This window comes from Symphalangus syndactylus, chromosome 13 (genome assembly GCF_028878055.3).
Source record: "Symphalangus syndactylus isolate Jambi chromosome 13, NHGRI_mSymSyn1-v2.1_pri, whole genome shotgun sequence".
Taxonomy (NCBI): Eukaryota; Metazoa; Chordata; class Mammalia; order Primates; family Hylobatidae; genus Symphalangus; species Symphalangus syndactylus.
The window spans coordinates 54,854,846-54,999,024 of NC_072435.2; the positions used below are offsets into that span (position 1 = coordinate 54,854,846).

Below are 144,179 nucleotides of genomic sequence, written 5' to 3' on the forward strand. Positions count from 1 at the left end.
TTGCACAGGGTCCAGGAGAATGACCTGGGCCCCCACATGTCTTGGGGGAAATCTCTTCAGACCCTTTCTCAGAACAAAACCATAGGCCTTCCATGTTCAAATGGGCCATGGTGGTCAAGTCCCTTGCAGGCCCTGCCCTCACTCATTCTCTAGGAGTCCGGAAGCCCCCTCGACCTCCCACCACTCCTTCCCCTACCTGTGCCCCCAGAGCCTCCATCAGGCCCAAGCACAAGGCACCATCTCCTCAGTATCTCCTTCCTTCCCCTGCCCCCACTCCATCCACCCTTCCCCCATCTCTTGGCTGCTAGAAAGAGATGGAAGGGTCTTTCTTGTGGGTGCCTCACGTCTCTGGCTTTTAGTTCCATTTAGGAAAATAAGCCCATTTTTTTTTCCTGGACTTCAGAAGCTTTTTGTCCCCACTTGCCCTTTGGGAGGGAGTCACACAGGGGTGAGGGTAGAGGGCATTTAGAGAGCAGAGGCTGTGGCCAGGATTTCAGAGCACCTTCTCCTTTGGGATCATTGCCAAGCACTATGCTGGGCTTGTTGAGAATGGGGATATTGAAAACATTTGAGAAGGCTGAGATGAGAAGCTGGAGAGAGCAGAGTGAAGGTAGGGGTCATCTGTTCAATGGTCACACCTTTGACAAGTGCAGTAAGAAGGCAGGTGATATGGTTTGGCTGTGTCCCCACCCAAATCCCAAATCTCATCTTGAATTGTAGCTCCCATAATCCCCATTTGCCATGGGAGGGTCCTGGTGGGAGGTAATTGAATCATGGGGGTGGGTCTTTCCCATGCTGTCCTTGTGATAGTAAGTCTCACGAGATTTTATGGTTTTATAAATGGGAGTTCCCCTGCCCATGCTGTCTTGCCTGCCACCACGTAAGATGTGTCTTTGCTCCTCCTTCATCTTCCTCCATGACTGTGAGACCTCCCCAACCATGTAGAACTGTGAATCCATTAAACCTCTTTCCTTTATAAATTACCCAGTCTTGGGTATGTCTTTATTAGCAGTGTGCTCTCTTTCTCCCTGGGACCACCCACTGGTGCAGTACCCCCAGGAAAATCAGGGTTGGCAGGGTGCCTCTCATGAAATCAGAGCCCCAGGAGACCCAAGCCCTAGTCTCACTGAAACACAAGAGCCAAATGTCAAACTCCTTCCAGAACCATGGCCCTTTTGGAGATAGGGGCTGGGAGGGTTGGGTAAGGCTGTCACTGGGTGGATGCTCCGTGTTTCTAAAGCTTCTGAAAACAGAAGCCTGGCTGATCTTCCTGATTGACACAGTGGGGCCCAGGCCAGGCCACTGATCCCCCAATCCTCATCTATGAATGGGTGTCACAGAGATTACAGCCCTCCTCCCTCCTAGGATGGCTGGGGAGACAGATACAAGAAGAAAGTAGTGAGGTGAGCTTGTGCCACCCAAGAAGAATATCAGGACATGACTCCTTGGGTTGAAAGCAATGTGGGAGAAGGCCTCTGCTTTCTTGGGTTGCCAAAACATAAGGAAGTTTTCAGTGATTGACTATAAAAAATAAAATAAATAAAAATAAAAAATAAAAAAAATAAAAATAATAAAAATAATAAAAATAATAAATAAATAAAATAAAATAAAAAAAGAAATGTCAAAAACAAACACACAAAAAAAAACACAAGGAAGGACCTCCTGTACAATCTTGACTGGAAGGCTTGCTGGAGAGATGGGCTCTGAGTCTCACCTTTATGGCTGTCTCCCCGGGCAAATCCATCCATGTGCCATTTCAACACAGGGAGGGGAGAATTCCTGAGACCCCAGTTCCACAGACACAGTCTCTTGTGCCCCAAGCTCAGTGCCCACTAGAGAGAGGGTGGGTTGGGCAAAGCGAGGTCCCCACAGGTGCTATCCCCAGTAACCTTAGCTGCACGGAGCAGCCCCTGCTGCCCAGCAGGTCCACACATTGCAGGAAAGCCGCCTTCCTCTATCTCCAGCCACATGCACTTCTTTCTGAGGGCTGTCATAGCAGCCCTTCAAACTCATTTGACTGGGTTGCAGCTCATCACACTGTCACCAACTCAGTTTTCATTAGGCGGCTGCTTCTCTGTTAGCCTAGCCAAGCAGAAGAACTCAAACACATGCACAAATTAAATCGACATCCAAACTCCACCAATATACAAAGCAATTTAAATGATATTCATTAGAGCAATGACAAGCCCTGATGAGGCTTTCAGGAGCCGGGTCCTTCAGCTTTTGCCGACTCGGTTTCATGGTCACTGAGGCGGAACTCCGGCGACTGTACCTCCATTTTTTTTAAGCTAAGAAAATGACTCCTTCCCGACAGACACACCTATCTCATTCTCTCTCTTTTCCTCCCAGCTGTCTCTTGGCTCAAGTTTACCCAGCCCTGGTTTCTGGACACAGGTATGGCCACGAACAAGAGAGTCATATAAAGGAAAAAAAAAGCAGACACACTGACTTCTTTTTTCCATAAATGCTCCAATTAAAACAGATTTCAGTTTCTCATAATTTCATTTCACTTGGCCTGGGAGATCTCTAACTCACAATTATGACGGTCATAAATGTGTCCCTGGATTCCTGCTGTGGAAGAAAAAAGTGAAAGTGAAATATTGAAATGCAGTAATTTAAAAACTTAACCCCCCCAAATTTAAGAAGTCATTTCCAAAGTCCCATTTATATATTTTAATTTCTAAAAAGAAAGCAGGATGGCCTCCCCCGCTGATGCCTGGGGCTTCAAAGGCCAGAGGCCTAATGGGGTCTGCAGTGGTGCCTGGGCAGGGAGTCCCAGTATCCCTGCATGGAGGCTGACAGCCACGCCAGCCACGGAGCCAAGTCTGTCTCCAAGTCGTTGGGTGCAAAGAACAGCACAGGGACAGCCTGATTCATCACTGACTAAGGGCAGAGCAAGGTCACGACTACATCCATCAGATCTGTGGGCTTTGGTGTTTGCAGCCCAGATCATATCCACAGCAGGGAGAATGATCCGCAACTTCATACACCGATGCCTGCACTTGTTTATAATTTTATGCTCAAGGTTAATTATGTGTGTCCTTGGCTTTGATCAGAGATATTAGCATGTGAGAATGTTGCCTGTGCCCATATTGGCAGGATAAGGATTTTTAGAAATACCCATGAACTGGAAACACACTTACATCACTGAGGTGTGAGCTCTTACCCAGGAAACTGATTTGTAAATCATGGTATAGAAAGCACTGTCCAATGTCCAGTGGAAATTTGTTTGTTTGTTTGTTTTTTGAGACATCACAATCTGCAGCCTCAAACTCCTGGGCTCAAGAGATTCTCCCAGTCCTGCCTCCCAAGTACCTAGGATTACAGGTGCATGCCACCATGCTCAGCTAATTTTAATTTTTTATTTTTTGTAGAGACAGGGTCTCACTATGTGGCCCAGGTTGGTCACTATGTTGCCTCTGGCCTCAAGTGATTCTCCCACTTCAGCCTCCCAAAGGGCTGGGATTATGGGCTTGGGCCACTGTGCCTGGCCTTCCATTGGAACTTTCTACAATGATGGGAATGTTTTGTGTCTGCTGTCCAAAGAGTAGTTGCTAGTCACATGTGGCTAGTATGACTGACTGATGAACTAAATTTTAATTTAATTTAAATCTGGATAGCCATATGTGGCTAGTGTCTACTATATTGGACAGCACAGGTTAGAAGGTAAGTAAATGTATCCTACTTCCTGAGTTGGCTAATTGTGGATGTTAATCTCTGGAAAAGGATCACCTTTCTTATCACCTTAATCATCAGGAATGATTAATTAAGAATATATTGGTACCTGACATTATACAAACGTTGCAGAAAAGCAGTGTCTCTGATCTGCTATCATTAGAATTTAATTTTTTTAAAACCTGGATTTTTGGACCAGAAGTGGGGCACTGACACCCCAACACTGAGCCTCCAGAAGCCGTGGACTTATCTAAGCCACCCCTGGTGTCCACAGCAGTACTGGGACTGAGTCATCATTAGACTGCCTGGTACGGCTCCAGCCTTCATGGACTGTCAGGCCGCTAACCAACAATTTGGCTAATCTATTGTCTTGGCAGGGCAGGGGATGTGGTTCTGAATCATCCAGTGCTTTGGGATGCAGGCCCTTGGAACCATGAAAGCCCACCAGTTCCAGGGTTCACTGGCCTTTAAAATCCTCCTGGGGGTCGCCTCCTGTCAAATCCTTAGGGACAGAAAAATGGCGCCTGTGAGTCAAACAGCATCTCCCTCTGGCTTGTGGAAACTCAATGGAGTGCGAGAAAAATAAGCAAACTCCCTGGAAACCAAAGCCTGGGTTTGATCGCTGCTCTGCAGTGACACCCGGAATCCAGCCCTCGGCTGCAACAAAGCTGCCATACGGCACGCGGGAAGGTGAGGTCGGTTCTGTCACAGAGGAGCTTGTCTTCCCTGAAGCTTTATGCTAAGACACAGCGCTGAAGCCCTACCCAAATGAGCCAGATTATTTCCAGAGCTAACTATAGCGTATTTTGCAGAGGCCGGTGAGCCCTGGCACTGCATGGAGGTCCAAGCCTGAGCACCTTTTCTGTGTTTTCTGAGGTCAGCTAAATGCTGAAAGGCATCTACCAGCACAGGGTCCCGGGGGAAATGTATGTTCAGGCTGCCTTTGCCAAAGATTACACGTGCTCACTAATAAATCTCCAGGGAGAAAGAAGGCTCGTGTTTCTATTACCAAAAGAATAACTATCTGGCAGAGTAAAGATGGTAATTTCTCCATTAGCTAAGACGATAATAGCTATTATTTTAAAGTTAAAGTATTTATTATTAAAGAGCGGTGTTGGAGTTTGCATGTTTTCAGTGGTATGATTGCTTCCTCTAATACAAAGTGTATTATTTTCCTGCTAAATAGTCAACAGAATAAAATGCGATTGCAATTTTCCAATCTCAAAAGGACTGTGGCAGATGAATTTGAAAAATATAAAATCAGTGGATTTATTAAAAAAATTTTTTTTATTAGATGACTTGGAATGTCTAAAGATGATAGTTTTCATTCTGAACTTGTTCGATGCAGCCTGGCTTCCCGGCAGGTCCTGTCTCTCTGCCACTCACGGGTTTCTGTCTTCAGAATTCTGCTTCCTCAAGATGGAGCTGGACGGCTTAGAGGGCCTTTCTTCCTAAGTATTTTGTCACCACGTCTGTGGAACTGTAGGTGGTCAGAGGTTGGGGAACAGTGAAGTCACCTAGCTGGAATGGTCTGAACTTGAGGAAGAAACCACAGAGACTGCCGCCCTGAACTCAGCTGGGAAGGCTGTGGACACACAACCTCTGTCTGAGCGCAGGGCAGAGGAGGGCCTGTTTGGTGGTTATCAATATATATATTTTTTCCTTTTGCAGAATGAAAATAGAATAGAGATGCCAGGGAGATTGGGTCCTCATCATAACCAACCCTCTCTAACTTACATGTAAGGATTTTGGTTAATTATAGAATTCTTGCTGCCTAAAACTTAAAGATACATCACTGATATTTTTGCTAAATGTTGACTGCAGCGAATTGCTAAGATGTGGCATATTGATTTCTTGTTGTGAAGTGAGCTGTTCAAGCTCCATTTAAGATTTTCATCTTGCATGTAGCCCTGAGCACAACATAGCACCATAAATTAGTTAAATTGCACATTTATCACAAATGTTATTTTAAGATACTGCGTAAATGTGATGGTCGGAAGATATACAGTAGGACTGCAGCAAGCTGGGGCTTGGGCGGGGTGAGGTCAGGGTCACCTGCGCACCTGTGATTAAAACCGCCCTCCCTTGGCAACATCCCCCCCTCCTTCCTGCACCCATTTAAAGGCCTGACTTGGGCGACCAATGCCTTCCTCCCTTCACTCGCAACAGCAACCACAGAACATGAGCACTACAACAGACACGGAGTGCGACTTTACATCTTCCTGTCTTATCTCAGGGAAACCAGGGCCATTCTGGGCTGGGGTGAAAGGTTCTCCGGACAGGGCCCAATCTTTAGCCAGGCAAAAGTTTGGTAACCTCAGGACAAAATGGCCCTGAATTTCCAAGTAGGGTGAGACCGCAACAAGCCATATCCGCCATGCTGCCTGGTTTATGGGGTTATTTTGCCAAGTGAGGTTTGCATTCATGCCTGGAGCCCTACCGCCCAATTCTGATGTTTCTCTAGAGGTAAAATTAATTCATGGACCCCCATGAATATGAGCAGTCCTTTCCTGGCTAAACGCCCAAGGTGTCAAACAAGGGAGAGAACCTGCGGCCTACCTTGGCTGGTAAACCCTCACACCGACCCCCAAATTGGAAAGCCCAGAAGATGATCTTGGGAGTGGGGTGAGGAGGAGATGGGCAGTGTGTCGAGTCCTTCTCCCAAACTGCCAAGAGCGGGGTTCCGCCGTCACTTGTACAAATCCCATCTCCCTTCAAGCCACATGGGCCCTGGTGGTGATGGAAGTGTTGTCAGTTTAATCTGTTAGATGCAGGACTTTGGATTCTAATAAACCGATGCTATATTTAACCTGTGAAAAATTCAAGAGTGGAAATCTGGGCTCCAGGATGTGAAGATGCGGAAGGCATGGGAGGGAGGATGTCTCTGTCCCCTGAGACGCGTTCTGTGGGGAGCCGGTCCTGAAGGGAAACATATGTGTCCTTCAGCTCCTCCCAGGTAAAGGTCAGTAGGACAAAGAACAGGCCAGAAAAGAACCAGGGCCGGCCACAGAAAAGATAGGGCCTGGCACAGGCCCTGCACCAGGAGGGGAACCTGCTTTCTTCCCTGCCTGTCCATAAAACCCACCTGTGTGCCCACATCCCAAGGCAAGAGCTTAGCTAACACAGCACTCTCTATTTGCCAAAAAACTCATTTTAAATTGTAGTGAGTTTCTCCCTAAAAACCCGGAGAAAGATGGAATGCCGAGAGAAAACAAAGTAGACAGAAAAATTTGGACTCCTCTTGAGAAAAAGGGGTGGGGATGAGCGGAAAAACCGTAGGCGTGTTGCCGAACATCTCTGAAAGGGCTTAATTTAAATTTTTAATAAAAGAGGTTGTTTTTTTTTTTTTTAAGTTGAGGTGTTTTATGTATTACATGGATGTAATACATCTCTCATTTGTATAATTCTAGGTTAGGAGCTATGATTCTGCATAACTGCAAGAGTAGTTTGAATATAGTAATAAAGGTATTTTACAATTTTACATGATGTTCCCAGCGTTTTGTTGGCATGATTTGCTGGGGCTAATAAAAGCTTGTGATTATCATATAAATGCTCTCCCCCTCCTCCCGTGGATGGGTTCAGTCTCCTCCCACAATCCCCCTGCCTGCTTATCTGTGGCTGTTTTAACACAGGAGGGAGAACCTTGGGACCCCAAAGTCTGTCTGACTCGATTGGTTCTGTTTCCCGCTGTTTGAAAATCCTGAGTCAACAGGAAGGAGTCACCCTTCCAAAGCTTTCTTTCCCATCAGCCTCCTTGACAGCGCAGGGCCCTGAACTCCGTGCATCCAGAAGACAGATCAAACCCCAGACCCCCATGCAGGTCACCAGGTGTGACCGGAAGCTCTGATCCTGGGGGTCTGGCAATATCCCTTCTGCACTGAGCATCTAACCTTATGGGCATGTCTTCCTTTCTTGTGAATGTTTATTCTCGGTGCAGATCCTATTTGAGCTGCCTCTGAGTAAGTGCTCCCTGCTCTCCAAACGCCAAAGTTCACTAAAACTCCCCCTGATTTACGCACAGCTTCCGACTGCCAGCACCTGGCAGCCGCAGCAACCAGCTCCGTCATAAACAGATCGCATACAATTTAATTTTAATGTGCTCGTTAGTCGTAGCACATTTCAGACATAATTGTGAACGCAACACAAAATTATAGCAAAAAGACAATTTTAATGCTGCCGTAGAAAAAAGGGTTATATGAAGAGTCACATAATGGTGCTTCATTGTCAACAACCAAACAGGGCACAGAGTGTGTTACGGTGTCTGTGCTGTTTACATGCCAATATTTTATACAAAGGTTCTCATATGGTGTCAGCTGTCAGTTACTTCTGCAAATTAACTGCCAAAAATGGAGAAGAACAGAATCACTTGGAGAGCCGGTAACCACGGGTTACCTTTCATAAGCCTAAAGATAAAGCTGCAGTGTGGGATCTTGGGAGAATAATTAGGAAGAACAAAACAGAAAGTTACCAATTGAAATAGAAAGGCATCCTACAATATGGAATAGCAACCAAGAGGGCTTATAAATAAGTGAAAGAGGTTGGATCACAGAATGCCTCATGACTTTTAAGCAAAGTATTACAGTACAAACATTTTAAAGGCTTTATCAATGTTTAGGAAATACAGTACAAGTTCTTTTTTTTTGTTCTTTTTTTTAACCTTTTCAAATAGACTTAACCCTTTGAGCACTGAGTTTATTTTGAGCGTTCTTTGATTTCTAATAAATACCTTTAAAAATCATGTGCAAAATAGTTCTGATGCCTGCCAGGGATGTTTTTCCCGGTCTCGTTTATTCAGACTGCTCAAAACAAATGACAATATGATGCTAATAAATATGTATAATTTAAACATGAACCTCTATCAATATAGATGTACTGTATAGCAAAACAAACTATCATACTTTGCTTTCAGATAATGTTTCTGTATATTTTATAAATGCTATCTGTGGTATCTTCTGTATAATTTACAATGTTTGCATGTAGAAAACAAAACCCATAGACCTTAAAAAAAAGAAAAAAGAAATATACACTATACATAGGCACAGCTTATGCCCAGAGCATAGCAGGTGCATAAAACACTGTTGCTATAAATGCAAGAAAAAGGTCATTTAACCACAATCACATTTTTTTCATAAGAGAGTCTGAAATCTATACAATATATACATCTATGTTTCAATGTGAAAATAATATTCTTTTAAATTTCAAGGCGTGTTATACCCCTGCAGACCTGCATAAATGGAGGTTCATATTATTCATTATAACTAAGCTGGTAAGGAGTTTAAAAAACAGAGCTTCATACATTATTATTATTTTATTTTATTTTTTAACCAAATTAATGCAAAAGTGCTTCAAAGTACTCAGAGGGCTAAAGATGAAAGGGTGAGAAATGCCAGCACACTCGAGTCTCGTGGAAAAAGTGTGCCTGATTTCGTTATAAATGCTTAATTAAACTGTCTGTTAATGCATGCAGCTTGAAGCATCGGGAGGATGCTCACAACTAAATCCCATTTACACAAAGTTCCAAACACTTACCACTGCATTTTAACCTTCATATTTTACCAGTAACAACAGCTGATTATGCACCTCTATTAAACACTGTACAGTTATACAAAACAGTCCAGCCCAGAGTGATTCTCTGCAGTTAAAATAAGAACATGTGCCAAGAACAAGAAGTCAGGGGGGCCTGAAGGTGCCTTCCACAGTTTCCCTCAAAGCAAACTGCAGTCCTTTCTATCAAAAGCAAATGCTACTGCTTCTCTAACTCAGAGACATACAGAAGGTGGTCTTCTGGAGATTTCCCGTGTGTTTTGCTAAGGTGAAGTTTAACAGCGTGCTTGCTGGCAAAGGTCCGATTGCAAAGTTTGCACTGATAGGAGGTCCCCAGGTCCTCCTCGGGGGAGGACGTCACCATTTTTTCTGACGGTGACTTGGTTTGTGCTATCTGACTGTTAATCTGTTCGGTGGACAGTTTGGATAAGTCCCGTAGCCGGAAGCCTAAGTGTGACTCTAGGTGACTGATGTACGTGGAAGGAGTCCTGATTTGGGACGCACAATCATTACAAAAGAAGACGGGGTGGCCAGTGTCCAAGTTTTTGAGGAACTTTGTTCCACCTGTCCTTCGAAGCTGGTATTTCACGTTGGCCAGCCAGTGGCTGATGGTGGTCATGGACAGCCCGGTGAACCTGGAGATATGCATCCGCTCCTGGGGGCTCAGGTCTGACATGATGTACTTCCCTTCCGAGGTCTGCCGGAGGCTGGCGGCAAACTGGGCCTGGAGGATCAGGAGGTGCTGGGGGTTCCAGTTTGACTGGCGGCCCTTCCTCTTCTGGGCAGGCGTCGACTCCTCAGCCTCCTCCAGAGTGGCCCCGTCAATGTCAGACTTCTCGGAGATGCTGGAAGGAGTGGAGGATTTTGACGTGTGGCTCTCTGTCAAGTTCTTCAGCATATCGGATATATCTGACAAGGCATTCTCGCGTAGCGGCGAGTTTGACATGAATGATACGACGGCAGATGTCTTTGCCGTTGTCACCGTGGATGAGGAGGTTGCCGGGGCTGTGGACGTGGGTGACAGAAGCACTGAACCCAAGGAGCAGCCTTTGTCACTCTTCCCTTTTGTCAAGTCTATGGGCTGGTCGTTGTTGACGTGGTAGAAATAGCGGTCGAGGTGGTCTGCCTTCTTGGACTGCAGGGGCGGCGGGGTGGCCACGGCGGCCTTCTCTGCCAGGCTGTTGCTCATCTTGAAAAGCATGCTCATAGGGTCCAGGGCAGGCAGGGAGGGCTTGGCGGCCTTGCCCAGGTGAATGTTCATGACTGACTGGAGGGCGCTCAAAGGGTTAACAAAAGGCTGTTCGGGTGGGTGGTCGGTGATGATGGCCGTGCTGCCACTCAAACTGCTGGCTAGGGGCTTCACCAGCTCCTTGCCATTCTCCACCGGCTCAGCCAGGGGGCTCCCATCCTTGCACCCATCCCGCGGGGGGCTGGGGCTGTTCTCCTGGCTTCGGAAGCCCCCGTCACTGGATGCCTCCATCTTGATGGGTTCCCCGATTTCGCTGCTACATGGGGAGGGAGTGGCCCGCTTGGGCGGGGAAAGCTTCCCATCCGGCTCCTTCATCTTCTCCTCCACTTTGGCAACTTTCTCAGTGACCTTTTTCACCAGCTCCTCCATGGCATGAAAGTTTGTCTTGGGCATGGGGGACGTCTGGCTGCTGGGTGGAGAGACCAGGGTCTGGTTTTTCGTCGGGGAGACAATCTCACTGTTGCCAAACATGGGTTTCAGGGGCGTGCTCTTCCCCGACGAGCCCAGGGACAACTTCATCATGTTGGGAAGTTGGTAGGCGGCATGGATGCTGGGATAGCCCCCCCAGCTAGGAGTGCCGTTCTGGGCCTTGTTGATTGCGGATGTCACTGTGTTTTCCAGGGATTTGAGGATATCGAGCCCCCCCTTGGGACTCTCTTCTAAGTCATTTTCAGTCAAGTAATGGTATTTGGAAGAGATGTCACACTTCTCCTCTTCTTCACCAGGCTTGTCCTTTTGCTTAGGTTTGTCGTCGGTGACCACTTTCTCCTTGTCGACTTCCTTCTTGACCTCCACATTCAGTTTTGGGGAGATACTGGCAGGTGTATTGGAGGGGGACGTGAAGGTGGTGGCGGCCAGGGGCACGGACTGGACTTTCTCGTCCAGCAGGGTTGTGATGGTAGGTGTGACAGGCGTCTCCACAATGGGCTTCCCCTTTTTCATAGCCGAGTTGGTGACCTTGATGAAGTGGCCAGTGACCATCATGTGGGCCGTGAGCTCCTGCAGGGTGTCGTGCGAGCTCCCACACTCCATGCACTTCAGGATCTGCGACTTCCGGGCCTCAAAGTGCCATGCATAGCTGGCCCCGTTCTGGTGGCCATACCGGTTATTTGGCGTGATGTAAGGGTTGGAGTTCTTCTGAAGTGCATCGTTGGTGTCTGAGATGGTGGCTTTGGGGGTTCCACCTGTGGAATCCGGGGAGCTGGGGAGCTCCAGCTCCAGGGAAGCTTTCTTCCGAGTGGCAGGGATGATTTTGGCGGCGACAGGAGTGACAGGTTCCTTCAGAGGCACTTTTTGGTAGTGTTTTGTTTTGATCATATGGACACTCAAATCCTGCAGGGACTCAAAGGAGTGGCCACAGTACATGCACTTCAGCACCTTCTGGGCATCTTCCTTCCCTTCCATTTCCAGCAAGGAGCGTTTGCGAGGCTTGGACCAGCGCTTGGGGTTGTTGTTATCGGTCTCATGGTTGTCGTCGCGGTAATGCCCCGTCTCGTTCATGTGCACCGTCAACTCCACCAGGGTGTCGTAGGCAGCGCTGCAGTCCTTACAGCGGAATTTGCTGGCCCCCGTGAAGATGGAGCCGTAGAGCTTGCTGCTCTGCCGGTACAGCTGCACGGTGCTGAAGAGGCTGGGCTCCGGGAGCATGCGGCTCTGCGACACCTGCTGCAGCGTCTTAGCCATGGCGCTCTGGTGCCAGTCGAAGCTCCCGCTGCCACAGCTGCTGCTGCTGCTACTGCTGCTGCTGCTGCTGCCGTTGTTCTTCTCCAAGGAGGGCTGGTGCAGGTTGAGGTTGAGGTTGGACCAGTAGGAGTTGGAGAGGAAGTTGTTGTACACGGCCTTCATCTGCTCCAGGCTATCCGACACAGTCGTGTCTTCCAGTGGGACCGTGACCTCCTTGGTCTCCTCTTCGTTCTTGATGGAGCCGCTTTCAAAGTCAGCCATTCGGTCACTGGTCTCACTGATGTGTGACTCGCTGTCCATTTCGTGGCAGGAAAACTCAGCGGCCGGGGAGTTCTGGTAGCTGGGGCAGGCCCTGGTGAGCTCCTTCTCCGGGCACATGTACTTGGCCGAGGGCTCTCCATCTGCCGTATGCTCCTCTGGGTCTAAACCTTCGTCCACCAGGGCAGCAGCCTTTAACTCTTCAGAAACATAGGCTGCCATGATAACAGGTGGGAAAGAGAGACAGGTAGGATGGAATGAAGAGAGAGAGGGAGAAGGAGAGAAAGAAAAAAAAAAGCATTAGTATGTGTTGATCTTACCTAGAATATGTTCTGGGCTCTCAGGAAAACACAGCAACCCAGATGGGTACATGTATTTGTAAAATTAAACAGTTAAAATGTGGTGTTTCTTTGGAGCAAAAAAAAAAAAATCTGCTCTTCAAACATAATTTGCCACCTTATTCTTCTCAAGGGGCAACAGCTTGAAATTAAAACTAAATTTGAAATTAATGAAGCACATTCTGGAGGTGGCATTCATTTCTAAAGTAATAAATTACTTGTATCAACCTCAGAGACAGCAGTTCCTGTCTGTCAATTAATATGTCTTATGCTTCTCCTACCCCTAATGCATTTCTTAACAGACAGATTCACAATTTAAATTAAGCAAGCATTTTTTACTCATTACATTTTTGAGGTTCAATCTTTAATAAATATAAAGTACAAAAACATCAATAAAATTTTTACCAAGTAAAAAGAAAAGTACGTCCATTGTAATAAAGGAAAAACAAGATTTTGTGGCTTTTTTTTTTTTCTTTCTTCCTTCTGGAAAAGCAGGTCTCAGAAAAGCTTAGAGGTAGGTTTCCTGGCAGGGATAGGTGTGGGTTTGTTCCAGTTGAGAGGAGATACCCTGACCAGCTACCACGCAGCCCCCAGCCCTGTCCCCCATGTGAACACTCAGCCGTTCTCAGCCACCTGCACACACACACTCTCCATGCAGAATTATGTCAGAACAAGTTCAGGAAAATTGGTATGCGGTGCTCATTCCTGCTGTATAAATATATACAAGACCTTCCAGTGGACCTTACAAATGTCAAAGTGTTTGCTCTTTAGACTACTTTGTCAATATTTACTCAGTATAAGCTTCATGGGCATCCAACAGAGATCCTGTCTTTCTGGAAGCGATGTAACTGGGATGTAAATCCAGCATGCATTCCCACGCAGGTGGAGGGCAGGCCACGCGCCTGCAGGTTCTGGAAGATGCACGTCCAGAGACGCAGAGCCCAAAGAATACTTGCGTTAATGCAACAGGGTGTTTTTTTTTTTTTTTTTTAAATTCTCTTGCATTCAGTGACTTGGGTTATTCCTTACTAAACTGATCTGCCACTGCATACTGCATCGGGGTAGTTTTTTGGACAGTGAGGCGTGGCCAGCCCTGAGGCTAGGAACAATTTCAAGGTAAAGGAAAAGGGGAAATAAAGTGACTTTGTCCTGTCAGCTTCTAACTACTTGTTTGCTTCAAAAGGCCAGTGGGGAAGTGTGTTAGGTGGTTGGAACGTTGCAGTGCTAATTGCAAGGCTGATTTCTACAAAAAGCTCTTAAGAAAGGAAGGGAAGCTTTGTTTGTGGAATTGACTCCACCAACTTTAAAGATTTGCCCCTGTTCCATTTCACATCAGAAAACAAACCAACAACAATAAACAAACAAAAACAAACAAACAAAAACAGTGAAATGAGTCCCTTGAAGCCAAGCAGCTAGGCTCCCCTCATTCCTTCCAGGACAGGTGTGATTCTTTTGCTCCTAAGCCCCCTACTTTGAGTTGCAAGATTCCTAAGCCAAGACACATGGAATCCCAACACTGATGTAATGTGAACTTGGATGGGAACTGTCCCAGGTACACACATCAGCTGCAGGGAGGGAGATACTTCTGCTCATTTGCCAACTACTAAGCAAGAGTCTTGTCCAGGAGCTGTGGGTGCTCTTTACAAATGACCAGAAGAGAGTGCCCTGCTGCAGTCAGCTGAGTGTGAAGTGCTGTGGGGAACCTCAAGTTTAAGGCCATGCACTTCGAGATGACAAATAAAGACAGCAAAAGCTCTGTTCCTAGGGCCAGGACCAAATGCTTAGGGAAATACAGCGCTGGCCAATGGAGGCTCCTGTGCAAGCCACAATGAAGACTGTGAATGCATGTGTTGGAAAAGAATAGGAAAAGAAAAAGAAAAGAAGACATTTCACTCTCCCTCACCTGACCCCCGATAGACTTCCTCGGGGTGCAGCACATTCTAGAAATCTGGACTCAAAACTCCAATGGAGTGGCAGGCCTGAAGGAAGAACAGCTGAGGTAGAATAACCAAGTGTCCCAATTTGCCTGGACCTGTCCTGGTTTCAGCACTGAACGTCTTGCATCCTGGGAATTTACTCAGTCTTATGCAAACTGAAGGATGGCTTGTTACTCTAGCTGGGACACACAGTATGACTGAGGTCAGAGCATCCAGGTGGGTCTGCAACCTCTCTTATAATCCTCTCGGGGAGCAGCTGGAGCAGAGTAGGCTGGGTTTAGCTAGACACAGCCCACTGTCTGCAGAAGTGCACCGGGTGCATGCATATATGACGTTTCCATAGTATGGTTTTATTGTAAATGGGGAAAGAGGAGGAAATCCCATGGCTGGTGTCCCTCCCACTGAGACTCAAGGAAATGCCCAGGCCTGTGTAGATGGGTGAAGATATCAAAGCCCCTTCTTTCCTGGAGATGCCTCTTGGAGCCACAGTCTGCAATACAAACCCCACACCCTGGGGATTTTGCTCCTATTACAGTAGCTCCCATGAAATTAAGTCTGAGAGAGAAATGGCCCCACAGCAGCCACTACAAGAGGACACCAGCAGCCAGAAGAAGCAGAGCCAATAGTGGACATGAAAGAGTCCTCTGTGGGTGAAAGCCACCAGGTGAGAGGGAAACCCAGGGGCTCTGCCAGCCCACCTTCCACCCAGGGGCAATGCATCTCCCCATGGCTAGAGCCTTCCCCACCCCCACCACACAAGCACCAACCCAGCCCAGGCGGTCTGGAGCACCCCTCCCCAGCACATGCACCATGAATGATGTGGCCAGCTCCTCTCCTGAGCTGGCCCACAACACGCTCTGATATGCTTTCTAAATTACACAGCAGGGTCAGAACGTCATCAGTCTGATGACTGAGGAGGAAATTAATATGGAAAGAAAAGGCCAACCTCTCAACCTCCCTGGTGGAACAAGATCCAACTCAGAGGAGAATTCAAAGGCTCCAGTGCCAAGGAGAACTGGGTCCTGGAGAGACTTGGCCTCACCGCACACCCCACTCCTGACCATGTCATGGTTTCTGAGGGTCCTTACAAACGCACGCCCTCATGGCTGTGACGTGGGCCTCACTCCTTGTTCAAATGACCATTTTCTTTTCCTATCTGAAGGTGAGAAGTATTTCCGTAGGTGGAGCCTAAGACTTTTACCCATTGGTTCTCCCCTCCACATTAAAATAAAGGGAAAGGCTGGGTGCTGTGGCTCATTCCTGTAATCCCAGCACTTTGGGAGGCCAGGGCAGGCAGACTGCCTGAGCTCAGGAGTTTGAGACCACCTTGGGCAACATGGTAAAACCCCATCTCTACTAAAACACAAAAAAATTAGCCAGACATGGTGGCACACGCCTGTAGTCCCAGTTACTCCAGAGGCTGAGGCAGGAGAATCGCTTGAACCCGGGAGGTGGAGGTTGCAGTGAGCCATGACCCACCACTGAACTCTAGCCTGGGCAACACAGCAAGATCCTATCTCCAAAAATAAATACATAAAAATAAAGGGAAAATTCCCATCCTTCCACCATGCTTTGCAATAATTTCACTACTCTGAGAATATTTATACTCTTGATTACTGAACTTTAAAAATGTTCTAGAAAATGGAAATGGACCCAGTGGAATGAGGGAACTAAGGGATGAAAGGCACTCCACAAATACGCATCAAGCTGCCACAGGCACCAGGCAGGTTGCCGCACACTGTGCAGTGCAGAGTTTTGTTTCTCTAGGCCTCTATTCCCTTCTTTGAATGATACGGGGCACTTGAGTAATATTTGTAAGGTCCTTCCTCAGCTACATGTCTATCATTTTATGGCCTTTCAGAGAAGGTAAAGAGCTGAGCTGTAAAATCGCTTAATCTGGTTCATTCTCTGCAAACGCCAACCTCACCAACACTCAGCAAGTGGAGTAGTTCCTCTGTGCTTTCTTCTCTAGACTGAGCTTGACACGCAAAGCCCCTGGCTGGATAGAAGGAAGGGCTCTGGAAGCTGGCACAGCGAATGCCCTGGATCAGGCAAGGAGGGGAGGAAAGACTGGGTGTTCCCAGTCACTGTGCAGATGGTGAGAAGTCAACAAGGGTGTGGGGCAGGGCTGTCGAGAATCTGGTCCCCACCAGGCTGGCTTCAGTAGCCCAGGGGCAGGCACCGTCCACCGATTCGACCCGACAATGCATCACCTATGACCTTGGGAAATTCCGCTACTGTCTCCAACAGTATTTGAGAGTATTTAAATTCCTTGTTGCTACTGAACTTTCTGCGCATTCTTGCCTGAATTCTCTAAAGGGAGGGAACCTTACATCCTTAGTCTTGCATGTAGTAGGTGACCAATGGACAGTTGCTGCCTCATTATTTCAAGGAGGTGAGTGAGGGGTCATGTCCAGGAGCAAGGAGTTGTAACAGCCTTTGTAACAGGATCCCCCCTTCTCTCTGCAGCCTCCCACATGGGCCCAGTCCAGCCACTAGCATCTCTCACCCCATCCCCAACCAACTCCCTGACTCCAGCCCCAGCCCCTTTAATCACATCTCCAAGCAGAAGCTGCTGAGATTAATATAGAATATCAGGCTGGTCATATCACCTCCCCATATAACACCCTCAGTAACTTCCCACTGGGCTCGGAAGAAGATCCAAATTCCTCAAAGCAGCCCTGAAGGAAGGGAGTCCTCCACCATTTGCCCGGTTCCCCTCCAGCCCCTCTCAGCTTCTGAGATGCACCAAGATCTCTCACTCCTCACTTTCTAGCACTGCCTCCTCTGCTGGAAACCCTGGGGCAGGTGCAGTGAAGTGGAGAATGCGGGAACCCACCCTTCCCCAGGCCTCAGGGAAAAGGCTCTTGGGGATAGCAGGGTTTTGACCCCAGCTTTTGTCCCCTTAGCCATGGGGATCACTTGTCTATGGCCAGATATTCCAACACACTGTCAGCTTTGTGTGGTCAGGACCAGACCCCACACACCCACACCCCAGATATCAGCCGCAACCCTACCGTCCAGCCCAGAGTGGCCACTCAATACATGTCAGTGGGATGAATGAATGAATGAATGAGTATCATAGACGGCTGCTTCACACCTCCTAAATAGCTGCCAAAACATCCTGAATGGATCCTGAGTCCAGCCAGTCCCAATGCAAAGCAGATGTGCTGGGGTGAGACCCAAAGTCCATCCTAGGCAAGTTCTGTCTGAGAGTGACTGGCACATTCAGCAATGCCACTTCATGAGGAAAGGTCTCCGGGGTAGACAGGATGACAGAACCCACCACCAAGGAAGATGGGAGGAGACACCCCAGTCAGTGGTCTCCTTGCATGGGAGCCCGCCACTCACAAAGCTGTGCCCACACTCAAATGCCCACACTCAAATACCCTCTTTAGGAATGCATTATCGGCCAGGTGCGGTAGCTCTTGTCTGTAATCCCAGCATTTGGGAGGCTGAGGTGGAAGAAATGCTTGAGCCCAGGAATTCAAGACCAGCCTGGGCAACACAGCAAGACCCCATCTTTATAATTCTTTTAAAAACTAACAGGGCATAGTGGCCTGTGCCTGTAGTCCCAACTACTTAGGAGGCTGAGGCAGGAGCATCGCTTCAGCCCAGGAGATTGAGGCTGCAGCGAGTTAGGATCACATCATTGCACTAAAGCCTGGGTGACAGAGTGATTCTGTCTCAAAAAAAAAAAAGGAAAAGTAGGCCAGGCGTGGTGGCTTACACCTGTAATCCTAGCACTTTGGGAGGCCGAGGCTGAGAGATTGCCTGAGCTCAGGAGACTGAGACAACCCTGGGCAATATGGTGAAACTCTGTCTCTACCAAAAATACAAAAAATCGGCCAGGCATGGTGGCGAGTATCTGTAGTTCCAGCTACTTGAGAGGCTGAGGCACGAGAATTGCTTGAACCTGGGAGGTGGAGACTGCAGTGAGCTGTGATCGTCACTGTACTCCAGACTGGGCAGCAGAGCGAGCCACTGTCTCAAAAAAAAAAAAAAAAAAAAAAAGAAAAGTGAAAGTGAAAGAAAAAGAAAAAGAAAAAGAAAAAGAATGCATTATCATCCCTCTATCCCTTTTCTCTTGAGCAAATAAGATGGGAACCTCTGCTGCCAGCTCCCATGGAGGAGGCAGCTGGACTGTGAGGGGGAGGAGGTGCTCATTCAAACCAAACCAACAGCTGCAAAGATGCAAAGAAGCACACAGGAGTGATCAGGGACTAGCAAGTGAGGGGCCCACTGGGCATTCCACGCTTCCCCAAGTCCCTCCGTTGAAAGAGTCTCTCTTCAAGATGTGAGCCCCTGCAGAATGGCTGCACCCGCTTCTCCGCACACATCTCACTTTCATTACCCCACCAGTGAAAACTGTGTGCTTAAAGCAGCAAGACAGCCATCGATCTCTCAAGAGCTGAGTGCCAAGGACACATTTCCAGACGACTGCCTGAACCGAAGAACTTGGCATGCACAGAACCAAATGTGACTCCTGGGTAGAGACACACATGGATGAGAAATAAAAGCTCCCAAACTTACAAAAGCTTTCTGCAAAGTTCTGTAGCCCAACAGCCTTGGAAGCCCACATGATGGAAAAACAAAACAAAAAACAAAAACAAATAAAACACAAAGACAAAACACGGATCCTGCCTAATATGAGCAGGTTTATGAGCTGTGTTTACATTCATACATTCATTGCATCTGCTCCTCTCAATGGTCAAGGAAGGTGGAAAAACCATCTCCATTTTGCAGACAAGGAAACAGGGATTCTGGCTAGTTCCACAGCACACTTGCACTGAGGAACCAGTTCTGACCCCAAGCCTTCTGCCGCAACCCCTCAGGATGTCACTGGAGGTAGATGGGGCATTTGCCTGAACTCCTAAGATACACACCCTGGGTCCAGTGTCAGGGGACCACACAGGAAGTGTGGGAGGGAGCACCCTGTCCCCGGAATGAGGAGTGGGCAGCCAGACAGAACCTTCTCAATTCCCCCATTGGGATCCACACCTACCCCTCCAGGAGGGTCCAGCATCCCCACCCTCAGCTCACCAGCGGTGTGGCTTTCACACCGTGGATGCAGGGATGACAAACGTATCACGTCCGGGGAGAGGAGAGCCGACCCACCATGGCCATCAAGGGTCTGAAGACACCAATTCCTTCATTAATATTTATTGTCATCATTAACGAAATTCAACCTCTAGGTAAAAAGAAATTAATATGTGTCATATAAATATAAAACAGTAAGCTGGGGCATAACGGAATTCATTTCTGGGCAAGGTGGAATTACCTTCATCACACAGTTAGGAATCTCTCCCAAAAGATGAAGAGGAAGTGTTGGCTGGGACCTGCACTCTCCAGCCACAGGGGCCACAGATGGGCAAGTCGGGGGTGGGAGGGGACACTGGGTGTGGGTGGAAAGAAAAGAAAAGAAAGCATGGCTGTGTCTCGCTCCCCAACGCAATTTCCAAGTAAACTGCCCTGTGAATGTCAGCATTTTCTGGGCTGAAATAAAGGTTCTGAAGTTATAAGCCTCCGTTTTCCCTGGGAAGGTGTTTTGCTGGCTAAAACTTTTTACAGATTCCTTTTCCCCATGTCTTCTTATTACAGATAGCCCAGAAGAACACCCCTCTCTGCAACGAGTGCCTCTGGTCATCCATCCATAAGGAGCCCTGTGACTGTGATGGAGGAAAGAGCAGAGGCAAGAGGGAGAAGAAGAGGTGGGGAAAGGAGGAAAGGAGAAGAAAGGACTGAAGAGGGAAGGGACCATCAAGTCATCCCGGGTTGGAGAAGGGTGCAGAGAGAGAGGAGGGGGCCCAGCAGAGAGAGGACAGAGGGAGAAAAAGAGACAGGAGAGGAAGAGAAGAATCCACTAGGGCTGGGGTGGGGGAGAGAGAGGCCACCGAAGGGCAGGGGAGGTAGGAATGGAGAGAGAGAACACAGGTAATGGAGATTTGAGAAGAGACAAGGACGAAAGAGGTTATTTTCTGGAAAGGACAAAGAGGGCCTGGAGCCTGTGAGTTCTGGTACAGAAGCGGCCCTCAGGATGGCCACCAAGGTAAAGGAGGATGGACCTACGGAAGCCGCTATGGGTCCGTTCCAATGCTGGGGACTCCGGGCCTCCTTTCTTCCTGCTTCCCTGAATACTCAGATTTTCAAACGACACAGGGTGTTTTTTTTTTTCTTTTGAGACAGGGTTACGCTCTGTTACCCAGGCTGAAGTGCAGTGGTGCAATCACAGCTCACTGCAGCCTCGAACTCCTGGACTCAAACTATCCCCCTGCCTCAGCCTCCTGGGTAGCTAGGACTACAGGCACTAGATACCTCACCAGGATAAGAGTGTTTTATTGTTTTTTGTTTGTTGATTTTTTTGTTTTCTGTTTTTAATAATAATTTAACTAGCCGAAGGAGATGGAGGAAGGATGATGGCTTGGGAAGGTGGCTGTTGGGTGTGTTTTCCCAAGCAGGCTCTCCAGGACTCACGCACACCAGTCTCTGCAGACCCTCCTACCCTTTCTTCAGAGCCAGAATCAACTTCAACACATGCCTAAGCCCTCAGAAGGCACGAAGTCCTCTTCTCTGCTGCAGAATGTGCTTGGACGAGGAAAAATGCCAAGATGCTCACAAAGCATCTTGACCACTTCTCACTCACCACTTACTTGCCTCCCTCACACCTGGGCCCACAACAGAGCAGACCCCAAGGAAATGGCAGGAGGAGATAGGAGGGGACAGTTCAAAAGCCACAGCAACCCAATGTGGCGAGCCGTCCAGGAGGGCAGTAGCTGGACTCTGGAGAGGACCTGCCGATTCTCTGCTCTGTTGCCCAGCCTGGAGTGTAGTGGTGTGATCATGGCTCACTGCAGCCTTGAATTCCTGGGCTCAAGTGATCCTCCCACCTCGGCCTCCCTAGTAGCTGGAACTACAGGTAAGCACCACCATGCTAATTAAAAACAATCTTTTTTTGGAGTTGGGGTCTTGCTGTGTTGCCCATGCTGCTCTGGAACTCCTGGCCTCAAGTGATCCCCCAGCCTCAGCCTCCCAAAGCACTGAGATTCCAGGCATGAGCCAGGCAGGACCTGCTGTTTCTGCATTACATTTTTCTCTGGGAAACAACGTGATGTTAGGCAGGGAGGCCCTCGGTCTCAGCTTCTGCCCTGCCATGGATTAGTCCTGTGGCTGTGATGACTGACTTCACATCTGTGAGCATCAGTTTCTTCATCAACAAATGGGAGGACGGAATGGGAAGAATGCAACTGGCCACATCCGCCTCCCAGGTGTTTGCAGGCAACCAAGGATTTCATAAGGAGTAGGCATAAAGGACTTTTCCAAGTTAAAGAAACTCTGCAAATAGAAGTGCACCAACTGCACAGGGACTGTGTTCCATGGGAGCACAGGAGGCCGCCCGCTGTCAGGAATCTGGGAGGCAGGGCCAGGGGATGGCCCCTAGGCTCACCCCTCCTCTTGTAAAGGCCTCTGGGTCTCCCAGACCCTCCACGCAGACCTCATCAGGAAAGGAGGAGGTGGGGGGATGAGCACCAAGCCCTGCTGGGGTGAGAGCTCCCACTGGGGCTTGGATTCTGTCCCTCCTCCCTCTGGGCAGCCTTAAAATGGGGGCTGCAGAAAAGGAAGAAAGCCAGACAGAAAGGAGAAAAAAAAAGGGAGGGAAATGGAGGGCAAGGAAAGGAGGCGAGGAAGGAAGAGACGATATCAGACGCACACCTGCAGCATTAGCGCTCCTGACCAAGCACAGCTCTCCTTCCCAGGCCCCGGCCCCTGGTATAGGAATTCTATGAAGGTAGCGGGCAGGACCATGCATTCAGTCCCGCTCCACCCCACTGCATGGACCTGACCAGAGATCCCCAGTGCCCCACTCCCAGGAGTGGGGTTCAGAGCCAGATGCCCTGCAGCACAGTGCTGGCTGGGGCGGCCACCTCAGACACTGGCTCTCAGACTGGCTGCCATTGTCCCTGTAGCCCCCAGCCCCCAAGATGGGCCGCGTTCTCCTCCAGGCTGAGCCCAGTCCCCGTGTCCACTGGGCTTCTGCCTTGAATCACCTTCCTCTGTGTCAGGGAAAGAGCTCAAAGTCCCCAGAAAATTTCACCTAAATCTCAGCTTATTCTCAATACACCTAGAATATCTGGATGAACTGATCCATTTGACACAAGAATATCTGCTTGACAAAGGACTCACGGAAGTGCCTTACACACTGTGCCCCCTAGGTTATGCTTATACAGGGCTCTCTGCTGTACAAACGTGTTGCACACCTTGCTATGATGAAGCAAGGGGATTCCTTTCTCAGGGGAACCACACCTGCCATATCAGCTGTGTCTGACGCAACCCAATTTGGAGCCTAGAGCTATCCCCAGATGTCCTGAGGTCCCACACAATGGGCTGCTCAGAGGCAGCTGCCCCTAGACCTGGCCCAGAGCCCTGGTGGGTGTGAGGGATAGATAGACAGGGAGGAAGCTCAGGCCTGGATTGCCCCTAAGCAAACACATTCCCCCTGGCCCTCAGAGAACATGACAAATCAAGATGGAGGTGCACCCTCCTGGCTCTTGACCGGGAGGGGCTCAAAGCAACAGCATGAAGGCAGGACTTCCCTTCTGTGCAAAGAGAGAGAGGAGATCGCAGGGGGAAGTGTGGGATGGAGTGGAGGGGGCTTAGCTAAACACACACTGGGGGGTACCAATATGACTGGATTGCATGTTGGGCCTCTGTCTAGTTATTAAATAAGCAGGGAGAAAAAAAGGTTCTAGAGGACTGTTTATACCTGGTACCGAGGAGGTGAAAATTCAGTGGGGAACAAAAGTCTTCTCCATCTATCCACCTGGGCACCCGGAGTCACCTAGAGATGCCACCTAGGGTGATGGAGGTCATGGCCTTTAGGGACAAAGAGAGAATGGCATTCTTGGATGGTACCAGGGAGACCAGGGGCCTTCCAGGCATCGCTGCTGGGCTTTGGAGCTCCCCAGAAACCAGGGGAATAACCAAGTGCCAGAGGGTCCAGAAGGGCATGGTTTGGCTCTGGGGGAAGGAAAAGTGGCTGAAGCTGTAATGGCCAGGACTTATGGAGAAGGCTGGCCATGGTGGGATGACAACGTCCCCTAGATTGATTGCTGTTCCCACTAGCAAGGTCAGGAATATTAATTTTGTACATGCTAATTTGATGTAATGTGCGAGATGAATGTTCAGTTGGGTATCCCTGTGTTAATAAAGCTGCAATGCTTTCATGCCAAGAAAAGCATGGCATTAGCTGACTGGTGAATAAAGTCAGTGTGAATAAGGAAACACCATGCTTTAGCACAGCCAGAGTGGCCAGTGGTGGCGCAAGCCAATGACAGGCTGTGGCCGCTCCTCTAGGGAACCCAAGGCAGCAAGGCTTCCCAGAACACCTCCCAGCTGCTGGAAGCCCCAGCCAGTTCAGAAGACTCAGAGCCCAGGATGAGTCCTGTTCCTCCAGCGGTGATGGGAAACAACAGTCCAAGAGTTCCAGAAGCCAAACCTGGGGCTCCCAAAACTGAGTTAAGAAAGACACTGTCCGAAGCTTCTCTCTTTGAATTCTTGCTGCAATGAAAGAACCCCATTGTGCCACCGTCTCAGCAGCTCCTCCCCAGAACAATCTCCCTCCCTTCCCAGCACTCTTCATGAGGGGGATGGCTCAGAAAAGGAGGAGGCCAGAATGTCAGGAGGCTCTCCAAGATCAGAAAAGAGAAGGCAGCTTCCCTATCTCTACAATGACTCTCTTCCAATGCCTTCTGGGGGGCTTGCTCTGCTGCAGTTGGGGCGCCAACCCCAGTGCAAACAAAAATAAATGTATCAAGGATGCATTCACAGGACAAAAACCACTGCTTCGGACAAATCTTCAGATAACAAAGAATAAATAAATACTCGCTTCGGGACCATCTGAGTCACCTACTGTCCTTGGCTTCAAGCACATTTAAACCGACTCGGCACCAAACCAACCGTGGAAGCCCACACCAGTCTGCTGTCATGGGGAGTCCATACACTCACTCCCTGTGCGCTGGAGGAGTGCTTCACTGCTGAAATCACCTTAATCCATTTAAGCTACAGGGCAGAGTCGTCATTCAGCCAGCCTGGTGGTGGGCCCATGTCTGGGTTGACAGCAATCAGTTTGTCCTGGTAGCCGGCGATGGTCTATACAGTGAAACATGGCTTCCGGAGCCAGGGTGCATTTTTGCAAGACTGGTGAAGGAAGTAAGCTGCCTGTGGGTGCCGTACTCCCATTCCTCTTTCTGAGTTCAATACAGTTCCAGAACTCCTTTATTCTGAGAGGGCAGAACTCCTGGACTCAAACTATCCCCCTGCCTCAGCCTCCTGGGTAGCTAGGACTACAGGCACTAGATACCTCACGAGGATAAGAGTGTTTTATTGTTTTTTGTTTGTTGATTTTTTTGTTTTCTGTTTTTAATAATAATTTAACTAGCCAAAGGAGATGGAGGAAGGATGATGGCTTGGGAAGGTGGCTGTCGGGTGTGTTTTCCCAAGCAGGCTCTCCAGGACTCATGCACACCAGTCTCTGCAGACCCTCCTACCCTTTCGTCAGAGCCAGAATCAACTTCAACACATGCCTAAGCCCTCAGAAGGAATCTCAGTGCTTTGGGAGGCTGAGGCTGGGGGATCACTTGAGGCCAGGAGTTCCAGAGCAGCATGGGCAACACAGCAAGACCCCAACTCTAAAAAAAGATTGTTTTTAATTAGCATGGTGGTGCTTACCTGTAGTTCCAGCTACTAGGGAGGCCGAGGTGGGAGGATCACTTGAGCCCAGGAGTTCAAGGCTGCAGTGAGCCATGATCACACCACTACACTCCAGGCTGGGCAACAGAGCAGAGAATCGGCAGGTCCTCTCCAGAGTCCAGCTACTGCCCTCCTGGACGGCTCGCCACATTGGGTTGCTGTGGCTTTTGAACTGTCCCCTCCTATCTCCTCCTGCCATTTCCTTGGGGTCTGCTCTGTTGTGGGCCCAGGTGTGAGGGAGGCAAGTAAGTGGTGAGTGAGAAGTGGTCAAGATGCTTTGTGAGCATCTTGGCATTTTTCCTTGTCCAAAGAGTCCAGGAGTTCTGCCCTCTCAGAATAAAGAATCCAGGGTCTGAACCTCTTCCCAATGTCCTTTTTACCTTTTATTCTACAAAATCCATAAGGTAAATCCTGGCCTATATTGGATCCAATAAATTAGAAGAATAACTTCATCCAAAGAAAGGATTCTCTCATTTTGGTAGAATAGGAATTGGGTAAATTATTAGGGGCAGGGGATGTGCTTGACCTTCTCAAATTGCATACATGAGCAGAGGGATTCTCAGGGGGTAGCTGATGTCTTTAACGAGGCAGCTCATTGAGGCAGTTTATGGAACCAAGGAACTCTTGCCTGCCTATACACTTGGTGATCTAAAAACCTGGGAAAAGCACAGTTGAGAATTGGGCAGCAGGCTGTGAAAATTTGGGAACAGTCCTTAAAATGGGCCTCTTCAAGTGGCTAAACATGTACAACTCAAACTGTCACTGGGACTTGCTGGCTTTCCTCCAAAATACTAAAAGAGCTATATCCAAGGGGAAGGTAAATGGATGGCTAACATGAGATGGGAGCTAAGATTTACATGGAAGAGGAAGCAACTGATTCACTCAACACATCTATGTATCCACCCAGCCAACCCTCCATCCATCTACCCATCCATCCATCCATCCATCCATCCATTGAAAGACTTATTCATCTATCCATCCAAAAACCTATCCATCCAAAACCCATCCATCCATCCATCCATCCATCCATCCACCCACCCATTCATCTATCCAAAAACCCATCCATTCATCCATCCATCTATCCCCCTATCCATTCATCTTTCTTCTAGCCATCCCAAACCCATCCATTCAAAAACTCATCCATCCAGGCCGGGCGCGGTGGCTCACGCTTGTAATCCCAGCACTTTGGGAGGCCGAGGTGGGCGGATCACGAGGTCAGGAGATCGAGACCACGGTGAAACCCCGTCTCTATTAAAAAATACAAAAAAAAAAAAAAATTAGCCGGGCGTGGTGGCGGGCGCCTGTAGTCCCAGCTACTAGGAGAGGCTGAGGCAGGAGAATGGCGTGAACCCGGGAGGCGGAGCTTGCAGTGAGCCGAGATTGCGCCACTGCACTCCATCCTGGGCGACAGAGCGAGACTCCGTCTCAAAAAAAAAAAAAAAACAAAAAAAACAAAAACAAAAACTCATCCATCCATCCACCCATCCATCCAACCAAAAATCCATCCATCCAACCAAAAACCCATCCATCCATCCATCCATTCAAAAATTCATCCATTCAAAAATGTATCCATCCATCCAAAAATCCATCCAAAATTCCATCCATCCATCCATCCATCCAAAAATGTATCCATCCATCCAAAAATCCATCCATCCACCCACCCATCAACAACCCAAAAACCCATCCTTTCATCCAATATGTATTAGACACTAATTACATACTCCAGATGCTTTAGGGTTAGGAATAAGTAACCAAAGTAAATAGCTCAGAATTACAGGCTATACTTTTATGTGCTCAAGGTGGCCTTGGTTAAACACAGAGCACAAGGGCGTTAAAGAGTCATACATCTGCACAAATGTCTTAGCTCGATATTCAAAGCCCAGGTTAACCAAGCCCCACTTTACCTTCTATGTTTTATCGTCCACTGCCCCCTCCACACACACAGATGCTAGTCTTCCCTGATAACTTTCCTTTGATCTTGCCTGGATTGATGCTGTTTCTTCCATTTTACATACCATGCTCAATCTTTTCACACTCCCCTCCCTGTCCTCCAAGGTCCTGCTCATTCCATGTCCCCCAGGAAGTCCTTGCTCACCTGTCTCTTTGAAAGTGATCTCTTTAATTTCTGTGATCAGACAATGAATGGGAAAGTCCCCTCTAAACTCTAAAGTCTACAGAAATATAAGAAATTATCAGCATCATTGTATATCTCTTCTGGCATTTATCTCTTGTAGTTTTAGAGTGGCTGATCCTGTGCATAAATTCTCTTTCCATATACACTACAGGAGCATTTCTTACCTCTGTGCCCTTTCCACGGCCTGGCATGCCAACTGTACTCAGTAACTTCCGGTCCAATTCTTTTAGTTTGGATGGCGCTGCTTAGGTTAAGAACCAACAAAGACCAAGGGTCACTTCAGGTAGAAGTTTCCACCACCTTCCTCAACAGCTCTTGAATGCTGGGCTGAGAAGTCCCAGGTGCTCTCTGACTTCCCATGCATCTCTTCATTCCTCATTCCCACGTCACAGAACAGAGACACTCCAGTAAGAACCAGGGCCACCAGTGTATCTCAGATCTGGCGAAGTTACTCATCTTATGACCACAAGGAAAACTTGGAGAGAAAATGTTCTCAGTGACCTCAGAAAAGTTTAGCCCTACCCTTTCTGCACTGGGCACCTGCATGGTAGTCACCATGACTAAGTGACCTTCTTAAGGTCTGCAGCACTGCCTGCATTGAGCCAGGACTGATCCAGCATTCAGCCAGCATTGACACAGTATTCAGCCAACACTCAGCAAGTACTCATCCAGGACTCAGCCAGCACTTAGCCAACACTCAGCTAGCACTCAGCCAACACTCAGCTAGCACTCAGCCAGCACTGACCCAACACTCACCTAGCACTCAGCCAGGACTCAGCCAGCCCTGACCCAGCAGTCAGCCAGCAGCACGCAGTCAGCCAGCAGCACTCAGTCAGCACTCAGCCAGTACTCAGCACTCACTCAGCACTCAACAAGCACTCACTCAGAATTGACCCAGCTCTCAGCTAACATGCACCCAGGCCTCACTAGTGTGCATGTGAACATTGTTTGGCTGGATAGTGATAATGGTCAAATGTTTCAATTTTTAAATAATTTTGACTGGCATATACATGCCTACAGATTTCAACCTCATTTCTATGTATTAAAACAGCTTTTCTCCAACCAATATATAAATAATATCCATTGACTGGTTGGCATCACAATATATGTTTCCTCTTAAGTATCCCATCTCACATTTTTATATTGCCACTTATATAGTCTGAGTTGGGTGTTTCTTATACTAGATCAGGAACCCTTAATACCTCACCATCCATCACAAGGAAGACAGACAGAAAAGAGAGAGAGAGAGAGAAAAAAAAAAAAAGAAACAATAAAATAATGAGAACAGCACTCTCACTAACTGGTTCATGCCTTGCTTGCCTTCTTGTGGAGGATAATTTAGTAGCATATATCAAAATTGAAAATATCTACACTCTGACTCAGCTAGCAATCTTTACTACAAAAACATTCATACATCATACATAGCCCCTCAACAATAAAAAAAATACCCTCTATGATTAAGGGTGTTCTCATCAATATTTCTTAGAATACCAAAGAAGTGAATAAACAAACTAAAGTATACCCATATCATGAAATACTATGCAGCAACTCACAAGGACAATAAGACAGAGACACCAGTGTCAGAGAAGATACGAAACACTAGAACTTTCAAGTACCAACTGTTAACAACCATTTTGAAAATCTGTTTGTCAGTATCCATGAAGCTACACATACACATACCCTGTGTGACCTGGCAATTCTGTTCCTAGATCTAGACCCATTAGATGTGCATATGTATTTCATCAAAAGACCTGTACGCTGATATCCTTTGATACGCTATTCACAACAACAAAGCAACTGGAAAGGATCCAAATGTCCACCACCAGTAGAGTGAAAAAATACACAGTGTCCTGTCCACACGCTAGAGTGCCATGCCGCAGACAAAATCAACTGTTACTCAAAACAACATGGGAGGATCACACCAACAAAATATTGTATGAATTCATTTATGTAAATTTCAAAATCAGGCAAAGCTCACCTGTGGTGTTAAAAGTCAGGACAGCAGTTACCCTTTGGAGGTGGTGGCTGGGGAAGGGCTGTGGAACTCCTGGAGCACGAAATGTTCTGCCTCTGGGCCTGGGCCCTGAAGGCATAGGTGTGTTCACCTGGGGAAAATTCCACCTACGCTTACATTCGTATGCTGGCCTTTTTGTATGTTATTCAGCATAAAAAGGTTTTTTAATAATAATTTCAACTTTGGGGTTCAGGGGGTACAGGTGTAGGTTTATTACATGGCCATATTGTGTGATGCTGAGGTTTGGGCTATGATGGATCCCATCACCCTAGTAGTGAGCATGATATCCAACAGGTGGTTTTTCAGCCCTTGCCCCTCACCTTCCCCCACTCCCATCTAGTAGCCCCCAGTGTCCACTGTTCCCATCTTTATGGCCATGTGCACCCAACTGCATACAAAGTTTAAAAATAATGATAATTCTCTAATTTCTCATAAGAGACGATCTCTAAGACATAGCAGAAGGTAGGGAAAGAAAATAAGTCTCAGAAACACAAACATGGTGTCTGTTTTCTGAGCAAGTTTGAGTGTATGTGATTATATGTGGGTACCCAGTGAAAGAATCCTGGCCTGGATATTAGCAGCTGTCCTGCAAGTGGAGGAGGCAGATGCTGTTGTGGGGAGTGGCATGACAAGAGGAAGGGGAGGAAACAGGAGTTCTTCCGCACCGTCTGGAATGTTCACAAGCACACCTTCATGAAGTGTTGGAGGTGCTGTGAATTTTTTTTTTTTTTTTGAGACGAAGTTTTGCTCTTGTTGCCCAGGCTGGAGTCCAATGGTGTGATCTTGGCTCACTGCAACCTCTGCCTCCCGGGTTCAAGCGATTCTCCTGCCTCAGCCTCCCGAGTAGCTGGGATTAAAGGTGCCTGCCACCATGCCTGGCTAATTTTTTGTATTTTTAGTAGAGACAGGGTTTCACCATGTTAGCCAGGCTGGTCTTGAGCTCCTGACCTCAGGTGATCTGCCTGCCTCGGCCTCCCAAAGCGCCTGGATTACAGGCGTAGGCCACCTTGCTCAGTTAGTACTGTGACATTTTAAAAGTTATAAAGGAATTTTTATTTGTAGCATGCACCTCCTGTGTGTCAGGCTCTATACTGGGCACCGTCAGCCTAGAGGACACAGTGCCTGGTCCCAGAGAGTGGGCATTTGGGGCTGCATGCCTGGGAGTCAGTGGAGAGTGGGTTCCTGCACTGGGGGTCGGTCACAAAGGCACAGGGGCCTCAGGTGCCAGCTCCACAGAATGCCAAAGGGCCCGGGACAGCTCTTCAGGCTCTCACCTTTGCTCTCTTCTGCCGGCAGCATTCTAGGTGAAAGTGTCACCCACAGTGACAACAAACTATGGGAAAACAGAGACACGGGCACACTGTGTGCTGCAGTCCTAATTTTGACCTCAGTGGGAGCGGGAGGTGGGAGCCTGGAAGGGTGTTGGGCAATACCCAAAGCATCCGGGAGGCACAGCACCCCTAACCACAGGCAGGGTCTTGTCCCCCATTGTGGGAATCAGCGGGTTTCAGGTCTGTCTCTTCCTTTCAGGTTCAGGCTTGTTGTTTGAGGCCAGCTGCCTCCTCCACTGGGCACAGTTCTCAGCTCCCCGCATCCCCTCAGAGGATCCCCCCTGCAGATCACGTCGCCAGCCTTCCCAGGTCCCTGTGGTGGACTACGTGGGGCAGGCGTCTGTGTGGCAGGCAGGACAATGGAGACAGATGCGCAGTGAGACCTCTCTGGGCCCCACCCTTCTGCTGTGAAGACTGAATAAGATAACCACCAAGAGTGAGGGTAGCTTATTCCCTTCCTGTCTCCTTTTGCCCATGCCTAAGAACCGCAGAAAGTTCTACAACCTAGATTTTCTAATGTTTTATTTTTTTAAGAGACAAGGTCTTGTTCCATTGCCCACGCAGGAGTACAGTGGTGTGATCATGGCTCACCTGCAGCCTTGAACTGATCCTCGTGCCTCAGCCTCCCAAGTAGCTGGGACTACAGGTGCACACCACCACGCCTAGCTGATTTTTAAATTTTTTTTGTAGAGACAGGGTCTAGCTATGTTGCCCAGGCTGGTCTTGAACTCCTGGCCTCCAACTCCTCGGCCCCTCAAAGCAGTGGGATTACAGGCGTGAGGCAATGCACTTGGCCTGGACTTTCTGCTTCTAATGCAAGTGCTCTAGAAACACACAGGCTTGGAGAGGATACTCAAAATAAACCAGGATAGGTACAACCCCTATCCATTTCAGCTGCCACTTGCTTCCCTGGCTGTCCCTGCCCTAATGTGTACTCACAGGTCCAGTGGTTATGCTCCTAAAACCCAGGTGTGAAATGCTCACCCTCTGCAGAGAGACCTGCTACTGGATCAGCAGACATTTCCTGAGAAAGGGTCAGTGGGCCACCACCTCGGTGGCAGGGACAGAGCTGTATGGAGCTCCTGCAGCCTCCTAGGTCACCTGTCACTCCTCAGGAGGCGCTCACGGACCTGTGAGATCTGTGTCTCTTGGCTTCCCTTGCACCCAGGGAAGGCCACTCTAGGGTTGCTCATGTGACCAGGAGCATTTCACCTCCAACCCAGCTGACGTCTCACATGACCAAGGGCTTTGCTGTCCCCTCCATCCAAAGCCCATCCTTCTCACCTCTGCATCCCCATAGCCCTGCAGAAACCCTACAGCTAGGCAGTCCCTCTTTTCCAGTGGGCTGGGTAGGCAAGGGTGTCCCAACCCTCCCCATACAGAGCAGAGGGAGGGCTTTGCACAAGCCAGATACTCAGTCAATTTCTTTGAATTAAATCAAACTTTTAAATTAAAAGTCAACCCCGTAGAAGAGCAGACTTCATCCTTATTCTTTTTGTTTGTTTGTTTTGTTCCATTTCCTTGAGACACTTCAGCACCAAGCAGCATTTCCGTAAAGAATTAAAAGCCCAGAACCAATTATGGATGCACAGAAGCCTCCCATCTACCTGCAGCAGTGCTGTCTGGGAACGATCCTGGCCCACTTTGCGGGGCCTTGCACTCCTGGGGGTACCTTCTGCACATGATCGCTGCCAAGCTATAAATGAGCCCGAGAAGGAGCGAGAGCTGTCCATGAGCTCCATGTCATGGATGAAGAGACTGAAGCTTAGAGAGACAGAGAATAGGGAATGAGATACAGAATAAGGACTGGAATTGAGAAAAAAAAGCAGCCAGCAAGATCTCACTGCCTGTTTCCAGAATACACATTTAAAATGTACTACTTAAGAGTGAAGAAACTGAGAGAAGGTCTCCTGATTCTTTAAAAGTGTGACACACAGCTGGGCACGGTGGCTCATGCCTGTAATCCCAACATTCTGGGAGGCCAAGGTGGGTGGACCACCTGAGGTCAGGAGTTCGAGTCCAGACTGGCCAACATGGAGAAACCCCGTCTCTACTAAAGGTACGAAAATTAGCCGGGCATGGTGGCGGGCGCCTGTAGTCCCAGCTACTCAGGAGGCTGAGGCAGGAGAATTGTTTGAGCCCCGAGGGCGGACGTTGCAGTAAGCCGGGATTTCACCACTGCACTCCAGCCTGGGTGACAGGGCGAGACTCCATCTCAAAAAAAAAAGTGTGACACATAACTGCATGGCGACTCTCTCTGACCGGAAAGGACAGTAGGCTGGAGTCAGGCCACGCCACCTTGGCAAGGTGTGCTTGGTGAGTCTGTTCATCTCTCAGCCTCAGTCTCCCCACTTGAAAAATGGGACAATATCATCACCTCCCTTGGAGGGTGTGGGGAGACCCAAAATATGCAAAGTAGATAAAGCAAGAAATGTCACACATGTAGCAAGGGTGCCCAAAACCCTCTGCTGGTCGCAATTGTGGGATCCAGGTGTTTTTCTTCTTGATCAAGAGGGAAAGTCGTTTTTATTTAATCTGAAAACACAAATAGAAGGGCCGCTTTCTGGATGAAGCAAAGCCTGAAGTCCATGAACACCCTCTGTGACAAGGTTATGGGGTGCAGGGGAGAAGTTGGGCCCTGGCTCAGCATCCCTTGACCATCACGTATTAATCTGCCTGTGCTCCAAAGGTCCCCGTGTCCACACATAGCAAGGGGGCTGAAACGCGGCCTTACAGCTGTAAGACTCCTACTGTGCAAAGTTCTCAGGACCAAAAAGAAAAAATACTTCGGGGGTCTCTCACTGACTGGGTCCAGGACCTGAGTCTCTGAGGCTCAGGGCAGCCCTCTCTGTTGGCAGCCTCTTGGAGGGGACAGTAGGAACAGTGTATTGTCGCCACTGTGAACATAGAATGTCACACGAGCAAAGACACTTGTCAAATGCCTTTCCCTTACACGTACCCTCATCATGACCTGTGTTAATGAAGTTAATTGAATTTAAGATCAATAATGGTTAATTATTGCAATTTGACATTCAGAGATAAATGGCTTTAAGACAGAGAAGTATGCGTGCATGTGTGAGCGCGCGAGAGTGTGTGTGTGTGTGTGTGTGTGTGTGTGTGAATTCTCTCCAAAGAAGGTGAATGCATTACAAGCCTAAGAGGGATCCCACAAGCCTTCCATTGATTCTGGTACATTGTGATCGACTTCATCCTCTGATAAATGTGGGCTTTTCAGAGCTACAAGTAAATGTTCTACAAGACTACTCTAACCCTTGTCACTGGCCAAATCTATACGTGCTGTACACCAGAAATCTATTGAGATAGATTAAAGAACTGCTGTAGAAACAAGAGCAGCTTCAATAAAGGTGAAGGTTTATTATATTGACTATTAATGTAACTTAACTGTATGCAGTTATGAATGCTTATAGATCAGGGCAGTTTAATTTGGGGCAGTTGGATATGATTATAATTGAACACAAATTTTTTTTATATCACCATAGATGAACTCAATTCAATGTGGACAAAAAGAAAAAACCAACCTAGCTTGGAAAGTAGCTAGGGTATAACCAAAGGGTGAATTCCTGGGGAGGGATGGCCCCCGGAGCACTGGCCCAGGTCCAGGCCTCTCTAACGATGCACTCGCCACACTACCTCCTTCTCCAGGTCCCACAGCGTGCACGGAGCTGATGCCCCAGCAGTCTACAGCGGCCCCACAAGCCCGGGGTCAGGGCTGCTAAGTGGCTCCTCTGATTTGATCCAAGTTGGTAAGAAGTTTACTTTTCAGGAGAGATTCTCGGTAGGAAGTCGTAGCCCCAAATGCATTAGTAATGACACTCGTCCATCCATCCAGAACCAGCTAGATGACCACTTACAAGATTGATAATGACAAAGTAAATGTTGTCAGGGAAGAAAGTCCTACTCATTGCGGAGCACTGACAATACCGTGCGCCTGAGGAGTTCTGTCAAAATGTAAGATTATGCAAAAACACCGTTGAGAACACTGCTAATCATCTGCTTGTGTCAATTACTTGAAGGGTCTCTGACAGCATATTTACATTAAACACATTTCAGGAGCAAAATCCTTAATGCTATATCAGAATATTTTTCATTACCATTAGCAAATCTTTAAAAATCGTTTTTCCCCCCCTCGGCTACAACAGGAGTGATGGTGAGACGGGGAAGGCTGGGTGGGGGCCTGTGTGGGTGGAGTGGATTGCAGGGGATTTCAGTTCATCCCTCTGCAAAGAAGCGGGTGGTGCAGACCCAGAGACGGGGTATCCCCACCACGTCTCCCTCTCAGGGCAGATGACAGGGCCCTCTCTCATCCCAAACCCCTTCCAAGCCCAGTGAACAGTGGCATTGGTTTTCTTCCTGGTTGTGTAGCCAGCCCCACACATCTAATGCCAGGCTATTTAACAGAGCAAATGACAGGTGTACAGAGGCAATTACTGAAATTAAAACTTAGATGACATCTGCTGGGGCTGTGCACTCAAACACCTCGCCCTGGTCACGCCGTCTTGTCCACAATTATGGCAACATGGACGTAACCAAAATAAACGGCCCAGGGCCTGCAGTGGCCGGGCTGCCTGAGACATGCCTGCAGGAAGGCACTGGCCCCGTGCTGGGCATCGTCACAGAGCAGGGGACATCCCGGCAAAGGGATTCCGCAATGTCCACCCTCAGGCCTCCCATGGCAGGTCAGAGAGGGTCGGGTCAGAAGGAGTCCGAGGTGCTTCGAAAAATACATCCGGATTTTTCCGGACAAGTTTGCCGGACATGACAATCATACCGACCATGGTGATGATGGCAGCCAGCATGCTTTGATTTTTAAAATGTTTTTTGAGCACTCTGCTGTACATTTTACCTATGCTGCCTTTAGTTCTCCTCACACCCGCCCCATGAGGTCCACAGGTGGAGACACCGTGTCCCAGATGCGCGTCTGATGACATGGAAAACCGGGATTTGAACTCAGGTCCCTAGGCACCTGTTACATTCCACACCGTGGACATCTTAGTTCTAATGCCTGTGAGCTGGACCTCCAAGACCCCAGCCCAGTCACACCTGAAGACATTCCTTACACTCAGAAACGCAGGCAAAGGGGCCCTTACATAAAGTTTGTAAAGCCCCAGCACCACCTTAATGTGGCAAAAGAGAAAGCTGTGGTGCTGAGCCATCTGAGACTGCCACCCACAGGGCCTCTCCAGGTCTAGGGTGCACAGGAGTGACCCCTCAGTGCATAAGCTGCTGCCAACACTTCCCAAGGGCTCAGAGGCCGGAGCTGACCCTCCGCCCTTGTGATCCGTGCCCTGGAAACATAGAGCCACAGACTCTGCCCATGTCCAGGAAGAAAGACAGCATGGTGTGTGAATGGGACGTAAGACTCCACATCATCTCCAACCTACTCAACAAGAAATTCACCAGACACGCAAAATCAGAAAGTACTCACACCTGTTCATAAGCAGCCAGCCCAAGGAATCCAGTACTTGTGGTCATTTTAGAAATCAGTGTAAGTTACATGGAAATTTAAAGCAAAATGCATTCCTTTTAAGAAATTCTATATTCTGAATGCTTTGTTTTCTAAAATTTGTCTCTTCCCATTCCAAACATACAGACATTTCCTCAACTGACCTTTATAAGTGTGCTTTTACTTTTACCTTAAAATACTTAAAAACTACATACATACAAAAATAGATATGTCTATATATAAACACACACATATATATGCATTTTTCTTATCAGAGTGTGTAGGTTAAAAAATAATGCAAAGATGCCACATTCATCCTCAAATTGCACTTCCATATGGGAAGTGAGATGTATATTGAGGAGACCACAGTTCAAAACAGGAGCATCTGGAAGCCAAAGGGTCTAGCTCAATAAGGCCACAATTTGGGGTGGATTCAGCATGCCCCATTGCTTGCTTGGTGGAAATAAGATGTCACAGGTAAACAACGTGGCTTGAGTTCATTTTCAGTTTTAATCTAGATTACATGTACATATATGTGTAAACATATACACATACTTATGCTTATCCATAAATGCATAAACACACGCCCATCCACATACGCACAAATAGACCTCTGAATGAATCTGATTGCCCTACAGAGTCATCCTTCAAATACATTTGAACAAACAACTCCAAACAAAGCTACACCAAATGAATGAATACATTGGGCAAAGGCGGTCCAGGCTAATGGGTGGGGTTGACAACATCAGATTCCTAACGTCCAAGCCTCCATCCACTCCGGCAAATCGCCCCCCATCTCTCTGGGAAGAGATTGAAAATGGTAGAGCTGCTGACCCACAGGCCTGAGTGTTGTAAAGGGACCTTTCTCCACTATGCTAAGGAACACGCCCGGGTCTGCACTGCAACATTGGTTGTGCTGCAACACAGGACAGAGACAGCAGCCTCTGAGATGGCACAGACCTGGCTCACCGGAGATGCACTTGGTCCACACAGGCACCCACAGTCACCAAAGTGGAGGGCTCGGCTCATGATGGCATGGGCCACTTGACCTGCATGGGGCCTGCACAGGGCCCATTTGGCAGCCTGTCCGTGGGGTGGCTGAGTGGACGGAATCACTCAAGCATGAGGCACAGAATCACTCAGGAGTCTGGTGGGTGCTGGTGCAGGCTCTCATGCCCACACCCCGCCCCATCTCCCTCTCTCCTCTGCTGGCATTTCTTCCCCAGCAAGGTCTCAAGGCCTCATGGGCCAGATTTCTAAAACCCCAAAGCCCACAAGTGACAAAGGGCACTGGCAAAAAGATGGCACCCGCTGGCTGAACTGTCATGGGATGAGCCATCGGCTGGTGCCAGCAGAAGCACATGGGTCTCAGAAAGACGGATTTTTTTGCGAAGATTTTATTTTATTCAAAATAAATGCTAGCTACCGTTTGGTGAGATGGATCCTGACTAGGGCCAAGTGCTATTCCAGGGCCTTCCCAGCACTAACCCACACACCTTCCACAAGGAATTCATGAAGTGCTCACTATTTTTTTTATTTTCATTTTTTTTTGAGACGGAGTCTCGCTCTGTCGTCCAGGCTGGAATGCAGTAGTGCCATCTTGGCTCACTGCAACCTCCGCCTCCAGGGTTCAAGCGATTGTTTTGCCTCAGCCTCCTGAGTAGCTGGGATTACAGGGGCACACCACCACTCCCAGCTAATTTTTGTATTTTTAGTAGAGACGGGGTTTCACCATGTTGGTCAAGCTGGTCTCGAACTTCTGACCTCGTGATCCGTCTGCCTTGGCCTCCCAAAGTGTTGGGATTACAGGCGTGAGTCACTGCGCCCAGGCCGAAGTGCTCACTCTTATAATTTGCCTTTCACAGTTGACTCTCAGAAACTTGCTCAAGGGGACGGGGCAAGCAGGGCCAGGACTGAGGCCTCGCTGTATGCATGTGGCCCCCACGCCCATAACTCTTCCTCTCCACCTTTCTTGGGGCCCTGCCTCTCCCTCTGCATCTTCAGCTGTTTAGAAAAAGAATCTCCCTTCCCCAAACTGTCAAACTGGGACCATAACAACAACAACAAAAAAAACTAATCTTGAGTTTTTAAAATATCAAAACCTGAAAATGTATAATTAAATTAATCATCATAAATTACTTTTTAGCACTGAGAGTTGGATTTATAATATCATTTTCAAACCTCTCTGTGAGATTTAAATATTTTATAGCATATGTGAGTTAGAGGGAAATATGTCTGAGGGCTTAAATATTGCTGCAGAGCAGTAGACTTTGACAAAAACTATAGCACAACTGTTTCTAAGGTAGTTTGTAAAAATTATTTATTTCCATGCCAGTTAATTATGATGGGAGTCTTTGTTGAATGCACAAGCATTAAAAAAGTGCTGATATTTTATGCATCTTTAACTGGAGCGCGATTCCCCGCAGCGCACTGGTAACTCCTTGACATTTAGCATTCACTCACAGCAACTGTAATAAGGGGTTTGATTGCTTCCTTTGCAGATGCAGTAATTTAATAACTGTGATCAGTTGCATAAATTTACTATACAACCATCTTAAGTTAGCCACATTAAAATTAAGCAAAATTGTAATCTGTTGACAGATTATTGCTACTGAACAATTCTACTAAAAGCATTTCAGATTAGCAAGTGCCACGAGCATTTGTGTTTTATAAGCTTGTAAAAAAATACGGCAGCTTCCTCTTTCCACATCCCCATCTCCAGCCACCCCCTCTCCTGCCACCCCCTCCACACACACACCACAAATCTGACTATTAGACAATTTCATGAAATTCTGTGCCTTCTGTTAAATCACCTCTGAACTGTTGATTTCGTTATTTGAAATGTGTGTGGTGAATTCTGCTGTCTGAAAAGGAAAAAAAAAAAGCCGCGTGTCAGTTTCTTCTTTCTTTCTTCCCAGTAATTTCCTTTATGCAACTTTACATCCATTGCCTTTGAAGGGATAGGAAACCTCCTAGCATGGACATCTTCTGAATAAAATGATCAGTTCCCCAGAGCAAAGGAAAAGCACTAATTTCATACCTTAGATGGAGAAAGGTAAAAGGTGCCCGGCTCCCTCTGAGATCCCTGCAGCAGGCATCCTTAATTAAGGAGACAACAGAGACGCCTTCTTGCTCAGTTGCTAAAGAACCCCTTATGGAGTTTGTGGATAGAAAGAGAAGAGGGCACAAGTTCCATGGGCAGGCTTTACCTACAGCATGGTGATAAAGAGAGGAAAACAGCGCCCCTGCCCACTCTGTTTAGAGCAAAATGGGACCCGCATCTCCTGCCTGGTGCCCTGTGAGTTGACTTTTCAGAGCAATGTTTAGCCAAGCAGGCAAGTCAGGAATAACTGTTTCTGATACTTCCCAGCAAATATCTTTAACCATCTGTTTACACTTGCCAAATATGCTTCCAAGTTTCCAATTTTATCAGTATATAAAAAGAATATCTGTTTTTAAAAAAAATCGTAAATATCTTGTGATGCATCTTTACATAATTCAAGAGAAATTAAAAAAAAATTCACTTGAAAGCCAGCATGATCACAGATTTGTTTAAACTTTCATTTACATAGAAGTTTGGGGTGGGAGCCACAAAAAGGGGGTAGGCGCTTTTTTGGAATGGTCAAATGTCAAAGTTGAGTGCCAGGCGGGGAGTGACGCACAGGTGTGCCCTCCCCACGAGACGACGGCACGCCCACCGTGTGGGCTCATTCCCGGGGTGGCCCTGCATATGCAGCCTGTCACTTCAGATGGAGTTGTGAGGCCTGTCCCAGACAGGTGACGCGGCGGGCTGGGCTGCGAGCTTCCTTCGGAGCGAGGACCACTACTGAGTGTGACAAATTGGATGGGACTTCACTACCAAATTTCCTGCCAAGAGGCCTAACAGTCAAATGTCTATCTTCTTCTCATCACCAAGAAGTGATGCTACGACTTTGACATAGTGTCTCCGTTACTTAAAGATACAGTTAATGCAAAGTGATCGCAAAACGTGAGGTCTGTAAAACTTTTAAGAGCCAAGCAAAGGCGGCTTCCATCATTGGCTCTTTTATCTTGAGAGGGCACACGTGCACGTGCGTGGGTGCGCATGTGCACTCGCGCATGGGCGTGTGTGCGTATGTATGCGTGTGTGTGTATGTGTGTGTGTAAAACCAGAATTCCTACCAGGCAGCACAGAACCTGAGTCTCTGCCATTGCCACCATTACCTGCCATTTTTTATAACATAATACACTGGAGATACCCTGGGCTAGGTTTGTTTGCTTCTAATTATAACTAATTATGCTTCTAAATATGTTCTTTAGGGTTACACGTGTATAAAAATGGAGGTAGGAAAGAAAGAAAATGCATCAGGATTATTAAAAGAAAGAGAAACATACTAATTAGTTAACTAGTATACTCATTTCAATGTTTAATAATATTTTTTAACATTCCAGCATACGCTGCAGAATTAAAAATTACCCACAGCACCACCTGTGCGTCCCCTGGGACATGAAGATTTAGAGTTCTCTCCTGCAGACTTGGAGTCCTCGTTTCTAAATATTTCTTTGACTATTTCTTTGTATTCCACCTCATTCCACCCCCACAAATTAGAAGCCAAAAAAAAAAAAAGATAGTAAATTTTGTTCCCCACCAAAGCCTTGTAAATAACATCTCTACAAAGCCCAACTTAATTACATAACTCAAGTGCTTGAGGAAAAAAAAATGCATCTATTCCCATAATTTTGGAAGCTGCCTCTACCCGTTTCTATATGTGCAGACTGCACTGGCTGTGTAAAAAGCCAAGTGCCCGCCCTGTTCTCTCAGCCTGGGTAGCAAAGAGTGCCATTGTACCCCTTCATTTTTTTTCCATCTGCTTAGTGCTCCCCCTCCCCGTGTTCTGGGAGGGTTCTGGGCTTTGTGTGGCCTACGATGGGGCCAACTGCATATGGCTGGGGAGACGGGAAGATGGAGCGGAGCTGAGAGTGTCAAGAAATGCAGGAGTGATGATATGAGGCCCGAACCACCCTCTCACCTGGAAACAGCCCCACCTCCTCCACCTGAGCAGCACGCGGCACGGGGCTGGTGTTCCATCAGGACCCCACAAATAAAACCGCGTGACGAACGGCAAAGCCAAGGGTGCCCCCCAAGCCTCTTGGGCTGGCTTTCCTCAAACTCCACTTCTGATTGTGGGTCAGTCATACACAAACAAAGCCTTAACAGAAATGTTACCGAGGAAATAATAGCCATTTCCAATGATAATACACAATTTTAGCACTGACGCTTGGCTGATTTAGGTGTTCGGCCAATGTGTCAAGCAGCCTGCCTTCCTTAGGCGGGCCTTTAATGGGTAACTGGCAGGCTCTGGCAGCCTTATTTCTGTTTTAGATTTGGTTTGTCATTGGGTATCCATTACCTGCCATTCATCTTTGATCTCTTTGGACAGGCCTGATCAAAAGATGTCATTTGACCTACTCCACTTGGCAGAAACTTGTATGACTCTCATAAAGGGGCCACCCCAGCTATAAATAAAATGACATTATTATTTTTCTGTCCTATCATGTAGAAGAGACAATTATGATAATGCAGTGTCTGTCATCGGGAGCCCAGCAAATTGCTAGCTCTCACGCAACTGTTTAGCTTTCTTATTTGTTTTTTGTCTGTTTTCCTCCATTTCAAGTTGAAAATAAAGCAGAATTGAAATCCCTAATGCTCTGCCTCCCACTCCGACAGTCTCGGGGCTGCTTCCCATGGCAGTGACGTGCAGGTGTGGCCAGCAGCTTGTGTTTGTCAATGCTGGGTGGTGGCTATGGCTGTGCTGGCAAGGCATGAACAATGGGATCAAGTTTGTCCTTCATTTAATGTTTGGAAAACAAGCTAATCTCCGAAATTAGAACTGAGAGATATTACTGCAAATAGATAAAAATCATGGCAAGGGTTTATTGTGTCCTTAATCAAGTCATAATAAGGGAAAATGTGCTGGAACATTCCCCCAACAGGCAAAATAGAGACAGCTCCAGTGTCATTGCCAGGGAGCCCACAGCTTGGGGACACAAGGGTCCGATTGTTTGTCACCGTCTCCAGCGTGGACCACCACTATGGGCTCCCTTTCTAGGAGACTGGCTCTCGATCCTTTTTGGAAATGGAGGTTTCGGAGTTCTGGGGTTTGCTTCCTTCCCAGGTGTTTTAGGCTCCACAGGTATACAGGGGTAGTGTGAAGAGATTACTAACTCAGTAGCCATTCTCTGTTGGTTAGGTGCCCTTGGGAACTAGGGGCAGCACATTCTCCGCCCACCACGTGCTGAGAACCTTCACTCAATTGATGCTCTTGTCTGGAAAGAGAGAAAAACAGGGACACACCGTCTAAGACCCCTGCAGAAATCCTGGCTGTGTCTGCTCAGATTCAGATCATCCTAGAGATAAGGAAGTGACTCCTACAGATGGGCTTCATTTGAAATGGGAGAAAATGAGGCCCCAGAGGAAAGGACTGACCAGAGGCACCACGAGGCATTCACAGCAGAGCTGAGACCAGATTCCACGCTGCCTAACTTTTTGGTGGGACCCACTTGCCATGACAGGCCACCAGCCTGCCGTCCTCCCCAAGGCCAGCCCAGGAGCTCAATCTTCTGTGAGCCAGTGACCACCGTGCTGTTGGCCCCTGGGGCCTGCCTACGACGCCCAGCTGCCTCTGCAACACGGGCTGCCTCGAGCTTTGCTTGGTGTGAAGATGCACACAGTGGTGTTGCCGGCCATCCCTTGCAGACACAATGCTGGAAGGCATCGCTTTGTACAGGGCCCTGGGTTCAGGAGTTGGGGGTCCCTATGGTCTCTCAGTGTTGCCATTTACCCACAGGATATGGGCTAACCCACTAGGGTGCGTGATGTATGAGGGTGGGTGGTAAAAGGACAGAAGGATGAAAGGGAGACAGGGAGTAGATTCGGAATTCCTTGCCTGAAGGAAGAACATGGTCTCTAGCAGGCGTAGATGGGTAGAGCCATATCTTCTGCAAAAAAAATGGACAAAACACTCTACAGGCGCAGAAACCCAAGCCAGGGCAAGTCAATCCCCGCATGGACGGAAGACACCAGCATTGAGGCTCTCTCAGTATAACATATGACACTCATTTTGAGGAAGAACACATTCTTGGTATTGGGAACCATCAAGTCAGCAAGAACAAATATTCCAGATTAGCACAGGGGTCAAGAAAGGCCTGGAAACAGGCCTCGAACTAGGAAATCAAGGTAGGTACATGAAAAGTGCAGATAAAGCATGGTACTTTAGTCATCCAAACTTGCAAAGCATTAAATAATGTGGCACAAAGGGGAAAGGCAGCTCCTAAGACTGTTGCAGGAATATTATTCCCTGAAGACTCAGCTGGGGCATCTCCACTATCAGGAAGCTGTCGCTAGCTCTCTTTCACCCCCTGGGATGGCCACAGCATCCCTCTCCATGTTCCCATCCTGCTCACAGTCATTTCCATCATGGTACCCACGTCAGAATTACGTGCATCTGAGTCTCATCCTCCACACTCCAACCCCCTTGAGGACTGCCTATCTTGGTGTCCCTGGCACCTGCCAGCACTGGCTTGAGCAGGTGCTTAATAAACATCTGCTCAAATTGTTTCAACGCATACTCCAGGAGCCTGGTGCCCTCGGAGGAATTTGTGATGATGGGAGAATGCATGCAAGTATGTTTTCCTTCCTTGAGTTTGAGCGACATCTCCTTCCCATCCCTGGAACTGTGGGGCCCATTCATTATGTTGTCATGTTGCCCCATCTGCTAAGCCTCCACTTGGTGTCTCAACCTTCTCGTGTCTCTTCCCTACTCTGGTCCCAGGTAATGAGCCTCTCTCCTCCAAGCTGCCTCTCAATGGACCAAAACTGAAGATGAAGAGTCGAGTGACCCAAAGCAGAGTGTGGAGCAGACTACAGCAGAAAAATCACAGTCTTCTTTCATCTTCCTAGGGAGATGTGAGGGTTTGGGGGCCATTCCACATGCATTTCCTTTTCTTTCTGGTATAGCACTGATCCTGTGCACTGGTGTCCAGGGTGGTCTGCAAGTATCTGCTGCATGGATGAATGGATGGACTCAGGGACCCATTGCTCAGGACAGAATCCCTTCCACCTTCTTAAAGGAGATGCAGTTCCACCAATCTATGACAAGCTAGAGGCCACATTCCTCCTTCAAGCACAGAATTCAGAATAAATGCAGGGAAAGGGGTGGGCAGCGTGCAGGCTCTGTGTGATGCGTAAGTCACAATGCGAAAGGACACTAGGACCTCACAGGCCTAGGTCCATCTTCTGTTCTGTCCTGAGCCACAGCAGGACTTCAGCAAGCTACAAAACCTCTCTACGTTTCTGGTTCTTCCCTTTAAAATGAGAAAGAAAGTCCTCTCTTTTGAGAATTGTTATTAATGGAATTATGCATATAAAGCACTTAGCACCGTGCCTGGCACGTGGCAAGCATTCAGTAAAGAACAGTTATTTTGGGGTTACAGGAATTAGAATTTTCCATCAGCAAGGAAGATTCCTGCAGTGACAAGGCCAGGATCTCTATGGTGACAGGTTCAGCCCCTCACTGGGCCCCACCCTTGCAGCTGGAAGGATCACGCAATGTCCAGGAAACTCTTGCCTGTGCCATCAGCTCAGCCTCTTAAGTCTAGGAAGAGAGGTGGTCACCTCCGTAAGGTGGCAGCCAAAAGGCCTTCAGCCATCCAAAATTCTCTCTCCATCTCAGGCCAAGGGTTTCACCAGTAGCAAGTCAGATAGACTCTGGGCTAAGCACTGCCCTGTTTTGGATACTCTTATAAAAAGCAGATAAACTTCAAGCAAGTTGGGATGGAGGGGGACTGAAGGCTGATGGGGGTTATTAATCCACCTAACACTTTGGTTGTGGATTTATTCATCAACTCACTTCCCCTATATCCCCCCCACCCCCCACAAATCTTAGGACAGATCAAGAGCATTCATGTCTGGGGAGGTAGGAGAAGCTGGGAAAGAGAGAGACAAAATAGGTGCCAATGTGCTGCTGAGCTCTGGCCTGCCTCCTGTCAAAGGACCTTCTTGGGGTGACTCTCGCCTGTGGCCTCCGACTGCACAGGGTTTGTTCCTTATGGGAAAGAGAGGTCTTGGTCCTACAGAGTCCTCCAGTACATGCAGAGATGAAGCAGAGGACAGAAGGCGCTGCACTGTGAAGGGAACTTGCCCCTTGTCCAGCTCATGGGCTCCATACTGATCAATGCTCAGGGGGCGTGGGTGGAACATGAGGACTGGAAGATAAGAATCCTGTTTAGGGTCTGTTCACTGTTAGAGTGAGAGATCTTTGAGCAGAGCCACCCCTCTTTATTTGTTTGTTTATTTATTTATTTTTGAGAGAGTCTCTCTCTGTTGCCCAGGATGGAGTGCAGTGGCACTATCTCAGCTCACTGCAGCCTCCACCTCCTGGGTTCAAGGGACTCTCCTGCCTCAGCCTCCTGAGTAGCTGGGACTGCAGGCGTGCACCACCACGCCTGGCAAATTTTTGTGTTTTTAGTAGAGATGGAGTTTCACCATATTGGCCAGGCTGGTCTCAAACTCCTGACCTCAAGTAATCCGCCTGCCTCGACCTCCCAAAGTGCTGGGATTACAGGTGTGAGCCACTGCACCCAGCCAAGCCACTCCTCTTTAAATCCTGGCTTCTCCAGGTCGTGGCCTTTGAGTCTCGGTTTCTCCATCTGTAAAATGGGCACGGTGACAGCAATGTTGCCCAGGGTTGCTAGGAGAAGAGCAATGGACAAAAAGAGTGTTTTGCAGGCTGCTCTGTGCTGTGCACACCACTGCTGAGAAGAGGCCCATCTTCCCTCCCACGGCTGGAAACTATGAATCAGCAGACGCTGGCTTAGGTCAGAGAAATAAGCACAGAACCACAAAAGAAGGATCTAGAGCTATGCTGTCCATGGGGCTATATACATTTAAGTTAATAAAAATTAAATAAAATGTAAAGTTCAGCTCCTCTGTTGCACTCATCACACTTCCGATGGGGTAGTCCTATCAGACGGCTCAGGGCAGCAAATTCCCATCAGAGCAGGACACTCCATTGCTGGCTGGAGGGGACTTCTGTTGCTTCCTGAACCCCTTGGCTTCCTAATGTCCTCTCTCTTCCTCTTAGAAAAGACACTTTCCTACAGAAACAGTTATTAGCCCTTTAGGGGCTTTCAGGGCCCCTTTGGGAAGTTAATCGCAGTCAGTGTTTGCTGAAATCCAGAATCTTTCAGAGTGTGGGAGGAGTTCCACCGGTGGTACAAGAAAATATGAGGTGGTTCACCTTGAATCACACGGTAATAAATTACTCCCTTGTCAGTTCCGTCTTTTTCCCTCTGATTGCTTCAAGGAGAAAGTATCCGGTGGGTGCTATTGGTCTTTAACACTCCCCAACACTTGCTAATCTCCCTTTTTAAAGAAGAGAGATAAGGCATCAGACTCCGGTAGGAAGGCAAGAAAATTCAGCTAGGATTTAATGACATTGTTTGATTTCACGGCGTTTATTTTTATGGTTATTTTCTCTTTATGGCAAGTGATTCTGGGTCTTCATTTATAGGAGTGACACACTTTCCTTTTAAAAATAAATTTATTTGAGTTAAAACGTCTGTAAATAATAAGTTCAGGCAGTGCATGTGGTATGCAGAAACGTCAAACAGCATGACAGGTTTGGGACTCAGGACGCCAAACCTGCTCAGGGGCAAGGAACAGTCACAGAGGCTTCCAGAGGAGACTGCGGGAAGCCCCAGGTGAGGGCTTTGCTCTGCTACCAGCGTTTGCTGTTAGCATTTCCACACCCGAGATTTGGAAGGGAATTTGTCAGGATTCTATTAAAACCTCTGAACGTCCAGTTGGAGGAGGTAGTGGTTATTAAACCTCAATGTTCACAAGTATGCTAATAAAAATGTAAAATTTGCAGTGAGCCATTATCAATTACAGACAGGATGCTTCGCCTTTGAACGATGGCCCCGTGCCTGGCTGCTGACTGGGGGCTGGAAGCCGAGTGTGCACCGCTGGAGGGCAGCGAGGAGTCTGAGCTACACGCCTGCCACGTGCGGATCTGGGCACCTGGCAGGGACTGCGGCGGCCACGCTCCTGGCACTGCATACCACCTGCCTGTTGGGCTGCGGAAATGTTTCCTGTCCCCACACATCTGCCAGTGCCTCTGTGAGGGTGAGGCCCATCCACCTCTCCCAGACACCCAGGAAACGGGCAGCGACATGTGACATGTGAATTCACCCTGACTTTGGACAGATTGGTGAGTCCCCCAAACAACGAAATGCATGGCCGTAGCCATTCAGCAAACGAGAAGGATCCCGGGACTTGAAGGATCCCTGCTCCTTGCCTAGAAAGGCCCCATCAGAGCAGAGCCCTTCGTAGCCAGGCACTGCCAGAAGTGGGGTATTATCGAGAAGGGTATGGCCCTGAGAGTCCAGGTACCTGCATCCTGGCACCAACACTCACTTACCAGGCTGTAACCTGGAGCACACGACTGGAAGTCTTTGTGCCACGGGGGTTTCACTTGTAAATCAGGCAATACCTTCATCTTGGGTAATGACGGTGAGCCTTTCTCTCTGTCTGTTTCCCAGGTCCACATTTGGGAAAGGCACATCAGAGAGCCCCTCATGCCTGCCTCTCAAGTGGCTGTTGGGCTCACCGGATGCAGTCAGAAGATGCTTGATGGATGATGATGACATGATGACACAGGGTTGCCTCCCTTGTCCCCTAGAGAACCAGAAAGGATGCCTCCCTCTGGCTTCTAAGGCCAGGACTAGAGGCCTTCTTTCCCTATAGTCTGCACGAGAGATGCTGAGACCAGGCCCCAGCCATGCCAGCTCCCTTTGCCAAGCACTGCTACATGCAGGCGAGGGTGTTTCCAGAGCCATGGGAGAGACAGCGAGTGGCAGGGAGGCATGGTCGGCCATCACTGCAATCCTGAGAAGCCACGTGGGCAGCGGCCAGGACCGTGTCTCACCTGCACGGCGGGGCTCTGCCTGCACCCCTGTTTCTGCACGAGTCTATCCCAGCTATCTGGCTGCTCGCCTCTTCTGCCCAGCCTTCTCAGGGCCAGGTTTCTGATGCATTGTGAATCATTTCTAATGAGAGGATTTCACATCCCCTTGTGATACTACATTCTTGTGCATAACTTGTAATTTGAGTGATTGTGAATTGTTCTGAGTGCCAGATTCGTATTTTGCAATAGATCACGGTTTTATTCATATGTGAGTGCATAATTTTGCCTCAAGATGCATTAGATTACATTAATTAACTTTGTAGCCAGAATGGGAGAAATTAACCGTTTGGATGAACCTTGCTCTGTAATCACCGTCATTCTCAGACCCCTTGAGTATGCACCTCCGGGGCTGTCTGGAAGAGCAGGCAGTGAAATAAAAAGAAGGGGAAGAAATTTGGGGGCACAGCTCCAGTGGAAGGCTCAGCTCACGGCCCCTGGGAGGAGCCAGGCTCCTGAGACACTGGAGGTGCTTACCTCTATGAGAAAGGATGATGGGTCCTATATCCCTCTGTGTGTTTCTTCTAAACTCTACAGATGCGTGCTGGACAGATAGACAGCATGGGATGTAATCGCAAGCAGGGAATCCTGCCACCAGGGGTTGCTGGACTGGACACTTCGGTCCTGGGCACAGATCAAGGGAAGAAAGCAATTCTGCCAAGAGATGTCTATCACCTATGCTCTCCCCGAGCGGCCAGCAGAAATGTATGAGCTACCTGGAACAGATGCTGAAAGGCGCATTGTTTGGAATGTGACCTACTGACCAATCCAACTTTCCTTTAACTATACTTATTTTTTGTTTCTTTTTCTTTTCTCTTTCCCCTTCTCCTTCGAGGCTCACATCAGCCATCCAAATTACTGACAGTACTGACCTTTTACAGAGGAGATTCCCCCAGCCCCGCCCTGTCCCAAAGCGTCCCTAGTCTGTTCATAACTTGGGACTGATAAGTCCATTTCTCCTCCAAAGGGTGGAGCTTGGCTGGGGGTACTCAGGAAGCTCTACTCCTGGGGGCGGGGTGCTGGATACTGCCAGGTGGCAGGACACATCGTATCAGAGCCAGGCCAGGCCGCAGCAGTGGGGCCCCTCCTGCCCTCTGCCAGGGAGCCGGGTGGGTGCGCCCTAGGCTTCCCTCGCTCGCCACCCAGCTTGGATGGGCAAAGCACTAAAAGGTAAATATGAGAAATACAATTGGAATTATGATAAACAGAAATAAAAAGGGGCTAAAATCAGAAAGGTTTTGTGAAAAGAAAAACGGCTGGCAATAAAGCTGAAAACAGCAGTGCTCCGAGGCAATTTAGACTGCAAAACACAAACCATTAAGTTTGTGCATTATCTTTTAATTTAATCTTGAATGATTTATAATCCATCACGCAAGGCTTCAACCATATCCAATTATTCTCTGCTGCTTGATTGACAAGAAAGGTGATTTATTAAGCTAATAAAAAGTGATGTGAGCTGAGCTCATATAAAAAATAACCAGCCGGACAAAGACTTTAAAGAGACATCGACCATTTTTTTTTTCCCACAGAGAAGGGTTTAGTCACTTTTACCCATTCAGCACTAATCAAGTAGCAACTTAGGAGAGAGTGGCAAGGTGTAATAATTACTGCTATATAAAATTAGACTTGCACCTCGGGTGGGTGTGTAAGGAGAAGGAAATAAATATTAATACAGATAGAAGAAGTCTGACGCTCCTAAGAGAGTCCAAAATGCAGGAGGATCTCAAAGTCTTCAGTGATGAAAGCAGCAGCAACACCAGAAGCTTTGTTTTCAGGGGGGAGGCAGGAGTTCCCCGCTACTTAAAATGCCTTTCCCATTTTCCAGGGGGAAATCTGCCTAAATCTCCCAAAGCCTGTTTGTGAGAACTCCATTGTGTTTTCTGCAGCAGTAACACTGGAATGCTTGTATGCATGAATTAAAGGGGAAGACGGCACCTCTAAAGTCATCTCCTGTAATTGTTTACCTAATGCTTCTCGGAGACTCTGGGGAAAAGGCAGGTTTGCAAGATGAAGTGGTGTGTACGAGGCCTCTCCTCATACACAACAGGATGCCACTTTAATGTCCAAGATGCTGGCGTGTTTCAGTGAGCACAGCACTTCAGGACTAATGATGCAATCAAGCCTCTTGCAATCAAACAGCCTGGGCTGGGGAAATAGTGCTATTTGCGGCAGCCGCTGTGTCGTGTACTAAAATTTTCTGGAACAGAGAGGAAATAAGAAAGTAAAAAAGCAAAATTCTAAATTTTCATGGGGGAGAGGAGGGGCTGTTCGGGAAGGAAATGTTCAAGTGTCTGTTTTCCACCTCATGGAAAAGAGGGAAAAACAGAGAGGGAAAGAGTGGGGAGAGAGAGAGAGAGAAGGAGAAACAGGCAGAGAGAGACAGAAGCCAACCCCCGCCCCACCTCAGCTCACTGTACGCTGTGTCACTGAACAGTCTTTCTAGTCGTTTTCCCGTTTTATTTCTCAATTATTTGAGTCACATATGCTCCGGCCAAATATTCTCTGCTTGCTTTTATTTTCTACTGCAACCCATATTACCTACAGTATATTAAGCAATCTATAAGGGCCTGGCACCTTCTATCAATTTGGAAGAAGACGAAGCCAATGATTTGCAGAGGAATTACAACAAAGAAAGGACCACGGGAGTTGAAATTTAGTCACGGGAGACTTTTTCCCAGGGACAAAATTCTCTTCTCCGGGATTTTTTTCATCTGTCAACAAAATGCAACGGGTTTTTCTTTTTACCAGCCTCCCTCCCCTCCAGCTCTCTGGGCATGCCCCCAGCCCCAGCCCTAGCCCCAGCCAGAGCCACAGCTGCCTAGAAGGGAAGCATTAAAACGCTGATATGCTGTAGTTTAATGCCCCAGCCATCTCTGGGCAGCTGTTCCAGCCGAGCCATGCCAGGGCCAGAGTGTGACCCACTGCAGCCACATCGGGACGATGGGGATGCTTAACGGTGCAGGCTCTTGATGGGGAAAGATGCAAAGAGCTGGGGGACCCTGGCTGCATCATACAACCCAGAACCTGCCAGGGATTCAGAAGCCCCCTGTGATGTCTCCTGGTCCTTATGTCCTCACCCCAAATGTACTGCCACACTGACCCTACTGGCCAAGCACAGCAAGGATCACAGAAGGCCTAAGGAGCTCCCTGCTCAGACTCAAGACAAAGGAAGGAAACAGGCTGTGTAATTAAGGTGCACCAAGCCAGGTGTGGGGAGAGCAGCAGGGTCTGGAGAGGAGGGCGCATCCCCAGACTGGCTGCAGCTGTCCCAAACGCCTGCCCCGTTACTCCCAAGAAGGGGCGGCTTGTCATCATGCTTGGCTTTCATTAACTTTCCTTCTGGAAATCTGACCTGGACATCCGGGGTGGAAAGCATACAGAATCAAACTTCATTTATAAACTTTTCCCTCTGCGCCTCTTTCATGCCTGGGTCCCAGGTGACCAAGGAGCTCCTCCAGGCACCTCCCACCCCTGGTAAAAGGGCCCAGCCGTATTGACTCATTTGTGTGTGAACATTCGGCTGCAGGATTGTAAAGGCTCCCTTTACCAAAATCAATTCAAAGATTCAAAACAATCTATTGAAGAGTTTTGCAGCTAGCTTTTAAACCACTTATAAAAGACAACACACAGGAAAAATTAACCCCTGTGGCTCTATTAGGAACAGTATAATAAATATACATTTAAAAGATCTATAAACACATATTTATCTGCAAAATGTTCTTGCATAAAACTGTTATTGAAAAGCCTTTCATTTTATCTTTGTGTTATTGTAATTTTATTGAATTGCTTATTCATTCTTTGATATTGTATTTTAATGGTATTATAAATCTGTTTTATGTCTGATAGGAGCCTCATTGTAAACTGATATAACAGATAATATGGCAATTCACCATAAAAATTCTAAACCAAAAATGCAGATCAGAACGCAAAGAAGCACTTTAATTCATTCTCGGTTTCTTTTCATTTTATTTTTTAATTATTTTTCATGTGCTGGTTGCCATCTGTTGATAAAGGATGGTTGTGTGAAACTCACTGTACAACACAATAGGAACTTTTTTGTATAATTCTATTCATAAAAAATGATAACAGTATAAAAGCATTACACTTCTCTAGACTGAGGATCATTAGCAAGTTCATTGTATAAACTGATTTAAATTAGTCACTTTTGGAACAAAATCCTTTTTTTGTAAAATATCTTATTTTGGGTAATTTTTAGTATCATGAATAAAAGAACAAAAAAACCACTTTCTAAAATGTCTCCTATTATTTTTATCCTTTTATTAAAAACAATGAAAAACAATTATGATAAAAGATGGTATCAACATGTACAGCAATTATGTCATAAGCCCAACTATGGCTCAGAAACTTCGCAGGAAGTTCATTCAATAAAAGTATCTTAACTTGCCATCTCTAAATGATGAGATTTCCGTTATCAGGAACAAACGATCCGGTCACCAATACTGTGGCAAACACCTAGTCCCAAGAGCAGGGCTTTATAGCAGCTCTGGTGCCTCTTCATGGGCTCCTCCCACGGCCCAGACAATCCTACCACCCTGGTGCCATGGCTAAAAGCAGCTCATTAATCTCAGCTCTGTCTGATCAAGGATCCTCTGGGCCAGAGACCAGGGGAGAAGTTGCTTTTCCTGGGTGAGTACATCTGAATATAAAAGCAGGCATAAAAACTGTCTCCTGCTAAAAGCCACCTAGTTCATTCCTCTATAGAGAAAAACAACAGGACTTAAGGAAAGTGTGGATCCCCACCTCACAACTTAGCAACACTACAGAAACAAGCAGGCTATGAATAGCACCTGCCAAGACGGCCGGCTCAGCTGCAGATAAAAAGAAGAACGCTGTCAACAAAAAAGCCTTCTATTACAAAATAGAGAAAAGTAGGTTTTCCTTCTTTAAGAATTTTGCACATAAATCATTGTTTCCAATAAACATTATAAAGGTTTCATCAGTAATTTAAAAAAAAAAAAAAAGCTACTCATAGATATAAAGATCACTTGGTGAGACACAAACACGTCACACTGAAGAAGTGAAAATGGCTGAAACCCTAAGGTGAGCATATCCAGGTCTGCACAGCAAAACCCAACCACAACCTGGGCTTCTCCGCTGAGCCCCAGCCCACCACTGAGGGAGACTGATGTCTCTGCAGCAGTGAGAGGCAGGCCCTGAGGAAACCCGGGCTCACCCACCATAAGCTCATAGCCCCTCAAAGCATCACCAGGCAGAAAGTTTCTACTAGAACAGTGAAGAGGGACAAATAGCCACCACGACAACGGTAATCACAAGGAAAACAACAGTGTAACACTTTTTGTCGCCCTCAAAAGCACAAACATCACTGAAACAAATTTTCTTCCTACTTAAGCTGCTTTAAAAAAAAAAAAAAGGCTGCTACTAGGGGCAGGAAGGCAGGCTTCATTAGCTGAATGACATATATGGACTCTTAAGATGCAGCCCCCCTGAGAAAGTAGCAATCGGCCCTTCCTTCCTAATTCTTTCCAACACACACGCAGCTGATAGAAGTGATGGAGAGTTTCTTGCCAAGTCATCCTAAACTAGGATATAACCGCTACAGCCTGGCTCAAAAACCAGAACTTAGAGCTGCAGATGACCTGACGTATCAGGGAGCTCACACCCTGTTTTCTCAGGTTACATTTGATCTATACAGAAACAGATGAAATATACATGTAGGTTCCTAAGTATAATAACCAAACAAATGCCTGTGAACGAGGACCCAACTTGAGAATGACAACACGACCACAGGGCTTCTCCACCGCTCAGGCAGGTGGTGAGTAAATACGACCCTGGACATGAATGCATGACCCCCAAGCAATACTAGGTTCGTGTTTACTTCTGTGCTTTGTAGAAAAGACTGATCCTGGACGTAGTCCTTTTTGACTTGCTTTATCTAATCATATAATATCTCTAAGATCCATCCCTGCTGTTGCGCATGGCTGCCATTCCTTCATTTTTACTGCTGTAAAATATTCCATTGTGTCAATGTTATTTATTTAACCTTAAAGAAAATGTCTTTCTGAGACGTGACGCCTGGAGTGACAGATGTGTTCTGTGCTCTGGGCCCACCTGCGGGGGATGATAACTGCAGTTGTCCTCGGGTTGGGGGCCACATGTTTTATGATGTGTCCTTCTGGGGAGAAGGAATGTGTCCAGGATGACCTGAGTAACTGACCTCTCCCTGGACCTAAGCCTTTGAAGGTTGTAGTTAAGACACGGTCAGGTGCGGGTCCAAGAGACAGCACTAATGGCCACTGCGCCTGAGTCTGCAGTGCACCCAGGCTGCAGGGAGGAAGCAACCAGGAGACTGAAGTCTCCCTGGCTCTTGGTCCCTTCCACTAAGACATCCTGGCTTCTGTAGGTCTGGGTGTTCCTGGGAGAACATCTGTATCTCTGGTTGCAGGATGTCACTGAGTCCTATGCAGTGTTGAATTTTGAGATGGCTGAAGGAGAAGGAAGCAGAATTCCCTTCCCTACGGGTCCTGCTGAGATGTTAGCAGATGTCAGGACAGGTCATCCGGCCCGGAGCCTCAAGATCCATCCTCCACAGAAGATCTGCTTCACATTTTTAAAATTGTAGCTTGGCAACTGTCAATGTATTGTCTTCCACTTTGCAATACATAAACAATGTAAAACTGTGTCCTGTTGAAGGATGGCAGTGATACCGTACAAGCAAAATACCGTGCTTTATAATTTTTTTTCCAGCATCCCTTTCCACCAAGGCCTGGCCAGCTCCTTAATGTCTAAGTTCATCCTCTGAACCTGATGAATCAATCATTCCAAGGTGGAGGTGGGTAGTGACGGTGCTGAGAAGGCCATGGCTCTCACTTAAGGCTGACATGGGAGACAGGCAGGGCTGGACGCTGCTCACTGGCCCTCCAATCGGAGCTCTACCTTCCAACTTCACAGTGCCCCTCGGACATGCCTGGTGATGTCATCACATGGCTCACCACTGAAGCACTCCAGAGACCTTTCCACGTTGTTTTTAATTGCCCACCTAACAAGTGCATTTCTAGTTACTCTTATGAAATCTAAACATGGAGCCTACGGCTCTGCCTGAAACTTCATGGAAACACACCAAGGTGTCTGCATACGGCAGATTCAAGCCAGGTTAATGCAAGGGTCCCGGCCACAATCAGGCAGCAAGGTCAAAAGCACCCGACACTAATGATTTATCCTCTTGTTTCCCCACAACAGCAGGCCCGACGTGGACAGCAGTACTTTCCATCCAGACTGTGTGTGAGACAGAGGGAGGGAACCAGAGTCGAGGCCAGGAGAGAAAGAAGGTAGTCCTTAATTGTTGTTGATTATATATTTATTAAATATATATTTTTATATATATTATGTATGAGTAAATGCATTTCCTTGAAGATGTTTTTTCTTTTCTTTTTATACTTTAAGTTCTGGGGTACATGTGCAGAACGTGCATGTTTGTTACATAGATATACACGTGCCATGGTGGTTTGCTACACCCATCAACCCATCACCTACATTAGGTATTTCTCCTAATGGTATCCTTCTCCATGCCCCCCACCCCCCGAAAGGCCCCGGTGTGTGATGTTCCCCTCCCTGTGTCCATGTGTTCTCATTGTTCAACTCCCACTTATGAGTGAGAACACGCGGTGTTTGGTTTTCTGTTCTTGTGTTAGTTTGCTAAGAATAATGGTTTTATGTTTGTTTGTTTTTCTCAGTTGGAGTGTTGCTCTGTCACCCAGGCTGGAGTGCAGTGGCACAATCTTGGCTCACTGCAAACTCTATCTCCTGGATTCAAGCGATTTTCGTGCCTCGGCCTCCCGAGTATCTGGGATTACAGGTGCCCACCAACACACCTGGCAAATTTTTGTATTTTAAGTAGAGACGGGGTTTCACCATGTTGGCTGGGTTGGTCTCAAACTCCTGCCTTTGCCTCCCAAAGTGCTGGGATTACAGGCGTGAGCCCCCACAACTAGCCCTATGTATGTATTTTTTTTTAGAGACTAGGTCTCACTCTGACATCCAGGCTGCAATGCAGTGGTGCAATCATAGCTTACTATAGGCATGAACTCCTGGGCTCAAGGGATTCTCCCATCTCAGCCTCCCAGGTAGCTGAAACTACAGATGCATGCTACCAAGCCCAGCTAACTTTTAATGTTTTGTAGAGACCAGGTCTCACTATGTTGCCCAGGCTGGTCTCGAACTGCTAGCCTCAGGCGATCCTCCTGCCTCAGCCTCCCAAAGTGCTAGGATTACAGGCATGAGCCACCATCCCCAGCCAGTACTTACTTTTTGAATGGATGAATGAGTGAAGGAATAAATTAGTGATGGAAATAATAAAGGAATGAGTGAATGAATGAATGACAGAATGAATGAATGATTGAATAACTGAAACTAATTATTTAGTTACCTTCTTCCCAGCCACAAAGCTCTCTGATACAAGATAAAATCAACATCAAGGATTAGCAATATATGCCTATTGCTGAAAATTTGGAAAATAAAGGCATATAGAAGAAAGCAGAAGAATAAAAACCCTTACATTTTAGAGTGCTTATTCCTTTTATTTTACCTTTATAATGTGTGCATGTGTGTGAATGTGTTGGGTTGGCACTGTATTTGGCAACCTGCTTTTTTCACGCAACATTGGGTCAAGAGCATTTCTCTCACATGGAAAATGTTTTAAACCAGCCTTCTGCTATCAAATGCTGAGATAACCTCAAAGGAGTGGAAGTCCATACAACCAGATGCCAAAGGCCAGGCCTCCCTCTTCCAGCCGGGAGCTGCCCAACTCACCCAGGAGCACGCTGCCACCATAGATACCTGAGTTCCACGGAGCAGCCTATGATCGTGAACTTCACTGCACGGCATTCGGCACTCTTTACTATTCAATGATTTAGGGGGCTTTAAGAATCAGAAAGCAAATGCTATGATCCAATGGTGAGCTCCCGTAAATACATTTAATTGTAAAACATCACATTTATTCCAGATGTGAAGACACATGAGTTTTGCCATTTAAGTAGAAAGACAAAGCATAATTCTATCAATGCATATTTTTCCTTTTCTTTTCTTTATCTTTGTTGTGGGTTTTGTTGTCCACCTCTACACAGCTTCATTGTCGAAGAACTCTACCAAGTGGCAGCACTGCATTTACCTCTGCTCTCAGTGATGCGGCTGGTTTACGAATACCCAGATGGTTTCACATTTGTAGACCCAGGATAAACTTTAAGAAATGTCCACATCTAGACCACAGGAAGAAGTTGGCTTCAGGTGCAGATATATCAGGGTAGACCCACCACAGTATCCCACACAGTCACCCCATCCACAATCACCTTCCCACACTGCCACACACCTTAGAAAGATGTTTTCTCCCAGGTGGTAAAGACAGCAGCTGCTGCTCTTGTACTTGAACCTGGCCTCCAACACACACACACACACACACACACACACACACACACACGATGCATTGCAGGAGAGGCAACCTCAGGCATCCCATTGCATGTGGGGCTGCCCTCATTCAAGGCATCACCGAGGGCTCAGGGATCAGAAGCCACGAAGGGCATCTTCACAATCAAAAGCAGGAGGAAAAAACGTCTCTGCAGCACCCAATTTGATGCTGGCTCTCTGCCCCTACATCAACTTGCACAGCCAAGCCCTCAAGGCTGTGCACACTGGGCCAGCCTACCATCAGTAGAGCAGGGAACCAAGCTACTAGAGAGGCAACCAAGGTTGCTTTGAAAGCATTATTATTATCATTATGATTTTAATGTACTAGACCTGTGAGTTTTCCATCATTATAAATCCAGTCTGAATTTTCATTTTTTATGTTTACAATTTGACTATTCAGAATGAAATCTTAAGCAGCAAAGTTTGGAACAAAATGAATACTGCCAGTTGACTTACACCTCCTGCATATAAACAATTGTGTCAAATTAGGAAAACTAATATAATTTATGTAAATATTCTGATTTCTTTGATATCAACATAACATGATGAAGGCTTCAAATTCAGACACTATTTTCCAACACTGCAGCATTGAGACAGCTTTCCTTCAAGCACCTTCCAAACCCAAAGGAATGGGCAAGGGGCGTGAAGCCTGAATGGGAAGTGACTTGCCACCGGGTTTTAGGTTTGGAGGCCTATGGCCTCTGGTATATGGAACTTTCCTGAAATCTGCCCCACCAGCATTCTGCACCAACTCTCTGACACAACAGTCCCTCTGAATCCACTGCCATTGCTTCTAAAACAAGGGACAACCCCACTTAGAAAGGCAAAATATCCTTGCATTATGTAGGCCAAGTCCAGAGGGGAAAACCCTTTAAAATTAGAGAATCTCTGGGCATAGTGATTCCCTGGAAGCACAGTGATTTTTTTTTTTTTATTTTTTCAATTCCATAAGTGGAAAGTGAAGAAACCATTTTCATATGAGCATATTTTTCTCCAAGGAACAGTTAGAAAAATGCTGATGTGGTGTCTCAATACGTTTTACTACAATGCCATCAATTACATAAAAACACAATTCAGTCACCGTTTCAAAATCCTTAAATATTATTCAGCTAAAACCCAAAAGGACATTTTCAGTATTCCTCGGTCATTATCTAAGAAGCTCCGTGCTGTAGCCAGCCACCTCCGCCGTGCTCCGTAGGAACTAAACATAGGTAGTATACAGGCACAGTGCCTCTGTGTCTTGGCCGTTGGGCTCTCTAAGCGACCTAAGGTAATGAGGATGCTTATGGCGAGGGCTTCCGCAGTCCGGCCACAGAGACAGGCTTTACACCCTCAGTGCTTTCACTGGTCGGGACCAGCCAGGGAATGACATGTGAACTTAGGCTGTCTCAGTTTTCCCGTCCATCCAATGAGGCTGTCCCTGCAGATGAATTTAAAAGGCTGTGATCCTATGAATCCTATGAATTTACCTATTTGCTGTCACCCAGAGACTGAAATAAAAAAGGCAAAGATGTCTGAGATGAATACAGGGACTCATACGCTTTCATATCCGTATCCTTTTTTGTTGATGCACGGAGGCTTCTGGGTGCCTGCTGAGCGAGAGAAGGGGTTGCTGACTGTGATGCTGTCCTACCTAAGCGCTGACGGCCAGAGACATCACGCGCGCACTCCCACGCAGCTGTGGGAAGCAAAATGTGTGCTATCTTTTTGGAGAGCAGTTTGGATATTTATCATTTTGTTAACCTGAACATACCTTTTGAGCTAGCAATTCCGCCTGTAGGACTGCATCCCACAAGGATGTAAGTGGAAGGACGTTACTATACAAAGGCGTGTGCAGAAGGATGTTCACTATGGTACTGTTTGTAAAAGAAAAGACTAGAAGCAACCAGAATGTCCAAGCAGAGGGTAACTCATTCACTAGAGTCAAACGTGGCCCTTAAAAAGTATAAGGCAGCTCTGTGCCACAAAATATGATAGGATATAGCAGTTGAAACCTAACATGATATAAGATGATGACTTGCCACCATTTTATTATGTACAATGTAATATACACAGCAAAGTTTAAAGAATTTTGCCTGTACACCCATCACCTAGTTTATAACTTTAACATTTCACTTTATTTGCTTTATCACATATATACCCATCATTCCATGTATCTTAACTTTTGGATGCATGTCAAGTAAACTGCAGATATCCAAAGTATATTCTTAGACAAAAACAGGTACAACATAGAGTGTAAAGTGTGGATTTCTCATTTAAAATATTTAAAATATACTTTTAAAGTAATGGCAAAACCGCAATTACTTTTGCACCAACATAAATATCTAGAAGACTATACTGCAAACTGGTATCAGTGCTTGCCCCTAGGAAGGAGAACTGAGGAACTGGGGTTAGAAGAAGACACTCTTTTAATTGCATGTCCTTTGATTCTCTTGAATATTGTATTATGTACATCATTTTGTTTAATTTAAAGAATGACAATGCATCCACTTTCATGAGAGAAAGCTACTGTCAAATCTTTCAGGGCTCTAGGTAGCTTCTGTAGAGTAGCCCTGCATGCTTAGAAGCCTGGCGCGTGTGTGTGCATGTGCACACGTGCCTGTGTGTGTCTGTGTGTGTATGAGCACGCGTACACACCCACACCCAGATGCTCGGAGCCTGCACAGAGGGTGGTGCTGACCTCCCCTCATCTATCGCTGTAAGTCACTTTCTCATGGGGCTGAAACCTCGGAGTGTGAAGCAACCATCTTCAGGAGGCTCATTATTTAATTTCCAAGTAAGCAGCTGCAAAAGACAGCATGTTTGTTGCTGTTAGGGAGAACGGAGCACATGGAAGACAGGAGGGAAAGGCAGTGTCTGCTAAGGGTAGCTCTGCACTGCGAGTGCCCATGTCTCAGTCTCCCTTACTGTAAACATTTGTGCAACTTCAAATAAATATCCTCCCCAAGTCTCACGCAGCCTTCGGCTCTAATGGAAACCCTATGTGTGCACCAGTGTGCACAGGCCAGAGAAGCATGCAAATACAGGGGAGAAGTCCAGCTCCATGTGAGGAACGCTAGAGAAGGCATCCTGGAAGGAAGTGAGCAGTCCAGAATGTAGACTCGCCTTCCTTACAGCACTCAGCCAGGCTACTGAAAGGCAGCAACTTTCTGTTTCATTAAAAAAAAAAAAAAGAAAAAAAAAAGAAAACCAGCAGAGGAGTAAAAAGCCCTTAGAAAAAACATAGAATTAAACATGATCATGGGAACAGTACTGTAAGCCAAACGTTCAAAGGGAAAAAGAATATTTCATGGCAATGCTGGACGTGTTCATCCAATTCCCTTCTTCCCTGAGATCTGTAGCTCGAGGTTCTAGACTTTGAGCCTCTGGGCTACTGCTGCACGTTTTTTGAACAGTGATCGATTTCCTTGTGTGTTTTAAACCCTGGGAATCACATTCTACATGTGAGAGATAGTAAAATGGATTTTAAAAATTGAGGTAACTGAAAACATGGAGTTATGTCAACGTGTCAGAATAAATACCTGAAATCCTTACTTTTCTACACATGAAAGGGATCTGATATCTAATGAGAGGGAAGGAAAATGCAATTTGTTAGCATTCTGCTTTATTCTTGAAAACATGCATATAAGGCTAGTTTTAAAAATCCCTCTGATAAGAATAAGACTGTGAGAACACTGATTTCCACTAGGTGATACACATACGTACCATACATATACATACATATGTAAGAATATATATATGTACACACAATACATGTATACATGCATATAAATAAACAGTGTATATGTAACTGAGCCAGGCAGTATACTTACAGGTAATAATATGATAGTATGAAGGCAATTTGTATCTTATCACATATTGAAAAAAAACCACCCTGCACAGCCCCTAAACCTCAAAATCCAATACACAAAATGAAACTAATTGTACTGGGAAAAAATAAAGAAATGAGAAAATGAACTACGATATTCTCTTATTTGTTTAGTGTTCTCTTTCTCTAGGGTTTACGTGGACATTGTCTCTAGTTGCATCTGCAAACCAATACATCGGCTGTCAGATCACTAAGGCATTTGACAACATCATTTTAGAGCCTTTAGTTACTGAGATATCAATAATTAAATGCATTCAGTTCACACTTTGTTCTTGTGGATACCAGCTATTTATCTCTGTCCTCTGAAGAAGCTAATGGTATAATGGGCAAAACATCAAGAATAATTAAGAAAAACGTTGCTACAAAGTCTGTCAGAAGAAATATAACTTTTGCCCAGGCCCCCAGCTAGAATTCATTTATACAAGATCCACCCAAAACCAAGGCACCTTTGCTGAAAAATGAAGTGCTAGGCTCATGGAGCAGGTAACTCACTCACTCTGTCCACCTGAGGGGAAGACCAGTGGGCACTTCTCTGAGTGTGAGCCTTGAAAAGGCTTGGGTGTGTGCATATAGCATCAGCTATAAAACACAGTGGGGACTGCGGGCCACACTGGCACCTCTCCCACGCCAGGGACGGGCTCTCGAAGGCCAGCCCAGGCTGACAAATGGCAGCGGGACTGACTTGCTTCAGTGGACTGGCTCCTGCTGATGGAGCCCAACCTTCCTGCAGGCCACTCACCTCCCAGTTGAGCCATCCATGTTTCAAAGCTTGTTTGCAGCATTAGCTGGTACCAAAACAGAAGTTCTGAGAACATCTTATTCAAGGAATGGCGGGTTAAATCTTAAGTTAACAGGTCTATTTTTCTTTAGCAGAGAGCGTCTCTCTCCTTTCATATCCAATAACAAATGAGAGAAACTGGGAAGTGTTTTCTTCTTTAGGTAAGGGTCAGGCCTAGATGGTATATAAACTCCAAACAGGAGATTATATTTTAAGTCGGTGACAATTAATTACAATACCATATACATACTGCAGATAACACAATTTAAGAATAAAGAATTATCTGGAGGCATAGTAATGGGAGATGACTTTGAAGAGACAGCCTTCCAGATAAGCCATGTCACATATCTGCATATCCTTTCAAAAATCTTTGTCACCTAAGTGGGAGTAGCTCCCAATCACTGTTCACCAATCTCACTTGCGGAAGAGTTGGTAGTCAACTTCCTGTATAGGGGCCATGTGAGCTCCTGGATGTCTACCTTAAACTTCAAAAAGCCACATTTATAGAAAATGAAATGGTCACATTTCATCATTAAATTACACTAGGCTCCCAATCTTCGTGCGGCACATGTATTGCACTGAAAACGGATATCTTGTTATCAATGACAAAGATATGGAAAATGTGAAGTTGAAATAAGCTATCCAAACTTAAGAGAAAGAAATGTTACAAGAACTGCTTTGTCAACTCTAATTGTGTAATTACTTCTTGGCTTGGTCACCCAAGCTCCAAGCAAGAAATAAGAGACAATGGTAATTTCTTACTACTGAAATGAAGGTGTCACGCTGTCTTGTGCATTCTGTGTAAGCGGGGTAAAGTCTACATTTATATCACGTTACCTCCATTACAATCATCCAGGGCACTGCAAGAAATTAGTGGTATAAGGTCAGCCCTGGCAATGGGCATGCTCAAGTTTACTCGCACAAACATTTAATTTAGGCAGAGTGGAGGCATCTCTGCTTTTGGTCATCATCTTACCCCTCGCCTCACACCAGTGAAATTGGTGAACTGCTACTGGCAACTTGCAGACTCACAGCAATAAAAGAGTGTTTTTAAATGGTATTAATACAGTGGCTACCAATAAAAATGAACCACTAGATGGCTTTAGATTTTTCACTTCTGAATATCAGAAGGTGCATTATTTATGGTGTCAAAGCTAAACCTGGGTACAGCACTTGGGAGTGGGGGTGTTTGTGGAGAGAGAGGCAGGAACACCGCCCTGTGTAACTCCATCCCTTTCTCTCTTCACTCCACAGTTCCCCTTATAGCTCGATAATTAATTACAAGGCCGCATAATTCTATCTTCAGTCCCATCAGCCTTGGGTCAACTAAGAGCAAGGATCACATGCCAAAATTGTTGTGTGTTTTTTTTCCACATCAAGTATGAACCACTCCTCATTCTAATGGAAAAAAGAGCATAGAGACACAACTAGGAAGAGAAAAAAATGAAATTCCATTATAACTGGTTTCCTCAAGCTCCAGCCTAGGATATGAGTAATCATAAAAACTGTAATATCAGCTTTTTTGTTTTCCTTAACACTGGGTTCCTCCTTTATTTCCTTTCAAAGAGGGTCAAGATCCTTTTTTTTTTTAATTCATAAAAGCTGCTGTGCGATAACCAAAGGTTGGTTTCCCTCTGTAATAGCTCTGCCTTCCACGATACTTTTAAATTTGGGGGCAAAAATAAAACTCGCTAAACTCTCAGCAGCTGCCCTGAGTGAACTTGAAGCCCCTCACCTGCCTGGCCCTCAGGCCTTCTGGAAACATCTAACGCCTAGCAGGGGTGGAGCAGTGAGCTGACCGGCAGACATGGACCAGGAGCTGCTGGCACAGGCCTCGAGAGTTGGCCTCCGGGCTGCTTGGCCGTACCTTGAGGATTGGCCTGACGGCTCCCAATGCCCAAACTCCCACGTGAAGTGCAGGGAGGAGCAGGTCAGTGGCCACAGCAGCCTGGCCTGGCCTGGCCTGGGTCAGACCCTCAGTCAGCATCGCCCCAGTGTCACACTCTAGTTCTGTTTTCTCCTCCCTACCCACTCCCACCTTAACCAGTCACAGGGAATGGTGGGGTGCAAAATGGAGGCTGTTGACCTGCTGTGTGATCCACACATCCCTCTGGGCTCAAAACGTCAATGTACTTTTAACAAGGAGCCAAGTGCTGTTTAAACCTGGGGGGAAAAAAAAAAAAAAGTCCAGAACACCTATGGGTCATGAAGCAGCCCACGCCGAGAAGGTGACTCCGGATCCCAGACGGAGGTGTCAGGAGCTTGTTTTCCCAGCACTTCCTGTTGGCAGGGACACAGCTCTACCCAGAGAAGGTGGGCCGCACCCCAGGGCACAGGAAGCAGCATTGACATGCCCAAAAACTGACATGCATGCTTGTCCCCCACAGGCACGGGCATGTCCCCAGTCACCATGGTGGCAGAAGGACAATGGGAAACGCAGGGCCTGCCAGGCAAATTCTAGCAAAGACGGGCTTCCTAAAATCCCCCTTCTACATAAGAGCTGCCCAACCCAACGGCTGAGTTACGACTCACCAAAAGGGATACCCCCTCCTTCCCTCTAAGGACTGAAGGAGCGAAATGGCGCATGTAACCCTGGCCTAAGAGAGACCCCCGGGCTGAACCAAAGCATCAGAAATTCAGAGGGCACGCGGGGAATGTGGACAGAGCGACACCAGGCCTTCCTGAGCTCACCTGTACCAGAGCCTCAGGAAACATGTCTGTGAAACCGCTCTCATAGTAAGCACTTTATTATCTACTTTTGGTGCAGTGATGAGTTAAAGGGGCATTAATTTTCCTTCATAGCCTGGAATAGCTTATTTATCATTTTTTTGTCTTTGTCACTGATATTTCAGATCTGCTGCGAATTGCTTTTTTGTTTCGTTTTGTTTTGTTGTTGTTGTTTAATTAATCTGCACTCATACAACCATCAAAACAATCACGGTCCTACTGGTACCAGCAGATGTGGCCGAAATGTGCCCTGAAACTTCCCAACTGCAGCTCGACCCTGCTTGCTGTGCTGTGTCATAACGAAGGGAAGTCAACTCAAGATGCATTTTCTGGAAATGCCATGGACGCACAGAGAGAAGAAACTACAAATAGTGTTGCAAGGAAGGAGGCCGGCAGCTGCATTCGCTGTGTCACTGCGGCCAAGGGTTCTGGGTACCTTATGTTCACCACCTGCCACCTACTGTGGTGTCAGAGCTGTCTGGTCCAGCCGGGACAGTCAATTGATTTTCACAGAACGTCCATTTTATGTTTCCACACCAGAGCAGGCTGCACCTTCGTAAGGAGGGGTGGCTGCTTCTAAGGGCAGAGCGGCTGGGCCCCAGCCAAGCCTGCCTCCCTGACTGCAGAAGATGTCACCTCCCTCGGGCACTTTCTTCTGGGCAGGGGCAAGGAGGAGGAAGGGAGAGGAGGTACGTGAAGCAGATGTCCCCTGTAAAACCAAGGGTGTTCCCTTCTCAACCTCTCCCTTTTCCATTCTAGCTGAGTCTCCAAAAAATGCATGTTTCCATTCACAGAAAGTATGCAGAATCACTGGTGGGAGCAAAAGAAGACCCTTCTTCCTATTACAGGCAAAACCCAGGCTGATTCTCTTGCTTCCTTCAGCTGTCAATGAGGTGGTATGTTCTCGGCCTCCTGACAATATAATCATCATAAACTTTATTATTACATCTGGAATTTCACGATATGTTTAGTAATTGATTACAGAGACACAACCCAGAATGCGGCTCCCACTCACTCTGCCACGATTCCAGTAACCTAACTGCTTAATACCCCTGGAATGTATAAACAGTGTTAACCGCTGCATTCCCCACACTGCCATGGCAGAAGGGAACCACGGAGCCAGTGGGGCTCTGAAAGCTCAAGGCCATTTTCACTTACTGAATATAATGTCATGGGATAGAAACTGAGATCACATTTTCTGGAGCCACGACGACCGATGACCCCTCATCAGATGTGATTGGGGCACAAATCCACTAAAATTATCAGCTGTATTGGGGAACAGAGATGTGCCATGAAGTTTGCACAGGGCCATCACCCATCCCTACTTAGTCTCAGTTTGGTGGGGACTCCAGTTTAGGGGACTGTGATTACTGGGGTTCTTCAAAAAGCTGCACAACTCGCTATTTCTAGTTTTATGAACACCATGATATGAATGCAATGCAAAGCAGAGAAAAAGCCATATTGGGTCAGGCCTGCAATTACAGTGGCTAGTGCACTTACTATCTCATAGGAATAAAGGCAAAAAACCAAACTAAACCAAAACAAAACAAAACAGCGGTAGGCCAGGCACATGGCTCACACCTGTAATCCCAGCACTTTTGGAGGCTGAGGAGGGTAGAGTGCTTGAGCCCAGGGGTTCGAGACCAGCCTAGGCAACATGGCAAAACCCCATCCCTACAAAAAATAGAAAAATTACTGAGGCATGATGGTGTGTGCCTGTGGTCCCAGCTACTCAGGAGGCTGAGGTGGGAGGACTGTCTGAGCCCAAGGAGGTCGAGGCTGCAGTGAGCCATGATCATGCCACTGCACTCCAGCCTGGGTGACAAGGGAGATCCTGTCTCACAATAAATAAATAAATAAATAAATAAATCCAGGGGTGAAGGCCACACTCAAAGTGTCTGGGAGTTGGGGCCTCAGAGAGATCTACATGAACAGGGCATTTGTTCCCTTCCACTCCCAACGGAGGGCCAAGAGCAATGCAGCTGCCCTTCCTAACACTACTCCAACTCAGGAGATTATGGCCAAGGACATGCGAGCCCCTCTCTGGGTGAAAACCAGCTCCATTCCCCCTGCAGAAATGCGCCCACTCAGCTCTTGTGCCTACACTCTCTCTCCTATAACAAGTCAATTTACAAAAACCAGACCCATCCCAGCAAGTGGACCTGGATCGGCCCTTTTCACCCGCATATCATCTTGAACCCAAACAGTCCACTGAACCAGCAAATCCTCAGCCAACCCCCTGGCATGCAGAGTGTGTTATCTCTCCAGGCAGATCCACTTTATAAACTACCAAAGAAGCCCCATGGAAGGTTCTGCTTGCAACAAAAAAACAAACATGCTGATGTCACTCCGACCTGAGCTCTTGGGCCCCAGTGATGGGGCCCAGGGGGCTTTACAGCAGGATGCTTGTCCCAGAGCTGCCGCTCCAGGCCAAGTGAGCCATCATCTCGGGACCACCTGGACCAGCCAGGCCCCCATGAAACTTGGCCAGCGCGTTCCCATTAAAAATGGCCCTGCCATTCACCTCAGCCAGGTTCCCACATGCACGCTAATAAGTACTTGTTTGTTGAACTGAAAAATCATTACCACAGAACACGTCAAGTAATGAAAGATGTTTTCCTTGCAGAAATGTTAAGTACTTCACTTCTTTCACAAGGAGCGTGTACATGTGTTTCCAAATAATACCTTGCTCCCTCCCCACCCACACTACATCAGAAAATGTGGAGCTCTAAGACCCAATCTGAACAGAGCTCATGTTGCACAGCTCTAAGAACCAACAACATGCTGTTATTTTATTTGTTTTCCTTTGCCCAGCTGACTACGTGTTTGTTCTATTACTTACTCACCTAACCATCTCGGTAGGAACCTCCATCACATAGGGGAGGGTCCACTCTGCCTTACGATTTTATACAGAAAAGCAAGAGAAAACACCACCACCGCAGCCTCATCTATTACACAGCCATAGTATTTGCTAACTAATATATGTGAAAGAGCCATTTTACTACAAGCTCAGAGCAGAAACAAAGGCAAGAAATGGAATGGGAACATTTCACCATGTGAAAACCACTGATAACCCATCTTCTCCTCTGGCAAATATGAATCTCTGCCCACTTTCAAAAGCTTTTTGTTAGGCAGATGAGTAATAACAATTGCGTCTTATGCATACTGAGGTCTTTTAAGTGTTTTGGAATGTCTCTACCTACAGGGAGTCACACTGGTTAATTTCTGCTGCCTTTCCCTCTCATCCTAAGGCTTCAGGCAAAGCCAGCAGGGTGGGGGCTGAGCCTGCTTTGAGTCTATGGCAGCTGAGTTAGGAAAAACCAAAATGACTTCCAGGTAACCTTGTCTCATGGAACTCCAGGAGGCAAATACACATCACTTAGATAGAATACTCAAATATCAAGTTGATGTGGGGGTCAGTGGAGTCTTAGGTTTTCTCGCCTAATATATGGCTTTGAATGTGGTGGCTCTATCCTGCCATGCCCCCTTGAGACATTAGAGACCTGTGTTTATTCCCGGCTCCCATGTCAGAGAATCCATAACCTGGGGACAGAGATGCTGAAATCCTGGCCAAAATGCACACCCACAGAAGCCAAACTTCCTCTAAAGAATAAGCAATCATCATCCCTTCTTCCTGCCCTTTCTCTGTCATGTGTTCAGTGAGTCACTCAAACAGCTGCCAGGGGTTACCTGGGGGAGCAAGAAACATGAGATCCTGACCAGGGCTCCAGGAAAAATGACCTGCGTGAACTTCTCAAAACTTAAAGACTTTCCCTCTTCTTCACCCATTGCTTGTTTTCCCTTTTTTAAGAGGGAGCAAATCTCACTCTAATTTTACTAGCATTAAAGGTTGACATTTTTTATACGCGAATTCACAAATCTACCATAAATGATTCACGGGATCGTTCTTCCTTTGCCCTTCCCTGACGAACCACCATATTTTGGAACTGCGTTGGCTGACATTAAGCAAAGCGCTTTCTCAGCAATTATTTGGAAAGGAGAGATGGCAACTACAAGAATTTCTCTCCGAGGAACAGAGGAGCTACCCTCACGGCCCACTTCCAAATGGCCAGGTCTCACGGAAGACAGAAGGGCCTCCTCCCCTGCCCAGATGCTGCCATCCACCTGAAGCTCTCAAGCCCTGGTCAGGCATCTACTGGAATCTCTGGCATTCCTGCAGCACACCCCGTTGTTGGTCTAGAACAGGTATTGACTGCCCTGGAAAATACTGACCTTAAGGACAACTGCTATGTGTTCAGAAAACTCAAGAGACTGGTTGTCTCCCACTGACTTGTGAGCTTAGAAGGCCACCAAGGAGATTCCGGCTCAAGAACCCAAATCGTCACCTGAAGTCAAAGCCACTCATTTTCCTAAAGGCCAAGTTCTGATAAGGTACACTTGCCCCAGCCTCCTGAACAGGTGAGACCTCTGTGAGGGTACCAGCAGGCCTGGCAGGTGCTTTTGCTTATCTGGGTCTCTCTCTATATATATTTCTCTATTACCAAAAGGCCAGAGCTGTGTCACCCCCGTGGGCTCCAAGTGCATTAATTACAGAAGGTGAACGTCACACCATGAGGTGCAGCCACCAGAGATTCCTCTGGGACTCTTGGCAAAAAATCCCTGGTGCTGTGACACGCAGGGAGTCAGGGACGGAGTCCCTAGTGCACTGATCTGGCGTTTCCTGAAAACGGTGTCCCAGCTCAAAAACGTGTTGCTTTCTTCCTTTTCATGAATTCTAATATTCAAGCCTTTTTTCCTCCTGCTAATTTTAGAAGTCCTGCTATTCTTTGGGAAGAGAATGGTGTGAAAATCAAGCATAGTATCCAAAAATAAAAGAGTAGATCTGTTTCAGGGTTTGCAGCATATTTCACTGAAAAGCAACTCCAGATATGCCACTTTCTATCTAGTTTTTAATACATTTTCCAATTCCTCCAGAATATTTTAGCTTCAGAAAAATCAAGAACGAGCTTCCTGAACTATGACAATTTTTTTGAGGCTGAAAGGGGCACCAAGAATGGTCTTTAAACCATGACTGGGGGCCTTTTCAGAATGTGATGCCAGGTTATCGCTCTCTGGCTGGGACTCTGCAGTGTACTTTGTGGGACCACACGCAGACAGATTCGAAGTAGGATGGATGGATTCTCTAGGTCCTTGAGGACCTATAGCGTGTTCCAGTTAGGCAAGAGGCCAGTGGAGATACACAGCTTACTCTGGGCATCTTGACGGTGGACCTCATGGAATGTCTTTCAAGCTTCCCATCTTCATGTTTTAAAAAATCCGGTTATCTAAGGAACGAAGTTTCAGACCCACCAGAACTGTGGAAGGGCATCGGATCCTGGTCAGCAGGGTCTCACTCCAGTTCTTCAGGGTCTGAGACTCTCTGGAAGAGCCAAGAGTGTGGGCTGGGGAGTGGAGGGAACAGATGCGGGGCACCAGTGGATACCTGAAGACCCCAGCCTGTGCCTCCTCGCCAGCCAGGGAAGCCAGAGATTTTTAACAAAAAGTTAGAACTCCGTGTCAAGCCCTTCAAGCAAACAATAAATATTACTTCTGTTCATAATCAGACTTCTCTCCAGCATCATCTTTGAATGTTGAACCTTTTTCAATTAATTAAAAACTATGCACTGCAGAGTGCATATTTTATCAGCCCTCAGCTGCTTAAGCGTCTAGAAAAGACCAGGCAGTTTTTCTTTCTTTCTTCCTTTCTTTTTCTCTATTTTTTTTTTTTTTTTTTTTTTTTACAGGCAACCCAGAGCAAGTACTTGCAAGGGTCATATCTTTTTAATTATCTTTTCTCTCTTTGATTAATTATTCCGTCTGACAATAGCGTGTTTCTAATGCTATTCACCTGCCTTTGATGATTGACAACTTTTCTGTCTGATTCAGAGCAAACAGCTGCTGCCACAATCTCCTAGCAACCCGGGTGTGATGGATGAGCCCCCAAGATGGATGGCTGCAATAAATCATGTCTCCAGCCATAAAACTGAGAAAAGGGGATAAGAAGAAAAGCGAACAAAAAACAAAACAAGGTTTCTTCCCATGAGTGCACTCAGTTCCTTACCAATTATACCTGAAATGGACTTTGCACCTATTAATAGCAAAGTTTTTCTAATCAGTAAAAATGGGATGATGGCATTTGTATCAAAGGTGTTTACAATTGTTCCTGCAAATTGGCACTTGTACTCCAATTACCTCCAACACTGCCCAAGTGCAAGGGCAGATGATCAAAGTTTTGCCTTCTTCCACGAAGTCTCAGCAAGGAACAACATCACCTTTGTACCGTTGGCTATGATTCCAGGCACCAACAAAGAATACAAATCTGATTCTACCCAATTTTTGGCAGCAGCTGGACAACACCAAAAGTAAATTCTAAGTCATGCTGAGTGCAGTGCAAAGTGTTAGGCTGCGAATAAAGTTATTTCAAAATAAACACACACACACACACACACACACACACACACAAAGTTGCCTGGAGTTGATGAGTGAATCAGTACCATTTCCATTTCTTTCCTGTTCATGGCAGTTGCAGGCATTTTACATGTCAGGGAAAAGTTTGTCCCAGAAGCAGCAAGATAGGAACATTCAGCCCTTCCACAAATTCTAGATTCTCATTCTTTAGGTAGAAAAACTCTTCTGGTCTAACTTTCTATCCCATCATTCTTAAAAATTAATGTCCACGCTGTAAGTCATACAACAAGCCTTTGATTTCATTAGCAACCCCAAATAAAGTCACATATTTAATAGAATTCCTGCCAATTAAATTTGCACTATCGGGGCTCTCCCAGCAGTGGAGATCCAGCAGGAAGGCCTAGAGAGTTTCTGTTTTCCTTTTACCACCAGGGAAGTAGACTGCAAGGCCTCTTGCAGCAGAAGAGGTGGAAAGGCCAGAGCTTCACCGAATCCTCAGGCAGCTGGGGGCTGTGTCAGTGAACCAGGCTGCGTCCCTGAGTACTTCCAGTAGGTGGGGGTGTCCTGGTGCACACAGCTCAAGGGTGCAAACCCAGAAGCGATTAACTGGCAGGGCTTGGAAACAGCTGTCCACATCAGGCCTGGTGGGGGTCTGCTGGGGCCCTGCAGAGGGGACAGAGCTCAGACACAAAGGGGAAGAGGCTGCTGGGAGCCCGGGCAGGGAGCCGCAAAAGATTATTTTTTATCTGAAATATTCCTGAGACATGGAAGTCTTTACGTTTCTTCATTCTCACACTACTAACCAAGCCAACCAAAAGACTTTAATAGTTATATTGTGCTAAGCTTTTCAGATACGGTGTTGGTTTTTTTTTTTTTTTTTTTTTTTTTTTTTTTTTTTTTTTAGCATGACATGGAGTTTAAAAAAAATCAGACAAGGGTTCTGGCTTCAGCAACTGCAGCTCTGTTTATATTTTAATGTTTTGTACGTGACTGCTTCTGTGGGAGAAGAAAGAGAAAGAGGGAGAGAGAAAGTTGCCTGTGAGCTTTAGTGTAAATCACAGATACTTCATTTTTCTCTGTATCCTTGGAAATTATTCAAAATTAAAGCCTTCCTCCCTCCATCTTTTTTTTCTTTCTCTATTTCTTTTTTTTTTTTTTTTTTCCAGTGGGGGAGTCTTCTGTATTGCACATGCGAGGGTTTGTGTCTGGTCAGCTGCAATGAGAAGGCAAGGCCAATCGATAGAAACACACACACAGGCCCCTACCCTGCCCCAGCTTGTCCGACTCTCAAGTTACAGGTTTACACGGCAAGTCTAAATAATATTCAAAATGATAAATGGTACCCGAAGCCCGGCATCCACCATCAATCTTTTTTTAAGGAACATCCATCTTCAATAACGCACGTTTGAATCATGTGAAGTCAGGAGCCCTGAGATTCATTTATACCACTCTTTGCAAGCCAGGGTGGCTTGAATGATACCTGTCAACCTTTTTCTTTTTTTTTTTTCTCTCCCCTTGACTAATGGGAAAAAAAAAGGCAAGAAAAAAAGAGAAAAGGAGTGAGAAAGGGGGAAAAAAAAAGTCAGAAGTGCGTCAAAGGCTGAACAGTGTGGTTTAGCAGATAATATGAACGAACATAACCTCTCCCGTGCCTCTGCCAATCTCCCACCCACCACGACACGCACCCAGCCATCCAGAAGCAGGCTCTACCCCCCTCTCCCCTGCCCAGCCTCTTTCCTCCCTTTCCCTCTTGCCAAATCAGCAGAGCTCCCTCCTGTAAGCCACAGGGTACAGTACCAAGAGAAGGAAGAGACAGCCTCACATGGACCTGGGCTTCCCTCCCCTCCCTGTAGTCTGGCTGGGGCCCATATGATAAATGACATATGTCATTCTGTCAGGAGGGAAGGGTGGGTCAGTGATGTATGACTCTGCTGAAAAGGAAATCGACTGTTTGGCATGGTGCAGCTCTTCTCCACCAGGATTTAGTTTCAGAACTCTGAAATGAATTCTCCGACGTTTCAAGTGCATACTTAGGGCAGGGTGATGGGAGGCCTGGGAAATTGTACTCCATCCTCCCACTGCCCTTCCCATGGCAAAAAGGAAAAAAAAAGCGCGGAGGGGGGGGCGTTCTGCTGCTGGATACCTGCAAAAGGCCACGCACGTGTCGAAGTCCCTAGCTGTCGCAACATCGTGGGTTATTAAAAAAAAAATTGACTTTAAAAAAAAAAAGAAAGAAAAGAAATTAAGTGGAGTCAGGTTAGCCCTTTTATTTATTTATTTTTTAATGGCAAAGGGCTGACACAAAAGCAAGATAAAAATTAGCATGTTTGAAGTAATCGTCCCGCAGCTTGACATCTGCATAGTAAATTTTAAAGGAAAAAAATGTGTCAGACAGCCATGAGCCGCCTCGCCCTCCCCCTTTCATTAGCTCACTGCCAGGGTGGCACTGCTGAACCTCATTATGGCGAGAGGATTTATGAAGCTGAACCCAATGGCAAAGAAAAGGCATCTGTCAATAATTGTAGGGAGCTGCACTCACAGCTTTGAAATCTCATTAAGTATGCAGTTATCAGGCATAAAGATCAAAAACATTACTCAACTCCGACAGAATCTTATGGAGGAACATTAATTAGCAACAGGCCTACAGTACAAAAAAAAAAAAAAAAAAACCCACAGACTTCCTCTCACACCTGCCCAACCCACAAACCTAAAGCAACACTCCCCCTCCCGCCTGAAAAAAAATAATTCCCAGCATCTGAAACTGATCAAGAACATGAAACAAGAGAGACGCACACAGAAAAGGGGAAAGGGAGGGAAGGGGTGGGCGGCGGCAGGGAGGAGGGGAGAGGGAGGGCGGGGAAATTCAGTTGAGAAAGCCTTGGCGGTGAGGAGAGAAAAGGAAGAAGCTGTCAAACTTGAGAAGGATGTCAGTGCGGGCCCTGATTACTGGGGCCTATGGAGTTCTCAGACCTTTTATCATTCTCACCATCAAAACCAGTCTGGGAGTCACTGCCGGGAGGACTGGGGACTGCAGGTTTGCAGCCCAGGCCCAGGGCCCAGACCCCAGGACCCTCTCCTCCAGCCCCTGCTTACCTGGCAGGCAGGAGGCTGCAGGGCCAAGACCCAGGAGGCAGGCCCCGCTTTCCCCAGCCAGTCTGCACCTAGCCAGCTAAAGCTGGCAGCAAGACCCGCCTTCACAGGCTCTGGACACAGGCCAGGGAACCACTGCGTTCATCTTCCATCTCTCAACCACTGTAACACACCTTTTTCTTCCTCCAAAGAGACTGCAGCATCCCCTTCTCACACATGCACCCTCTGTTATTTGATTTCTGTGTACAATCCCTTACTGAAAAATACAATATAGATGGGGGAAGGCACATGAAAACTGCCAAGCTGACCCTGAGTCCCGAGGCCTCCAGACTTCTGTAACACTTGGGACAAGGTGCAGCTCATTACGGGTGTCCAGCAGATCCACACACTAGTTTGACTCTAGGATCTCCAGGAAGGTAAAATTAAATGGCAAGTTTCCTGCTCCACCACATCTCTGCAAGATGCATCAGCAAAGAGTAATGTACGTAATGTACATGTGTTTTGGAAGCATCCCACAAGTATTGCACACTTGGGGTCTCAGGCAAACTTCCCTGATGTCCTGTGGCGGTCTGGATCCAGGGTAGCTGCACAGAGGCCTAGTAGGGTGGGAGTGTGTCTCAAATACCACTCAGGTTTCAGTCCAACAGGCAACATCAGCCACTCTCGGACATGTCATGCAACAGTGAGGCACCATCTGTAGCCCCTACCCCCATGAAAGGTGTAGGAAAATAATAAAGTAGATAACCTGCATTTTATTTCCCTTATTGCACTGTTACAGAAAGGTGGCCTTCTCTGTTCACCTGCTAGCATGCACACTCTCTCTCTCTGTTTCTCTCTCTCTCTCTCTCTCTCTCACACACACACACACACACACACACACGGCACTTCCCACAATCCCACACCATAAGAAAACCTACAGAACAGCTCCTTTGATCTGAATCCTCTGCTAGGATTCTCTTAGCTCCTCATTCACTCCTAGGCCACATTCTTCCCTGGTTCCACGGCTACTCCTTAAGTGTTTACCTCTCTGGTCTACTCGGAAGACAATGGTCACCTTTTCATAATTAGCCACATCTTTAAGAAAATGGACATTAAGATTCCTAGGCAACCAGCCTGGAGATCCCTCCAAACCAAGGCCCATCTTTTCCAATAAATGCCTCTCCTTTAGAATATCAATGAACACAGCTCGAATAAACTGTCACCTATGACCAAAAATAGTCAGGAACACTTGTCTATAAACCAGACTTGATGAGAAGGCATTTTAGCAGGAGTATTACAATAAGGTGTTTACATTTTTTATGTGCTTACCATATTACCTTTATTATGTGTAACATCAAAGTGATTATCGCAATTACATCTAACAGAATTAATTACAGAACTTCGCATCATTCCAGGATACATAATGCATTAGAGGTAAGCCAAAGAAAGAAAACATCTTGATTGTAGTAACTATTGTTGGGGTGTATTTTCTCTAGCAGCAATGCCACACCAACGGCAGCTTTCAGAGCAATGGAAACTGAGGGGTTTAACAGGGAAAAAGCTGTATTCTCTTAAAATTGAACTCATGCTTTTTGCTTAATAGTACATTGGTGATAGTGGACATATAAAATCAATTTAATTTTTTAAGTGTAAATCTTTAAAAGGTGCTGGTTAATCCACCCAACCAATGTTACTACATAAAGGAGAAAGCACATGGGTGAAAGACTTACAAGTCTTTACGTATGCAAAATAAATTCACTCAAGGCTTCATTAATATTAATTTAAATTCAAAACCCATTTACATTAAATTGTTCATTAAAAATTGCCTATTTTATGCAACATGCATTTCTCAAAGAACTCAGAGGAAACTGAATACATAGGACTAGATTTAATGATGGGAATGGAAAATCAAAAGTAAATGAATTGGAGTCATTTCACGTATATTACCGAACAGCCCTTTGCTTTCCATTAAGGATGGGTTCCACTTTGGGAAACAAATATATATTCCGAATATTGTGTTTTCCACTGCTATAAACTTGTAAACATGACCTTCTGGCCTACCACAGAGGAAAAAGAAGAAAAACAAGAGAAACTAGTGGAAGGGAAAGGGCAGCCAATCCAAAACTGGGCTTGGAATAAAACAGGGATGGTTTGCCTTCAGATCTCACCTGGATTCACAGTGCATTGCGAGTTAGGCTCGCGTTTTTAAAAATGTACGTAAGTTAGCATCTGCCAGTGCCCATCTTGATCTAGAACTAACAGTGTCTTTTTCCCCTACACTCTACCCGTTACAATCCTTTATTCTCTTAGCCAGGTGACCAGGAATGTGATGACAAGGAGTTAGTAAGTTCCTTGTGCCCTCCTCCTGACAACAATCTGAACTTACCCTGTTTCCCCAACAGCTGTTCTGGATGAAGAAAACACAGTCATAATTAATAACATGTGTCCTGACAGTATGAATTAATAATTTATCACTAAGCCCAAACAAATTTAAATTATTCTTCAAGAGCCACACCTTTGCATATTTGAGAAAATAAGGTAAGGAGATGGTTAAAATGTCCAGGTAACGTGACCTTCGGTGAACTACTCATCCCCACCCCCCCGACTGTATCTCTTGGACTATTCTTGTTGAAATGCTAAAATAATTTACAGAATTGAAAGTAATTAAACCCAAGAATCTAAATGCTGATCAAACTAAGTGCATGTGCTAGAAATGTCTTCTTTTTTAAATGGGGCTTATAAAATATTCAATATTTGGTCAAGGACACTATGTAATCTTTCTAATAAAGATTCCTAAACCTAGAGTATGACAGTTGTTCAGGCAAGTGGTCATAAGAAGATTATGTTCTATTATCATCTTTTTTTTTTTTTTTTTTTTACTTCCAAAAATGCATAGCGTTATTCTGGTCACAAACAGTGACCTGAATTTTTAAGTCCATTTCTAAGCGTAAATTTCTACAAATGGTGAAAAATTAAGAAAAGCTACCAAGTCTATGTCTCCAGTCCTTACAATGCAGGTTTGTGTGTATTTTTTTTTTTAAAGAAAATCTAGAAACGGGGAAAAATATTGATAGCCATTGTTTAGTGGGATTTAAAAATTTAATGACTAACTGCAAATACTGGAAACTGGAATTAATCTGTCTGGATTTTTTTAAAAAGGCTTACAGACATTTAAATGCATGTATCGGGACACTTTATCAACCTAACATAAAATTGTCATCTTATCTTATTATATGACTATTTTATGCATGTGTCAAAGAATTTAAAAATGACTGCCTGTCTATTGAGTCTAATTACAACTGCACATTATCTGTCTGGATGTACCAGTCCATATCATTGTTACTAAATACAATATATTGTATTCACCTTTCATTTGTAACTTCAGACAGAGAAACCACAATTTAGAGCATAACTAAAACACAGACACACACACACACACACACACACACACACACACACATACACACAGTGAACACCTGCAAGGGTTTGGGATATGGGATACCACTGTTCCCTTCTGTCCTTTTCCCCTCCGTGGGCTTTGAGGGTGATGCTACAGGGGTGTGATAAAGCAGCTGATTTGAAAGATCCATCTACCTACCTGGGCTGGACACTAACACAGAAGGGTAGACACACACACCCTACTTTATTTCATTTATATTAATTTTTCTTACAACATGACCAAAGCTATTTTTACCCTCTGCCCAGTGACAGGCAGGGATGAAAATGGGGCAGGAGGAAAGCCTTACAAACTGCACTTGGGATAACTGTGAACTGCTGCCACTCTTGGATTAAACATGGCTGTGTGCACCAGGACCGGGCACTTCCGAATCCTTTCGTCTCTGCCTCCCCGCCTGCCTGCCTGCCTGCCTGCCGCAGCCCTGGCCCCAGCCTGACTCTTGCAGGACACGTGTAAAAGAGAAAGCACCACAAGAGGTCCAGGCACTGTGCCTTCAAGAAGGTATATCCTTTCTCTTTCCAGAAATCCCAGGAGTGGAGGGCGGGGGTAAAGGAATGGTTTTAATTCTCTCAACTCACCTGGGTTTCACGGCATTTCCCACGGCCCTGAGCAGTCACCTTTCATTCTAATCACTTGACAAAACAATCTTTAGCAAAAAGAGGGGAAAAGGCAGACGTGTGAGGCAATTTAGGGAATCGCTGCTGAGGCATCAGTTATTGACTATCTGGCTCCTGTTTATGAGCGCGCTCAAGGCAAAACTGAGAACAAAATGACAACATCAACAGCTCACAATCAAGTGTGGCCCTGGAGAGCACTGAAGCCCTAACTGACAGCTGTCAAGATAATGGGGGCACCGCAGCTGATTCTGGAAGGTTCTCTTCCCCACGTGGACATCCAAGGGAATAGCCTTGCCTCCCACCTCCTTTGTTTTTCTCCTTCGTCTTCTTGGTTTTCCTTTTTAGAATTTGCATTGTTGCTCTCATTTCGTAGGAAATGGGGGAAGAAAAAAATCATAGAACGGTCAAAACCAGTCGCTCTGCCACCTTGCTACAGAGTAGAATACCTGTCCAAGGAGAAATACGTGGCAGGTATGAGAGGAAATAAATTCCCAAAGCTAAGGCCGAAATGCCCTTCTGAATGCTCCACGTGCTTCCAAGAGAAAAGGGAAAACTCCTTCCCGGAGCTGCCCGATGTGTGGACCAGACTTAGGAAGGTGTCATCTGGACACCACCAGGTGGGCCACCTCTTAGGCATGCCCATGTCTACTGGCAACATGGAACCCCCTCTACCTATTCCAGGGGGATCCACAGTGTTCTGTGGCACCAGCAGACCCTAGGGGGTCCAAGTCACTTTCACAAAAGTCAAGATGCTTAAAGATTTACCCTCGCCTTGTTTTTACCACCTAAGAACTCCATGGAACATTACCCCCTTTCAAAGAATATAGCTCGCTGGCAAATTGTGGTTCGATGGTTTCTTTTTTTTTTTTTTGGTTTTTTTTTTTTTTTTGGAAGCATAAGAAATGGTCTTTTATGATTTCACATTTGCCTCCAGAAAATTAATATAAGTAAATAAAATATCTGCTATTAAGTATTACACTAAATTTTTCTGGCATTTTCAGAAATGTTTTTTAAAAATCACTCTGAACAGGAGAAAGTCATGCTTTAAGCAAGGGATAATGGTCATTTTGCCTGAAGGACACTGTCCTTCCCTAACCCCACTCCTCTGAGCTTCTAAAAGCAGCAACATCTGTCCAGCACAAACGCACAGCCCCTGGAAATTACAGGTCTCAAGGAAGCAAACTCTCACCCAGGTTTCTCTTTGGCAGGTAAAGAAACCTCTTTCTCTTTGAGAAAAGACACTAAGCCATACACAGTTTCTATCAAAACACCAAAAAATCCTAAAGTACAGAAATATGTATTTACAGGGATTCTTGGAGCCTGCTTCGGCCTTCGGGAAAGCAATGATACATTGGCCTAGATATGAAGACCGTGTGTACCTGTGTGCCACGTCTGCTCGCCCTACCCAGCTCTTGGCCTTTTGTGGTTGTTATTCTACCCCAGACCATTAAAAGGGCCCTAATTCCTATGACATGATTATCCAGGTACCAAAGCCCATTTGTCACCTGCAGCAGAAAATTGAGTTAATGCACAACTAAAGGCAGCCAGGACTGTGTAATATCAACTTGATTACATCAAACTAGCTGCAAACCTAATTCTGCTGGATGACACTGCGTCGAGCTTGTCATCTCCAATCATTAAAGCTGTCAGGAATCCATCAGGTTTACAGCTAATTAGGTGAACACTAATGAAGCTGGCAAAACAACTTTTCTTTTTTTATGGCTGAGCGGACCTTTCAGTTTGGAGGGGAAAAAAAATTCTCGAGTATTCTCAAGGTTGCTGGGGACTGGATTTCCAGTTACCAATCAGCAGACATCTTTCTTTTCCCCACTCTCTCTATCAGTACAAAGCAATCAATTTGTCATCACTCCCAGTATGCCACAAAAGCTGGCATGAACCTTATAACTTGCAGCTGGGAGAACTAAAAAAGAGGAGAAAAAAAAAATGGGAAGTTTCTTGTCCATCCAAACAAACAAACCACCCCCCCAAAAAAAACCTCTGTGCATACTTATCACCAGCCTAAATGTGGAGTTTTTTTTTTTCTCCACTCTTCTTAAATAAGTAGCTCTTCAGTCAGCCTCCACCCCCTCCTCCACATGTCCATTAGGCAGAGGCATTCTGATAAAGTAAATCCAAAACCCGAGTATGGGAAAGAAATAAAGCACTCATGCTGCCAGCTTCTGATTGACCATTAAGCTATTGATGAATGTGCCTGTCAGGAGAGAGACAATTAAATCAAATATGAAACAAAGTCGTTTTGACGGGTCATTTTGATAGAGCAAAACCATTCTTCCATCTCCTATTAGTCCTGCAGTCAAGTTTTTTATATAATGAATTTTTCTTAACTGACCTGAGATTTCCTGGCTGGCTTTCTTTTAAAAAAAAAAAGTGCAAAAAGGTTAGTGAACAGGTTGCTCTAAAAATAAGTAAATAAATAAATAAATAAAGCCAACAGCAGGTTCCCTCCTCCTCTGATATTTCTCTGGAGGAAGCTATCAAATACAAGTCTCAGATTGGCAGGGTGCAACCGAAGAGATGAACTAGAGAGAGAGTTCTGAACCAAATGTAAAGATGTAATCACATATGGTTCATTGGATGGAGGCACACACATACCTTAAAATGTGTATCCAAAAAGGAAAGAAAAAAAAAATTTCAAAGACTGGAAGAAGCCCAAGACATTCCTACTACTCAACTTTGTGAAGGATTCCTCCAAAGTTTCAGAGTTTATTTTGGGTAGATAAGCTCATTGCTTGAGCCTGGAATTTAAAGTAGAAGGTGGGACGGGCAAGAAGCAAGCTCCAGGAGGTTAACTAGGGAGGCGGCAAGCTCCCTACAATCACTCCTGGAATTTTCAAACTTTCTAAATTTGGGCAACACCGAGGACAGAGAGCAAAACCTGCATCCTAAGCCCCAAACCAACCCTGTTTTCTTCTGAGATTTTCTGAAGACACTGGCAGGCAGCACATTTCTGGGAGAAGAGAGAATTATCATTCCTTCTCTGTGACCCCGTGTAAGGGGTCTGGAGTGCAGAGTGCAGCCAACGTGTGAGGTCCCCTGGCAGTGCTGGCTGGCATGATGGAAATTATGGGCACTCAGGGCAACTCAGGGCACCATGGGTACAACGCCTTCCTCCAAGATGGGCATCAGCCAATGCCCTGACCCTACTCTCTGCCGTTCCCTCTAACATCAAAAGAGAAGTAAAAGAAAGGAAGAGAAAAGAAAAGAAAGGAAGCCCCACTTAACCCTCCCCTTCAGGGAGCATCTGAACCTCTGCACATCTGAGTGTTACTCATATCAAAATACATCACGTCCATATGTGGTCCTCTCGGCAATCCGCCCCAAATCCCAAAGTTGCACTGACAGGGCCCTCCTGACGTCACAGAGCTTGGCCTCACTATTCCAAGTGATTTATTGATGTTTATTGGGAATGAATAGATCAAAGGCAGCAGCATGACGGGCGATCAATCAGTCATCAAATCAAGGATGGCAACGGGCCAGAAACCCTTCTTCCAGGCAACATGCCCCCAACCGACATTATTGCAAAATAATGTTATGTATGTGGTTTTTGTTTTGTTTTCAATGATGCGTTTTCCAGAAAAGAAAAGAAAAAAAATCGGCTCAGTCTTAACAGGAGTTGACACTCCCGGTTGAAGAAGAAAAAAAAAAATGAGGAACAAAAAAGTACTCAGACACGTCCCAGAACTAAGTGCTATGCGGAGATGAGGGTGGGAGCAGCAGTACAAGGAGGGGGTGGGGGCAAGGAAACACAAACAGGGGAGAAGGAAAGGCCAGCATCTAACATAGACTTGACAGTCATCTGACAATACCCAGACCCTGTGCGCTCCGGGTTCCACCGCTGTGCCCAGTTTGGGCCCAAGAAATGAGGAATCAATCGTTATTAGTACTAAGGTGGCCGAGGGGACCGGCTCGCTCACTCGTTCGCGCTCCCTGGCTCGGCGGACACCGGGCAGTCCCCAGCCGGTCGGCCGCTCGGAGGACGCGGAAGGTGTCCCGGGGAACTCAGGTGACCCCGCCCGCCCCCCACAGAAAGAGCCAGACCGGGGTTGCTTCCCATCCCCTCTGTAGCCGGAGAACCGAGGAGGCAGGGACCCGGCGCGGCTCAGCGCGCTCCGCGAGTGGCTCCCCAAGTGGGTGCGAGAGGGAAGAGGGCAGAGCGCGGCGGGGCGTCCGGGGGGCGCCCGGTACCCGAGGCGGGCGCACGCACCCGAACAGGAGAGCGGCGCCCGGAGTTACTCAGTGCGGGCAGAGGAGCGGGGCGAGGAGCGGGGTCGCGTCCGCTGGAGGTGCGGGGCGAGCGGAGGAAGAAGAGGAGGAGAGCAGAAGGAAGGGGAAGCGGCTCGTACCTGCTGCGCGCCGGGGCGCCTGCTGCTTCCTCCTCGGCATGATGCTTCTCCGGCGACTGCCACTGCCGCCGCCGCCGCCGCCGCCGCCGCCGCTGCCGGGCTGAGGACAGGGAGGGAGGGGCGGCTGGCCCGCGGGGGGGCGAGGCGGGCCTGCTCTCAGCCTCCCCCCCGGAGAGCGGCCGCCCGCAGGATGCTGCTGCGCCCAGGCTCTCCGCGTCCCCCCCGCGCCGCGCTCCGCCGCGAACCCCGAACGTGCGGAGGGAAGAAGGAGGGCGGGTGAGGGAGGCTCGGGGAGGGAGGAGCACGGGGGGGAGGAGGAGGCAGAGGAGGAGGAGGTGGAGGAGGAGGAGGAGGAGGACCGCGCTGCCGGCGGAATGGGAAGTTTGACAAATCGCTCCAGAGGCCGGAGGAGGAGGAGGGGGCGGGGAGGAGCGGCGGCCCTGCCCCCCCCCGCCCCGTCCCCAGACGAGGTGCGCGGGGTTCGGGGCTGGGGGGCGGGGAGAGGGGGAGAGGGCGGGCAGAAGGGTGGGAGGAGGAGCGCGGGAGCGGCCCGGACCGGTACTGCCCCGGCCCCCGCCTCCAGGCCGGGGGTCACTGCATCCGGGGGGACGCGCAGCCGCCGCCGCGGCCCGGGGCTCGGCGGTCCAGTCTTCTGCCCGTGGCGCGGCTGGAGCGGCGGCGTCGGCAACAGGCAAGCTTAAAGGAAAAGGAGATGATCGTGTCAATCGCCCGCGGGGGCGCCGCGCCCCCGCCCCCGGCCCCAGGCCCGCCTGGGACCCCCGCCCCGCCAGCGAAAGGGGTGCCACCCCTCCGCCTCCGCCCCGTGCGCACACGCGGGGGCGCCGCGCCCGCCCAGCCAAGCCCGTCCCGGGGCGCTCGTTACCCCCCCACCCCATTCCCACCCAGCGTTCGTCCCCAGCTGCCCCGCCCGGCCCGCACTCCTCTCCACCCGCCGACTCCGGAGCCCCCAGCGCGGTCCCCTAGCCGGGGCTGGCGCCCCCGGGGATGCCAGAGCCCACGGGCGGACCCCTCCAGGGAGGAGGCGGGCGCGGGCCGGGGCGGGTGGGGGCATCCCTCAGACCCCGCGCCACCCAGCTCCTCCCCCAGGACCCGCCGTAGCCACTTCCCCCAATTTTTTTTTCCCCGGACAAACTTTCCTGGGCCCGTCCCGGGGGTCGATGTGGGAGGGGGTTCCTTCAAGTTTCCTCTCCTGACTTTGGGATGATCAGGGTCCCTCCACCCCGCCCCTCGCCCCCGGGAGCCGGGCCGCGCCCCCCATCCACGGCGCGGGCCGATCCTAGGGCGGGACGGGGGCGGGAGAAGGAAACCCGGCTCCCCTGCCCATCCCCCGCCCGGGGCTCCCCCCGAGAGCCTAGGGGGCCGCCGCGCCGTGTTCCGCGCCCGGCCTGCCGGCGCTGCTGGACTAGAGGGATTGATTATTGATTGGTGATCGGGGTCGCTGAGGCTCCGGGCGGGCCCGGCCGGCGGGCCGCGACGAGGAGAAGCTGGCGGGGCGGCGTGGGCGGCGGGGCGACGCGGGCTCACTTACGGGCGGCGGTGAGGGCGCGGGTGGGCCGGAGCTCATGCGGGCGACCCCCGGGCGGCGGCGGCGGAGCGGGAGCCGGAGCCCGAGCGGCGCGGGCGGCGGCGCATCGATGCGCTGCGGGCTCGATTGCGTCTCCCTGGGCCAGCTCTCAGGCCGGGAATGGGGCGGCCGCGACGGGGCCGGCTCCGGGCGCTGCCGGGCGGCGGCGGCTGGAGCGCGGGGGCGGCCTCCGGGCCCACTGTCCCCGAGGCGGCCCTGCGCCCGGGCGCGCTGGCTGGGGCTCTGGCGCTCTCGCGGGCCCCGAGGCCGACAGTCCCGGCGAGGGCGGGCGCCCTGCGCTCCGGCACCGGCTGCCTGAGCGCTCCTGAGCAGCAAACCCCGGACTTCTTCCTCCTCTTCTCCTTCCTTTCTTACCCCCGCTTATCTTTTTTTCTTTTTTTAGTCTCTTTCTCCCTGTTTTTCTGCCCTGTGTCCTTTTTATTTTTTCTCTACGACTGTTTTTGCAAGTTTGTTTTAAAAGTTCACAGCATGCTTTCTTTTCTTTTAGACCGGGAGACAGTGATCTCACCCACACGGTAAGATCAAAAGTCTCCGCTCGCCCAGCCTGCGGGCTTGGGCTGGGTCCAGAAGTCTCCCAGGATGCAGATGCGCCGCCGCTGGCCTCCCCGGCTATAAAGCCGCCTCCAGCGCCTTTCCGCCCGCAGGAGCGCTCGGAGTTGTGGGGTGCGGACCCCAGGCGGGGCAGGGAGTCCGAAGCGGGCTGTGGCGGGGCTCTGGGGCTGGCGGACTCGGGGGCTGAGGCGCCGTGCGCGTTGGGTGCCCGTGGCCGCAGAGGCCAGAACCGCTACTCCTCCAGGCCCGGGAGACGCGGCCGTGGAGCGTGAAACGCTTCTTGCAAGCGAGGAAACGGTGAGTTGGCCGACACCGCCGGCGGCCTCACCATTCTGGTGGCCGCGCTGAGCTCCTGTCGCCTGGAGGCGGGTTGCGCCGCACGGGGTCAGCTCCCGCCGGCTCCCCGCTCACCTTCGAAGCGCCCACTTAGGCGCGCCCGGTGCGGCGTGTGCACAGCGCTTGGCGCCGCACACGGAAGCGTGGAGTTCTCCCTGGTCTTGCTTTTCTCCTTTCCATCCCCTCGCTGTTCTTGCAAACCTCTGTTCCATCGGCCCCCTCCCCCTGCGGGCCGCGGCCTGAACTGGAGTCTCCGCGTAGCCGGCCGCCGCCGCTTGGTCGCTGCCTGGCCCTCCCCCGCTCAGGCGCCAAGCTCTGTGCGATCCGCCCTAACATCTGTCCTTCCAACCACTGGCGCATCCATCAGTGTCAATGGGCTGCACATAGTAGCGACAGCCCGCCACGCACAACACGGGCTATGCGGAGTGCACGCCGCAACCATACTGCCAAGTCGGGACACGCAAAAAGGCCCCCGGCCTGGCTTGGCACAGCCTGAATCCCTAATCTGTGTTCTTTCAGCCACATGTACCCACCCCCACTTAATATCTGGACCCCCAAACATGAATAGTTTTGCAGGCCATTCTAAGGATGGAATTGAAGGAAGAAGGGCAGTGTCGCCCAAGTCATTATTTTCCACCAGGTTTTCTCTGCCCTTCTGTGGGTTGGGTGTGGCTATGAGAGAAGGAAGGGAGACTTCCCAAATCCGCACCAAGCACACTGCAGATCCAGAAGCTACCTGGATCCAAGGGCTTAAACCCCCTTCACCTGGGCCTAGGATGTGTTGTCGAGGTCGCTGGGCAGGTTTTAGCCAGGAGGTCTCGCGCTAAAACTTTTTGGCCCCGCCTGGCTGCTGCGTGACATGGCCTGATGGAGAGGAGCTGGAGAGCGGAGGAAAACGTTGATCCCAGTGAGAACTAAGGGCCAGATTTAGGGAAAAATAGTGTCTGGATGGCAGTAAGTCTGTAATTCACATGTTGTTTACAAAGGGAGAAAGGGCAGGGCTGTAGGTTTGAGAAGCCGGAGGTTTGCGCGGAGTTCCCTGTGCCCGTTTCCCGAGAGTGCCGCTCTCGGCTGTGGTTGGTTGTTCTACCTGATTTTGCCTCTTGCCTTCAACTCTCCCATAACCCCTCCCCAAATGTCCAGAGGGTAAACATATGCGCATACCTCCCTGATCAATCCAGCCAGACCAAAGGGCCTTCCCTCTCCTCCCCCTAAGAACTTAATGGGAAGAGTGTACGGGGGACCTACTCTTGGGACATCTGCAGGGCGGCCGTACCAGGCATTTTACCTGACTTTATTCTCACCGCAAAGATTTCTGTCTCGATACCTGGTGCCCCCTCAGAGTCCACTACACAAACGGGTAAAATCCCGCGCGGCTATTCATTTCGCCATTCGCGAGTAAGAAGGGGAAAAGGAGCCACTTCTAGGAGAGCACTGAGGTATGCTCGGTTCGGTTCCCGAGGAGGCCAGAAGCGGCCGCGGCGGCGCGGGCTGGAGCTCCCTCCTGCAGGGAGACACCGCGCTCTAGGGTGCGGGCTTCGCCGCCCACATCCAGTGGTCGAACTGTTTTCACGCTAGACTAGAGGGCGGAAAAGTCTGCGCCCGCGGAGAAGCTAGAATTCTGTAGAATGTACACTGTGTAGAAATCTTTTCACCCCACTCTTCAGAGTTGCAGATTATCTTTGAAAAACAACAAGCTCTGGCCCTGCAAGCGCCTGGTAACTTCTACCCGCCTGAGTCACTCTGAAAAGTAAGCCCCTAGGCCAGTGAGATATCCCCACCTTTGGGAGGTGCCACATTTCCGGGAACATTAAAAAAAAAAAACCCTAAAAATAGAAGGAGGAAAAATGAGCAAAGGCGGTGGGACGACCCACAGAAACATCGAGGTGCAAATGTCCATAGGAGAAACTGGCACTCGCATGGCAGCCAGGTGGCTCACCCAACAGCTGGGTGGTAACCTTGTGATCCCCAAACATCCCCCAGGGCCATGAAGGCAGTGCTGACCCCCACGATTGCACCTCAGGCCCAGTGGAATCCCGCTCCTCCTCCATAGCGGTGCTACGTAATCAGTAGAAAATCAGTAGAAAAGCTCCCAAATGAAGCTGCTTCAGGTCAGGGGTTAGAAATCTGCCTCCGACCTTTTGAACTCAAGGAAATTGGGACACCTGTCCCCAGGGCTACCTGTGCCCCACTCCAGGATCATTCATGACCTTAGCTACCGGGAGCCCCACCCGGATAAGTTTTTAAGAGAAAGAAAAAAGTCACATGCAGGCGTGGCTAGGAACAGGTGTGTGCTGTGGGGACCGGCACTTGTCTGGCAACACACCACACAGAGTCACGAAGTCTGTGCCAGAAAGGAGTAGCCAGGCCACCGCCGGGAGGCAGCCGAGGTTGTGTTTGAGGTGGCGATTGAGGGCAGTAGGTGACAGCTCGACCCAAAGAAGGCCAAGTCCTGGCCTTATCTGGGGTGGCCACTGAGGGAGAAGACTTAAGGGAAAGAAGGTGTCCTCAAAGCTACCATTACAAGATGAGAAGCTAGAGCGGGCTCCGGTCCCAGCCACCCAGGGCCTAAGCCTTGATCTTGGAGAGTGGTTCTGGGAGGGAGGCTTGGGCCACCTGGAGGGACTGGGCACGCTGAGTAGTACCCTCTGGGAGCCTGTACCCCGTTTCAAAGTGTGAGGGCATTTGCCCAGGGTGTAGGCTTTTAGGGAGCCCAGGGCTGGGCAGCACCAGGGGAGAGAGGCACTAGGTGGGTGCCCTCCTGCCTGCACTCACCTGGAATGCTGGCATATGGATTTTTTGCCTTCCTCACGCCACCCCACACCACATTCTGGGCTAGGCAGTGTCGAGGAGGTGCCCTGGGTTCAGGGAAGCTTGCCACCTGCACACCTCAACCAGGAATTGGGCCCCGGAATCTCAGTCCCTGCCCAAGCAGGAAGGATAGGGACCCTGGCCCTCCCCAGGTGGTAAATTGTTTGCTAAAAGTGCATTTACACAGCGGCGAAGTTTGTTTCTCTTTTTCCAGTAGCTTTGTTTTAACGAACCAGATGTTTTGTCTGTAAGTTCTCCCAAGAACTTTTACAGTTTTGACGTGAAATAAACCTTCGAAAATCAGAAGAGTATATTAATACCACTTCTGTGGGGCCTGGGGAGAGCTGAGTCAGGTGTGCCTGGATGGAAGCTGGGGGTGGGAGTATAATCTTTGGAGAGAAGTAGGGGGCTTCTCTTGGCCCAAGGTCAAGAATTGGTTTGGGGGAGGTGAAGTGCCTCCCCGACTCCCAAAACAGGCACACACACGCGCGTTGTCACTCCAGAGTACGAACTCCCAGCCCTCCTCCAACCAGGCATAGCTTGCTACGTCGTAAATTTCTTGTGGCTTGGGGCACAGAGATGTGGCTCAACTTTGCAGACTGTGTCCACTGCATGCTGCTGCCGTTTTCCACGAGGACCGCCTGACTAAAAGGCAAAGGGGCCGTCGATCTTCTTCCCGGGGCAGTTTTGATGCCTGAGTGTGTGGGGCCGGGGCCAGGGCAGAGCAGGGTGGAAGCTGGTGCCCCTGCCTGGCCCGCCCTTAACTCCTGGGCACAACTAGATTCGGGAGAACTTGGGGTGGAAGCCGACCTGGTCTAGGAAGCCACAGCCTGCAGGTCCCCCTCTCCAGTGCCTCATTTTTTCCGATTTAGGATTTCCAGGCAGTTATAAACACCTTAAAAAAAAAAAAGACCCACTTAACAATACACCTAAAAGAGGGAAGGAGGGAAGGAAGGAGTACGGTTATCACAGGCGTACAGGGAGAGGGAAACCAGGTCTGCCTAGAAACCCACCATGTGAGTCATAGCGGCCACTTTCTCGGGTTTCCCAAGACAGGAGATGAGGATTTTCTACTCCCTCCCCTCTCCCCAAGCTTTCCAGTGCTCTGAGTCTCGCATCTTCAGATACCTCTTTCTTCCTTCATTCTCTTTCGTTCAATCATCTACGGAACTTTCAAAAACTTTTTTTTAGGAGAGCGAAGATTAAATAAAGAAAATAAAACGTCTTTGTATTTCAGTCTAAGGAGGACAGATGCACATTAAACTCAGTTTGGAGCGCTTAACTCCAGGCGAAATGCCCTTTCATCAAATCCCACGCGTCGACTTGGGTTGCGCTGGGAATTTCACGAATTCCTCGCTGCAGCGTGGCGTGGTTTACCCCCACCCCCACCCCACTTTGGGTGAAATGGATTTTTGGAAACAATTTAAGCAGAGCTAAAAATAAGGGGAGGGGAAAACCCTACACTAGAGATAGCTGCAGCCACCTAGGGGCTCACCCCTGGCCAGGAGCGAGCAGCTATTTGCTAGTTGTAGCTCAAGGGTGCCCAACTCTTCCCATGTGGTTGCGCCAGCTGCCCCGCACTGCAGGTATCTGAATCATTACGTGGGCAACCCGATGCGGCTCTGAACCCCGGCTCTTTGAATGCTGGAATCCTGAAGGAGGAGGAGGTCCCAGAAATCAAACCACCAGGTCTTAGCCGACCAGACAGCCCAGCTTTCTGAGGCTGGTGACCTCATTAACTGGCCAGGGAATTTGCAAGACCAGGAAGAATCTCGTTTCCCATTTCTTCTTTCCTACGTTGCTTTTCTCCTCTGTCTTCAACGTTAGGGTTTTGTGTTTGTCCCTAAATTTACAATTTACAAACGGGGAAGACAGAGCCTAAGTTTCAGCAGGGCAGACACAAAAGAGAGGGACAACACTCTGGGGGTCTCATTCTTTCACGTTTTTGTTTCTTGAAATTTGATGGATATCACCTGTAGTTCGGCAATAGGAGGGCCAGGGTGACTGGGGACATGGTGGCCCGAAGGGTTAGATGATATGGCATGCAGGTAGTCTCTGATCTCCAGGGCTTTGATAACAACAAGATTTTCCTCCTTTGCAGAGCAGTCCTAAATTCTGCCTTCTCCCTTTTCTGCCGCCTCTTCTCTTTTCCCCATCTCTTTCTTCGTTTGTTTTTCTGTTTTCTTTTTGTGCCTCTCTCTTCCAGCAGTCCCTCCTCCACCTTTATAAGACTTCTCAAAGGTTATTTATTTAAGGTCTACCAAGTGCTAGCCCCAAACAGGTCCAGTCCTTCTCCCTGTGGCAAGACGGAGGCTGTTACCGCGTACAAATAGTGAGGGAACAAAGTAGTTTGGAGTTTTTTGCAGCTTTTTTAGGTGGGGGAAAGGGAGGGAGGTCAGAAATAGGTTGACACTTGGTTTGAAATAAAAGAACATGTTAAGAAGTTTCGAAGCTGCCAATAAAACCCTTTAAGTGGCTTGTGATTCAGTGCCTGGAGTTGCGGGGATGGCATTGGTAAATGACTCTAATGCCCAAAGAAAAATATTACAAATGCCGCTGTCTCGGCCACCAATCGGGCGCCGCTCTCCTGCGCGGGCGATGGCTCCTCTCTGGCGCGGAGGGCACCTACATTTGCATGATAAATTGACCATACTGGCGGCAGCCAATGAAATATTCAAATTAGGCCGGGTGGCGGTAGTAGGGGTGGAGTCCCTGGGGCTGCCCCTTGGCGCGGCGGCAGGAGCGGGCGCTACCACCTCTCCGTCAGCGCCCTCTGGAGGCGGGACAGCGCGGGCGGCCGCTCTGACCCAAAAGACGAGATGTGGGGTTGGGGGTTTGGGATGCAGGGGGGTTTGGGAGGGGTGATGGTGGGGTCCGGGTGGTGCTTCGCGGCCCCAGGAGGCTTTCCGGCTGGCCTCGTGGACTAGGGGTACAGTAGGGTCTCCGCATGCCTCTTGCCCTTAAAAGTGTTGATGGATTGCAGAAGTGGATGGTGACCCCAAGGAGGGGTTTCAGAAAGGCTCCAGCCTCCTTCGCCCAACCACCTTCTCTAGGTTCCCCTAACAAACCCAGCACTTAAGTTAAAATCGTGTATTTGCTCTTGTTGACTTAGCTTTAAGACAAGATTCTTGCCCACCGCACACCACATGGCCAGCTTTCCCAAAGGCCCTCTGATAATGAAATGATGGAGCAGATATATCAAACTTTCCATCTTGCCCTGAGCCAACGACCCTGCACCCTCACAGGCCAGGGCACTCTGGAGGGCACCCTGCCTGGAGCCCCAAACCTTGGCTAAGCTGTGGGAGCCTAGGCAGGGGCAGGCAGTGCCTGGAGGCTGGCTTCAGACGGCAGAACTTCTCACCTGGGAAAATGCTTTCTGGAAGAAGCACCCAGGCCTCAAGGCAGCCCCAGTGAGAGGGCAAAAAGGGATATACATAAGGCATAAGGCTCTGGCCATGGTTAGGTGCTGAGCCAGGAAGATAGGGCAGATTCATATGGGGGAGATTGGCTTGGTGATGAGACCACTTCTGACTCCACCAGAATCAGGCCTAGCTCTTCCTGGAGGTCCTGACTCAACGGGGACTTTTGCATGGGAGCCAAAGAACAGTGGATGTCTCTTGTCTGCTGATCATCACTTCCCTTCCCCCACCCCATATTCCATCCCATGCCAGATCCCTAGGCTGTGCCTGTTACAGCTATTGGAGCACCACACGGACTTGCCTTTAAAGCAGAATTTTTAGAAGTGCAGTTGCCTTTCTTTACTCTGCTGTGGGATGCTGAACACCTTGTTCTTTCTCCATCTCAGCAGTGCTTCGAGTTGGTTCCTAGCTGTCTCTCGGAATGCTCGATCCCCATCTCTGTTCCCAGCCAAAAGGGTCTTCAGGAGGTGGTCTGCACTCCAGCCAGCAGCCCTCTCAGTACCTCTTCCCCAGACATAGTCAAAGCAAGCCATTCATCTGCAACCAGTCTCACCCGCCCATTCACCAAGGAGAACCTGGGGATACGACCACTCAGAACCTGGCCCAGGCTGGCTCACTAACTGTATGTAAATACATACAGCAGAAAGAGTAGGTGCTGAACACACATTTGGGAGAGAGTGAATTTTGACTCTCAATCACCTTATACATATTATCAATAGTTTCAAAGTATGTTGCCCAAAGGATGTTAATTCCTAAGAAGGCTTTTGTATCGTTTGGAGTTTTGAGGAGTGTGTTGGCTGAAGAGAAGAGGGTCTGGCCCCAGGCTTGATGGGAATGCATGGGGTAAACAGCTGGTGACAGAGGTACAAAACAGGCCTCTCTACTTTCTAAGAGAATCTTCCATCCTGGCTGGTTTTAGGACCTGGGTTGGGGTTCCCATCAGGAGGAGGCCTAAGGAAGGAGTAGGCCCCTTCCTAGATGGCTGATTCTACTTATATGACAGGGCAGGGAAACCTGTCTAAGCCCGGGAACCCTCCTTCCTCCTCCCCATCCTCAGGCCTCACCTGAGACTTGCAAATGGACCAGAGTCTTCCTCCAACAGTGAAATTTGTTAAAGAGTCACTCCTGTCTACAATGTGCAGAAATGCAAGCCTCTCTCTTTCTCTCTCTCTCTCTTTCTCCACCTTGAGGATGCTGTATTTAGAGCCCATATAGGGATAAGAAGGTAGGCAGTGAAAGCAGGAAAAAAGTAGAAGGCTGGCTGTCATCCAGCCCTGCATCCAGTCCTATCTCAGCTGAACCGTGCACGATGAATGAGGAAGTAAATGACAGGTGAAGGACCAAGAGAGTGAAGCTAGTCAGTTTATCTGAGGAGTTAGGTATCAGTGAGTAACTGTAAGGATCACACCCACAGTGGGTGTGCCCCGCAGATGAATATATGTGCAGCAAGCGGTACCTTGCAGGGGGAATGCAAGCTCCAACTGTGGTGATGAGCCTCTGGCCCATAAGTAACCCAGTGAGCCTGAGCAGGTCACTCCCTCTCTTTGAACCTTGTCTCCATCTCTAAAACAGGACAGCTTTCTCCATCTTAAACACCAAGTAGGAATTCAGTGTGGAAACCTTCCATCAAAATTAGAGATGCCTTGGCCAGGCCCTGTGGCAGCTCATGCCTGTAATCCCAGCACTTTGGGAGGCTGAGGCAGGTAGATCACTTGAGTCCAGGAGTTTGAGACCAACCTGGGCGACATGACAAAACCCTCTCTCCACAAAAAATACAAAAATTAGCTGGGCATGGTGGCATGCACCTGTAATCTCAGCTACTTGGGAGGCTGAGACAGGAGGATCGCTTGAGCCTGGGAGGTTGAGGCTGTAGTGAGCCGAGATCGTGCCACTGCACTCCAGTCTGGGCAACAGAGTGAGACCTTGTCTCAAAAAAAAAAAAAAAAAAAGAAATAGAGATGCCCCTTGAACCCATGGGTTTTTGGGACTACATTCTGGAAGCTTTCAGAGTCAGACCAGAGTTTGAAAGAGGCATTGTGTCACTAGCCGTGTGCCCGTGGGCAAGTCACAGTAGAGTCTACTTCCCACGGCACTTGTGAGGCTCATGTGGGATTATGTGTGTCCATGCCTTGGCAGAGAGCTTGGTGAAGAATGGTAGTTGTCCAATAAATGGTACCCCATTAAGTTGGTGTGCAGGGTGGCCACAGGGCCAGACCACCCTGAAAATAAAGGCTTATATTTGGGCTGAGCCTGGATGCACCTGAGATTATAAGCAGGTGCTTGGAATGTGGTGAAAAAGAAAGACAGGAGAGAATGGCTGAAGGCAGTGCGCAGTCCACCTGACTTTCTGGGAAGATTGGGCATTTGCAGGGCTGATAAGTCAGGTTCTTCTGGGCCTTTCTGTGAGCTCATTAGAGGAAGGGGTCTGGTGACTGATATTTCTATTTTCCCTGTTAGTAGCGACTGGAATTTGCACCATCCAGGTCAGATGGAAAATAGAAGGCGGGAAAATCTGACAGTCTCATTGATTTGCTCTCTTTGCCATCACCACCCTTGAGAGGAAGAAATGTGACTTCAAAATTGCAATTAGGAACCAGCCTGCTAAGGAGTCCTCTCGTGAGCTCCTGTGCTGTGTGGAGCGCAGGCCCATCTCATCTCATTTCCTAAGGAGGTAGGTTCGTTCATGGTTTCAGCAGGAGCAGGCAGTGCAAACATATGACACCCGCCTGCAAATAACTGCCAGAAAGGCCGTCCAATGCTTCCTTCACATTTTTGGTCAGATCTCTGAAAAGATGGCCATTCTCCCAATGTTTTAAAAGTATTAACTTCCTTTCAAACATCCTTTAACCTTTAATGTTTTGTAACTTGATGAAAAGGTCATTTTGTGCTGAGGATGCAGTTGTTCCGGAATTGTTCAGCTATCGGGGTGAATTCCAACCAAATCCAGAGTTATTTAATGGGATCCAAAGCCCCGGCCACACACATAATAAATGAATGTTTTCCCATACATGTCTGTGTACATGTACATGTACTTGTGCATATGTATTTACATATTTGTATCTATGCATGCACATATACTCATTGGGACTTGGATTCAGTGGACATTTTTAGCCTTCTCACAGAATGACTTATCCTTTGCAGGAAAATAGATATTAAACTTACTCTTTTGAATATGTTTTGCTAAATATTTGATGGCAATTATTTATTGTGCACTGAACTTATTCCTGATTATTTTACAGAAGGGGTTTGGTCAATTTCTAATTCAACATTTCATCGATGTCTCTACAATAAATGCCTCCAGAAGCTTAGGAGAATTGAGAGGTTTTTTTCCTCTCTCTTCTTTCACAGTGTGAGCTTCTTAACTGTCACTGGCTAGAGCAGTCCTTCTTCCTCACTTTTACCTTTCTTAGCTGATGTATTCTTGGAAACAGATGGCTGAGCGTGTTAGATTTATATTTAAAATAAGAGTAGAGTTAATAGGCTCAAATAAGGTATTTGAAGGAAGGTATTTTCTACAAGGAAACTGCATGAAGTGTATGCCTGGACTCCGGAAGATGTGTTAATACTTTTACCTATTCAAGAGGCATTGGGTTGTGGTCTCCTATATTTCTTACTCTGATGACTGAGTTTTTAAGATAAAGGCTCTCCAGGCAAATAAGGAACAGTTGGATAGAGTAGCTCACCTTAAGTTTCTATAGACTCATGTAGAGAACAAATCTGATCTAAACTGTGTAAAAAAATCAGTAAGAGAACTCTGTAAGATTAACACACTGATTAAACTTAAAAGAGAAAATTGGTACTTTTTTTTTTTTTTTTTTTTTTTTTTAGACAGAGACTCGCTCTGCTGCCCAAGCTGAAGTGCAGTGGCACGATGTCGGCTCACTGCACTCACCTCCGCCTCCTCAGTTCAAGTGATTCTTCTGCCTCAGCTTCCCTAATAGCTGGGATTGCAGGCACGCACCACCACACCTAGCTAATTTTTGTATTTTTAGTAGAGACGAGGTTTCACCAGGTTGGCCAGGATGGTCTTGAACTCTTAACCTCAAGTGATCCACCTGCCTCAGCTTCCCAAAGTTCTGGGATTACAGGGCGCCAAAAATTGGCACTTTTAAAAGGAGACAAGTTTTACTTAAAAGCAAATGCCTTTAAAAGGCCTTTGGCTGGACTAAATGATAATGAAGCGAAGCGAAGCGAAGCTTGTGACCACTCTGTAGAGCCATCCAGATAGTCTCTCTTTGGGGCCATATCCTCGAGAATGCATGATCTAGGGTCATTCATTGCACATTCCTGGCTTCAGACTGGTTTTCTGAATTTCCCTGCGATCTGATTTTTGTCTTCCTACATTTTTGTGTGTGTGACACATCAAAAGGTAAAAGAATGTGTGAATCATATGGGTACGGTTTAAATAATACCTGCATACACAACACTTAGTCACCTGAAACCTCCCCCAACACCTCCCAATTCCAGTCCCCTCTCCTGGAGGCCACCTCTATTTTTAATTTTTGTAATGATCACTTCCTTGCCTTAGTTTGTAGTTTTAATATTTAGGTGTGTATACCTGGTCATGTTCATAAATGAAATCATATTGTATGAATTATTTTGTGTCTTGTTTCTCTTACTCAGCATTGTTTTTCAGGCTTAACCAGTGGATTTGTGCTGCTGGTTCACGATCAAAGTTCTAGACTGTGAAAACATTAGTTTCATGAAAACGTTAGGATTTGTCCCCCCAATTGTTTGGATATCATGAAGAATGCCGCTGTGAACATGCTTGTTCCTATGCCGTAACTCACGTGGGAATATCTCCTATTTATATATAGTTAGGGGTGGGATTGCTTGGTCAGAGTTTGCATATCTGCAGCTCTAACTGTTTTCCAAGATGATTGTGTCAATTTTCATTCCCACAGCAGTTTTTAAAGTTCCCATTGTTCTACATCCTTGCCAGCCTATGATATTGTTAGCAATGTTTTTTCGTATTTGTAATGTTTCCTAATCTAGCGGCTGTGGTTGCTGTCTCACTGTGTTTAATTTGCATTTCCATGATTACTAATGAGTTTGAGCACCTTTTTATATCTGCGTGGTGATTGGGAATGCCTTATTTGTGAGATGCCTGTTCAAGTCCTGCCATTATCCGTTGTGTATATGTTTCACATTATTTCACCCAAGTTCTCTGTTGCCCAGGTTTGTTTCAGATTGGTTTGGGACAGTGGATCAGATCACAAATGTTTCAGTGAGATCTCTCATTCTATTTCCTAGGATGCTTTTATCTGTGAGAAATACAACCCCCTGCTCACACTGGCTTAAGGAAATTGGCAAGAGGTAGATTATGGCTCCATTATATTAACAGGAAGCCAATTTTCTCTGCCTTCTTACTCTTCATTTCATTTTCGGCATAATCTCATCCTCAAGGTGTTTTATCTTATGATTTCAAGAGGACCATAAATGGTGAGTGGAACTAATTGCTTCTTTGTCCACATTCAACAAGGAAGAGAATAATAGAAAACTTTTCATTGACCCATGTAATCTAAGTCATTCCCTTCAGTTTCCAGGGGCCACGTCCATGAAGCAGGAGGCATCTCCAGTGAATGCCATGCCCTGACGCCTTACTGAGCACTCCTAGTAGGACAAAATGAGTACTGTATGGGGAGGAGGCAACCTCAAACAACCACCATGCTTACTGCCAAGCCTATAGGGTTTTTTAAATTCATTTTTTAATTTGCATATAATAAAATGCATTTTTTTGGTATGCAGTTTTCTGAGTTTTGCCAAATGCACAAAATCACGTAACTGCCACTGCCATCAAGATTGGGAACGGTGGCTAGGTGTGGTGGTGGCTTACACCTCTAATCCCAGCATGTTGGGAAGCTGAGGCAGGAGGATCGCTTGAGCCCAGGAGTTCAAGATCAGCCTGAGCAACATAGTGAGACCCCGTCTTTACGAAAAGCTTTTTAAACATTAGCTGGGCATGGTGGCATTGCCTGTAGCCCGAGCTACTTGGAAGGTTGAGGTAGGAGGATCACTTGAACCTGGGAGGTTGAGGCTGCAGTGTGCTGTGATTGCACCACTGTACTCCAGCCTCGGTGACAGAGGAAAACCCCACCTCAAAAAATTTTTTTAAAAGATTTAGAATCGTTTTCTTTTCCTTTTTTCTTCTTTTCTTTCTTTTTTTTTTTTTTTTTAGCCAGAATTTGGCTCTTGTCACCGGGGCTGGAATGCAATAGCACAATCTTGGCTCACTGCAACCTCCGCCTCCCAGGTTCAAGTGATTCTCCTGCCTCAGCCTCCCGAGTGGCTGGGACTACAGGCGCCCACCACCACACCTGGCTTTTTTTTTTCTTTTTTTTTAGTAGAGGCAGGGTTTCACCGTGTTGACCAGGCTGATCTCGAACTCCTGACCTCAGCACTTTGGCCTCCCAAAGTGCTGTGATTATAGGCATGAGCCACTGTGCCTGGCCTAGAATAGTTTCCTTACTCCCCCAAAACTGCTTTGTGCTGCCTTTTTGTAGTCCACCTGACCTTAACCCCAGCTCCCCCACATTAGAAACCACTGAACCGCTGATCTGTTCTTCACCGTAAAGCTTTCCCTTTTCCAGGGTGTAGCGTACGTGGAATTATAGAGTATGTCACCTTTCAAGTCTGGCTTCTTTCATCTAGTGTAATGCATTTGAGATTTATCTATGCTGTCGGATGTATCAGTAAGGTTGTGTCTTAGCAGTGCTGAGAAGTATTCCTTCGCATGGATGTACCCAGGTCTGTTTATCCATTCATCAGTTAGAGGACAACTGGGTTGTTTCCATTTTGGGCTGATTACAAATAAAGCCACTATGTACATGCACCTCTAGGTTTTGGGTGAACATAAGTTTTCATTTCTCTTAAGTTTCAATACCTAGGAGAATGATTGCTAGGTCAATGGTAAGAGCGTGTCTAACGCTACAAGAAAGTGCTAAACTGTTTTCCAAAGTGAGCGTAGCATTTTGTATCCCCACTAGCAATGAAATGAGAGCTCTGCTTGCTCTGTAAGAGGCATTAGTGAATGTGAAAGTGCTTTGTAAAGAGTTAACATGTCTCATAGCGTGCCCAGGCGGGAAGATTCAGAGGGGGCATTTCTAAACTCTAAACTCCTGTGAGCTCCTAGCCCATCCTTCTGAATGGGGACAGAATACTTCCATTTCCAGGTTACTTGCTTCTCCAAAAGGGAGACAGGGAAGTATCCTTCTCTTTTTGCAAATGAGGGCACAGCACTGCCTCTCGTGGTTGAGCCAGTCATTATTCAGTAGGAACACCAGTGAGATTCTCCAGCCTTCTGTTTTATTCCTGGGGTCACAAAGTAAAATGCAGCGTGATCACTTGGAGCTTTCTTATGCTTTGTGACAAGAACAAAGCCAGTGGAAACAGCCATGTGTCCAATCAGAATGTCAGAGCTGGCAGGGACCTTAGCAATTGTCACTTTAGAGATGATAACCGATCACATCCCCAGGTCCAGAATCCCAGCCCAGGACTCACTCCTTCAGCCTTCCTGGATTGCCCTGGGTGGAACAAGATCAGCTCATTTAGCACATAGCCTTCCAGAACACAAGGCAGTGTCCCACCAAGGTGGGATGGGACCGGCTTCTCTATCCACAGTAGCTGTGCACACAGAGACAGAAATGAAGCCGTTCTGCCGGGTGCACCGTGGCCAGAGATCCTCCTTCCTGGTATATACTTCCAGAGCCTTTGCTTCTTTCATTTCAGTGCCCATTTCTGAGGCACCTTCACATTTCAAACGTCCTGAGAATATGTTTAATTAGAACTTGGCCATACAGCCTTTTAAAACAAAACAGAAGGGACCAGCTAATTATATCGCTCAGCATTCTGTGGCAAACATATATTTTTTAATAAAACACTTTCCTAACCAGAGTAATCCCTGGAGATGCAAATCCTCATTTATAAGAAGTTCCCCAAAGGGAGTTAAAGAGAAGATGCCTTATAAAGAAAAGAGACAAAGAGAGTGGGGAAGTGTTTTCAAAGAGCTTTTAAAAGATACACTCATTCTGAGGTTGAATTACAGATATTTTAAGGGTACCAAATTTTATTTCAGATGTAATCCTTTCCTGTGTTTTTGATCATGTATTTCCGTTTTTTCCCTTTTTGATCATTGCCACAAATGCCCATATTTCTCTTTCTGGTGTCTTTCATAAGTGCAATATTTAAATAAACAAGGGATTTTCCCAAAATGCACCTTATCTCCTACTCTTTGTCATTTCCTTGTCTTGCTCTGCAAATAACCGTTGTGTCTCACAGCAGAGCTTACACAGAATGCATGTAGGGCAGTCTGTGGTCCTGGGGAGGGCCTTCCCTGTAATCTCTGTAGCCCAGGACAGGGAGAGGGAGGATTTAGGTCCTGCTGCGGCATGTCTTCAGGAGTGGAGGTCGGCTTGGGACATTTGCATTCATGAGGCAGCCGCAGAGGGTCAGAGCAATAACTGTGCCAGCTGATGTTTGCTGGGGGGTTTACTCCAAGCCAGGCCACACGCTAAGAAATTTAGGTATCGCACCTCATTTAATCCTCACAATACTCACAAAATGTAGTTGTTTTGCTCCATTTTGCAGATGAAGAAGATGAGGCTTGAGAGACGAAGGAATGAATGAAGGGTCTCACAGCTGTTAGAAGGGTTAGATCTTGTATTTGGACTCAGGTCTGCCTGCCCTGGAACTTGGCTCTCCCACATCTGGTGCTGGGCGCACTAGGAGACGTCACAAGGCTCAGAGATGCCACCCTTCCTAGAACGGGCGCTGTGCCTCTCTTCTCCACACACTGCAGGGGGGACAGGCACTGCATTTTCAGATAAGTTCTGTGTGCATCAGAGGCTCGGTGGGAAAGAGAGGACACACTCAGATTAGGATTATTCATGGAGGATTCTCCAAAGAGGCTATTTGGAAGGCCGGAGGGAATGGTGAAGGAAAGCACAAGAGAAAATGAACAGAACCGTTACTTCCTCACGCCTGAAGGGGATGGGTTACTGGAAGCCAGGAGGAGAATGTGGTGAGAGCCCCTTTTAGAGATTTCACCTTCAGGAGAAAGTCAGGGCCCAAGAAGACCCACAGGGAGGTGACCAGGGAATGGCATACTTGGGCTACGCTCTCTTCTCTTCCTCCACTCTCCTGCCAGGGCTCCGCATTGGATAAACCCCTGCAGGGGTGAGTGAAAACTGCCACCCAGGTCTGCCTCCCAGGGCACAGCCCATGGAGAGCTCTAAGGCAAGTGGCAGAAAACTAGCACAGGCACAGTGCGTCTTGCAAAGCACTCAGCCCGTGCCGGCTCTGGGCTGGAAATGGGAAGAGAGGAGACCATAGCACTGCCCTCAAAGATCTTAGAGTCTGTGGAGGAGTCAGGCAGAGAGAGGGGGTGTTCCCCTGACAAAGGATTCCATGAGCAGATGCAGGCCATGGGCGACGCTCCTGCAGAAGCTTTGGGGTTTGTTGCGTGTGCCTGGAAGGAACGCGCCCACCTTGACATGCCTGGCCTCCTGTTGCCATTGACAACGTGAAGGCAAACTCCTGAGGCCGGGCCTTTTTCCTTGAGATAAAATATGTATAATTCTCTGTTATCAAATGATTATTAAATAAAATCTAATTGAAAAAATAGAAAGAAGAAAAGAGAAGTCATTTATCATCCTGTTCTCCAAAGACAACTGTGAACGGCTTGGTGGAACTCCTTCCAGTGGCTTTCCTTGGAGCTTTGCCTCTGTGGCTGTGGTAAGAGTCGGATGCGATTTTGAATTTTGAGATTTTGATTGAGCATTTCTGTAGTATTTTGCCATGTTATGATAAATCATTGGCAAACATAGTTTTTGATGGATGCATAATATTCTGTTGTATGAATGCTAACATAGTTCATATTATAATTCTTCTACTGTATTTATTTATTTATTTATTTATTTATTTATTTATTTATTTATTTTTGAGATGGAGTCTTGCTTTGTCACCCAGGCTGGAATGCAGTGGCGCGATCTCAGCTCACTGCAACCTCCACCTCCTGAGTTCAAGCTGTCCTCCCACCTCAGCCTCCTTCAATGGCTGTGACTACAGGTATGCGCCACCATGCTGGACTAATTTTTGCATTTTTTAGTAGAGACAGGGTTTCACCATGTTGGCCAGGCTGGTCTTGAACTCCTGACCTCAGGTGATCTGCCTGCTTCGGCCTCCCGCAGTGCTGGGATTACAGGCATGAGCCACCACGCTCAGCCTTCCTCTACTGTTTATATGTTTAGGTTATATCCTGTTTCATTAATATTAAAGAATGCTATAATTAAAAACTTTGTGTATAAAGAATTTTTCCATGTTTCAGATTATTTATCCAGGATGATGTCTCTAAAATAAAGCTACTAGAGGTTGAAGTATCTAGCCCAGGGCCAGCCACAAAATAGACACAACTTGGTTGATAACTATTGTTGTTTAGTGGTGAGTGTTTATGTAAAGCTCTTCTGCAATTAAGAACTGCTCCAAAGACCTTCCTCTAGAACAGCGCTTGAATATAATGTGAGCCATGTAATTCTCAGTGTTATAATAACCACATTTCAAAAAGCAGACGCAGTTGAAATTAATTTTAATAATACCTTTTACTGGAGCTGGGCACGGTGGTCCACCCCTGTAATTCCAGCACTTTGGGAGGCCAAGGTGGGCAGATCACATGAGCCCAGGAGTTTGAGACCAGGCTGAGCAACATGGCAAAACCTCATCTCTACAGACAAATACAAAAATTAGCTAAATAGGTGGTGTGCAGCTGTAGTCTCAGCTACTCGGGAGGCTGAGGTGAGAGGATCGCTTGAGCCTGCGGGGTTAAGGCTGCAGTGAGCCAAGATTGCACCACCGTACCCCAACCTGGGTCACAAAGTAAGACCCCATCTCAAAAAAAAACCAAAACCATTAATTAATTAAAACAAACATAAAAATACATTTTATTTAACCAATTATATCTAAAATATTATTTCAACATATGATTATGTGTAATCAACATATAATTTATCAATGAGATAGTCTACACTTTTTTCCCATGTAAACTTTTGAAATCTGATGTATAGATTTTATGCTTACAACACAGCTCCATTCAAACCAGCCTCATTCCCAGTGTTCAGTGGCCACGTGGGTGGCTGATAGCCACTGTGGACAGTGCAGGTCTAGGGCAAGGAACCCACCAGAGATATTTGCCACTGTTGGCATCTTCACCTAGCCCTGAAATCCAGCCACCTTTTAATGCCTCCCCGAACCCCCTTACTGGTGTTCTGGACTGAGGGTGGACCAGGTGGCCAGGTGTGACATGACTTCTGTACCTGGACATTTTTACTGGTCCTCCTCATTCCTGCCTTGACCTTGACCTTAGCCAATCACAGCATCCCTCTATCCCAGCGTGCCTGGCACTGGTTAATTCAGAGACATTGCACACTTCCTGCATGGTAAGCCCTGGGCCTGACCCTAGGAATACAGGTGGACAAACAGAACTTTCTTGTAAAATTTAATTACAGAACTTGTCAGTGTTTTTAGGGTCTAGTGGGGGATACAGACTTTAATCAAATCATCACATAAATATATACTTTCTAAATGTGGTAAGTGCTACAAGGGAAATGCACTTTTGAAAATGCTAACACTGGGTCATGGCATGAGTGGCCCACCCTGAAAGCATTTAATAAAGGTGGCCCAGCCCCTGGCCAGGCTGTCTTGGGGAACATTCATGTGAAAGATGAGAGTGAGATAAGAGGATCTCAGTTTCCTTCTGGTATCCAGGGTCCCTAAGCTACATTAACAGAGTTTCTAGGACAGACAGTAGCTCACCGGTTCCTGTGTCTGGGGCCCAGTTGATCAATTTGTGTTTGTTATCTCTAAAAAGTATTGCGGCCAGCTGGAACATAAAAGTAATGAGGAAACAGGCTGGGCGCGGTGGCTCATGCCTGTAATCCCAGCACTTTGGGAGGCCGAGGTGGGCGGGGGATCACCTGAGGTCAGGAGTTCAAGATCAGCCTCACCAACATGACTAAAACCGGTTTCTACCGAAAATATAAAATTAGTTGGGCATGGGGGCACACACCTGTAATCCCAGCTACTTGGGAGGCTGAAGCAGGAGAATCACTTGAACCTGGGAGGCAGAGGTTGCAATGAGCAGATATCGTGCCACTGCACTCCAGCCTGGGGAACAAGAGTGAAACTCTGTCTCAAGTAATGAGGAAAGAATGTAATGAGGAAGCAAAAGGCGACCCATTCATTAATTCATTCATTTGTTCCTGCGTTCATGCAGCAACTCTTAGTGAGTGCTCTGTGGGATGCCAGGCAGGCTCTGCACGGTCAGAATGGCAAAATCAGCCTTCTCTCTGGCAGATTACACACTGCCAACTGAACGCACTTTTCCAGGGAACATATCCACTTAAAAGAGAGGAAAAATCAATGCTAATAGAACTCCTTATCTGGTTCCAAATATGACATTGTCCACAGTGGCTGATGCTTTGAGCCCGTGGCTGCCCTGGAAGCATGAGCCCTGCATGAACACAATTTAGTAAGCTCCTCAAACCTGGCCAAATCAATCAATGAGAGGCTGTAGCGTGGAGAGAGTCTGGGTTCCAGGGGCAAACTGTACCATTCCTCTTCTACCCTGAAACAGGACTGGGACCCTCCCTTCAACCTCCAGCCCCTAGGGACAGGGTAATTTCAGCTGTACCTGATGTACCCTATACATCACTGTCTTCTCCACCAGCTCTCAAATTAAACTCTGATGTATAAAGTTAAACAAAAATGAGATAAAATTTGGCAGAGGTTGAAGAGAGTCAAAGTAGTCCAAACATAAGGTAGACTATTGCTTCTTTTGATTTATGTTATTCTGCACACTTAGAAAAAATAAAATTATATATCTCCCCGAGACGTTCTCATTGAGAATGAGGCATTGCTAATTTATTTTCAATAGACTCCCAGGGTTTTCAGCTGGGAGGAGCACTATAGCTGTTGTTTGTAGTGAAGATGCCACCGTTTGACCTCGGACGTGGACTGTGATGATGTAAAAATATCCTGCAAAATTAGCATCTGCAGGCAGTGATGTTGAAAACCACCCTGCCTTACCTGGCTCATGTCACAGACCACAGTGTCTGTCCTTCCTTATTTTCTTATTTAATCCTGGCAAACCCATAATGTGTGACACACAGAATTCACTGTCCCCTTTTGGCAGTTGGGGAAACTGAGGCTTAGAGAAACCACATGTCTTAAGTAAATATTAGCATGTCTACTAAATGGCTGGGACCCAGAAGTGAACAAGATCAGCATCCTCTCCTAGAGACCTTCTTCCAGTACAAGAGACGATAATCAAGTCAAATGACTAAATATAAAGGATGATTAGTGTGTAGAATTAATTGTGAAGAAATGGAAGTGGGAAAAGGGATAGAGAAAAAGGGATATAGAAAGCCAAGGGAGGGCCTTAACAAGGGAATATTTAACAGTAAGATTTACTTTTTTTTTTTTTTTTTTGAGATAGGGTCTTGCTCTGTCACCCAGGCTGGAGTTCAGTGGTACTATCAAAGCTCACTGCAGCCTCACACTCCTGGGCTCAAACGATCCTTTCACCTCAGCCTCTCAAGTAGCTGGGATTATAGGTACACAACAACACACCTGGCTTCTTTTTAATTTTGTGTAGAGATGGGATCTCACTATGTTGTCCAGGCTGGTCTTGAACTCCTGGCCTCAAAGGATCCTTCTACCTCAGCCTCCCAAAGCACTGGGATTACAGGCATGAGCCACCAAGCCTGGCCCAAGATATACATTTTTAAAGGATGATGAAGGCTGCTGTGTGTAGGACTAACTCAGGGGGACAAGAGCAACATCAGAGAGACCAATTAGTAGGCTGTGCTCATTTTCTGGACAAGATATGGTGGCGAGTTGGGCCAGGTGGTGGCAGGGGTGGTGGGGTGCACAGTTTAGAACAATTTTGAAGATAAGGTGTCTCCAAGGGATCTGTTCCTGCTCCATTGCTCTTTCCACAGCACACTACCTGCAGCCTCTGCTAGTATCACTGCACCAGACTCTGGAGCACGCTGCTTCTCTGGAGGAGGATAAAGACAGGGAGGCTATCTAGGGAGATAAGACGGCACCAGCAGGCAGCAGGGGCTTCCAAGAGGAGGGCCCCTAGTCCTGGCTGCATATGCGCTTGTGTGTGTCACTTGCGATGTGCATAATCATCTTCAGTCTTATTTTTCCCAGGTAACTGCAAAAGGTAATTTCCAGCTCATTTAGCTCTGTTCTTTCCCTAAGCTCCTCTAGTCTGGCTTTTGTCTCTGCCACTCCTATCAAAACCACTCTGCTTAAGGCCATGATCAATGTCTCCATTGCCTAGTCCAGGACAGTCAGAGCTGCTCTGGGACAGATACACCAGATGCATGAGTTTTCTAATAGAGCAGAATCTCAGTGGAGGCTTGATGCCCACCTGCCTGACGCTGTGGGATGGATTTCTGCACAGACGCAACCTCTGTGGGCAGAGGCCAGGATGAGGCTTATGTGGCTGCGAAGACCAGCCTTCGATCTGTTTTCTGATGCAACCACAGTGCTGCAGGCCCTGCTTCATCTTGGAGGTTTGATGGGTGCAGACATGAGGGGTTTCTGGGTAAAGCGGAGCCCTGGGCCCTCGAGTTTCCTCTGTCTGCACATCTGTATGTGGTTGGCAAAGTGCCAGCCAACCTCAGTGCAACCCTCACCAAGTTCTCAAGGAACAGCCTCTGAAAGTCCCTCTCTATGCTGAGTTCTAGGGAAGGAAAAGGAACTCAGGGAATAGAAGAGCTGATCTGCCCAAGTCATACGTTTCTTGGGGGCACAGGAGGACTACATCTCTCATGCTCACTTGCAATTCACTGTGGCCACTCAAATTAAGGTTTACCATATAGAACATGAGCAGGAGTGATGTGTTCTCCCTCCAGGCCTAACCCATGAAAAACCTACTGGGAACACTCCCCCATGCTCTTTTCCATTCCATGAGCTGGATGCAGATGATAGCAAGGAACTAGGGTGAGGTGGAGCCACAAAACAGAGGGAGCTTGGATCCCTGAATGACCACATGGACATACACATACACCAAAGACTGTCTTGTAAGCAAGAAATAAACATCTACTGTATGGAAACTTTGCATGGAGGGTCTATTTGTTACAGCAGCTTAGCTTACCCTGACTAGTACAATCCCTGCTCTCCGGGAATTTAAAATTGCTCCAAGGAGACAAGACTCACTCATACAATTCTGGAACGATAGTAGGTGTCTCAGAAGAAGGGTGGGTTGTAAGGTTTGGACTTTCAGTTCTGAAGTCACAGGCTGCAGGCCCTTGGGTATTAGACTCTCCCATCGAAGCCCTTTTTCTGGAAAACTGGAAGATAGACTGGGGAGAAGGCCCTTCTGGAAGAGGACACATTACAGTCAAGGGTTCAAAAGTAGGGCTTGAAGCAAGCAGAGATAAGATCAACAATGTTAATTCCTAGAAAAGGAAAAAAGAAAATGGCCTTTAAATACCTAAGAGCTTTGACTGCTGCAGGGATGAGACAAAGGTCAGACTTTCATAACTTCTCTCCTGTGACTTCACACATCTCGGAAGTTCCCTGGGGAGGAGCCCTGAGCCTGGGTGTGTGGGGAGTTGGTGTCAGCTTTCTGTTTCTCTCCCATGCCTTTTCTCCTAGCTAGGAACCCCACTTGTTGTCTGTTTTAACCAATAATTTAGCTCAGACTTGAATGCTTGATTGAAACTGCAAGTCTCCAGCTTTCTGCAGAGGTCTTTGGGGACAGGAAGGAATATGATGAAGTTTCTCAGCTGAGGATTCTGAGGCTTCCAGCTCTCAGCTCAACTTCAGATGTGGTCTTTACAGTCACAGCTGCTGGCGAGGCCCTGAAAAGCTCAGCTTGGATCTGTCTGTCCCTACCAGATTCTGGGGGAAGGGGGAAGAGAGCAGGCAGGACACTCTTGGTTTACAGCCCAGGGATGCTGAGTCCTAGGGGCAAAGGTGTTGCTCATTACCCTTGAACCCTAGAAGTGGCAGGACCTCAGGAGAATTCAAAGTGGTCTTCCTCTTGGGAAAGATAAACACTTATGCCACTGGTTCTCCTGTTCCTGGGCACTCCATTCCCTTCTTCCCAGACCCACACACCCCATAACCACCCCAATTAATGGTGCTGCTCTGGGTCCCCCACAGACAAACACTGGGGAGCAGCCACTAAAGACATGGGTTCTGGTTCCAACTGCTGATTTTGATTAGGGGTGTGACCTTGGCCCTCTTCATCCCCCTCGTCTCTTCCCCTGTTCATTCACAACTGTTTTTGTTAATATGCATGGTGCATTATGTAACTATTGTTCACGATTGAGCCAAGTAGTGTACTAGACTTGCTTGGTTGGTTTCATTCTCCTTTTGTTTTCCCTGAAGCCAATAATCAACTCATTTTCATTTGCTTGGTGTTCTTTGCACAGATGATTAAGTTTTCCCACACCTACCTGCAGCCTCTCAAGACAATTTTCCACAAGGTTGAACAGATCAGAAAATCCACTGGGAGCAGTTTCTTCTTGTTCTTGGAGGCATCCCCTCTGTAGGCCTCTAACGTTCCAGTTCAGTTCCCTGTTTGGGCAACAGCACAACTATCATCTGGGCTTTCCTTCCTCTCCAGCTTGGAGAATTTCTTTACTTCTCTCATCCATTGGATCCACTGCTTCCTGGAGCCGATGCCTTTCCCTCCTTGGTTTCATCCCTTCTTTTGTTGGTGCACAGGCCCCAGCAGCAGTCTGCTAATGCAGGGATGATGTCTGGGGGTTAAGCTAGCAGGACAAAGGAGCTTCTGCCATTTGTCTTCTAGATAATCATCCCCCAACAAACAACAACAGCAGCAAATAAATAAAACAAGAAGAATGTGAAAAAGAAATGCAAATTTCATTTTTTACAAAATAAGCAGGCAGACGCAACCCAGTACCGCAAAGAGTGGAAAATAGGTGGGAGAGAGCTGAAGGAACTTGTTCTGCTAGGTGTCTGCAGCAGGGCAGAAGCCGATCTACCAGGCAGCACCCCAGAGTAGCTCAGGAATCCAAGATGCCACACAAGGCAAGGTGAGGTGTGGCAGGTCACAGGTTGCAGGCCTCCATGGGGAACAGCTGGGCCCCCAGGTTCCTACTCCTGAGGCTGACACCTTTCCCTGTACTTTTGGAAGATGGGAAGAGGATCCAGGCAAGGGCCAGGGTGAACACAAACCAAAATGAGGGGGATTGGGGGAAGTTTACTCTTGTACACACGCCCCCAGCTCTTTTCTGTCTGGCTCATGGTCCAGGAGCAGAGGTGCGTCGAGGTCACCTTTTCTTTATGTCCTACAAGTGGTATGAATTTTAACACATGCATTGGTTGTGTAACCAGAACTTCAATCAGGATATAGAAGAGTTCCATCCCCTCCTACCCCCGACTCCCTCATGTTACCCCTTTTATAGACAAACACTCCCTCCACTCCTTGCCCCTAGGAGCCACTGATCTGTTCTCCATCACTGCAATGTTGTCTCTTTAAGAATGTCACATAAATGGAGTCATGTCATATGCTACCTTTTGAGATTGGCTTCCTTCACTGGGCATAATGCCTATTTATTTATTTATTTATTTATTTATTTATTTATTTATTGAGATGGATTGTTGCTCTTGTTGCCTAGGCTGGAGTGCAGTGGCATGATCTCGGCTCATTGCAACCTCTACCTCCTGGGTTCAAGCAATTCTCCTGCCTCAGCCTCCCAAGTAGCTGGGATTACAGGCATGCACCACCACACCCGGCTAATTTTTGTGTTTTTAATAGAGACGGGGTATCACCATGTTAATCAGGCTGGTCTCAAACTCCTGACCTCAGGTGATCCAACTGCCTCAGCCTCCCAAAGGGCTGGGATTACAGGTGTGAGCCACCATGCCCGCTCAATGCCTTTGAGACTCATCCAAATTGTTTATTAGGAATTTATTTTTCCTTATTTCTGAGTAGTGTTTCATTGTAAGGATATACCACAGTGTGTTTATCCATCCACCCCTTGAACGACATTTTGGGTTGTCTCTAGTTTTGACAGTTATGAAGACTATTGCTACAAACATTTGCATGCTACAGGGTTTTGTGTAAAAATAGATCTTTATTTCACTGGAGTAAACACCCAGGGGTGGGATTACTGGATCCTATGGAAAGTATATGTCTAATCTTATAGGAAGCTACCAAACACTTTTTCAGAGTGGCTGTACCGATTTTTATTCCCACCAGCAATGTTTAAGAGTCTTGTTGTTAGACATCTTTGTCAACACTTGGTATTGACAGTATTTTTTTTAAATGTTATTCATTTTAATAGGTATACAGTGGTATCTCACTATGACTTGAAGTTGCATTTCCCTAACAGCTAATTATGTTGCACATTTTTATGTCCTTATTTGCCATCCTTACGTCTTTTTGGTGAGTGTCTCTTCAAGCCTTTTGCTCATTTTAAAAATTGAGTTGTTAGTATACTTACTGTTGAGGCCTGAGTGTTCTTTACACATTAAATATTCAAGTTCTTTTAAAAAAAAATACAGGGGTCTTTTGTATTCCCCAAACTGGAATGCAGTGGCATGATCGTAGTTTACTGTAGCCTTGAACTCCTGGGCTCGAGGGATCCTCCCACGTCAGCCTTCCAACTAGCTGGGACTACAGGTGCATGCCATCAGGCCCAGCTAATTTTTATTTTATTTTTTGTAGAGGAGGGGACTCGCTTTGTTGCTCAGGCTGGTCTTAAACTCCTGGCCTCAAGCAATCCTCCTGCCTTGGCCTTCTGAAGGCACTAGAATTACAGGCATGAGCCACTGTGCCTGGCCCATAAAGATGCAAATTCTTTGATGAATAGGTTACTTACATATTTTTTTTGTCCCAATCTATAGCTTGTGGTTTCATTCCTTTAATTGTCTTATATAGAGCAAAAGACGTTTTTGTTGTTGTTGTTTTGTTTGTTTGGCAGAGCCTTGCACTGTCACCCAGGCTGGAATGCAGTGGCATAATCTCAGCTCGCTGCAGCCTCCGTCTCCCAGGTTCAAGCGATTCTCCTGCCTCAGCCTCCTGAATAGCTGGGATGACAGGCGCCTGCCACCATGCCTGGCTAGTTTTTTGTATTTTTAGTAGAGATGGGGTTTCAATCAGTTGGCCAGGCTGGTCTTGAACTCCTAGCCTCGTTATCCACCTGCCTCGGCCTCCCAAAGTGCTGGGATTACAGGCGTGAGCCACCGCGCCCAGCCTAGAGCAAAAGATTTTGATTGTGATCATGGACGCCATCTTCAAACTGATTCCCATCTCCAGTAATGTGCATTTATTGAGCACCTGTAGTATACAGGTCCCTGTTGGGTGTTGAGCTTTACAAGACTGATGGAACCTGGTGCTCAGAGCATCCTCTAATATCTCTGCCCTTCCCCAGGGGAGGAGGTGTCAGTTTAGACCCATAGCCCCGAGGGAAGTTCAGGACTTACTTAGATTTTTCAACCCCAGCTACCCTCAGCTTGAAACCGATGCCACAGAATTACCCCCTGAGCATTCCTGTCTTACCCACCCTCCTTCGCCTAAGCCTTGTTTTCCTTCACTCAAGCATTGGTCTCCTCTTTCCTTCCTGGGTTAACCTTGCCTACATTTCAGAGCTCAGCTGGGATAATCCATCAGGCCTGAAAGCTTCTCCAACCCAAAGTTTCTGTCTCTCTGTCTATGGCCTTGTTTGATTATATTGTCTTCTCTTCCCACCTGATAGGGTTTTGGGGATTAAATAATATGAAGCATATAGACCTGTGCAGCAAAAAGCATATTAGAAAGTAGATTTTCCATGCAAGTTGCTACAAAATCAAGGTAAGTTCCCAGTTCCTGAGAACCCAAGGTTTGATATGGTTTGCCTGTGTCTCCACCCAAATCTCATCTTGAGTTGTAGCTCCCACAATTCCCATGTGTCATGGGAAGGACCCGATGGGCATAGGTCTTTTCCATGCTGTTCTCATGGTAGTGAATCATTCTCAGGAGGTCTGATGGTCTTACAAAGGGGAGTCGCCCTGCACATACTCTCTTTCCTGCTGCCACGTAAGATATGCCTTTGCTCCTCATTGCCTTCCACTATGATTGTGAGGCCTCCCCAGCCATGTGCCACTGTGCATCCATTAAACCTTTTTCCTTTATAAATTACCCAGTATCCAGTATTTTTTCATCAGCAGCATGAAAATGGACTAATACAAAGTTCCCTCTAATTCTATGTTAGAAGCCTGTTTTAGAAGGGCTTCCACGATTATTTTAATGAGAGCAAACTGGTTCATGAGTTCATCAGGCAACACACGGGCACTTTCACAGGAACGTTAAGACAGCATCTTCCGCCAAAGGAGAGCCAGAAGGTGGGATTTCAGGCACTTTGGCCAGTCAGGAAAAGGAAAGATTTCTTAATAATAGAAGGTCTTTTGCTATTCCAGTGTCCTGCCACAAAATGATAGGACAGACCTGGCTGCTAGTCCCCTAGAGTGCCCAGTGCTTCCTTTTCTAGAACTGAGACAAATAAAAAGCAAACTCCAGTTCTGGAGTCCTGTTTTGCAGGCCCTGTTCCCAAATGTCAGCTCCTAATGGGCAACAGCTGCCTCTGTGGTTTCTTCTAGGCAAGTGATTCATGTCTTTGCTCAGAAACGATAAGCAGAACAAATGTTTGCTTAGACGTATAACAGAGGGACAATTGGAAAACAGGAGACTGGCAACTGGAAATAGTTTGCAGCTATTTGATCCATGACAATTAGTCTGAATTAGTCATATGGTGCTCACTGGCCAGGCCTTTGGGCCAGAGGCAGCATGGGGGAATAGACAGCTGGTCTTCCTGGAAAAGAAGTGCAGAAGGGAACATAGCAGACACGGAGGTTTGCTCAGAACACATCAGATTGGCTCTCACCCTCACAAAGGTGACCCGCCTTGACCATCTGCCTTAGTTGCACTCCATACCTGATCTGGGTCCCCAGCCTGGAAATGAGTAGAGAGGCAGAAACTATATACACTCATGGGAGATGCCTCTAAAATCCATTAACAATTTTTTACACATTCAGAAGTTAAAGTAAACAATAGGTTGAATTTTGTGTGTGTGCAGGTGGGAAAAGGCTTCAAAAATATCCAGACACCCACATTAATTGGATTTTAATCTTAGGGATCATGTTATGTATATTGACTCATTCAAGAGAGATACATGGACCTTGAATTCGGAATCTAAAAGTGGGACTTTAGGATTTTCAGTCTGATTATGTTGATATAATTTAAGATCTTGTAGTCTACAATATACTTATACAGAATGTACTCCTGTGGTCATGCTGCAATACATTATTTAGCAGATCTATCATAAACATTTTTCTTTTTGTGAGAAAAGGTTTCACTCTGTTCCCCCAGCTGGAGTGCAATGGCACAATCACAGCTGACTACAGCCTCGACCTCCTCGACCTCCTGGGCTCAAGTAATCCTCCCACCTCAGCCTCCTGAGTAGCTGGGTCTACAGGTGCGCTCCATGGCCAGGCCCAGCTAATTTTTTTTTTTTTGTAGAGACTGGGTTTCACCATGTTGCCCAGGCTCGTTATCATTATTTTATCATTATATTTCTATAAGAAGGGAGAAAAGTCAGATACATTCAATATTTCAGCCAAAAAAAGAGAAAAGCTACATTTTTGTCAAAAACTTCTCAGACCATATTTTGCAAAGGGTCAGAAGGAAAAGCAAAATGTGAAGCCCCTAAACCCGCCTCTCTCCTCACCTCAGAGTAGAATCTGTAATGTTGGAGGACTCTGGGAGTAGAATTTAAGTCACAAGGAAGGTGGACACGTCAGCAAAGCCAGCCTGGAGCTGAGCAGGGCATCGGCTGCTTTACCAGCAAACATGACCGAAGCTAACTTTGAGCACAGGGTATTGAAAAACTCAACTCTCGCTTCTCAGGTGGTTTTTTCTAAACACATGATAAGAGGTTGTAAATAGGGTGGCCTGCTCCTCCCCCCTCCTTGCCCACGAGCACTTCTGATGGTTTGTCTCTCTGCTTGAAGCTGAAGTTGATGTGTCAGCAGGAGGGGAGGTAGGAAAGTAGGAACAGGAGCCTACAAGAGTGTGGCCTTCCTTGTTGATGCAGACGACTGTTGGTTTCGATGGTCCCAGCCTCCTTTTCCTCCTTCTGTTAACAACTCCTTGGATTTTCTCTGAGAAAAGCATTTTTCTCATATTCTCAGTCTCTGGTGCTTGGGTGGGATTAGAAAGGGCTCTTCCTCCTGCTTCCCCCACACCCTCATTCCAGGGAGAACCTGGGGTCCAGCTCAGTCAGCCAGCATCCTCCAGCCACCAAGACCGGCATCAGAAGGGCTGCTGAGTATTGGGTGCGGAACTTGGGCCTCATCTCCAGTGATGCGAAGCAGCTTTCTCCCGTGGTTGTTGAGAGGAAGCTTTGGTCCTGGGGTGGTCCATGGGCCCTGGTTTCCTCCATGTCCAGCCCTGCTGTAACAGTTCTCATGACACAGCTGAAGCCCCTGGGCCCATTCTGCTGGACCTACCCTGAGAAGGCTCAGTTGACACTCTGCCTAATCTAGTTTGATGCTTTTGTCTGGTTGTTTGCTCTTACCCCTTGCAAAAGACAGTGTCATCACACGCATTCATCTTGGCCAAAGGTGGCGCGGGAGGGAAGGCATGGAGATGACGCCAGAATATAGGTTCCACTTTGTTACACTGTGACCTCCTGAGGGGAACCGCAGGCTCTCAGTGCGGAAGCTCCCTCCATAGTTCCCCGACCTGTCCAGCACCTGCCTCCAGAGGTGAGGAGGGGCTGTGCAACTTCCTAAAGGCAGCCACCATGGACAGCTCTCACCAGTCCCAAGTCCTTCCTCTAGACCCCCATCCACCTCCTTGGACTGGCAGCAGCAGGTCTCAGCTCTCAGGCCCCAGAAGCCACACTGGGAGTCTTCCTCTGTTCACTGAGAGGCAGCCTGAAACACAGAAAGGAGAGACCTGGGTCTCTCCAGCTAAATACCCCCATTCCCTCCTGCTGTGCCCATGGCTGTGGCACCAGGGCCTCCTGCCAGCAGGACCACCATGCTCTCTGTGTCCTCTGAACACCTCCACTCAGAGCTGACCCAGTTCAGCAGGGGCGGAGCATGAACTTGTGAGGAGAGACACTGAGTAGGCTGGAGTAGCTGAAACATCACTTTCCACTGCTCCCTGGGAAACAGCCAGAAAGATTCCTGCCAGGCCTGGAATCCCTGCACTCACTTGATCCCCAAGACCTCAGGATCCTCTTGCCCTCCCTCTCTGCACAGCATTTGCTCTCTTCTCTGGAACCCTCTACCCTCGGGCATCTCGGAGTTGGCTTCTGCTTATCCTGCTTTTTGGATCTCAGCTTGAAGGATACTTCCCTAAGGATGACTTTCCTGCCCACGCCCAGGCCAGGCCACTCTGTTGCAAGTTTTTGCAAACTTATTCATTCATATATTTAGTATTTTGGGGTGTTTGTTGTTTTTGAACAGCACTTGCTTATTCTTCCTGACTGGATGTCACCTATGGCCCCAGCTGGCATTTCTGTGTCTGTCACTCTGCAGGTGTCTGTCTGTCACTCTGGCTGCATTAAGGACAGTCTTGCACTTCACTGTGTTCTCAGCATCCAGCGTATCCACGTGGGCTCACAGTGAACAAATGAATGCATTTGTCTGATGGTTCTTTTTGTTCTGTTTTGTTTTGTTTTGAGACAGAGCCTTACTCTGTCACCCAAGCTGGAGTGCAGTGGCATAATCTCAGCGTACTGCAACCTCCGCCTCCTGAGTTCAAGTGATTCTCGTGCCTCAGCCTCCCAAGTAGCTGGGATTACAGGCATGTATCACCACACCTGAATAATTATTGTATTTTTAGTAGAGACAGGGTTTCACCATGTTGGCCAGGCTGGTCTCGAACTCCTGGCGTCAAGTGATCTGCCCACCTTGGCTTCTCAATGTGCTGGGATTACAGGCTGGAGCCACTACACCCGTGCAGTCTAATAGTTCTTATATGCACTTCTTACTCTCATAGTGTTTTTAAACAATTTTTAATTGATGCCTAATAGATGTCCATAGTTCTTCCATGACTTATGCTAAATCTTGCTCTTCCTGGCCTCAGATATGTGGCCAAGGCTCACATCCTCCTAAAAGCCATTCCCAAATGACTTCAAAAAAAAATAGGAGGAGGAATTCAGGAATGATCCATAACAGGCACCACAGTGAAATGCCAGGTGCAGCAACTCTGGCAGAGGAAGGGCTGGTCTGGGAAGGTGCAGTGCTAGGGCAGGTCCCAGAATTGCTAAGCTCTGTCTCCTTGGAGAGAGGGACAGGGGATGGTGACAGCTTCAGGCCCTCTTACAACCAAGGTGATTGCCCCTGGCCCCAGGATTCTGGCCGCCTTCAGGAGCAGTTGGTGCTGCAATTCGTGCTGCCTCGGGTTGGGTACTGTGAGCTGCCATCACCCTGATGCCTCCATGGGCTGAGCAGAAGACACGCTGATGTGTTTTGATTCATAGCAGGAGAGGCTATGTACATTTCACCAAGAAGCCTGAATGTAAAATGGATGGATGTCACTGTCAGACACACACAGGGGGCCTACAAGTTTTCTAAGTACCTGTGCTGTAAGTCTGTCTTGAACGTATAGCCCGGTTTAGCAATGGAGCTGGTGTGAACAGCCGTGTGTGTGTGTGTGTGTGTGCATGCACACATGCAGGGGAATCTCATTAAATATTTGGAATGACACACACTTCAGAGACCTCTGGCCATGACCTTGCACACTGTCTCTTGGCTATGGCTACAACCATCCCCCAAGGATGAGACAGGAGATAGCGGCTGGAGCACCTGGGGGCTGGGCCAGAGCACACCTGCAGGTCCTCAGCCTCACAGGAGTAATTTCTGTGGGTCTGCTGTCTAAGTTGAGGATCTACTTGCTGGCCACTCATGCCTGTCCAGCTTTTAAAACAATATTTGTTTACCTTTTTCTAAGTATATAAAGTAATACATATTCATAGTAGAAAATGTAGAAAATTTAAAAATGTTTAAAAATAATATCATCTGTAATCCCTCTACTCAGAGAAAATATATTGGTACATTTACACCCAGTTTTTCATTAATAAATATTTTGTAACAAAATTTTTGTGACCTAATTAGTATGACCTTATTATTTATTTACTTCTGTATCTTGCTTAACAATATATCAAGAACAGTTTTATATCATTACTGTTCCCTGGAAATAACTTTTTACTGGCTGCATGGTATTCCATCATTTGGATATATTACTATTTATTTAACCCATTCTCCATCTTGGAACATTTAAGTTGTCTCAGTTATCTTGCAGTAGACAGTAGATATAAGTGAGTGCTCTTACATACAGGTTTTTGTGAGTTTCTGATTGTTTCTTAGAAAAACCTTAAGACCTTTGTTGGACCAATTAGGGAAGACCTTTGTTGGACCAAGTGGGAAAGAATTTCTTTCCTGCTCAAGCTGCTCAGCTGATAGAGTGCTGGCCTGGAGCAGCTTGAAGACACTTTACTGCTTTCTGGAGAATGAAGCCACTGGGAAACCAGATAGGAGGGAAGAGAGAGACAGCTTCTCGATGATGTCATCTGAACACCTGGATCCTGCTGTGCCTGGACTTGCAGTCCCATTGTCTACCAATATAGTTCACTGAATTTAACTTCAGCTGGATGTTATTTGTCTGCTTCCAGAACTTGTGTCTAATGCAGAGCTGATGCATACTCTCAGAGCTGGAAGGGGATGCAATCCACAAATCCAGCACTCAAATTTCTTTTTTCTGTTCTTTTTTTTTTTTTTTTTAAATTTGAGATAGAGTCTTGCTCTGTCACCCAGGCTGAAGTGCAGTGGCATGATCTCGGCTCACTGCAACCTCTGCCTCCCAGATTCAAGCTATTCTCCTGCCTCAGCCTCTCAAGTAGCTGGAATTATAGGCATGTGCCACCATGGCTGACCTAATTTTGGTATTTTTAGTAGAGACGGGGTTTCACTATGTTGGCTAGGCTGATATCGAACTCCTGGCCTCAAGTGATCTACCCCCTTGGCCTCCCAAAGTGCTGGGATTACAGGTGTGAACCACCATGCCCGGCCTCAAATTGCTTTTACAGAGGCAGGTGGCCACCGAGTCTGTGATTGGGATCCTCCTGTGGAGGCTTGTGGAGACTCATGGCTCACTACCTTTGAAGGCAGTGTTAGGGTGATCTCTCCATATTTCCCTGCCGAAAGCTCTGAATGTTAGTAAATTCCTCCTCATATTAGCTAAAATGTATCTTCCTGTGCCTTTTATTCACTGATGGGGAATACCATCATTCTTTTTGAGGGTGGCCAATGCTAGTAATTCCCTCCACACAGTCAGTGATGGATAGAGTTAACCCATGGTTGCTGCATGTAGTACTGTCACTTGCTGTACCAAGACTCAAGTTGATGCTCAATGCAACATTCTTTTGCAGGGCCCCTGTCCTCAGTTTCCCTTCTTTTGGGGTGGGTTGAGAGAGAGAGCTTATTCAGCATGAAGCTGTAGTATCTACAGTTTAGCAAAGGTCTGCGGAGCCTTTAAAGCAGTTTTTATCATAATAAAAATATTTTAACTTATAACCCCAGAAAGAGACAGGCTTGGGAGTCTTTATAAAGCACAGAAATCCAGATGAGCATAATTTGAAAGTCATTTGAATTGTAATGAGTATTTTTAGCGTAAACAGGCAGGAAGAAGAACTTGCTGGGTTCTCATGTAGCACAGACACCCAGATATATGTCTTTTCATAGCAATATTAAAGTGTCAAGGGAGCATAGGAGGCTGCAGATGTCAGCGGCATGAATGGGCAAGGTACTTTCTGTGGCTTCAGGCTGGAGATTCCAGCAGGAATAGAAAGGCAATCACTGTGCTAGATGGCCCAGGGTCACTGCAAGTCTAGCTCCTAAATGAAAATCAGGGACAAGATGTGGCCTCTAACCACAGTCACTGCTCTTCGTAAGGCTGGTGGAAAGGTGAGCTGGAAAGGTTTTTAGGGTTAGAGAGGTATAGGAACTCCCAAATATCAGGCACCTGATAGCACTCTCCACCTAACATCTGCATTTATATTGACCTAATGCATCTGTTCAATTTGTCTCATTGTGCTCACACACATTTATTTGAAACAAACCTTTCTGTCATTACCATAGGTGAAAAACCGTGATCACTTGCCTTGAATACAATGAAAACAAGAAAACATTATTAAATGCAAGCTAGATACAAAATGTGAGAATGATGTTAAAGAGATCCTGGTACCAAAAGAAGCCTTCCACCTGGATATCATCAGAGGGACAGAAAGAATTAAAGTATGGACAAATTTCTCAAAGTGGTATTACTGTTATTTAATGAGTTCTCCATGTGCTATGTAAAGCCTTTCAACTACATCTTTTATGACGTATCCCATATGGACAGAGTCCAATTCCCTCATTTAACAGATGGAAAGGTTGAAGACCAGAGAGGGGAAGGAGCCCTACTGAGGTTCCAATAGCTTTCTGATGCCTGATACCATGCTTTGCCTTATTTCTGCTGTCCACCTCATCAGCTCTTAAGTGAATGCTGTGGTCCCTAATTGTGGGATTGCAGTGTGTCCAGTCGGGGCAGCCTCTGCACTTTCCTGGAGGAAAAGGCAGAGTGATCTCTCGCTCGGTGATCTCTCACCAGGGTGATCTCTCTGCATAGGGCACCCAGGCTGGAAACTAACAGGGAGCCGGCCAGCACACCCAGCAGGTGCCAGGCTGCAGGGAGCTCCTGCTTCATCTCAAACACAAGAACACTCAGCTCAAAGCACAATATTTTCTGGCTTAGAGTTTGGCTCTTAGAGTGGCAGCTGTTCCTACCAAAGCAAACATTGAAAATCTGTAATTTTCAGAAATAATCGCCAACCCTCCAAAGAGATGTGTTTACACCGAAACTCCTCCGTGTGTTCACCCTGCATTCACTCAGTGTCGAGTTGCAGTTTTCTCTGCACTGCATCACTGTGCTTCCTCCTGAACAATCGTTTTTGCCAGGGAGCATCAGCACAGACAACTAGATCCTGAGCGATGACCAGCTGGGCTCCTCCCCAAATGGAGCCAGATAATTTTGTGTTACCACTTCTGCATTTTTTTCAAATCACATCTATGCTTAAGCAGAGAGCAAACTCTCAACTCCAGCAGCCAGCCCATGGGAAGCTATAAACCTTCATCAGTTCAACTTCAGGTGTCTTCATCAGCCTCTCCCGTAGGTGGCCTTGCAACCTGACCTTGGTTTCAAAATTAAAAATGCAGTTTCCTTGGCCGTCTCCGGACTTACAGAGCCTGCGGTTGGAGACTCATACATTCTACATTTTAAAATGGGACTCACAGGCCTGTGTACTTGAGGCCGATGGATGGATGGCGTTGCCTGGCTGGGAAATGTCAATTTCCCAACTGGGCATCCATCCATCCACTGGCCAAGCAGCCAGTGGATCTTTGTTGAGCCGTTCCTGTTTGCCAAGCCTTGGGTACATCTCTGCTGCGAGGGAGGAGGAGGTCCCCACCTTAAGGAGCTTTTAAGGCTTGTTGGGAAGGCAAGGCACATGTCTGAAAAACCCCCTTGCATGCAAGTTAACTAAGGATAGGGGATGATGCCATGAGACCTCTGCCATCCACGTGGCAGAACCTGCTCTGCTGATTTCCTGGCTTGATGTCCATTTGCTGCTGGCTCATGCTCATATTCACAAGTCACTCTTGAGAGCCCTTTCCCTGTGCCAGGCCCTGTGCTGAGTTTTAGACACGCAGGGATGGACAGCACACAGCCTTGGCCCTCCAGGCGCTTGCATCCGACTGTGGAGAGCCACTCTTAGAAACCCAGGGAGCAATCCAAGTCTGTGTGTGATGCCACTCCTGGACCTTGGGAACACAGAGCCCCCGCCAGTGCCCTGGGAGCTGGTGTTCTTGCAGGGGTGGAGACAGACCTGTCCTTTGTGGCCTGTTAGTTTCCTTGTGGCTGTTGCACCAATGACCACAAACATGGAGACTTAAAATTACAGACATTTGTGCTCTCACAGTTCTGGAGGCCAGGAGACTGAACTCAGCATCACTAGGCCCACATCGAAGTGTGGCACAGCCCTGCTTCCTCAGGAGGCTCCCAGGGAGAATCCGTTCCTTGCCTCCTCTGGCTTCTGTTGGCTCCGGTGTTCCTGGGCTTGTGGCTGGATCACTCCAGCTTCAGTGCCAGCACCTTCACATTTCTCCGTGCTGAATCTTCACGTAGACTTGCCCTCTGTCTATGTCAAGCCTCCCTCTGCCTTCCTCCCTTAAGGTCACTTGTCATTGCGTTTAGGTCCCACCAGGATAATCTTTACATCTCAAGATTCTTCTCTTAATCACATCAGCAGAGACCCCCTTTTCCTCATAGAGTGACAACCACAGGTTCCAGTGGCTGGGACCTAATGTTTTGGGGAGCACTGTGCTGCCTGTCACATGTGGTTTCCTAGGTCATCAGGCCCAGGCTGGCCTTTTGGATGTGGCCTTAAGTATTCACAGAGGCTCATTCTCTTGTCCCTGTTCTATCACTTTTTAGCCAACTTCCCCAGGACACGTGTCCTTCTTGGTAAGGAAGCGCTCAGGGTCACAGATCAGCCTGCTGCTTTGTGGCCTCCTGGGAGACAGGCCCAGCCTGGCCCACCTCCTCCTGTAGCCTGGAGGTTTCTGAGAGCTCATCGTCACTTTGTCGTCCCTCAGTGTGAATGCCTAATCATTCACTGAAGGCCTGAGTTCTGTGAACAGAAAGCAGGTTACGAGTCAGATCCGTGGCTGGGGTCAGTGAGGAAATACAAAGGAGATTGGGGGACAAAGAGAGGACAGGGCAGGCCTGGTCCCACTGGGAGCTGACCCAGCAGAACTCCGGCAAGGCGAGCAGGCCACCCTGGCCTCAGCCCTCCCAGAGCACGGCTCTGCTCTGTGTGAGACCAGAGAGGGGCACAGGGCCCGTGTGCACCTGTAGCTCCCCCCATTCTGTATTCCAGGGGATTCAGGGGATTCATGCCACACCTGCTAATGGAAGCTCTGGTTTTTCGGTTTCTTTTGTTTTGTTTTGTTTTGTTTTTAAGAGACAAGGTCTCACTCTGTTGTCCAGGCTTGATCACCGCTCACTGCAGCCTCTATCTCCTGGACTCAAGCAATCCTCCCCTTCAGCCTCCCGAATAGCTGGAACACAGATGCACACCATCACACCCAGCTAGTTTTTAAATGTTTTTGTAGAAATAGTGTCTCACTAGATTACCCAGGCTGGTCTCAAACGCCTGGCCTTAAGCAATCCTCTTGCCTTGGCCTCCCAAAGTGCTGATATTACAGGCATGAGCCACCTGGCCAAAATTCTACTTTCAAAACAAGCAAACCAAAGGACCTCATGCTGGGGCCCTGATTCTCACTGAGGCGGTTGCATCAATACAATGATTCTGATCCTCACAGCATATCAGGGGAGGCTCCCTGCCCTCCAGAGGTTGGCCTCTGATGGCCATTTCACAGATGAAGAGACTGAGGATTCGAGAGAATAAGAAACCTAACTGAGGACACAGAAAGGGAAAAGGATGGCCAAGAGGCCAGGGTGTGGAAGCCAGGCTTGGGGATTCTCTGCCATGAAGCACCGCCTGTCATGACTGAGCTCCTAGCCTGTGAGGACTTGCGTTTATGCACGGCCTGGTTGTGCATAGAAGGGAGAGAAAGGCCGGCCGTTAGTCTTTCTGGACTTCTCAGGCTTTAGCCTCCTCCGAGACCCTGGGGGTGCTGCCCTTTCTGCCTTGTATTCCCCCAGAAGTCTCTGCTTCCTAACAACAGAGTTTGCCTTTTTGCTTAAGACTCAGTGAGCAGGCTTCTGCTCTTGCAGCCAAAGGAGCTTTGATCCCATGAGGCTGGGGCAGTGCAGCCTCATGCATGGGCTTGGTGGAGTTCCGGGGCCCCTGTGTGAAAAGTCCATGCTCCTCCAGCTCCCAGAGGCCCAGCAGGGGCCAGGGCTGGGTCTTGCTGACCCTGAGGTTAAAGCTACCGCTATCGCGAGGGAGGGCACTCTGTGAGCTTTCACACCCCAGAAGTCCCAGGATACAAGTCTCCAGAGGAGGGCCTCTGGGAGAGTCCTGCTGGGGACATGAGTCCCTGTGCGGGGGGTATTTTATAGCTACACAGGATGCTGAAGTTTCAATCCAAGCCTTTTCACTTCATCGCCAACCATCCCGCCCTCTTTAGTACCAGCAACATCATCAAGTTGCCGCAGAGAAGCAAGTACCCCTGGGCAGCCTTGACCCCCACCCAGAGAGACTCACCAGGTTACAGAGGCTGGAATCTGATGGGATGATGGGTGTTGGTTGGGGTTTCTCAGGTTTAAGAAGAGGATTTTCCCTACCCATACCCCCCACCTCATTGCCATTCTCAAGAACTCATCCCAGTTGCCCAGAAGAACGTCCCAGGCTGGGTTATGTTGTGAGACCTTCTCACCAGTCTTTGCAGATTAGAAGTAGGGTGGACATCTGAGCCAAGCCATGCCAGTCTTCTGTTTGTGGGGGATTTGGAGTTAAGGCAGGGAGGCCCTGGGAGCCAGCTTCCTGTCATCAAGGTGCCAGTGACTTAGAGGCCATGGCTTTCTTCCTTTTGTCCTAAAAACAAAGAGAGGGCTGATGCACAGAGGAGAACCAGGGGAGCCGAGGGAGAAGAGATGCCAGCTTGGGGCTCCTTGTGTTCCCAGGTACAGGCTGTACGTCTGGAAGGCAGAGCCATCCTTCCTGCCTTGGGTTTCCCCAGAGGTCTCTGCCTCCTAACAGGGTTTACTTCCTTTCTTAAGAACCAATGAGTAGGCCTCTGTTCCTAGCTGCCAAAGGGCATCTGGCCACAGGAGCAGCATTGATGGGAGTGGAGCAGCCCCATGCGTGGGCTTGGAGGCCTCTCACAGCTTCTGCATGGAGGGAGAGGGGCTCCTCCAGCTCCCCGAGGCCCAGCAGGGCCTGGGCCTGGGTCTTGCTGACCCTGAGGGTAAAGCCACCCCTGTCATGAGGGGAAGGGCTCTGTGGGCTTCCTGAAGGACACAGGCTTTGAAGGTAGAGCAGGGTGCCCTGTGGGGAGAGGGAAGGAACAGGGCCGCAAGTTGTCCCAGAACATTTGGCTGTTAGAGAGAGTGTATCAGGGCAGGAAGGGAGATGGCCCTGGCGCCGGCAGCTCTGGTTAGCTTCCTCTGCACCTCACATGTCCACATCTCCAGAGTTCCTGCAGGGACAACAGCAGTGCCATTTAGGTGAGGAACCTGAGGTTTAGAGTACATATTTCCTTCCCAGGGCTGTCGTCAGAGAACAGTAACTGGTGGGGAGAGGTGGGGGGAGAGGTGGGGGCTTAAGACGAGAGACACTTATTCTCCCACTATTCTGGAGGCCAGAAGCCTGAAATCAAAGTGTCCACAGGGCTCTGCGCCCTCCAAAGGCCCTAGGGAGAGGCCTTCCTTGCCTTTTCTGGTGGCTCCAGGTGTTCCTGGGCTTGTGGCTGCCTTGCTCCAGTCCCTGCCTGCATATTCATGTCATCTTTCCTCTTCTCTCTTGGTCTTCTCTTCCATCTCTTAAAAGAGTGCTTGTCCTTGGATTTGGGCCCACCTGGATAATCCAGCATGATCTCATCTCTAGATCCTTCACTTAATTCCATCTACAAAGACCCCTTTTCCAAATAAGGACACATTCACGGATGCTGAGGGTGGCAGGTGGACATGCTATTTTGGGGCCTCATTTAACCTTCTGCAGATAGGCAGGCTGATTTTCCACTGTCACGCAGCAGTAAATGTCTGAGTGAGGTCTGGAACCAGCCCAGTCTGATGGCCATGATATTTGCTGGATACAACATGAAGATATGGGAGGAGAGGGAGAAAGGCCAGGGCAGAAAGAGACTCCCAACACTTTCAGTATTTCCTGCACCCTCTGGGAAAACATGGGTATGATGATATTTATTCTAGATCAATGGCTGTTAGAGAAAAGCCAGGGTAGGAAGCCCTGGGACTGCCTTCACACCTGGGTCCCTGTGCTCCCACAAATGTTTCTACATGAACCATGGCCTCCCTCTCAGAAGATGCCTTCAGATCCCATGGGTGCATTGCTAGCAACATCCACAGGCACCGGGATCTTGAGCACTGGAGGGTTGCCAAAGAGGAAGGTGTTGGTTGGTCCAGGAGGAGAGCACTCTCCAGGGAGGTGAAGGGCCAGAAGCAGAATGGAGCAGAATTCTTTCTACTCAGCCTGGGCTGCAAGGAGAGGCACTGCCCAGGGAGGTCGGTAGTGAAATCTGGTGCTACCTGGAAGTCAGTCTGGTAGCAAAAGTGAGGAGGCTGTGGAGAACCCTGTCCGCCTACCTTCATTTCTGTCACCCCAGAATTGTGCTTGCAGTGCTTTGACATGGCCAGCACCTCTGACCTCTGCCCCTCTGTAGAATCCAAATGGGGAACTTTATCAGGGATCAGTGCCCCTCCCCCTCCCCGGCACACACACACACACACACACACACACAGACACACACACACACACACACACGTTTTTGTGGGATGAGGATGAGTCTGAGAGGACCCTCCACGGCCGTCCGCATTTCCCACTCCAGCCCTCCTTCCTTTACCTTCACTCCCGGCCTCCCGACTTACTCTCAACCCACCTCCTTGGTGTGCAAACTAAGAAAATGCACTTTTCTGCCCAAACTCCCCTATATCATTAAGTGACATAGAAAGTTCAGTTCAACACGGGGAAAATTGAATTTATCTTGGAAATGTTTTATTCTTCCAAAATTTCACTTTGGCGAAGTCTAATGCATAGAAAAGCATGAAATACTACAGCTCCAGACCAAGCAAGTTGTTCCACTAAGCATTAAGCCGCAGGGTCCGAATTCTGCCTCTCTCCCGTCAACCACTCTCTTTAACTCAAATGCCCATCAACGTCTCGGCTAAGTGTGAGTTTTCCACGGATCGCATCTTATCATAATGTCACAAAACCCATAGAATTACAAATCAGGTTTAAGGCAGAAAACATGACAGGCAAATATAAGTACACAAAAAGTACATTAAGGATCCGTCTTCATTTATTCTCCCCATTCCAACCTACCTCTCCGCGCAGACCCACTCCGTGCGGCGCTCAGCTTGAAGTAGCCTCAGATCCATTTTAAAGTGGACTGAAATATAAATGACAGTTCACACTGCACATCAACATAGACAACTGTATAAAATATTTAAATAAAGACAGGAAAGAACAGAGGATTGCAGCAAAGCCTTTGGCAGAACCAGCCTTGGGGAATTTAGCAGCTTGAGATTCATTACAAATTTCATCTTTAATGTTATTTTTAGTTCAATATTTTGTAGCACTCAGAAGTAAATCTTGGTGTGCTGTCTCCTCTACCCTGCCTTTCTCTCCTTGGGTGTCTGATCCTTCAGTTGTACGGAAACCTAATACGTTTTCAATAAAATTGATTTGTGACGTCGTAATGCTGTTTGTTTACCATCTCCCATTCCTTGTTGTAATGGGAGAGAACTGTTGCATGATTTGGCAAAGTGAGGAGGATTGCTCTTGATTGCAGAATAAATTGACATGAACCTGGAAACAACACAGTTGCAATGTGAAATTGCTTCATCGAGCCTTCCCTCCTGCACGCTCCCATTTTGAAGTTCTCGCTTGGTATTCCAGTCCTGAGTGCTAAGGGATCATCTGTCCTCCTGAAAGAGAGCCATCATCCCAAATATGGATGCAGAAGAGAGAGAAAACTTGGTTTTAAATAATTGCACTTTGGTTTCTTTCTCAATGTGACTTTTCACCTCTAGCTAGTTTGCCACCTCCGGAGGAAATTCTAAAAAATGGCATTTGTCCCCAGGTGAGGGGTAGGAGAGGACCAGTTGACCAGAAGCCCTGTCCTGGGGTCATTTTGCAAATTCTTCAGTCTTCCAGGGGAACTGCAGGGGGAGTTAAACAAAGCTCTGTCGAGGAGGCAGCCGGCAAGATGGAAAGGAAGGCAGAAAACATTGCCTTGCTGCTCAGCCAGCTCCTGGGGTGTATGAGTGGAAGCCCTCGAGGAAAGGGCAGACCCTAGCAGTTTTTGACAGAGCAGAACTGGGGGTTTCACATTTGTCACTTCGGGGCAGGCTTTGACTCCTGGCCCAGGGTACTGAGGGGCTGGGAAGAGAGGCTCAGACGGGAATTCAGAGCAGCCTGGGAAAGGGATTTTTCAACCCAGATATTAATGGGCCCATGATGTTTCCTAGATGGAGCCCTCAAGGGGAAGCCACCCTCTCTGTGACTTGGTTTCTTCACATCAAAGATGAGTCTGATGCCCTTTGCCCTTGACTTTATTAGGGTTTCTGAGGAAGAAGGAAAAAGATTCTCTTTTAGCATTCAAGTTATGTTTATGCATGTAAAAGCAAAGGGAGAGAACTCAGGTGGTGATTTGGGTAATTTATAACTAAATAAAGCCCAATAGTGTTTTGTTTATTTATTCATTTGATTTTTAGAGACAGAGTCTCACTCTGTTGCCCAGGCTGGAGTGCAGTGGTGCATTCATGGCTCACTGCAGCCTCCATCTCTCTGGGCTCAAGCAATCCTCCTTCCTCAGCCTCCTAGGTAGCTGGGACTATAGGCATGCACCACAGTGCCCAGCTAATTTTTATATTTTTCTGTAGAGACAAGATCTCACTACATTGCTTAGGCTGGTCTCAAACTTCTGGTGTCAAACGACTCTCTTGTGCCTCCCAAAGCACTGGGATTATAGGCATGAGCCAGTGCACTTGGCCAAGCCTAATCATTTTAAAAACAAAGATAGTTAGATATTTCAACTATGGAACAAAAAAATACCCAACGGTTGTTATAGTTAGATTTTTGTTGTTTTGTTTCTGATTTATCAAGAGAACTACTTCACCAGATATTGTGTCGATGTGGCCCAAGGTTGACAGAAAAAAGCAGAAGGACTCAGGTATCTGAGAACATGAGTACCCAACACAGCCAGGAGGCTGCCAGTCTAGGAAACTGAGGTGCTGGCCAGGGGAGAGCTAGGCTCATAGAATTCAGAACCGGTTCTGCGTGGCCTTTGGAATGTATGGTGATATGCTTTGGCTGTGTCCCCACCCAAATCTCGTCTTGAATCGTAGCTCTTACAATTCCCATGTGTTGTTGGAGGGACCCAGGGAGAGGTAATTTCATCATGGGGGCCGGACTTTCCCATGCTATTCTCATGATAGTGAATAAGTCTCACGAGATCTTATGGTTTTTTTTGGGTTCCTCTTTTGCTTCTTCCTCTTTTTCTCTTGCCTCTGCCATGTAAGAAATGCCTTTCACCCCCCGCCATGATTCTGAAGCCTCCCCAGCCATGTGGAACTATAAGTCCAATTAAACCTCTTTTTCTTCCCAGTCTCAGGTATATCTTTATCAGCAGCATGAAAACAGACTAAACAGTAAATTGGTACCAGTATATTGGGGTGTTGCTGAAAAGATACCCAAAAATATGGAAGCGACTTTGGAAATGGGTAACAGGCAGAGACTGGAACAGTTTGAAGGCCTGAGAAGAAGATAAGAAAATGTGGGAAAGTTTGGAACTTCCTAGAGATGTGTTGAATGGCTTTGCCCAAAATGCTGACACGGACAATAAAATCCAGGCGGAGGTGGTCTCAGCTGGAGATGAGGAACTTCTTGGGAACTGGAGCAAAGGTGACTCTTGATATGTTTTAGCAAAGAGACTGGTGACATTTTGCCCCTGCCCTAGAGATTTGTGACACTTTGAACTTGAGAGAAATGATTTAGGGTTTTTGCCAAAGTAATGACTATTACTTTTGCACCAACCTAATAGTGGCAGTCAGGTGCATGGACTGCAGCCTGCTAAAGGCGATCTGGTTGGGACACCATCAGCTACAGACAGCGGGACTTTGCAAGTGAAATCTCTTTCTATCATTTCTCTACCAATCTGCAATCTGCATTCTGGACCACGAAGACAAGAAAGCTTACTGTGCCGCAGTCAGTTTTGAGCATATCAGAGGATAAGCATGCTACATAATAATGGTTCAGGCAGAAGGAAAAGCTGACTTCTTGCAGCTCGCATCGTAGGAGAGGAAAGGGTCAAGTTCAGAGCAGCAGAGGCACTGTTTTTGCCTTTTTTCCCATGACATGACACCATTCCACTTAAGTAGCTGCTGTCAGATTCAATGAGAAAATACGTGTAAAGCATTTTACACACTGTCTGGCACATAGTAACCACTCAATAAATGTTAGCTTGTTATTATTATCATTTTCCTAAATGGAGAGGTCAAACCAATTAGCTGAGTTTTTCTTTTTAATGAAAACTCTGATGAGTTAATCATTGTGACGTAGGGAGGCTTTGAAACCCCTGTTAACTGGGATGATTAAAATGTACTTGATTAAGCTGAGGCAGTGACAGCGTATAGATTTTCTTACAGGCCAACTCCACCCGAGTCATGGTGGTGGCCACTATTGTTAAGAAGGGTTCTGAGGCTGAACAAGGCTTAGGACGAGGGAGTTTTCAGATGAATTAATCACATCTGCCTTGCACACCAGAGATGTGCGGGCAGGGGTGATACATGGCATTCCTGTCCTTTGGAATAATCAGAATTCATGGCTTTTATTAATCATAGAGCTTCAAGAAACAGATTAGAAAGGCTGCTCAGCTCCATAAGCTGCAAATGTTAGACTTGGGCTTTATGCTTTGCAAAGCTAAGATGAGAAAGAAGTTTCCAGAACGTGCCAAAGGTAAATATGCTTCTTCAACATTGTCTGGATTTTCCCAAGAAGAAAAAGGAGAACGGTGATGAGAAGATGAAGAAGGAGAAAATCCTTTAAGATATGACTTGCAGAGTCATTACAAAATGAAAGGATCAGTGTCTAGAATGTGTGTGTGTGTGTGTGTGCATGTGTGTGTGTGTGTGTGTGTGTGTACACAGAAAACTACAAACAAATAAGAAACAGACAAACACCTCAATAGAAAGACAGGTCAAGGCTAAGACTTCTTAGAGAAAAGCCAATGATCAATAAATAAAAGCTGCTCAGTTTCACCAGTGGTCCATGCTGTGTGAATTAAAATAGCATTCTACGGCTCCAAGTTGGCAAAACTTTTGAATCTGACAGTATAAAGGATTGGGAGGATGTGAGAACTGGGTAGGGGTACACACAACTCACAAGCCCTTAAGACAGCAATTTGGCAACCTCTAGCACAGCTATAAACATGCCAATCTTCTGCTGTTCCAGCATTTCCACACTGGGTGTGTACTCTCAGAAAATGACAGTCACCGAGTCCCACGGAAGGATGCTTCCCATAGTATGGTGCAGTAAACATCAAAAGCCAAAACTAGCCAGACAGCCCCACAACAGGGAAATGGTGCATAGTGACCAGACACAAGATGTATGGTTTGCCTCTGAGTAACAGAGAAGTGTCCACGTCATGTTTATGTAGAGAACAAGAATGGCAAGGAGGACAGTCCCTCGTCTTCTACCAATGCCGTACGTTTTCCATCTAAATACGAAGAACATGTCCTGAAGGCCACACACCCACAGATAATTATGATAATACAGAATATGTGGGGGATTGGGATGGGAGGGGGCCAGAGAGGACTTTGTTCTTATCTGTAATGTTTTAATATTTTATAACAATAATGTGTTCATGTATTCTTTGAGTAATTTAAAGTTAATGGCTCACGCCTATAATCCCAGCACTTTGGGAGGCCAACGTGGGCAGATCACTTGAGGTCAGGAGTTTGAGATCTGTCTGACCAACATGGTGAAACCCCATATCTACTAAAAATACAAAAATTAGCTGGGCATGGTGGCGCATGCCTATAATCCCAGCTATTCGGGAGGCTGAGGCAGGAGAATCACTTGAACCTGGGAGGTGGAGGTTGCAGTAAGCCAAGATCATGCCACTGTACTCCAGCCTGGGTAACAGAGCAAGGCTCTGTCTCAAATAAAAAAAAAAGTTAATTTAAAAAGAGCCCTGACTCCTGGCTTTACCGAGCACAGGCAGGTGGCTGGGGGCGGTCAGCTGGACGCATGTGGCAATGGCGATGTCTCTGTGTCCACAGCAGCCTCTGGGCCCTTTTCCTTGGCTGTTACTGGCCATGTTCATGACTAAGCTCCTTTGAAACGTGTTCACTGGGGACGAGCAGTCTCCTGTTTCCTGTCGCTACTGCTTGAAATCATGATTTCAGAGCCCAGGCTGTAGGATGGGCAGCTGCCTCTTCCCTAGTTGGGGACAGAATGCTGGCCCAGCCTCTTGAAATCTCCTTGCAGGTTCCTACCCTCTTGGTACTTTAGAGGGGACCCTGAGAAGCAGAAGACGTTTTGTTTTTTCCTGGAAGCCCCTGCTCTCCTTGTCCTTGGTGCTGGAGGGTGGATATCTCCAAATCAGCACCTCCAGGGCACCATGTGTGAGTGACCAACAATTGTTCACAAAGGTTTCTTCCCCAACCTCTGGAGGAACTGCAGGCAGGGAGACCTGCGGAAATCCCTCGGAGTGTATTCCCGTAATGTGGACTGCTAGGACCTTTTAGAACCTTCCTCACTTGCTCTTGCACTCACCAGCTCAGCCTCCGCACGGCCAACCAGTCCTCTTCCTGGCCTCTCTTCCAGGCCCAGCTCTGTGCCAGCACCTGAGGGAGGCTCCATTCTCTTACCCTCCTGCATGCTTTGTTTTACTCCCACTGGCCAGGAGCCTTCTGGACCTCTTTTCTCAGAGCTGAGAAGCAGTCTCAGGCCAGCTCAGGCTGGGGTTGGGGAGATGTGCTTTGGTTGTTTCCTGATATGATTTGGAACTTTTGTCCTCTCCAAATCTTACATAAAGAAGTGACCTCCAATGTTGGAGGTGGGGCCTACCGGCAGGTGTTTGAGTCATGGGGGCAGATCCCTGATGGGTGTCTGGGTGCCATCCTCACCATAATGAGGGAGTTCTCACTCTGAGTTCACAGGGGAGCTTGTTTGAAAGAGCCTGGCACCTCCTCCCCTCTCTCTTGTTCCCACTCTCGCCATGAGACACACTGGCTCCCCTCCCTACTCTGCCATGATTGGAAGCTTCCCGAGGCATCACCAGAAGCCAATGTCAGCCCCATGCAGGTTCTGTACAGTCTGCAGAACCATGAGCCAAATAAACCTTTTCTCTTTATAAATTACCCAGTCTGAGGCATTCCTTTATAGAATGCAAACAGATGAACATATTTCCCCTATTCTCTTTGACTTTCTATGAACTTCCCGGTGTCCACCGCCCCTTGTCTCAACCTATGCTGTCATTACCTGTGCGGTGCTGAGCCCCCAATCAGGCCTTCTCATCACCAGCAACCAGCATTGCCTCTTGAACCCATCTTTCCCTGCACAGCAGACTGGAGGCACTGCTTCCAGGGAGAGGTGCTAAATACAGAGTGCCCTTGTTATTGTTGTTAATGATGAAATACTCACTGAGGGCCTGGGATAGAGGAGGATCAAGACCAACTCCGGTATGCACATCTTTACCTGCTGTGCTGCTCAGCACCTTAGGGCCAGGAAGGGAACTCAGAGGTGGGTCTGGTCCACAGAGGCAGGACCCTTGGTCTGCAGCCTTGCACAGATGAGACTGCTGTCTGGTTCAGGAAGCACCAGCAGCTCTGGGTCAGGTCATCTGGGTTCAGTTCTGGGCTTGGCCACTTAGAATCTGGTGCTGACAGAGTGGCTGTCCCTCATAGCTGAGGCTGAACTCTGGTCTGTTTCGTCTTGTGTGTGGGGCATATCATAATTATTCCTTTCTTACCTGTCTCTTGGCTGGAGAGTGAAGTGGTCATGCACGAGAAAGGGCATTTGGAAGGCCCATGTTTACAAGGTCCCTTGGTCCTGGGCAGGGACGTTCTTCTGTAGCCTTCGATCCAGGCTCATTCATCAGTCACCTAATTGGCAGAGATTTATTGAGAATCCATTTGCCAAGTATTCTTCTAGACTAGAGGAATGCAGAGAAAAGCACAGTCCAGCCCTCCTGTTATTTTCAGTCTAGTAGGAGGGGAGGGAAATAGAAATGGAAGTGCACAGAGTGGCAGGTGCTGTTAGGGGCTGAAATAAAAGGTGCTCTGGGCACACCGTAGGTCATGCGGCCCGAGGAAATCCCCCTTAGCTGACTTCATCTATGTCAGAGTGAACAGCATGGACGAAAGCACCGAAGTGTGAGGGAGTATGGTGCCTTCTTCTTGAGAAAGGCACATTTCAGAGTGGATGATGTTTGCTAAGGGAGTGAAGTTCAAGGACGAGCTGTGCAGGGGAGCAAATACAATTCGAGGCAGTTGGTGGCATCCACATCTCCACAGCACTCACAGGGCTCATCTGTGGACCAATTTCTACTGCAAGTTCCTCCAACCCTGCAAGACAGGCAGCTCAGAAGCGCTAGGGAGTTAATATCCCCAGGAGCATCCAACCCGCATTGGGGGGACCACTCTGTGGCCCATTCTGCACTGCATCCCCAGGGGTCTCAGCAGATCTGAACTCCAGTTACCCCTACCAGCAGCCTGCTCACAAACCCATCTGGCTTTCTTCTCTTCCCTGTCTCTCTTCCTTGCTCCCCCATGGACGTTTGCTGCCATTGCCCCCCAAATAAACTACTCAAAGAAGCCAGTGCCTGAGAGCCCAACCCTGAAACAAGCCAGATTGTGAAAAACCTGGTTTTGCCTCAATACTCACTCTGTATGAGTTCCAATGGGCTGTCCCATTCAGAAGACGTTTCTGCATTTCTGTCTGTTTCTGCTGTTCCTGCTGCCCAGTCAACAGAGCACATGTCAGCCTCCTTCCAGCCTTGGGACAGCCCTGCCCCTCCCTCACCTTGTCCCAGTCTCCCCATCACACCCACACTCCTTGTTTACCAAATGTTCGATTTTGGTTATGTTACTATAAAAATCAAGCAGCTGGCAATTCCAGCTTGATTAGCAGGTCTCCAGTTTTGATTAGTAAATTACTGTGGTAATCAAGGTTAATTCTCGCTGCAGCGCTCAGCAATGGATTTTATATTTTTCAGGGAAATGGTTTTCCTGCCTGGGATGGAGAACATTTCATTAAAGGAACCCAGAGATAAGAAAGAAAGGAAGTGAGTCCTGGAAGTATGGAGAATGGGCACCTGCAGGACTCCTCTCTCTGTCCTGCATTCCAATCTGCCCTTGGCTGGGGTCAAGGAGCCAGGAGAGGGCCTCCTGAGAAATACTAGCCCACCACTTCTGGCTTTTGGAATGCCTTTGAGAAACCAGGGAAACTTTTCTTGCTGGAACTGAAAGTCACTGAGCTCAGGTCAGAAATCTCAGCTGCTGGGGAGTCAAGGGGTCAGTGCTCAAGATCAGAGATGCCTTTGGGGTGATTGATATCTTTAAGTGCTTCAGGGGGATGTGAAGGAAAGCAGGCTCTGCCGGTGCTTGTGTGGGGGCAGCCTCTAGACTCTAGACCCCCACCCTGTGGGATGTAACTTTCTCCAGGGAATGAATGGCATCTATGGAAGGGGTCAGGAGTTCCGAGAGACACCCAGGCTTGCAAGAGAGCTCTTGGGATGGTGGAACCTTGCAGCTGGATTTCATTTCTGATTTTTGTCCTTGGTCTAGTATATGGACTGTGGACCCCAGACAAGTTGGAATTCAGGTGTTCTGACCTACAGATAGAGATAGGACAAGAGAGAATGGGGGCTGGCCCCAGCCCACCCAGGATTTCTCTGTGAGCTAATCCCACCACCTGTAACTCCCTATATTGCCATCACTAAATGTCAGCAATGAATGCTTTGCCTCCAGAAGGTGAGATTTGTTTTTAGTATCTCTTTGGGGGATGGACACTGTCAGTCCATAGAATTTATATCAAACTGTTAGCAGCAAAGATGTGTAGCAGTGAAGGTCATGGTCAGTGCAGAGGTGCTCCCACCTCATCCCACTCTGAGTCAAAAGCAGCTCACAGGTTGCTCTGCTGCCAACCCCACCCTCTATCTGTCCTTCTCTCCTACACATCCATAATCACCCTCTGGACCAGAGCACACAGCTGGTCCTAACTTCACCTGGATATAAAGATGAAGCAAGTCGTCCTGCAGTCTCCACCCTTCACTCTCCTCCAGACAGTAGGAACTGGTGTGCACACGGTGTAGACTCTGTTCTGGGGAGTCTCACCCCAGAACCACTGAGCAGGAAGAGCAGATGATTAAAACCCAGACCTGGCCTTTGACTTGGTCATCTTGTTTTCTGGGGGTCTCAGGAAGACTGCCTTCTTGGTGTCTCCCCTTCCCAGATTACTGTCTCCAATTTCAGGAGTCCCCAAAGCTTATTAGCACCTTTACAAAGTGGGTGTGGGTGAGGTGGAATCTGGACTGGGAAGACCTGGAGCCAGCACTCCTGTCTGGAGGTGAGATTGATATATCCTCATTCTCAGTGCCCCTGTGGGGCCATGCCTCTAGGAACAGATGTTTGCTCAGGGGAAGGACAACATGTGTCCAAACCTCATTTCAAATACGTTTTGTGCCAGGCGCAGTGGCTCACGCCTGTAATCCCAGCATTTTGGGAGGCCGAGGCTGGTGGACCACCTGAGGTCAGGAGTGTGAGACTAGTCTGGCCAACATGGTGAAACCCCATTTCTACTAAAAATACAAAAAATTAGCAGGATATGGTGGGCGCATGCCTGTAATCCCAGCTACTTGGGAGGCTGAGGTGTGAGAATTGCTTGAACCTGGGAGGTGGAGGTTGCAGTTAGCCAAAATTGTGCCATTGTACTCCAGCCTGGGTGACAAAAGTGAAACTCCATCTCTCTCTCTCTCTACATATATATATGTACACACACACACACACACACACACACACACATATGTTTTGTTAGGCAGAAAGTGAAAAGCCTTTTTCCTCCACTCTGCAAAATCTGGGTGTCCTGAGACCCCTCAGAATTCTCAGACAGGATCTTGGATCTTCATCTCTATGCCTTTGGCAGCCACAAAACCCCACCCATCCTTCAAGTTTCCTTACGACAAAGTTTTGCTGTGCTCTTCTGGAGTGGCGTGAATAAAGCCCCGTGAAAGCAGAGAGCCCCAGGAAAGGGCCTAATTCCAGGAAGAGATGGAAACTCTTGCAGGTCCCCTTGCTTAAGAACAATTAAGCCCTGACATGTGCTTGGGTGGCAGGGTCAGGAGAACTGTGTGGGGGCCACTGCGGCTTATGACAGGGGCTGCCAGTTTCCTTCTAACTCTGAGCAGCATGTGAGCTGGACTTAAACTCCATCCAGCATTGTCTATATCTCCCTCACCCTTGCTAGCTTTATGACCTTGGGCAAGGCACTTCCTTCCTTGTACTTCAGCTTCCTCCTCTGTCAAATGGGTATCATAGCAGTGATTAATTCACAGGACTATGTTAGGATAAATGAGGTAAGACATACAAAAGGCTTTCACCTTTTATAGGAAATAGTGCTTAAATGTGGTCCATCATTATTTCTTACCCCAGCAGGGCAGTATTATGCAAATCTGTGCTTGCATGATGTGATGTTTGCTGATGAGCTGGTAGCCAAAGCCAGCCCAGGGTCAATGTGAGACAGCAAGGACAGTGGGAGGTCTGACTCATTGGGGCCACTCATGGAGCTGCCTACCACGTGTACCTTTATCATTATTCCACTGTTAATTCTGATGTTGATTATGGAAATGGAGGAGACACTCCTTATCTTGCTAAGTCAGTGCTTTCTTTTCACTCAGGAATGGAAATAGCTCTAAATTATCATTTTATCTGTAATTCAGTTAAAACACTTTGGCCAACTCAGTAGCAAACAGACTATGAATCCAGGTGTGCTACGAATTCCCTTTGTCAGCGATTACTACAATGTCTGAGTCTCCAGATTTTCTTGTCTCCTTGTCCCTCACCTCCTTGTGTCCAGTGGATTCCTTTTTTGTCCCTCTTTCCCCTACCTTTTGTCTTGGACTACAATGCCAGTGGGAGGAGGGGCAGGAGAAAGAGAGTTGTCTTAAGAGAGAAGATATCTTTGGGGTAGATGAAGAATCCATAAACTGCAAGACTACCTTATGGGCTGCTAGAGATGAGGGAAAAAGTAGTCATACCGAAATGTGTTTTAGGAGGCTAAATTTTATACATTTGTTTGGTATTATACAAATTTTCCTTTATAGATTACTATCAGCAGAGAAAAGCACCATGATGTCAGTGCCATATTAAAGTGGTTAGCGTATCACCCTGCAGCAAGACTGTGGAATCAGAACCCCAGAACAATGACTTCTGGCATTGTCTCTCTATTAGTGACTGCAGCTGATGTCATTTTGCCAAACAAAATTATAAGCAAAATGGATGTTTTGGGTCAGAGTGTGGCAAGGAATATACAGCTGCATTTCTTTCAATAAATCTGCCCTCTTGTTCCCGGACAAAGACACACAACCTATGGTGATTGACGTTTTCACCACTAAATTATACTATGTCTATTTCTAGAAGAAATGTCTCCATTCCAAAATTAGCTAACCATCAACATAACATAAAATAACATGAACATAGTGTCATTTCATGAAGATATTGATTCATGTAGACTTACTGGATTAATAACTGGTTTCCCATAAAAGGAGTAGTCACTATGTCTTTGGTAGACAGAAAAAATATACACTTTAGAACAATATATATTGGTACATTTAAGCCTGATTGCTAAGCTCAAATAAACAGAAGAATTTTCAGAGGCAACATTGCAAACGAAGAGAGAGGTGACATATGGCAATGTACAAATGGATCCAGGGGTGATGGAAAGCTAATAAAAAAAGACAACTATTTATTTATTTGGAGCATTTGATTTTACTCTATTGGATTACACAAAGCTCTAATTTTTCACCGCAGTCAATCTGTATAAAAGTTCAACTGATTGAAGCATATATTTAATTCCTAAATGCCTTTTCTTTCAACCCCCTACTTCTTCAAAGTTGGACAACCTTTGGTGTCTTGAGTAGCAAAGAGGTTTGGCTTACGTTGGGGCAACGAGACCCAAGGAGACATTTAAAGGCTGTGGGTGATTTACTCAGTTCCTAACTACAGCCAATCCACTCTTTTCTCCTCCAGGACTGGATTTGCCAATACATTGAGAAAATATGTTTCTTCGCATTTTTTTTAGTGTTTTCTTCAATGAAGTTCCATGGTAATAAAGTAATTGAAATTAACCTTCCTAGTTGCTCATGGCATTTAGAATGAAATTCAAACTCCTTACCAGAGACTGTTGGTTCCACACGTGTTGGTTCAGCTTGCTTTTCTAAGCTCACCTCTCTCTACTCTTCTTGCCACACCCAGGGTTGGCCCTTTCCATCAAATGAACAGCGCTCATCACTGCTCCTCTATTTGGAATCTTCTTCCAGCCTTTCACATTGCTGCAACCATCTTGTCTTTTGGCCTTTGCTCCTCGAAGACACCTTCCCTATCCATCTAATCTTCTAGAAAAATGGCCAACTCTCCATGACCCAGTTTCATTGCATTATTGCATTTTAAAATCATTGTCTCTTCCCTCTGGAATATAAACCCTTTGAGAAAGGGAGAGTCCTTATGGGGCTTGTTGACGGCTGTATCCCTGTGGCCCCCCACAGTGTTGGCAGACAGAAGGTGCTCAATAACTGAATGGATGCACTTCTGGGAGGAAGATTCAGAAACAGAAAGCGATCTTTTGGACTCAGTTCCAATTTGCTGTCATGTCTTTGTGGATAATTGTCTTCTTTATATCTTAATTTTTCTTCCCTTAAACAAGAAGTGTGGTGTTTATATGCTGTCCAGAAATGGTGCACAGATTAACTCCATTGCAAAACAAAACAAAATAAAGCTATCTAGTTATTTATTTTCTTTTAAAGAACTTTTCTGGTTTCTTCACAATAGGCTTAAGAGGTAAGAGTTTGTTTAACATAGAAAACCAACTATGACTGTGAGGGCACATCTGCTCTAGGGATTAAAGCTAACTCAATATGTAAAGCATCCCTTTGGAAGTGGTCATATGAGTCTTCAGGGGATTTGACAACTGGTTCTCCCATTTGCCTTTCATTGTTGAAACAGATCATTGTTTCTGCAGTTGAGTACTGGATTAAGTAGTTGTATTAAAAATGAACATTTTAGTGTACTAAAATCACAGACCACGAGATGACCATCCAAGGAGACACAGAGGAAATGGGACCCAGAAGAGACTGCACATTCATTGGTTCCCATTTTATGTTTATTTCTGGACAAAAGCTGATTGAGTGAGCTGGCAGGTAGACTAGCCCACTTCTTCAACCATTGTGTTTCCATGCCTGGCCTCCACCCTCTTCAACTGGGAATAGATGTATTTTCATTAACCCAACAGTAGTGATTCCCCCTGCAGCTTCAGTCTCCAGTTATTTGTAGCTGGATCTATTGCTTCTCTGGAAAGGATTGCAGGTAGCCAATGGCCTTCCAATGCTCTGGGTGGATTTGCTGGCTGTAGTCCCATCTGGAGGCAATGGAGGGGAATGCTTCCTTGGATATCTTTCTCCAGGTGAAACCATTTGGCAAGGTCTCAGAATTCTAGGAACAATCTGGAACCCCCTTTTTTGCCAATGTTGGGAATGCCTTGCCCATCACAGGGATTTGTCTGCTTTGGAGGTTATCAAACCTGAAATTGAAGGCAGTGGTGCAGCAGGATTTAAAGTCTTTTCTAATTGGCAGAACCTGGAAATAATATTGTGAATTTGGAACCAAAGGGCCCCTATTGCCAGTGCCTTTGGATTCTAGAAATGTGCACTGAATAGTACCTATTGAATAGTCTGTAAATCTCTGTCCTTACCTTGCAGGTCAGCAGTTCTAGAAGAATCTTCCTGGATAAAAGACCTGGAGTTGGCACTTTTGGCTGCCACTCAACATTGCATGGCCTGTAGCTGTGACCCATCTTGGGACAAGAAACTAAACTGTAAGATTGGAAAATGAAGACTTTTAAAAAGATTAGACTGGGAGCAGTGGCCCATACTTATAATCCCAGCACTTTGGGGGCTGAAGGCAGGAGGATCAATTGAGGCTAGGGGTTTGAGACCAGCCTGGGCAACATAGCAAGACCTCATCTCTACAAAAATAGGAAGTATTAGCCAGGTGTGGTGGCGTGCTCCTGTGGTCGCAGCTACTCGGGAGGCTGAGGTGGGAGGATCCCTTGAGCCCAAGAGTTTGAGGCTGCAGTGAGCTGTAATTGTGCCACTGTACTCCAGCCTGGGTGACAGAGTGAGACCCTGTCTCTAAAAAAATAATAAAACATAAAAAGATTAGATACCTGCTGGACCTCATTTGCAACTGGTAAAATCAGAAGCTGTCTTCCAGCAGGTGTTTATATGAGAATAAAATAAGAGAGAGGAGGAGCTGCCCCAGAAGGCGAAGTCCCCAGGAGGGGACTCGCAGCCAGTCACACCCTGCAACCCAGTGGGCTGTTTCAGAAACCTCCTCTCCAATTCTTCCACCCCTGCCTGCTTGTTGGTTCCCAACCCCCACTCCCACAGTGATTTTGTAATTTTCATTCCATCCTTCCTGAAGATAAAAGACACCATGGGCGGGATCCGTGAATAAAAGTCGTTATTTATCGATGCTGGTTTTGGGGAACATTTTTCCTTCTGATTCATGAACCACTTTTCTACATTCGAAAAGCAGTTCATAAATCGTTCAGCACCGGCAGAAATTAATAATAATGAATCCATTTACATAAAATAGTCTCATCCTGCCAGGTGCTGATAATGTTTGAAGCTGGAATCTCTTTAGGAAACTGGATGGCATATGTGCGTGTGTTTTCCTATACATCAGACCTCACACCTTCCTTTTGTGAGTTTTACCAGAAGTTTAATTATTTAGTGGCCAGTCTTGATCACCGGGAGACGCTATTTGCAAAACAGGGGAAAGATAAAAATAAGAGAAATATTGCAGTGTCTTAAGAAGATAGTTTTAAGCCATGAGAGTTCGTGTCTAGTGAAATTAACCCTTTGAGTAGTTCGGAGAAATACAGCTACCCACAGAATCATTAAGTCCTAAGAAGGATCGTCACTATCTTATGGCTCACATATGCTCACACTCACACTAGCGTGAACACACACAGGATTTTTTTGCAGTAACAAAAATGAATGCATACATCATAAACTCTGTTTTCAAAGGTATATGACAAAAAGCATAAATTCTGTTATAAGTAGGTCTTATGTAAAGAAAAAAAAAAGGGACTGTGATCAGACGAACTGGTGCAACATCCAATTAACACAAACAAGATAGGGTGCCTGCCTCCAGAGTAGCACACTCCACAAATGCACTGAAGAGTTTGGCAGAAATGTTTTGCTTGAGTACTTTTTTTCCCCAGCAGGAACAGAGGGTTAAGCTCTCATACTCCTCAGTCATTAGAATCTGATTACCACTGTTTGTTACATGGTCCCTTTCTTGTTTTGTATATTGATCCCTCTTTATCCTCTCATGTTACTCCTATTCCTGTAGGAAAACATGCAGTTGGGTTAAATGTGCATTTTTGTTTTGTTTGCATGCATTTTTAACTTACGTAAAGGATATTATGTTATTTACTTGGTTCTGTACCTTTCTTGTTTCGTGAAGCACAGTGGCTTTCACATGTACCCCCACTGTTCTGCAAACATGAAATATGCTGCTTCACCATGATTTCACACATGCTTATGTTGTTGCTCTCTAAGTGTAAAATCTGCTGCTTCTGGTTGTACACAGTTCTCTCTAATGTCCATCCATTCGTCCAGTTGGCTGCCTCCAATTCTCTATCCCTACAGACAATGCTGCAGAAAGGGTCTTTTCAAACAGGTGCAAGGATTTCTTTGGGATATATGTCCATGAGCAGAATTGTAGGGTCACTGCATGTGCATATATTAAATTTGACTAGGTTGTGCCAGATGCTCCCGGGTGGCTGGCAGCTCCAGTCTATATTCCCACCAGCAGTGTGGAGAGTCCATATCCTTGCCAACATGTGGCATTATCCAACTGTTTTGCCAAACCGAAAAGAATGAAGCACTATCTCGTTTTAATGGCATTTTTTTCTAATTGCTAATAAATGTGAACATCTCTTTATGTGCTTATTAATTAGCCTTTTGAATCTCTGCTCTAAATGGCCTATTTACAGCCTTTGTACATCTCTTTCCTTCTGGAATTGTTTGACAACTTCTTATTGATTTGTAGCCATTCTTTATCAGTTTTTAACATCATAAACTTCTCCTCCAAATCCATCACTGCCTATTAACTGTCTATAGTGTCTTCGGTTGAGTAGAAGTTCTCCTTTTTCCTCTATAGTTGTACAGTCCTGTGGTAGGCAGACTTCCAAGGTGCCCCCCAGTGATCCCTGTCTCCTGGTATTCACGTGGTTGTGAATCCCTTCACATCAAGTGTAGGCTGAGTCTAGTGACTTGCTTTTCACGGATGGGGTATAGCAAAGATGATGGCAGGCCACTCCGTGATTAGATTACAAATGAGTCTGACTTACAGCTTGCTAGTAGACTCTATTGCCCTTCCAGCTTGCACACTTTGACAAAGATGGCTACCACACTGGACAGGTCCATGAGACAAGAAACTGAGAAAGGCCAATAACCATTGAGAAACGGAGACCCTTAGTGCAACAGCCTGTAGAGAACTGATTTTTGCTGCAATCACATGAGCCTGGAAGTGGATCTTTCCTCACTTGAGCCTTGAGATGACTGAAGCTCTGGCCAATACGTCAATTGCAGCCTGGAAGAGAAACCCCAAAGGACCCTGCTAAGCCACACTGGATTCCTGACCCGTGGAGATAAAGAGGCACATTGTTGCAAGCCATTCAGTGTTGGGTTATTTTCACTCAGCAACAGATGACTCATAGCAATTCTAAAGTTGTAATTTTGACACTTAAGCCTTTAGTTTATCCAGATTTCACTCCTCTGTAGTGTTAGGAAGAGATCCAGCTTAACTTTTCAACAGAATTGATTTCGAATTCCAAACCTGCTATTTACATTCTGTCTCACAAGGTGAGATAATGTATGAAAAATTGCTTAAGGCAGTGTCTCCCTCCCACAAAGAAAAGGCAGCTACAGATGCAGTTATTTGCTATTATGCAACTCAGTGAGAGGCCATTATACAGGATATTCTCCAAAACTCCCTGACAATGAGTCACTTCCTGATTGATAATTTCACATAGCTGCATTCTTAGGAGCTCACTTGGGAAACTAAACCATTGAGAAGTTAAGATTTTGTCCCAGAAGTCTCCTCTGAGACACAGGTCTCTTTGTAAGTACACAGGCTGCTTTAAGGAAAACAAAAAAATCACCTGGGTTCTATTCCTGACTACTGCTGACTAGCTGTGCTGTATGGAGTGGATTCACTTTCCTTTCCTTTTCTTTCTTTCTTTTTTTTTTTCTTTTGAGCCTGTCACCCAGGCTGGAGTTCAGTGGCAGGATCTCAGTTTACTGCAACCTCTGTCTCCTGGATTCAAGCGATTCTCTTGCCTCAGCCTCCCAAGTAGCTGGGATTACAGGTGTGTGACACCACATCTGGCTAATTTTTGTATTTTTAGTAGAGATGGGGTTTCACTATGTTGGCCAGGATGGTCTTGAATTCCTGACCTCAAGTGATCCACTCACCTCAGCCTCCCAAAATGCTGAGATTACAGGCCACTTTCCTTTTTTCTCTTAGTTTCCCCATCCTTTGAATGAAGAAGGCAAATAGGGTGACTTCACTTTCATTCCATCCACCACTCTGTTCCCTGAGAAGCAGCAGGAAGGCCTTGGAGAATGAAGATTTTCAGTCTGAAGCTGCAGAAAAGCAGGTTGGAATTCACCTTGTGAGACTGATCTTGGGTAGAATCAGGTCAGGGCCTGATTGCTCTGTCCTTCCTCTGCCATGTCCTGCTTGGTGCTCAGTATCCCCCCTTCTACACGGGACCTCTGGCTCCCCCAGTTGAGTCAGCTCTGTTAAAACAGCTTGCAGGCCGGGTGCGGTGGCTCATGACTGTAATCCTAGCACTTTGGGAGGCCAAGGCAGGCGAATCACTTCAGGTCAGGAGCTTGAGATGAGTGGGGCCAACATGGCAAAACCCGGTCTCTACTAAATATACAAAAATTATCCAGGCATGGTGGCACGTGCCTGTAATCCCAGCTACTTGGGAGGCTGAGGCAGGAGAATTGCTTGAGCCTGGGAAGCGGAGGTTGCAGTGAGCAGAGATCGTGCCTCTGTGCTGCAGCCTGGGTGATAGTGAGACTCTGTCTCAAAACAAACAAACAGACAAACAAAAATAGCTTACATATCTCACAATGGCCTCTTTCCTCTTATAACAGCCACAATACATTTGGCCAGAAATTTTTGTCTCTAATTTTCAAGTCTGTGTCTGCTCGGGGAGAGACGAAGTGTGTGCAATTCTGAATCACTTTAATGTTACACAAAGAAATACCACTCGGTCAGTCT

At 47.3% G+C, this 144,179-nt stretch overlaps 1 protein-coding gene and 1 long non-coding RNA gene across 3 annotated transcripts; one reads left to right on the top strand and one right to left on the bottom strand.

Annotated features, from left to right (window-relative positions):
• Nucleotides 1-7,823: 7,823 nt before the first annotated feature.
• On the bottom strand, nucleotides 7,824-84,778 carry TSHZ3 (teashirt zinc finger homeobox 3). Its single transcript, XM_055237198.1, has 3 exons — nucleotides 84,651-84,778; nucleotides 83,102-83,797; nucleotides 7,824-12,624 (listed from the first exon to the last, which is right to left on the bottom strand). Exons 2-3 carry the CDS (start codon nucleotides 83,139-83,141, stop codon nucleotides 9,419-9,421), a joined length of 3,246 nt encoding a protein of 1,081 aa, XP_055093173.1. The 5' UTR covers nucleotides 83,142-83,797; nucleotides 84,651-84,778; the 3' UTR covers nucleotides 7,824-9,418.
• Nucleotides 84,779-85,187: 409 nt separating this feature from the next.
• On the top strand, nucleotides 85,188-120,812 carry LOC129460425 (uncharacterized). 2 transcript variants are annotated; one of them, XR_010115069.1, is made up of 6 exons: nucleotides 85,188-85,556; nucleotides 94,283-94,496; nucleotides 97,079-97,267; nucleotides 97,365-101,557; nucleotides 101,768-101,890; nucleotides 118,994-120,812. It is a non-coding gene; the product is annotated as an uncharacterized lncRNA (long non-coding RNA). The 2 variants fall into 2 exon arrangements; XR_010115070.1 differs by lacking the exons at nucleotides 85,188-85,556; nucleotides 94,283-94,496; nucleotides 101,768-101,890 and having other exon boundaries at nucleotides 95,779-97,267.
• The last annotated feature ends 23,367 nt before the right edge of the window (nucleotides 120,813-144,179 follow it).

Bases quoted from the DNA above. Each gene is read 5' to 3' on its own strand.
- TSHZ3 (XM_055237198.1), bottom strand. From the start codon at position 83,141: ATGCCGAGGAGGAAGCAGCAGGCGCCCCGGCGCGCAGCAG. The intron at 12,625-83,101 runs GTACGAGCCGCT...TTATCATGGCAG, and splicing joins GGCGCCCCGGCGCGCAGCAG to CCTATGTTTCTGAAGAGTTA.